The 133,748-nt window shown below is 40.1% G+C and overlaps 5 protein-coding genes and 1 long non-coding RNA gene across 6 annotated transcripts; 5 read left to right on the top strand and 1 right to left on the bottom strand.

Moving 5' to 3' along the window:
* Positions 1-13,590: 13,590 nt before the first annotated feature.
* On the top strand, positions 13,591-37,707 carry LOC145437560 (copine-8-like). Its single transcript, XM_080314828.1, has 16 exons — positions 13,591-13,706; positions 14,105-14,216; positions 17,725-17,765; positions 18,362-18,512; positions 18,566-18,605; positions 18,718-18,794; positions 20,935-21,099; positions 22,058-22,204; positions 22,261-22,336; positions 25,295-25,407; positions 25,604-25,724; positions 27,571-27,678; positions 28,530-28,657; positions 28,732-28,892; positions 30,250-30,323; positions 37,290-37,707. The coding sequence occupies exons 2-16, from the start codon at positions 14,131-14,133 to the stop codon at positions 37,467-37,469; spliced, it is 1,668 nt and encodes a 555-aa protein (XP_080170954.1). The 5' UTR covers positions 13,591-13,706; positions 14,105-14,130; the 3' UTR covers positions 37,470-37,707.
* Positions 37,708-64,242: 26,535 nt separating this feature from the next.
* Positions 64,243-90,548, top strand: LOC145437542 (copine-8-like). Its single transcript, XM_080314807.1, has 17 exons — positions 64,243-64,939; positions 68,735-68,833; positions 69,198-69,306; positions 71,248-71,288; positions 75,891-76,041; positions 76,097-76,136; positions 76,264-76,340; positions 78,385-78,549; positions 79,256-79,402; positions 79,459-79,534; positions 80,480-80,592; positions 80,789-80,909; positions 82,812-82,919; positions 83,237-83,364; positions 83,439-83,599; positions 85,187-85,260; positions 90,056-90,548. Exons 1-17 carry the CDS (start codon positions 64,861-64,863, stop codon positions 90,221-90,223), a joined length of 1,857 nt encoding a protein of 618 aa, XP_080170933.1. The 5' UTR covers positions 64,243-64,860; the 3' UTR covers positions 90,224-90,548.
* A 5,138-nt stretch (positions 90,549-95,686) lies between these two features.
* LOC145437550 (copine-5-like) lies at positions 95,687-111,965 on the top strand. Its single transcript, XM_080314818.1, has 16 exons — positions 95,687-96,428; positions 98,596-98,700; positions 101,437-101,557; positions 103,571-103,611; positions 103,736-103,886; positions 103,942-103,981; positions 104,085-104,161; positions 104,462-104,629; positions 106,777-106,923; positions 106,980-107,055; positions 107,832-107,944; positions 109,322-109,442; positions 110,018-110,128; positions 111,134-111,261; positions 111,322-111,482; positions 111,892-111,965. Exons 1-15 carry the CDS (start codon positions 96,401-96,403, stop codon positions 111,347-111,349), a joined length of 1,455 nt encoding a protein of 484 aa, XP_080170944.1. The 5' UTR covers positions 95,687-96,400; the 3' UTR covers positions 111,350-111,482; positions 111,892-111,965.
* On the top strand, positions 111,368-112,260 carry LOC145438024 (copine-9-like). Its single transcript, XM_080315386.1, has 3 exons — positions 111,368-111,482; positions 111,892-111,965; positions 112,111-112,260. The coding sequence occupies exons 1-3, from the start codon at positions 111,368-111,370 to the stop codon at positions 112,258-112,260; spliced, it is 339 nt and encodes a 112-aa protein (XP_080171512.1).
* Positions 112,261-115,553: 3,293 nt separating this feature from the next.
* LOC145437520 (uncharacterized) lies at positions 115,554-122,263 on the top strand. The gene is made up of 5 exons (XR_013914676.1): positions 115,554-115,705; positions 117,989-118,079; positions 118,609-118,710; positions 119,860-119,908; positions 121,406-122,263. It is a non-coding gene; the product is annotated as an uncharacterized LOC145437520 (long non-coding RNA).
* On the bottom strand, positions 121,552-129,703 carry LOC145437519 (uncharacterized). The gene is made up of 6 exons (XM_080314783.1): positions 129,645-129,703; positions 129,081-129,288; positions 125,996-126,119; positions 122,827-122,890; positions 122,328-122,368; positions 121,552-122,055 (listed from the first exon to the last, which is right to left on the bottom strand). The coding sequence occupies exons 1-6, from the start codon at positions 129,685-129,687 to the stop codon at positions 121,987-121,989; spliced, it is 549 nt and encodes a 182-aa protein (XP_080170909.1). The 5' UTR covers positions 129,688-129,703; the 3' UTR covers positions 121,552-121,986.
* Between the last annotated feature and the right edge of the window lie 4,045 nt (positions 129,704-133,748).

Genomic DNA, 133,748 nt, shown 5'->3' with positions numbered 1-133,748 from the left:
CCATTGAAAGTCCGCCATTGAAAGCAAAGAATAATAAGTCTGACGCAGACTATTCTGGCCGCTTAGCCGATTCAGCTCGCAACGAAAATTTGAAAATAGTTGTAAAGGGTAAAGAGAGGAACACTATCATCCTACCACAGTGAACAAGTGCTTACACGCAGTGATTGGTAATTATGAAGGGATCCGCGTATTCCCGCCGGGAGACTTACTCGTCACCTGCCACAATCGCTCGCAGGCCGATAAGCTCCTATCTCTAGATATGTTTACGGACGGGGTAGTGTCAATTCCAGTTAATACGGGATGTTACGATGAGAGTAAACTGCATCAGCATGCGTCTAGGGCCGTTATCAGAGGTGTGCCAGCTGACATGTCAGAATACGAAGTTGTTGAACTCCTCAGCGAATCACAGGTGTGCTTTGCTTAACGTCTAAATCGCAAGTCAACTGATGGCTATGTTGCTAGTTTGTCAATGCTGCTCGGGTTTGATGTTCCAACACCTCCAGATGAGCTGTATATTGAATATCTTCGATTCAAGACAAATCCCTCTAATCCTCCCCCATTGAGGTGCCACCGATGCAATCGATTCGGTCACACGAAGGCAAATTGCGGTGGAAGAAAAACGTGCTCCAAATGTGGGAGTCATGAGCATGAGCATCATCAGTGCGATCAGGAAAAGAGGTGTGTCAATTGCTAAATGCCCCATAGCGCAGCTTACGGTGGGGAAATTTACAATCTACTCTCAGACCGATTTGTGACTTTCAATCTCTTATCTCGACTTCAAATATTGGATGATTTGCAAGTCAGAGGTAACCATAGTCTTACCATATGCCCGTGGTTATTAAAATGCGCTATGATTGGATACATCATTGCAAACAGCCCTCGGACGCGATCCACCACGTCACATTGTCGATGCTATATTCCGAGATTATATTTTTGAGCATTACCCAAACAGAATGCTAATTTACACCGATGGATCTAAAAACATCAACGGTGCTGCATGGGTACTCCTTCTACATCCCCGATCGCAATATAAGAACATCAAAAGTATCTTTGAAACTCCTATCAATCTTCTCAATTGAGTTGAGAGCAATATTCGATGTACTGAATGGATTTCAGAAAATTCCATCGAACGAGTTGCTATTCTGAGTGACTCTTTGAGTGCATTGCTGTCGTTGAAAACCATCTTGGTGAAAACAACTATATTACCAATCAAATATTAGAACTAACTCACCATCTCTTACATGAAAGCCATAGAGATATTTCTTTTGTATGGATTCCAGGACACTGTGGTATTGAAGGGAATGAAGTCGCTGACCGACTGGCGAAAGAGGCTGCGGCCCATGACTTCGCTGACCATATAGTGTCAGTGCTTTTCAACCTGTGTGACGGTTCGCACTTGTGCGAATGAAAAAAATTGCAGTGCGAATGACGAAGGTGGTGCGAACGGTGCGAATGAAAATCCCGGATGAGTGCGAATGACGAAGGTGGTGCGAATGGTGCGAATAAAAATTCCGAATGAGTGCGAATGAAATCGTGAAAAATATTTGTTAATTTTTCTGACCTGTATTAATTCAAGTAAACCTTATAGGAAATGCAGGGGCAGTGTAACTTTTGTTGTTACAACGCAATTGTAAAAACTTGTTCAACTTACGATTCACCACTAATCGTAGCTCTCACAAGCCGTAGTGAATTATTTTATTCGCACTATCATTATTACGTAACAAAAAGCCAGGTTTGGAAGCTTGTGTAGTTGCAGACATATAGTCGGGATGGTGTGAACGTGAATTTTCCGTTCGCGTTCTGTGTGTGAACCTCAGCTATTTAGAGGTTCGCGTTTGTTATGTTCTTGATCTTGTTTGAACAATAACTCAATACGACGAGGTTGCAATGCGAAATCAATATATTGTACAGCAGAATAACTTTAGGCAGCGACACGATCCACAGTGCAGTTAAATGAAAGACCACGAGAGAACAGAACACAGGGTATAAATACAAAGCACGACACACGAAGAAATAATGATTGGCGGTAATTACTAATCCTAGACAAATAAGAGGCAAACGATACCAACGTAAAATGCATGAACATAACAGTCCTCCCCTGTAAGTTAGGAGTACCAGGTAATTTACGTTGGCCGATAGAAATCAGTTTGGGTCCTAATTCTCAGCGGATAACGTCTGCCCGACGTTCGAGCAGGACTAGTTGCAGGGCGTTGTGCCCTATTCCTGACCAATGGTTGCTCAGCTTGGGACTGTTGAGGCTGAGCAACTTCCTGTGTGGCTGTATCATGACCAATGGAAATCAAGCGTGGATGGAGTTGGTTTTTGTGCCTCCTGCAATACCAATGATCTGTTTTTATAAGGTACACAACACGCCCCAGTATTTCCGTCACCACGCCAGCAACCCACTTTGGTCCGCTTCGGTAACTGCGAGCGTAAACCGAGGAACCAATCTCGAAATGAGTGACTGATTGTCTAGGCGTAACGGGTTTCGATTTGTCGAAGGGCGAGCACAAACTTAACAAATTGCGCGGCTGTCGACCATGTAAAATCTCGGCAGGCGTTTTCCAGTCTATGCCCGGGTGCGGTGCACATCGGTACGTAGCGAGAAGTGTTTGGAGCGCGAAGTTGAGATCTTTTCCCCCGTCGCAATTTATTAATCCAGCTTTTAAAGTCTGGACGAAACGCTCCGCTTCCCCGTTCGAGGCAGGGTGAAAAGACGGTGATACGATATGGCTGATTGCCAAATTAGAACAAAACGTATCGAATTCATTCGATGTGAATTGCGGCCCGCCATCCGTGACAATTGTTATGGGCAAGCCTTCGATAGAGAAGACTTCCCTCAAAGCGTTGACCACACACAAGGTTGTGGTAGAACCGACATTCATTACTTTAACGAAAGGATATTTCGAATGCGCATCGACGATGACAAGAAACATCTTATTGTTTATTGGACCTGCGAAATCCAAGTGAATTCGTTTAAAGCTTCCAGAAGTTTTAGGCCATTCGCGATACTGACGATCAGGCGCTTTCATTACCTTGCGGCAAGCGTCGCAACTCTTCACGAGATTTTCAATGTCACGATTAATGGAAGGCCATGCGATGTAACGTCGAGCCATCTGCTTCATTTTCGCGATACCCCAATGTCCTTCGTGCAGTAATGATAAGACTCGCGAGCGAAGTGACTGCGGAATTACTACGCGCTGAAAACCATCAATATTGAGCATGACTATGTCTTCGTGCAGTGAAAGCGAATGTTTGCGAGTCGAAAACCAAGAAAAATCATCAATGTGCGTCTTTGGATTCCAATTACCACGAGTGACAGGTAATTTTACTAGTTTCATGGTTTCGTCTTTCAGCGTCGCGTCGCGAATTTCATTGCGAGTTAACGGTAAGCCATCGAATGCCATATTAATATCGTGAACGATCTCCGCGTTTTCACGTATTTCCAGTTCGTCAAACTCAGGGTCTGGACCCTTTGGTAGGCGAGATAAACCGTCGGCGTTTCCGTGCTAATTAGTCGGTTTATAGCGAATATCGTATTGGTAAGCCATAAGCGTTAGTGCCCATCGCTGTAAGCGTTGCGCTGTAATCACGGGAATCTTCTCGTCCGGCGAGAAAATAGCTAAAAGCGGTTTGTGGTCCGTTTTTTACCATACAAGAATTGACGAAATTTAGTGACTCCGTAAATGATTGACAGAGCTTCCTTCTCGATTTGAGAGTAGGATTTTTGCGAATCTGAAAGTGTTTTCGATGCGTGCGCGATGGGTCTCTCTTCGCCATTGTGCTCAATTGAGAGGACAGCGCCGATTCCGAATTGAGAAGCATCCGTCGACAAAATGAGCTGCTTGTTGACATCATAATGAGCTAACTGCGTAGCGTCGATTACGTCGCTTTTGAGAATGCGAAAAGCTGCGTCACAGTCCGTATTCCAAATGAATTTCGCGTCTTTTTGCAGAAGACGGTACAAGGCAGCGGCTTTATTCGTGAAATTAGGAATAAACGCGCGATAATAATTGACTTTGCCCAGGAATGCTTGTAGCTGGCGAACATCCTGAGGTTTAGGCAACTGTTTGATTGCTTCAACGGACTTGTTAGACGGGCGTTTGCCGTCCTTGTCGATTATATGACCAAGGTACTCGATACTACTTTTGAAAAATTCACATTTTGCGAAGTTGACGGTGAAACCGTACTCGGTGAGGCGCTCAAAGAGTAGCGATAAGTTGCGAAAATGATCGCGTTCATCAATGCCAGTAACGATTATGTCATCGATAAAACTAGCAACACCGGGTAAGCCGGCGATCATGGCATCAATACAGCGTTGAAAATTTGCGGGACTAGATGCGACTCCGAAACACATGCGGCGATAACGGAATAGACCGATTTGCGTGTTGATGACACACAAATTCTTCGCATCATCATCTAATTCTAGCTGAAAATAAGCATCGGCAAGATCAATTGTCGTGAATATACAACCACCCTGTAACTTGTGAAGAATTTCATCCAAGGACGGCAGGGGATGTTGATCTATCTGAATTTGTTGATTCAATGCTTTGAAGTCACCACAAATGCGTACTGATCCATTTGATTTAGTGACGGCAACAATTGGTGCGGCCCAATCACTGTAATTGATTGGTTCGAGAATACCTTGGTTGACTAATCTATCCAATTCGGTTTGAACAGCGATTTGCATTGCGAAAGGCAAAGGGCGTGGCTTGTTGAATACGGGCTTGGCATTAGGTTTCAAGTGAATTGTCACCTTTGTCTTGGTGCATCGTCCTAATACATTAGAGAAAACGGAGGGAAATTTGGACTGAAACGATAGCAATTTGTCGTTCGAATCAGAAATGTCAATGGCATTACGTGATTGCGATTTGACCATCTGCGAGGAAATTGCATCCAAAGCAGACGTTCCCTTAGCGGTCATGGAGAAAGCATCGCTCCAATCGAGACCAAAAATGTTTTGCCCACGGTGTTCGTCGAGAACCACCAATTTTAAGCCTACTCGAACTTCCGAACCCACCTGCACAGTTACAGTGCAAATACCTTTCACTTTCAGTGGCTTGTCGCCATACGCTACGAAAGAGCAATGGTATGCTGAGAGTTTCGGAGAGCCCAAAGTTTTGTACCCAGTCAATCCCACCATGGCGGAGGGTGCACCAGTGTCCCACTGTGTCGGCAACGGAATGCCGTTGATGCTGGAGTTGATCCAGAGCTGGTTTCCTACGCGTCGATATAGTTGATCGATGTCGAAGGAGAGGAGTGGCACTGAGCAGAAATTGACGGATGTGACCTGTTGTGTGACACTAGGTTTGGTAGACATGCACACGGGTTTGATATGACCTTTACGACCATATTTCTGACATACTGCATGTCGATATTGACAAGTCTTTTCTCTGGTGATCGATGAAACAGCGGCTGCAGGATTTCAGTCTTTCCGGGAAGTTGCCTTGGATGGATTTGGAAGGTTTTCTCCCCTTTTGATAACTTCCCGTCATTTTGTTAACGATGGAAGTGTCTTTACCGCTACTCTCGCCCTGGATAACCCTATCAGTTTGCAGCGTTCTCACGTGTGTTGCGGCTACTTTGAGAACGTCATCAAGGGATGGATTGGTTTGTGTTAGACAATGCCGTCTCACATCCGCGTGCGGCGTTTATTCAATGATGAGATCGCGCATTAGCTCATCAACGTAGCTTTGATCACAGCCATCTCTTGAGCATATGAAGTTGCAATCCTTGGAGATTCCGCGTAGAGTTGCGATCCAATCGGCGTACGATTGTCCCGGCTGTATTTTGCAATTGTAAAATTCGTACCTGGCTGCTTGCACATGAATGGAGTCCTTGAAGTGTGTAGACAACTTCTCGGTCAACGCGTCGAAGGTTTGCGCACTGACATCAGCAGCCCCAAACAAATTACGTAGGAGCGAGTACGTTTCAGGTCCGACCCATGAGAGTAGACACGCTCTTTTTTTCTCCATGCTGGAAATGCCGTAAATTGCTAGGTGATGGTTGAATCGTTGCAGATATTGGTCCCATTTCTCCTTTGATTTGATGAACGAATCAAACTTGGGAGCGGTAGCTTCAGATGTTGACGTACCGGGCCACAACATCTGCGCTAATTGCGATATGGCTTGCTCATGCTGCAGCTTTTGCTGTGCCATATCTTCTTTATGCTGTCCGCGTTGTTGGTTCAAATCTTCCCTGTGCCGAGCATTTTGCTGCTCCATATCTTCTTTACGCTGTGCATTTTGATTTGCCATTGTTTCTTCATGCTACTTTCAAATTTCCGAATGGAGGCGTGGGTTCGAATCCCACTTCTGACACCAATTGTTATGTTCTTGATCTTGTTTGAACAATAACTCAATACGACGAGATTGCAATACGAAATCAGTATATTGTACAGCAGAATAACTTTAGGCAGCGACACGATCCACAGTGCAGTTAAATGAAAGACCACGAGTGAACAGAACACAGGGTATAAATACAAAGCACGACACACGAAGAAATAATGATTGGCGGTAATTACTAATCCTAGACAAATAAGAGGCAAACGATACCAACGTAAAATGCATGAACATAACAGCGTTCACAACAGAACCTTGGTATAGGTTCTGCACTGTGAACCTTTTTCATATGTTACAATTTTCTCTTCATTGCCCGGCCCAGCCCTAGTCGTGTGCAGTGGCGTATGGAGGGGAGGTCGGGTTCCAAATCAAAACCCCGTCCATCTGAAATGACAATTCCATCACCAATATTCATGAGCTCATTTTAATTAAGCAATTGGTATCATGCATTAAAATTCCATCAAAAACTCGACTCAGACGCAGCGAACATCAGAGTTAGCAATGCAATCAACGAAAAATACTGCGCGACGGGTAACTCGGGAGTAGAGATGGGAGAGACGGCCTTTTTGTTTAATTTCTAGTCAACTCCACACAGTGTCGTAAAAACGGGTTATTCGGGAGTCGAGTCTGAATGATGACCCCTTTTCAGTCAACAAAGTAGTATAGGCCGAAAATGTTTACTCTTCCGGTATAAAAGCTTTCAGAATTTTTTGAAAAGTGCCCTCTTTTTCGGATCTTTAAAAATAGCAACCCTACAAGAATTCCCTATTTGCACCAAATAGTATAGGGTTGCTCGTCGGAGTCATGTAAAATATGGAACCACTGGACCCAAATATCTTTCGAGTTTGCATCCTACACAGACAACTCTGTCACAGGGCCCGTCCCGTTTCTGGATCGTGCTCGCAGCAGTGGCATAATCTGGACGATTCAGTCAATTTTATCCGTCGTACGTGACCGCTTGATACCATCAAAATCTTCTTAATTTGTGGCCCTTCCATGCCGATCTGCTGGAATTACGCGTAGTCAAATATAGTTAATGATTGCTCAAATGTAATGTTTACTTGCGCTTATTAACATGCATTTAGTTACATTCAAGAAGATTCTCCAGTGGGGTTGGCGGAAGGACTGTAGAACTCCAGCTGGACTGTCTCTGCCCTTTTCAATCTGCAGTAGTGCGCATGCGCGAGATTACGGCCAACTCATATCGCAATGGGAAACGCTGTTTGCTAGGATATATGCAGCCGGCGCTGCATATTCTGTTTAGCTTGAGAACTACAGAGACGGTTCGAACGTTTTAGCAATTATGAGTGCTGCAAACGTCATACGATTGCTCAGGATCTCCAAGGATCGGTGCCGTTGATCATGGATGGGCATCCTTCACTACAAAGAAGACATATTTGAACAACTAATAGAAACCTCGAGCATTCGGTTCATTCAACATGGGCCTTCTGCGCTACTAACAGTTGCAGAAGCCATCATTTAAAGGTCGTACGTTCTACTGTGATACTTGAAAGCGACGTGGGTTCCCAACGTGGGTGATATCGCCCTGCAGTGGGCGATTTTGAGATACAAGGGGGCGATTGGGTGGTGGAAATGTTAAAATATCCATTTAATTAAATCGGCAAAAAATGCACAGGAAGACTGCTTATTCAGCAAATGACGCGGAAGTTGAATAAAACTAAAGTCAACTCACGGAAAGTAGACGGAGAGTAGATATTCGGAAAATGCTTTTTTTATTCAATTCACCCGGGATCAATTCACTTTATTGCTAAAATTTTCATCCTTAATGCACCAAACGATTGCGATACAAAAGAAAGATAGAAGGGTGTCAAAACGACTTGGACTAGTTTGCGAATTCATACACCCACCTGGCCTAGGCGATGTAAAAAAGGAGGCATGTATGCACACTGAATGAAAAGTAAAAGAAGATAATATAAAAAGACAGGAGACAAAAATGCGCCATGTGTCGGAAGGCAATATCGATATGTCAGGTCGTGGTCCGGTAAACTAGAGGAATAAATAGTATTTATTCAGTAGAAATTGTTTGTATTTCAACTTAATGGACAACTGGACATGTTCGATGACTGTCGGATTGCCGGCGAGATTCTTTTCCACAAATCAGGTCCCTGGCTATGATATGGATGATCTGGTAGTGCAGTGTTTACAGTGGCTTCAGTGCACTAACACTGGCAGTCCCGCAACAGATGATGCTATATTGTCACTTTGAATGGAATAACGATTTGAAGAGTATCAGGACGACCCAGACTGGCGTATAGTCTATAAGGCTGTAGAACCGACCACAGTTCCGTGATAATTTTTTGTTGCGACTGTATGTGACTCTTCCAGGACATGTTCGAGTCTAGTGAAACCCCAAGGTATTTCGCATTTTCCGAATTGTAAATAGGCTGACCAGCGATGTTAACGGTTTTTTTCGTAGTTTATGGCCAATAACTGAGATTTCATGGCGTTGACGCAAATATTATTGTGGGCCGTCTACTGGTGCCCTTTGTGCATTTGGTCACTGGTCACGGCACCCAACCTAGTCGCAGATGATGAGTAAGAGAGGAGGTGAGTATCATCAGCGAACAGTGTGGTACATGAAGAAGAGGATTCAAAATTGTTGTTGGCATATAAAGTGAAGAGGACCGGCCCAAGCACTGAGCCTTGGGGTATACCAGTTGAGGAGGTGACAAGATGTTGTAGACTGCAATCATTTCTTAGCGTCCAGTGAGGTAGCTTTCCAAGTCAAACGTGGTCAAACGACTTTTTGGATCAAGGAAAATACTACACCCCACATTTCGCGTCTTCAGGATGTCGTATTACTGCTCTGTCACTGTTAGGAGGGCATGCAAGGTTTGGTGTTTGTTGCGAAAGACAAAATGGTTGGGAGAAAATATAGAAATTTTGGCAAGGTATGAAAATAGGCGGGACAGCAACTTTTTGAAGATAATACCAATGCACGTTTATTCCCGTTTACATATTCTGTTTTTCGGATCCGTAATTATGGGGGGGGGGGGGGGGTGAAATTTGTGTCGAGATCGATAACGGGCGATGATCAGTCGAAAAAGGTCGAAAATATTCATGAGATACCGGAGCACATGTGGATTTTTTTATTACTTCTATTAGACACACTCTTAGTCTATATCAGCAGTTCGTAACCGCGATGTGTTCTATGGGACAACAGGGGTGTCGTGAGCCAGTCTCATTAGAGGGAGGGGGGGTCCCTGGAGGTAAAGACACCGAGTCATACATATGATTGTGACCATCCACATGTCTTGGCCACTACTGGTTGCAGGTAAATTTTGTGCATCAGTAATCTATGATAATGTATTAGACATGTAGTTAGATAGGAATTGTGCTAAATTTAGGTTTTGATGACTCAGCGAAAATGTGGGGTTCCGTGACGGGTTGCAGATTAGCGTAAGTGTTCCGCAGGTAGGCAAAGGTTAGGAACCACTGGTCCATATTCTATTTGACCGGATTACTGTTGAAAGCGCATGCACCTATATATTATTCGACGATCCATACCTTGATGTAACTATTAGAAGTTGTATTAAGTAAATATTCACCGACGTATTCCTAATGTTGACTTGAGTGAAACCGCAACACTGACTTCGAGTGATTATAATGTGGCCTATGAATATGTTCAACATTTGCTTTCTTCGGGGATAGAAGTAGGCGTATTTCCTTTTAAGAATATCCACATTAGTTGGAAATATACTGGATAATACAAGCCTTTTAAATCTAACCAGTCTCAGAATGGCTTTGCGGACGCGATAACATCGTTTGGGAGCCGGATGCGGCCGCATGTTTGACCCCCCTGAACCGGACTGGCAGATGAATGGATATATATATATCAGCACTGATCGACATGCCTCGACTAGAAATCGTCTCATAATATCGTTTAGGCCTATAAGATAGAATATCATTATCTGTACATCGAGACTATTAACCTAATCGTCTGTTTAAAAAACACCCAGATTGGCAACATTGAAGACAAAGTGCTAAGTAGATAAATTGCGACGACTACAATCTGGAATAATATATATATTGATTTAAATAAACCTTAATGGCTAAACGCGGTCAAAATCGACGTGGTCAAGATAACAACCAACCACCGGTATCTCAACTTCCATCCGACATTACAAGTAAGTTCTCGTTATAGTTTACTAATTTCCCCTCCGAAGTCCTTGAACAGTAGACAGTATTATTAAAAATTGTGGTATTCACTATTCAGTTCACCTATATAAAAAATCACCACATTTCATGTTTTCCAGCTATGATGTGAGCGCGTGAAGTTGGCGTAGCTGGTTAAATCCTCGGCCAAAGACCAGAGAAAACTCGGTTCGAATTCTGTTCTCTGGGCTCCTCAGTCCCCATCCCTCGCATTTAATTTTAATGGCTTCTTTACAAAAAGCCGAAAGAAAGACCTTGTAAAAAAGAAATGACAGCCAATAGATCAATTTGTAACATTGTTACACCGAGCATGGGCTATAGTGCAGAGGTTCCCAAGCTTTTCTCCTTCACTCCCCCGTCTGCTGAATTCCGAGTCTTGATTCCCCACATCCAAAAAAACCTCTATCCAACCTTCAAACATGCTCTCTCCCATAAAAATAGGTAAGATTATGTATAGTAACGAATTGATATCGTTTAAAACGTCCTAGAATTGATAGTTATGACCGGTGTATAAGGAAATCTGACCAATAGTGAATCCTAGGTCGAGATGACTATGGTCGTATTCTTCTCAACTTTGGTGAATCTCCAGAGTGATATGTCGAATGTCACGTAAAAGCCATTTGCTTAATTTAGTGCACCTAATATAACTTAGACGTCTGACTGTAGAGGGGTCGGAAACCTATAGATCGCGAGCCATATATGGCTCTTCTGCAAATAAAATATGGCTCTTTGATAACATTATAATTTTGCGCGTTAGTCCGATCTCATTCATCAATATTGACTCAATCTTTCGATAAATATTCATAACGAGTGGCATCATAATTCTTGTGGTAGACGAGACAGGTTTATGAGGTCAAAACAATGACATATCCTGGGAAGGCGTAGGAGCTCAAGAAATAAAAATCTTGAAATTTATGCCAATAATGGCTGCTGATAATTGCTCATTATTATTAGTCCAATGTAATAGATTTTCGATGATATCGCAAATATGCTACCTTCACGTTATTTAGTGGAATGCATGGGACAAATCTACTCCGTATAGTTCGATAGGGAGCTGCTCATCTAATATCTTATGTAATATCCCAATTCCCCATACCTACTATGAAAGCTTGGATTTTACAATGTGCCGATTAAACATAGCGAGGCCTGTATGACCATGACCAGCTAAGCTAATTGTCAATTGCTCAATGCATGTTGCATGCTCAAACGTCGGACATCCGGTTGAAACATCATATCCGCGTATGAACGGAGCTCCGATGCACACGACAAATCGCATGCAGTGAACCGCATGCAGTCCACCTCGACGTAACGAATCTTCAATTGTGATGCAACCGTAAATTTGAATAATTGTATTTCTCTTTCAGAATTACAATTGAAAATGTAGGGTCAATAGGGCTCTTTTTGGTCTAAAGAGCCATATTTGCTTTATATTTAAAATTGTAATTCCAGAGAGCCATACAACGACGTCAACTGTTACGTCACACTTGAATATTGGTTACTTTATTGCGGCGCGAAAGCGAAGTTCTCTGCATTGGAGTCGTCATGTGACACCCACACTGCTGAAGGCGGTTGCGTGACATAACGACACAGTGCGAGACGGCAGTTGAGCAATGAACAAGGGACACGTTGGTCGGAACGTTTTGCAGCTACATATTATCTATTCATTAATCGCGAATACGGACGGCTACGCTTGCAATTTGAATTTGTAATTGGGAATGTCACTTTCAAGGTAATTTTTTTATCGTCATTGATGAGGAAGACTTGTATGTCCCATTAATGGAGAAAAAATACTATATTGAACTGTTAAAAGAGCACGGAGCATTGAGCAATTATCAGCACGCATTATTGACATGACTTTGGATTTTGAAGGCGATACGCCCATGTTTTGACCTCACATAGACTCGTCTCAGCTACCACAAGAATAATGATTCGGGCCGCTGTGAAAATATATATCTAAGTTACAGCAATATTGTTTAATACGATCCGAATTACGTGCAAAATTCAAAATTTAATTTATATCCATATCATATCCTCCAAAGAGCCATATATGGCTCGCGAGCCATAGGTATCCGACCCCTGCATATAGACGATTGGATTACACTGGCAACATGAAAGTTCTTGCGTAACATATCCCACCAAATTCTGCGAAAGCGTTATTTCACGTCATGCTACTCGTGCTAGACGTGATTTTGACCACAATACAGGTTTTACAAAATTCAAAATGAGTTATTTTGTACAACATGCGATAAAATGAGCTACTCATACAGTCCATAGTAGTGAACTGGTAACGGTAATCGCAGTGTTGCACCGCCGTGTGATTATTTTGCAAGTACGTCTGTTCCCCACCAGAACGCCTGAATTCCCCACCGGTTGGGAACCACTGCTGTAGTAATAGTTACATTGAGAGAGCGCATCGTTCGATTCGAGATGTGTCTGTTCATTACATCCCGTTGCGTCTTGTGTATCGGATTATACATCACGATTACACGTAGACGTCAGCAACTTGAATATTATATCATGTAAAATTATTTCAATGCTGCTCCGAGTCGCAATATTGATCAATCGATTTTTCTATATTCTACATCCGTCAATTATGAATCATGATTCTTTATACTGTAAAGTTGACTCTTTTCGAAATAAGTACGATTTCAGAATCCTAATCTGCAGAAAGAACTCAAATGTTCACATTCATGAGATATTCAGAAACACCTGTCAAACTAGAGTGGCAATATCAGTAAGGTTAGATGCATAAAATCATGATTTACAACTTTCAAAAATGTAGGAAGGCTAAACTGCATGAAACTGAGAAGATTTCGAAAGAATAGAAATTCGAACTACCGGAAACTTGTCTCCAATTTTAAGCAGTCTCGAATATTTTATTTCCTGATTTACCAGATTTGTTCGTTTCAAAGCGTTCCAGTTATTCGCTAGTTTCCTGCAATTTGTGGTAATGATTTCCGACCCATTTCCCGCTGGTTAGTACGCGCTGTGTAAATATTTTCGCATTGTTTCCATGGACATTCGAAACAAGATGATATTCATCCGGATAGTATTTACAAAATATCAGCAAATACCAAATATTTCACACAGGGATTTTGCCTGCGCCCGAAAGTGATCACGTTTATGATGAATTAATAAACAATACACCGAACGATTTCGTCGGATATGAAAACGCAACGGGCGTCAATGGTAAGCAAGAACCTTGTTATTAAAAATTTAAAGGGGTTTGATGCAATTATTAGTAATATCAATAGATGAGATGGATGTATCGTCAAGGAACATACAATATTTCATCTATCCCTGGTATGATCAAGTTTAGAATTTACAATAAGTGAATAAAAGCAAAATAGAGCCTTACAGCGGCATCAATGATAGTCTAGCAGGCCTGTTTGCTAGTGGCCCTGATGACCGGTATTATCGCTGTAACGTGAGCTGCTGCACAGAGTCCGCAGGATGCCACAGGTGGGTTTTCCACCCACGTCTGTTTTTTTTCGAGCATCACTGGTTTTGCTGACTTTCCACCACTGTCTAATCATTTGAAATCAGTAATCTATTCCCCGAATTGACGAAAATTTCTGAACATGCAGTGGCGCTGGCGGCATCCCTCAAAAGAATGGATCTTCCATCGCGAAGACTGACACCCCAGGCGGATTGGAAAGAAATGCAACGCTCGGATATAGAATTATCCATTGCATGCAGGTATGATTGCCTAAATTTACGAAGATTTGATTCGTATTTGCAAATAGGAATCATTGTTATCAGTACTTGAGGGTGGATAGACCTTCTATGGTATATGAATCCCATGCTGTTCAACAAAAGCAGCAATATCGCAATGGTGGAGAGACCAGGGGTGCTTATACGATGTGGCGCCACTGACGTACCAGCAACACGTTTCGTTCTACGTCAATTATTTATAAAGTCGTCCGTGGGGTGTTTTAATCTAGTAATTTGAATGTTATAAGGCAGGGGTCGGGAATATTTTTCGACCGAAGAGCTATATTGGTCCAATAGTTTCAATCGTATTCACGAAAAAGCCATACATATCAACTGTTACGTCACCATTGAAAGTTCGTGACGTATTGGTAGCACGAATATATATGGGATTCGTAGTGATATTCCTATGTTCTCTGCCCGCATGCGTATAGATGGAGCCAGACATGGTCACTACAGCATTACATTTACTCACTGCAGGGTGTGATACGTCAGTGACATGGGTTAGGGGAGACAAGTAAGGCAGTGCCGCACATGTCGTCAACAATGAATGAAAGAAAATTCTGAAACATTCTATGATTATATTGGTATTGTCCACCGATGTTTATGAATGACTAGATTTTGAAAATGTTTCCGAGAATCACGGAATTTTCATATTTATCGTTTGAAAATCTAACGCGAAAGGGGAGGAAAGGCACAGAGGAGGCACAGACGGGCTAAGCCTTACCTATTATAGTGTAACGCCGGGGTCGGCAACCTTTTGCTAGTCACGGGTCAAATTTCGAGTGTGCAACTTTTTGGCGGGCCGGAATTTTTCTTAATACTATATTTTACGCTTACTTCGGTATATTATACTACATTGCTGCAATCTCAGTCATACCAATCATAAAACACAAGTATTTACGCTTCAACAACGCAGAATAAATGTGACAGGTTTTCAACCTCTGATAACAAGTCAGATGAAGTAAGAATCAGACCATATTCTAAATGGGTTTCCAAAATACGTGATCTTAGCTTGCTCCTCGTGAATTTTAATGTTCAAAACTATTGCTCACATGCGTACGTGCTACCAAAAATCGATGCAATGTCTTTTTGCATTGTTGGAAAAGCTGGGATAAAGATAAATTTCAAGAACGTGCTCTTTGACAAATTTCAGCGATATGCTCTTTGTATGAAATTTGTCATTCAATCCAACAGCATCGCATTTCAAATAGGCCCATTTAAAATTTTCAGGCAATGTTATTGGCGTCCACATTAGATGAGTACTGATATATCCAGAATTTATTTTGTATAGAAGGAATGTCGGTAAAGCGGGTGAATATTCAGTAATTAAATTTCGTATCACAGTTACAAATATAGCGTTGGTAGTAGGTTTTCTCTCCTCCAGTATAGGAAAGTGAGTATAATTGTCTTTGTACTGTTGAAATTCCCCCCGAGACGCAGATTTCTTTCGAATGCGCCTCAACATCTGATGTATTCAGTTGTTTTCCCCCGAAGTTGCAAATTTAATTTGTTCGGATGTGACGTTAAATGTACCAGGAGAGCAAGATTAGATACCCATTTTCGATATTTGTATTTTCGAGGAAAGTTGCTATTTCATTTCTCAGTTCATAGACTCGCGCAAGCATAGCTGTTCGACTTAATGCGCGAACATGGCATATATACATTACATCGCCATATTGATTCTATGCTTCTAGTAATATTTGGCGTACCAATGTTGGTGATTCAGTTTGTGAGACAAAATCATATTAACAGTTTTCATCATTGTGGCCAAAACACTTCAGGTTTGTTGTCTTGGCGCACAATGCCTTTTGGGAATTAAACTATGGATAACTAACCTGCGGAGGCTAATTATCTGTAATCAAACAGTGTAAGTTTGAGATTTGGTCATTGCGTCTGAGATGTTCCAAGCGTTTTTGAAGCAGAGGAAGGACACCTTTATTGTCACACCCCATCGGTGAACCTGTTAAAAAGTATGGTACACTTTCGGTTGCGAGATTCACCCGATTGATAATCACTGATCTATTCTACTCTATACAGACAATCTTCATCTCTTATACTTCAACCGCGTTCGTTTTATGGCGTCACAATAGACTAATACGATGTAGGAAACTTATATCATAGCAATACCGTATTCTTTCCAAGCAGTGCGGTACTGCAGATTGAAAAGCATTATGAAACCATAGTACTAGTCACTACAGTCTCTATAGTGAAACGGCGGGCCGCATTCTTGTGATAACTAATTATTATGTCGCGGGCCGGACGATTTCGCTTGGCGGGCCGGATTCGGCCCGCGGGCCGTAGGTTGCCGACCCTTGGTGTAACGTATCGTAGATCGAATATCTAATCACTGAGATTGGTCAAATGTATTCCTCGCGCTGATTCCGAAAATCTAAATATTGATCGACCTCCAAAGTATCCAGGGTAACATATAACGTTGCGCTACACGCCTACATCTTTACGGCGGTGCTAGGAAGCTACTCGCCAATCAAGAACATGGTGTGCTGTGGTGTTGTTTTTAATGTGAATTTGTGAATGTCACTTCCAAGGCATTTTGTTTCTCGGTGTGGATCAGGAAGAGAGCACTGCGTATTTGAAGACTGCAATGTTGCCATGTCTGCTAATCTCTCTGATCAATTGGGGTAATACAGTGCAATCTCAGATTTCCTGGCGCGCGATGGCCGGTAGATCGTATTTTCGAGTTGTGTTAGTCGCCGGCGCGACACCAACTTACATTTGAGGATTTGCGCAGCTTGGAATTTGAGGATTTTAAAACGGGGATACGCCATCATCAGAATCCTGGACTGAAAAGCCCGGTCATTAACGAAGTATAATTCTACGTTGTCGAGATACTCAACTACGGGGTACAAGATGAAGTATGAAATATATTGGCTATTCGAGCATATCTGTGCAACATGTTTAAATAATTTTCACGTCTAGAACGAGCACATTGGCAAATCGGAAACCTTTAAGGCTCGATGGGCTTTTCAATAATCGATATGGGGGTGAATAGTTCGGAAATAATATAATTGCTCTGAAAATCATAACCTACCATAAAGCGTTGATTTTTACAGATTGAAATGTCATTGTTGCTGGCATTTTATCAAATTGGTTAAAAGCCACCAATCATCAACCATTCAAGAGAAAGTTAAATATCTATGTGTTTCGGCTATGCCCAAGTATTTCCAAAACCCATCAGTGTGAATTCTAGTTCAACAACTGATTTCCGTAACAACGCACATAATATATCGTTCATTAAATTGGGGCTTGTACATTCCATCTGCAACCTGACATATATAACTCGAGACGGATTCATACACCTGTTATGCACATATAATTTAACTGTGCGGAGCCCCAACTAGTCTGAAATGATATACGAGCGCTTAAAAGGATAATAAACACTACGCTGTGGTGTTGGGCGACTCTGCGTGATGGATTGTTTGATGTATTGCCAATTTACCCGTATAGTACTGTCATGAAAGTTTGTTTTATTCAGAGAATTGCTTGATGCTGATGCATTCTCGAAGTCAGATCCAAGTAAGTGTAAATAAAAAGCTTGTGTGCTGATCTTAAAATTTATCGAATCCCAAACTCTGCTTCTCAAACATTGGGATACAGACGTGGTACCATGTACCAGTAACCTGCATCACTAATGGAATGCTGTAATCGTCAGATGATCGGCATTTATCTATTATTCAATCAACTCCATTGCTGCAACTGTGAATAATAATCAGTTATCGCCCAAGAGTTACTGCTGTTTTGCATAACGATCTCAATGGGGAAGCATGTTGTTTTCAAATGCAAATTCATCGGTATTAGTCATTCAAGTGAGTGGACTGTTAGCTGAACCTGAATTCGGCTATGTATTTCACTCAAAGGAACTGATGCATTTGTTATCATTCGTATAGTCGCCGTTTGCACAGTTGTTATGTGTAGCTGTGATTAATCGACTGAGTGCCAATTCATTTGAGTGACATATGAAAATTACAATTGAGTAGGCTACTACTTTTTCATTTATACTTGAAGCGAAAGGTAAATATCGTGACAATAACACCATTAATACAGTTATTGTTTTTTGTTATTCAGCCATTAGTTGAAAATACAATAGTTGTAATATGCGTTTTTTCTATCAGTCGCGGTGATGTTTACTCAAGACATGAAAACGAAGGAATGGATCGAATATGGACGCACGGAGATGATTCGAGACACGCTTAATCCGGACTTCGTTAAGAAATTCGTGATCGATCACCATTTCGAGAAGAAACAGCGCCTGAGATTTGACATGTGTGCTTCCTCACCATTCTACTCTTCCGAATTAAAAAATAGTCTCTTTTCAGATACGATATTGACTCGAAAAGTCCATCCTTGGATAAGCACGTATGAATTGTATGCTTTCTTATGATAAATGGAATAAATATAGGGTTACTTCAACAAGATCTAGTCTATTATGTATAGTATATACTTTAAATTAAATATAATACACTTGCAGGATTTCTTGGGAAGAGTCGTTTGTACGCTAGGACAGATCATCAGAAGTCGAAGCAATAAATACGAAGCACCGCTGAAGTTAGTATAGTGCAATAGTCCCAAATTTTGTAGTCATGGACTCTGGAAGTTTCAATTCTGACAAGAGCCAATAAATATGCGAAACACTTCATAACATTTGTAATAGGAGCAAACTTTAAAAACTTTATGACGGACAGTAGGAATCATATTAAGGACAATCGGCCTGGCGTAAATACCAATATTCACTATAACCGTGAATATACAAGAAAAGGTCGGCAGGACTATGCTTCCATAAGCAATTGAAGAATATTTACGGTATAGCATGAAAAGTTTACGCATTGTGCTGATGCATAATAAGATTATATTATTGCTCTCCATAATCCCAACATCAAACGAGTTTGTCTTTTCGATGAGAATAAAAAAATCTTCTACACCCGACCGTTGGAAGAAATACCACTCAGTTCAACAACGATAATTTTGGCCCTGGTACGCTATTGCCGTTAGCTTTGTATCAGCATTGCTCGGAACGAAAACTAGAAAAAGTATATAACTTGAAATTTTTATTTGATAGTCAATTTGGAAATTTGTCACATATGGGAGATATAATCATTGCTATCGTGTCGGATTACAAACTCCATGATATCGGCGAATTTGTATTGGCACGCTGCTCAGATTTTTGCATGGCGCTTGAAAGTTATATTGTGATATGGAACATACGTACTGCTGCGGTTCAGTGGGTATTTGTGACGACCAAGGATTGCTTTAAAGCTGTCAAGTCCCTGCGTTCGCTTCAACTTATGTATGCATCACGAAACCGATCAAAGGTATTTAAATTCCCTAGTCCGACTCTGATCCTCTTTCATCCAAATCGAATCCGGCTTCGAACGAATCATAACAAGTACGAATCTGGCTCGAAACCCCCTATCCTGTCAATATCCGTCCCGGATCAGGCAAAATCCTGTACACTACTCGTTAGTATTCTGGCCATATTAAAAAAAAGAACGAATTCGGCTCGCATACGGATCTGGCCTTATCAACAAAAGTATGAATCCGGATCCGGTCAAAAATGAAAAATAAAATACGGTGAATTGCAACGCTGATACGATGGAAACTACGAGGAATTACAAGTTTAGTCACACTGTTGTCTTATCAATTTGAATAAGGAATGGCTCAGGCTCAGCAGTAACCATTTAAACAGTTCGGCACATCTTCCACTCGCTACCAACTTGCCGTTGTCAGAATCTTTCAGAGTATGTGCAGATGCCCTTTATGACGGCATGCCTGAATCAACTAAATTGCCATGAGAAAATTTTCCTGGTAGTGATGTCTGCACCTTTGAAACCGGAAATTTAATACGAAACGGCAAATTGCGCGTTATTTCTCTTCGTTTTAACTGTTTGCCATAGTTAATTAGTAGGGTAAGTTTTTGCAACTTTTCCAACTTTTTGCAGCTTCCCGCAGCTTCCTAAATACTTAAAATGCGTGTAGTATTGCGCCTTGAGCTGTTTGTACAGACTTTATATTGCAACTTTTTGCAACTTTTTCCATTTTTCATGAAACCTTTTACTGCAAGTTTTATTATGTATTGCTCAAAGTACGTGCAATTAAAAAAAAAACACTCCGTAAAACTATTTCTAGATTCTATTCTCCTTTATTAGCACAATATAGAGCTGGATTATCTGCCTGTTAATGTTATCTGTGACGCAACAGCTGACCTGCAAGGTAGAAGTTCAACAACCCCAGCCAAGCACGACAGTGCCCGAACTAAACTCGAAGAATATATGAATTGGTGGTAGGCTAAGCCCTGTCTTTATAGAAGTGCATTCACTATTTTGCAAGTAAAAAGCGATAACCTTGATACATATTGAGATCGCAGTCTAAGGCAGAGATGTCCAACATGTGGATCGCCTTAGATTTTTGCGCGGCCCGCGAATCATTTTCAATCCCAGTAGTATTTTCAACTTTGAATCTTAGCCTAACTAACGTGTACCAGCCAGCTTTTAGAGGCTGAGGTTATAGTATGGGAGCTGTTTGGTTATGCAACGGAACCATTCGAGTATCCAATACTCTACAGATCGTGCATAAATAAAACCTTTTACTGCAACTTTTCACAAAATTAGTGCAACTTTCTCACGATTTTAATGCAACAAATACCTGTCCTAATGATTGGTATAGCCGACAGTATCTCATCTCTTGCTAGAATCCGCTCAAAAGCCAAAGGAGGAATTATCATAGCTGCCGAAGAATTGAGCTCGTCAAAGGATATGATTCGTATGAAGTGGAGCGGAAAGAAACTGGACAAGAAGGACTTTTTCGGAAAGTCAGACCCATTCCTAGTATTTTGGAGGTGCAACGAGGATAGAAGGTAAGAATTGATGTTGGAAGTTTCACAACTACGTTGAATTACTGGAATAGGTCCAATCGCTGGAGGCTGCATCGTTCAATTTTTACGACTATACTCGAAGTAAATGCCAACAGGCGATTGACCGTTTCAATGATACAAATTGGTGATACCATATGAATTTCGCTTCAGCGCACACGAAAGATTTGCATACCATCCATAGAGGCGTGCCGAATGCCCATATATAGGCCTACGTGGTAAACAGAATAGGCCATGATCAATTCGATTATTGCGATCCCAGGTAAATTTCATTATGCTGGGTCACACATAGGTTCGGGAGTGTTGAAGAGGGATAGTGTGAACGTGAGGTTCACGTTCGCCGTCTGTGTGTGAACCTGCGAAATTTAAAGGTTCGCGTTCACAAACGAACCTTGGTAGGATCTGCACTGTGAACCTTTTTCATATATTACAATTTTACACTTCATTATAACATCTTGGGTTGAAATATATTGAATTTCAAGAGCGGGCCACTCTGTGCATGCGAACCTGAACCTTTCAGAGGTTCACACCATCCCTAGTGTTCAACGCGTACTCATAGACAAAGAGCGACTGTAAAATCTGCATAACGATGTGGTCTGTTTATGGCACTTTTCGTCGAAGGGGCCATATTTACCCTATATTTTCAATTGTCAATACCAATCCAATGTGACGTCACACTTGAATATTCGTGAGGTCATGCCTAAAAACATACACACACATAAAAAAATGTTTTAAACGAGGGCCATGTTTTAAAGTTATCCGTTTTGAATTGATTTTTGTTGCAATCTATATACAATACTTTACTAGGCCTACGCCTCTAACAGTGGCACCAAGCGATATTTCATTGTAGGCTATATGCGGAATTCTATAAGCCACGATTTCCAAATCCAACCTTAAACTCATCTATGAATCATCGAGATGAAATTTCGTGCAAATTCTCCAGTTTCACAATATGTCATAAGACTGAAGTTATCAAGAACACGCTCAATCCAACGTGGAAAGAGATTGTAATGCAGTCGCGGTCACTTTGCAATGGTGATCCGGAAAGAACAATCAAGGTCGAAGTATATGACTGGAACAGAGACGGCGGGTAGATATACATCGGTGTCGAGTTGAACTGTATGGTTTGAAGGGATTTTGATGCAGGCACGACTTAATCGGAGAATTCATGACCAACCTTCGCAGACTCAGTCGAGGCCCAGGGGCCGAAAATACGTATGAAGTGAGTCATGTTTTGTCATTCCCTGCATCCCTATGGATCAGTGCTTTCCAGCCTTTTTCTGTTCGCGACCCACTTTTTCATCCAAATTTCAGTGTGCGACCAACCATGAGCTATGATAAAGCGAATGAGCACGTGACTCATTGCAAAATGCGTAGTTGTTGTTGTTCGGTGTTTTTCGACTGCGATGGTCATTCTTTATCGTGATTCCATAACAGCCGGCTTGTATCACGGCCCACTTCTTCGCTTTACCAAGACACCGCTTACGCGGGTGAGGTGGCGAGTACAGGAGATTATGGTATCGACCTCGGTCGGACTTGTTGCAGCTGCGAATCACAACACTGTCTCGTCACGCACAATGAGTGGTTTGAGTAACGAGTGAAACCGGATGCTTACAAGCTGGCGCGTTATTTCAGGAATACAGGTGTTATATCAGTGGTTCTCAACCTTTTTGGTTTCGCGGACCCCTTTTGACCGTCACGAACCCTCGCGGACCCCCTCAGGGTTTAGTTCAATTTTAGCTCTATTATGGTGTAACCTTCATCTGTTTCGTGCAAATATGAACTCTAGGCTTGTGATAAACAGCAAACTAATGATTTTTCTTGAAAATAACATCACATACTGTTTATGTAGAAATTGGTAGACTTTTATTATTTCAAAGCTAATTTTGCTGCTGTATTTCTTGAAGTACGTGATCGTGTCTTGAAAATCCGCGTCTTCGTTTTGATATGAACGAGGAGTGCTATTGGTGTTAACGCAACATTTATGGCACCAAAATGAGGAAACATATATTTTATGAACATATCACGCTCAGCATCTAGCGCAGGGACAGGCAACATACGGACCGCGGGCCGGATTCAGCCCGCAGAGAGTTTTTACCGTTAAAGTGAAATCCTAATCTAAAAGTATAGATAAATTTTATACGCAAAACAATGGATCCAAGTTTTCCAACCTGGGAAATAATGTCATGAAACGACTTGTTCTGTTCGGGTTTACGTATATATTTACGAGCAAACATTTTCGACCATGAACAATTGAACATTAACAAGCATACCAATATAACTAGTGATATGAATTTCAGGGTTGGAGCGTACTGCTTTGATACCAACGAAACACTCTTTGTTCATAAAAAAAAAAAATTGTCGAGAGGGCATCCGCAATAAGAATGCACCAAATCTCATAGCCGAGCTTTTAAAGTAGGTATATCATTGTCCGATTTATGACGAGTGTTAGCCGAAAATTATTCGGTTTATTTCAACATGAATATACTCTTCAATTGTATATTGAAGTTCTGTACCTCCAAGAAGCTATTCAAATAGTGGTTATGTATATCGCAGGATAAAATGGATTTCGTGGCGAGGTTTCAATCCCTGCATTGGGAAAAATTAGGGAAATTCTTCCGGAAATTTTTATTTCAAACGACTGTTCACTAATTTGATGAGACTGACAACTTCAAATCGAGAAGGTTTTGCAGACATTACGAAGTCACCCTGATTGACGTTACTATCTCCATATTTTATTTCTTCCACAAACCCCAACAAAACTTCTCTAAACAGTAATATGTTTGTATCAGCAGATTATTGGAAAATTGGCAATGAAAATGAATTTCCACACTACGATAGTTCATGTCAGACGATTATTATGATGATGAGTCATGAGGTTTTAGCAGTTGTGGTGCGAAACTGCCTCATGCTTTCTAAAATTAGAAAATAAAATAAAAATTAGGTTGTCAACCATTTTAAAAATTTAGAGGTCTCGCGGACCCCCTGAAATTGCTTCGCGGACCCCCGGTTGAGAACCGCTGTGTTAGATTGTATGAAGCAGACATAAAATAATACACATAACAGATGAATATGTTAAACACAATGGGGTTCTGAGTAGCTTCCGTCGCGGCAGTTTGCTCATTATAACACGAAATCGGTGTGGATTGCTGCATTTCCTGATCAACGTACGCAAAGTCTTTGGAGGAACGAATCAAGTCCAATTCTGAGGCATGCACATTGCACAATAGCACTGTCTAATGTCGTGCTGAATGCCACTAAAATCTGGCCAACATATTATTGTGAGCTCGTCTAATCGTGGCATATTGAATACGAAACTGTAACATTTGAAAATCCTTCGCGACCCACTGGTGCGCCGCGAGCCACCTGCTGTAAAGCACTGCTATAGGTGACACCCGCAGTTTTTATACACTCGCTAATTTGAATGCATCACTATTCTGAATGTATCGCCATTAGGATACTGTCTGTTTTGACAATCGCCGTTTCGAATGCCTAGACTTTTAGGCACCTACTGTCTTGTTGATGTTGTTTATTGAACAATTTGTGGCGCTTATCCCCTCTTCAGGTCATTTGCGCGACGGTAATGAATGTTGTGATGTTCACAATGTTCATGCTTTTGGTACGCTTTACGGATGACATTCAGCCACGCATCGATTCATCATCATCACTATCTCTCTCTCTTCCACGCATCCTCGTCAGTGTCATTTGCTGTCGATTTTCGAAGCTTGATCCATCTGGACTTTTCGTATGATACCGCATAGGCTACGTCTTAAATGCTTCGCTATTTTCATAGGATGCGGATAAAAACTACATCGCTTAATTCAGCATCTGCTATACGAAATAGTTGGTTGGAATATGTAGGAACGTTTCACAATCACATTTCGAATCGAAACAGGTCTTTCAATCATGATATTAGACAACTAGCTGGTATCATAGAATGACCATATCGCAAGACTTGGTATTTACAATACGCAGGCTTTGATTGACGGCCCGCTATAACCATGTTGTCATCTTGTACGAGTCAATCACGCCCACAAAGATCACCCTAAAACGTGAAGCGATAATATGAAATTATGAAAAATAGAGATTCGTTTCTAGCGTCTATATTGGAGTCCGACTTTAATAGGATGTGATCCGAATTCACCCTATCTTCAATTTATGTTTTTTCGGACAACTATAGTGTAGACACCCGAAGAAGGTCAAAAAGAAAAGGTACCAACATTCTGGACATATCTGCCTGCTGGACTTTCGTATTAACAAGGAATCAACTTTTTTCAAGTATATTCGACACGGGTCTGTATCAATGCACATTTAGCTGACAAGTTCGCACTGTCGTGATACGTTGTCACTGTTAACTTTATATTCGTCGGCGTCGTCCGTGAGCAATACGCCATGAACGTAAATGCTATGCGAAATTGCGCATGACAAATCCTGAGTAAATTCTGCAGGTTAGTTTAGAACTATTCGTAACAGCATGTTTACTTTGCAGTACGAAAATGAGCTTTGTCGTTGGTATTGACTTGACGTCTTCAAACGGTAACCAACACCTGCCGGGATCATTGCACTACATCGACCCAAAACAACTCAATCAATATTCCTTAGCAATTCAGGTGATTCATATTTGATTTTTACATGATGATGATAATAAGTATAGATTTACTTGAATATAAATACGTGGGAAAAACGAAACAACGTCTGCAGGACCGCATAAAACAGCATTTCCCCGGCTTTATTAGAACACGCGCAACACGCCTGGCGAAAGGCCCATCCTTGGCTCATCCATGAAGCTTGATTTAGGACAGGCAAAGCCATAAATTTTGCAATTGGAAAACACTTGTTGGATAATCCTGTTTGGACGAAAAATTATCGAGACGATATATTTCGTGTTTTCGGCAGAGGTCGTTCACAATTTCGTGTGTCTTGGAGGAGTTCGTAGATCATCCAAAATAGTACATTGAGCTCAAGCGCTCTCTTCGTCCAGTTTATTAGAAATTTCAAGCCAGTGACATCATGTTTTGAGATTCGATTATTGATTATCATCAACATTTTAATACTTATATTGATCAAATCAATAGACCACACGATTTCGATGTAATGAAAGGATAGGAGGGTGCCGAAACAACTTGGAACAGTGTTTTAATCAAACACCCACCCTGGCCTACAGAATGTAAATAGGAGGCTTGCACATTAGATAAAAGAAAGGAGAGTTAAAAAGTAAGCGACAAAACTAATGTTACATGTGTCAGTAGGAGAGGTCGTTATGTCAGATTGTGGTCCGGTAATTTTGAGGGCAGACTAGTATTGATATACAATGTTCTTTCCAATTATCTACTAATTACTGACAATTACCTATTAAGAGTGTCTGGCCGAAAATATCCGGGTTAAATTCAATATGATTATACTATTCAATTGTATACTGAAGCTCAGTACCTTCAAGAAGCTCTTCAAATATCGAAAAACGTTACTAACATCCCTTGTCGACTTACCCCTACACGGATATACCAATAAGGAAAGCCCTCTTCTAGAAGGCTTACATATGTCCTCTTTCAGAGGGATTTGTCCAATTTTCTCACGAAAAAATGAATGGTTCCCTGAGGACGCCCTAATGTCCCCCTTTTCTCGTTTCGAGTTAGTTCCTTAATGCTCATACATTCAGTAAAACTTTTAAAATACTGTAACATAATGAATCAAGCTTAAATTCTGGTTTAAATTTTTATTCATGCTACGATCTGTCTCAGGTGTTCAGATGAATGTATGAATTCAATAGACCTATTGCTTGGATGAGTTTCGAGCATCGTGCCGGTTGTATATAATTTCAATCATATTACCTGTGAGCATTCACAAACTTGTTAAAAATGATTATTCCTTATTTTCAAAAGTTAAGGGAACCACAAATTAATCATGACGTGAATCTAAAAAATTAATCTGATTTTTTTTTGTGCTTTTGCAAATTTTTGCCTGGAACTATATGCCAGGGTAATGTGACACATCATCAAACTCAACGTAGCCACCGTATAGTTTCGTTTTACCCGCAAACAAAATGTCATCTTTTTGGGTCTGATAACATGGTAATCCTACTCTTAGTATACATGCCTACTAATAGGTAAAAAGTGATGGCAAATCAGCTGGAACACAGGAATATACCTATCCCAATCCTATTAGAAATTGACTATGGACTTATTAGCTGAGGTCAGCTAGGCGACAGAATCTTTTGTTCACATTTTCGCACAAATTGTATTGTGCATGCAAATATGCATTCCTAATTCAATATTATTGAACTCGGTAATTATAAACTTCGGGCCAATAACAGAAAATAGAAACAGAGGTATTTTTAGTCTAACACATTCAAAAGAATTTTCTCCAAAAGTCATAGTAATCGATTAGATGCAAATTTACGTTTAGTCATGGATGCAGCACATTTATTGCTTGATGGTACCCGTTTGAATTGATCCACAGGCTGTTGGCGAGATCATGGAAGACTACGATTCAGATAAGTTGTTCCCCGCATATGGATTCGGAGCAAAATTGCCCCCAGACGGGGAAATATCGCACTTTTTTCCAATAGTAAGTACATGCACCTATGACGATTGGTGGTATTTCAGAGCATTTGGTAATGTCTGATATTCAACGTTAGATAATTCGAACCAGACATAGGCTGCACCGAAGGTTTGTCTTCCGAAAGCAGCCACATCCCATTAACGAAAAAAGTATTTCGATGACTATAACAATCTGATCCAAGCTGATTAACTCTCTTTTGCTTAACGTTTCACAATGAAGCAGACAGGGTTGTAATGAATCGAGTCGCGATTTTCTGATGACTCGACTTGACTCGAGTCATTTTCCCAAAATGCGGGATTGACTCGACTTGACTCGATTCAATCTGTGTATTGACTCGACTTGGACTCGAGTCATTACGCATGTATCGAACCAAGTCATATGACTCGAGACTCAGACGGTCAAGACCGATATTTCCCTGTAATTTCGAAGAATAGTAAAGTAACGACGGTATTTGGATTTCGTCTATTCATACTGGTACTTGACAATGCGACAAGAAACTGCTAAAGGTGAGGAAAATTAATATATTTTAAATGCAAACCATTCGATATCACAAAACATAGTTATAAAAAGTGGGTTTCACATGATTTTAACTGGAAACTGAGCAGTCAACACCATGACTCGGAATCGGCTTTCAACTCGCTGACTTGGAATAGAACTTGACTCGGTGGTGAATTGAAAATGAATCGACTTGACTCGAGTCAAAACTATAAAAGTGAGATTGACTTGTGACTCAGAGACTTGTGACCTGGTTACAAACCCTGGAAGCAAATGAACTCGCCAGTCGCCATGCACATGCACTAATTTCCTGTTTTGTTTCCAATCCCCACCTAGTACAAATATAACCATTTTGCGCATAGAACTTCAATCAAAAAGATCCGAATTGCAATGGAATAAAGGGAGTATTGGAAGCGTATCAGACATGTCTCAAGAAGATAGTACTGCACGAACCCACAAATTTCTCTCCTATCATCAGAAGCGTCACAGAGTAAGTCATATTCACTTCCAATGTCATAGCGCATCACGAATGCGGATATCTTATCACTCCATTCCCACATGCAGAATGGCTGCTAAAGTTTCTGACGGATCTGAATACTTCGTTTTGCTGTTGATTACTGACGGGGTGATCACCGACATGGAAGCCACGAAAGAAGAAATCGTCAACGCTGCAAAATACCCGATTTCCATCATCATTGTAGGCGTTGGAAACGATGAATTTGATGGTAGGGATCGCATGGATATACATTGCCATCGGGTTCTCAAGTGCTACTCAAAGTTTGGATGTCCTTAATTTTTGCTATACGTCGACGGCAACCCTGTGTGTTTCATTTTCTGGCGATTCCCTTCAGAAGTGCAATAGGCACACTGATTAAGAAAAACACTATAGCCTGGTCCAGTGATCCTTAACCGCTGGTCCACCACAAGTTTCCTGTCGGCCCGCCAAATATATTAGAATTTTATATCTCCATTTAAAATGGCAACAATTTGCACGCTCTTTAATTAATTAAATATAAATAAATAAATCAGCAAATTTTAGATTGATTCAGAAATTGGGAACACGGCTTGTGCATTAGTGTCGTAATAGATAGCTAATGACCTACTTTTGGCGTATGTCACAACGGCGCAAGTGTCTTACGAAATTATATAACGTAGCCTACAATTCGTTTCGGACAAGTTGCACGTGAATCTAGGGTTAAATTTTAATTTTTGGTGGTTCACCTGTCCGCAACATTTGTATTGAAATCTGGCCGGTCCACTAGGTCAAAAAGGTCGAGAACCACTGGTCTAGTCTATATATACCGAAGGTTTCGCCAGACATGCTGTGGTCATACTCGGGCAAGCTTTTCTCGCCGCCTGTCTATTTGGCACAAGATTTCGCGAAATCGCGTGTTTTCTGAAATTTCATATGCCTATGCTTCACGTGTCTTGGTGTGTCGTGTCGCCATAATGGCCGATATGTGCTGGAGTTCAATGGTCACGTACCCACCCGCAGCTTGCACACGCTTAAAGAGACACTGCGATCCAAATATCTTGTGGTCTCCAATTAAAGTTGAAGTCGTGAAAAACATTAGGCAGCAGCTATTGTGTTATACAAAAGGTCACCGTATTCGAACTGAAGCTAACAGATTCGAATGAGTAGTCAATACTTCCATGCCATGTGTGACTTCGAGATGACCCGTCATCGCTTCTTAACACTTACTGAAATTACTGTCACGCATTTCTTTACCGTTCCGCTTTCTCGACGCGATCGAGACAGAGAATGAATCTTAGCTATAGGTGTCGGTCGATGTTATGAAGTAACTGTTCGTTTGTGTTTTTCATGGTACGACTGTGCAATGGTCAGGTCATTCGCAACAGGTATAGTTCCTTCATTTTGATTCCATATCTAACGACTTGTAGCAGAGAACACTTCTAGACTATTTTGTAAGATACGAAGGAACTGTCGTACGACGCGACGGAGGAACGTACGGTAAAATCCGTACAATAAAATTTTCAATTTGAATAAATCTCCCCGGGTTGGGTGGGCGGCAGTTACGGTCATGATCACGCCCACGATACGACTGAAATTTTTATTTGCAGCAATGGAAGAGCTTGATGGCGATACCGTGCGTTTGTCATACAGAGGCATCGACGCGGAACGTGACATTGTACGGGTGAGCCAGATTTATCTTTGCCGGGCGAAGCCCCCAAGACAAACTTTTCTACGTGCCACGGTTCTATTCGTCACGAATCTTCATACATACCATTCACTAACACACACCGGCACGCACACTGTTTACGTATAGAACTATGTCCGGAAACAAGAAAATTCTAATGCCTTCTATCGGCTTAATACGCACCAGTTTGCTTACCACAGCTTCGAGGCGAGAGCATAAATGGCACGCATGCGGGGATTGCCGACCCCCGGCGTAGTGGTATGATCCACAGCTGCAACACCAATGGATTGTGGGTCCGAGTCCAACCGAGGTCGACTCCAGAATTTCTGTCTAAGTGTTGTAGGTTCGTCTAGGCCCCTCCTCGCCACGTGATCCGCGTAGGCGGTGTCTTATAAAAAGCCTAGAAGTGGGCCGTGCTACAAGTCGATAAATAGGGAATAAAAATAGCGAGTATCGGCCTAGTGTAAAATGACCTTGTTGTCGAAACACCACGTATATAAAACAAACAACCAAACAGTTGTCTCACAACTGCGCATTCAGTTGCCTCATTCATGTAACTTCTCGTAATTTTTCGTTTTATGACGCCAGGTGGTATCCATGTCAAAATAGCAAAAACGGTGGTACTGAATCACGCGGAGCGGCAAGAAAATTTCAAGGTGAATAAATCTGTCAAAAAATTCAACTCTGTGTTGATTCGCGAAATACTTTTCGCTCCCTTAGAACCCGTCGATATTTAAAAGGTAGTTCGAGTCCAGCCCCTTCCTACCGGGACACACGAAGACATGAAGTTTTGGGCAGAGTGCGGTACGGCGATAAAACCTTCGCCAGAATTGACCGTCACTGGTTTGTGAAAGCCTTCGATCTTAATATGTCCGGTCGTGAAAATGGTCACCACCAAATCGTCTCCTCCTTCCAATCTATAAATAGACAGTAGTACAATCGCAGTACAAATCCGACCCGCTGAGGAAAATAATGCACCACAATTTGAGGTCGCGTGAGTCCGACATGATGTATAGATCTGCGCTGCGTACAGCTGCTGTCTGCGCGTTCTTTTTGCCATACATTCCCATGATAACGCTACATATACTAATATTAAAAATGGATTCTTTCTGACGCGTTACGCTTGGGTCGCCCGTACTGCAGTGTAGTATAGTAAAAAGCTACTCTCGTTAATGACTATGAGATATATGTGAAGCGGTAATCAATACCCATCATTGTTACGAAATCCAGTGATAGGCTTGGTTGAAAAAATACAAAATATTCTGTAGTGTGAGTGACAGAACTAGCGGTACATTCTTTGTGGTCGCACAAAAGAGGTATATCTGGTGTTTTCATGTCATTCATGCCGTTATGAGGTCATAATTAGTGATGCTCGATTACTCGATTCAGACTCTAACCACTCAGGTCAGGCACTCGATTTTGTCCAGGCCAAGTCGTGAGACGCCACTGAAACTAAGATTTCGGGACAGTCTAAAAAGTTTAGGAACCACTGCTTTATCAGTAGCAGTCTGATATCTCGGATACTAATCGATTTTTTCATGAGGAAATTGTCCAGCGTTTGCATTCTAATACGGTTGGATGAAATCATCCATTTAAACAGAACTGATGCATCAATTCCATTCTCAATATCTTTGCGTCACGTGTCAGTGATTTAGGTCACCCAATCATCGAAGAAAGAATGGAATTCTTTCGGAATCACAACAGAAGCGAGATACACCCATGACATGTAAAACTATAGAGTGTGAAGTTATGTGCCATTGGAATATGTCTCTGAATACAACTATTATATCACTACGATCATCACGGATGCTCTACGATAGCGGTTCAAATGTTCAATTCCCCACCCAAGCCTGGGTCACACTCATTAGAATGATTAGCCAACGCCATGACGTTGTTGTTTTCAAAAAATATCTTGACCAGGGTGGGTGGGGCCGAGAAATAGTTTGATATTTGAACACAGACCTGTCAGTGGGTGCGGCGAGATGACGTAGTGGTATAATCCACAGCTACAACACCAATATATTGTGGGTTCGAGTCCGACCGAGGTCAACTACAGAATTCCTACTTAACCCTTTTGAAATCTGCAGCCTCTGAAGGCTTTGTCCAACTTCATCCGGTCATATCTTGGCTCGTATACGTCCTAGAGGCCTCATATTGGTCTGTACGAAAAGCTAGCAATCTTCTGATTTATATGATACCTAATTTGTAGGTAAAAGGCATGACGATTTTCAAGTACCGTCGATCTTACATGAGGAGTTTGGCCGAAAATACGCATGCCTAAAAAAGTGGTTATCACCCCAAATTTCCAGATATTTTCCGGGTGGGAAATATAGTCAGAAATTCTGCCAGAACATCAGAAGTATACTGGTATGGTATTCTCATTCTGTGTAATTTTTCACCGTTTCAAACATCAAACCTTGTTGTGGGATGTATTCCGAGGGGGTTTGTTAATTGTGGTCACGCTTCGGTGATTTTGAGAACATAGTCAAGTTAAAATCCAAGTTCGTGACCGAGCATGAGTCATTACCTGGTTTACTATGCCTGCAAATGGTTGGATACGACAAGAGAAAGTCTACCACGTTGTTTCATGCCATTAACTGGGCGGTAGGGCTTCGATTCGGTATTGATATTGAACTTGACTATTATGAACACTCACTGACCACGCCCATATGTAAATTTTTCATTTATTTTTTATTTTTCGATATCTGGCGAGCCGCGCGGTTCACGGCCATGGTTGACGGCTTGTTCGAAACCAGGCAACGGTGGCTACGCACTGATGCATCATTTTTGACTCTCTGGCGCTAACCTGAGGGTCAGTCATGAAAATGAGAGAGAGAAAGAGATATTTTAGAAAAAAAGTTTGTTTATTTAGTCTTATAAATAAACCTAGACATGTCTTGGGGTGTCGATCAAAGACGGAAATGGTAGAGGGATATAGTCCGCCCACTTCTAAACTGAAACAGCCTAGATTGAAGTCTTGCTGAGCCCACGGCATGAATTTGAAAAGTGATGGTCATCCTCGCCATCTCATCGGCGTAAGCGGTGTCTTACAAAAAGCCTAGAAGTGGGCCGTGCTACAAGTCGGCAGATACAGAATCAACAATAAGGAATATCGGCATGGTGTGAATGACCATAGTAGTCGACAAACACCATACATGCCACAAAAAACAACAACAGACCTGTCAGTGAACGATTTTCTAATGTATGCAATCGATTTGAGAAATCGAAAGTAGGATCTGTGTCATGGATGTGGCAAAACTGCCAAAGTATGAAAATTAAATTCCATCCCATACTTAAAAATTTCTATACGTTACCATATTTTCATATTTCCATATTCCATACTGGAATTTCGTTCCACACCATACAATACTATGCTCTGCTTATGACGACTCGCTATAACCCTTTTCAAAGTCAGTATACGAAATGCTATATGTTTAGTTTGAGGTATACATGGTGTTAGTCGACTACTATGGCAGGGATGTAACCGAATCACAAAGCTTCGAGTCGCAAGTCAATCTCATTTCTATAGTTTTGACTCGAGTCAAGTCGAGTCATTTTAAATTCACCACCAAGTCAAGTCCGAGTCCAAGTCAGCGAGCAGGGGTTCGAGTCCAAGTCATGATATTATGACTCGAGTCCGAGTCCAAGTCATTGTGTTGACTGCTCAGTAGGGCTGTTCAAAAATAACTTTTTTTCCAGATTCCAGCCATTCACTGATTAAATTATCAGGTTACCATAACAAAGCCAGCATACCAAATTTGGTTCAATTCTAACAAGTCTAAGCTTTCACAGAGTCAATTATTATTTTAAATTTATTACGTGAAATTTAAAAAAAAATCAATTTTTTTTGCCAACCCCATGAAATTGTCGAGTTGTCTTCAAAGAGGATGCAAAACAAATTTGGCTCGATTCCAACCCGTACAAGCGGAGTTATTTCAGGTTTTCGTTGATAATCCTCGGATTATCACCGATCAAGGATAATACGAGTATTATCAAAGAAAAATTCAAATAACTCCGCTTCTACTTGTTTGAATTGAGTCAAATTTGTTTTGCATCGTCTCTGAAGACAGCTCAACAATTTCATGGGGCTGACGAAAAAATTTGAAAAATCTTTTTTTTAAATAATTTTTCATTATGATTAAAAAATTTTAATTGGATCTGCGGAGCCTTATACTTGTTAGAATTGAACCAAATCTGGTGCGCAGCAGTTTTCAGGGTAACCTGACAATTTAATGCCTGAATGGCTGGAATCCAGGAGAAAAACATATTTTTGAACAGCCCTACTGCTCAGTTTCCAGTTAAAGTCTTGTTAAATCCACTTTTTATAACTTATTTGGTGATAACGAATGGTTCGCATTTATAACACTGGGCAACAATTTTGAACGTAAAATTTGTTGACTTTGATTTTACATTTGGTTTAGGCGGATTTTGGCGTGCTGATTCCAAAAATGCCACTGGTTTTCTTCTATCACGTCAACTTTTAGCTCTACGACACATGCCAAAAATATGCAAATTTTCACAAATTAAGCCATATTACTTTACCATATTATATAAAAATCCACACTTTTATCATGTAATAGGTTATATAGTTAAGGGCTCGATTGCATTATGTAGGAAAAAGGTACTGGTATTGATCTAGGCTAGGCCGATGTTCTCACCCATTTTTGATTAGAGGATACAATCATCCGAGGATATTTCACACACATATTTGATGCAGACTGCAGGATACGTCAAGAAAAATAAACATGACATTTAGTATCAGCTACAGGTTCAATGCCCCATTCAGGTTATCCAGTGTAATCTGAAACTCCTATACGCTCATAATTGGATCAAGATAAATATCTAGGGATAGCAGGCCAAATGATGATGATTTTGAAATCGAAGTTGTTTCAGAAAGTAGAGTAGTCGATAAACACGAGTTATTGATCTGGCTAAAGCTTTGGGACTTGGGATAGAAATCTTCGGAACTTTTAACATCCTTATGAAGCGAGAAAAGAATACTTGGCAAGAGAAGGTATCGCACTTTCGATCAGGAGAAACAGCCTTTTCGTCGTAGGCCTAATTTCGGTAGCTTTGTGTATTGCCGTGATACTGGCATTGGCATAGTACCGTTACCATGGATAACTGTTGGAGTTAGGAATCCCTATTTACAGCTCAAGTGAATGGAAAATGCCTATAGGTAGCTCAAAAAGGACCCTAAAGTGTGCCATTCTCAAAAATGCCAAAGTCTTAGGTGCAGTAACAATTGCACACTCAGTTAGTCTTCGTGAATAATACAGAAACATTTAAGAGTCATACAGAAACATTGAATTGTTGCAATATCAAGAGAACGATTGGATCATATATGTGTAAGCTTTGAAATATTGCGTTTTCTAGTTATCAGACAATAAGGATGCACATGTAACCCTGATATCTTTATATCGGACAGCAAACATTCAAATGAGCTATAATATCTAAATAATTTCCCTAAAAACCTGGACATAGACAGAGATGGACAAGGAGAAAATGTTCCCCAACATCTGAAGATGATGCGGGTAAGACACCAGAGTAGATTGGAGCTTACCTATGTTAGCTGACTATTGCTGGAATATCTAACTAGACAACCTACAGAATTATAGGTTATTAGCGTGAATTTGGACCCTGAAACTCGCACTTTATTTGTCATGTAGAAGCAATATCAGTTTAAATCAACGAAATAAAGCAGTGCAAATGTTTATTTGAAGACTATCGATGTACTTTCGACTGCTTGTGGTTTTTGAAACGTTTTATACAATAAACTCAAAATATTAAAAGTAGTGCTATTATGTGGGTTATGAGACAATGTGGTGCGTGCCTAACCCAAAAAAATTGACGTGATAAAGAAAAACGGAACTCATTTTTGAATTAAGCGCCCAAAAGTTAGTTCATATAAATTGTCTGATCAAAGTCAACAAAAATTATTATTATTATTATTATAGGTAAAAACATTGGCATGAGTGGCGCTTATCACAACTTAAGGCTTTTTGCGCCACGGACAGAAACAAGTTAAACGCTACAGAAAGTTCATATTATATAACTGAGATAGGTACACATGTGCACATAAAAAGGTTTTACAATATTCCTAGATTCGATCTAAGATATTCAACAAAAGTGCCAAAAGTGAGGAAATTAGTAGGCCTATATTACACTGGTCAACAAAAAATAGTGTTGGCCAGTGTAATATAGGCCTACTAATTTCCTCACTTTTGGCAGTTTCTGTCTCAGTTTTCAGTAGCATTTTCAAGTACCAGTACCTATAGACGAAATCCCAATAGTGTGGTTACTTTACTATTCGTCGAAATTACCATACTAATGTCGGATGTTGGTTTTACCCGTATGAGTCTCGAGTCATATGACTTGGTTCGAGTCATGCGCGATGAATCGGAGTACAAGTCGGTAAGAGAAAATCGTGAATCGAGTCGGACTTAAGTCGAGTCATTACAACCCTGTACTATGGTCATTTACACCAGACCGATTTTCGCCATTTTTAATCCGTAGCTGCCGACTTTAGCACGGCTCACTTCTAGGCTTTTACAAGACATCGCATATACGGATGAGTTTGCGAGGAGGAGCCTAGATAAACCCCCAACACTTAGGTGGGAATTCTGGAGTCGATCTCGGCCGGACTCTAACCCGCAACCCATGTTATATATATATCGTCGACACTTGGAAGTGATTGGCATCGGCATTCCATCCCACAACGACTCTCCGATTAGCGCGGTTAGAACTATAAATTTCCTCAAACACCTATCACTGACCCTGTATATGATTAATTTACTATCAAATACTTTTGAGCCATTCCAAAACGGAGTGTTGGATTATTGCGCTCAGAGGTAAATTTTATATGCGGGTATCCCGATCAGTATACGATAATCAAGTATTTTTGAGCCGAGTCACTTTGAAAACCATGGTTTGGTACAGAACAAATAGTACGTTTCATTTCAGTTTGTGGCTATGCGCAACCATTTAGGAGCCACGAAAGACCATGTCATGAGCCAATCCAACTTGGCTAAGGACGTTCTAGAGAAATTACCGGACCAGGTGGTCGAATTTATGAGAAGCAGGAATTTTCATCCGCAAGAAACACCGTACGCGGAATCTACCAGGTCACAAATCGTGTGTTAATTTTGTAGCTTAATTCCGAGCAGGGGTCACCAACACGCGGCCCGCGAGGTCATATTTTGCGGCCCACGACCTGATTTGAAATTTCGGAAGAACGCTTAGTAAAGCATTTTGAAATTCTGAAATTGATTTCAGTTTAATCATATTTTTGTTGTTGTTCAAAGTAAGCTATTTCCTTCTGCCCAATATCACTATTACTCACTAGCTGATACGGCTTCGGCGATGGTATACTATCGTTCCATGGAGGAAGAATTTGCTGGTATGAATGGGCATTGGGCATCAGAGTTGAATTAATTACATTATTTCACTTCAATTACAATTACAATTACTTCTTGCTAAAAATATCAAATTACAATTACAAGTACAATTACATGAAAAAATGCACTTCTTCAGCCCCCCAAATAGCGTTGGTCTTGGCCCCCTCCATAGGGTGATGGACCAAACGTATGAGGGGACGCAGCTCCCCAGATCTCCCATAGGAATGGCCATTTCGACTACCACTTGTGTTTGAGATTTCATATTGGTAATCAGTGAGTTTAGACGTCCTCATCGCACGAAAATTTTCTATAAATCATGATCGAATCGCTCAATAATATTGGTCATTGCATATATATTCTGCAAGAAATGTTTCATCCTCTCTTACCCCACGTAATCATATTTACCGTTAGAACTGAGTGACGTGTTGTCCTAGAAAATTTTGGGCACGTAATTAATGATTAAACATATTTGGCGGGCCCGTTGGTATAATTATTTACTGCCAGTTCAAGAGAACCCAGCTGGTTGGTCGTTCGGCATCCCCTATCCGTTCATTACGTATCATTGTGTGTATTGTATATCGGATTGTACATTGTGTATGTGTCTTGGGCAAATGAAAATATAATCTGTCGATTGATTGATTGTTTGACATGTTGCTATTTTTACTTTTGTCTGCTGTATAGTTAGTAAAATATTGAAATCACCCAAACGTACTAAACTAAAAGACCCACACGATTTCAAATTGGTATTTATTACTTGTAAGGAACTTTTCTCCGGAGATGGTATTTGTCCTGTGCTGTGTAGATTGCAAGGTCTTAAAAAATTCGGCGCCAGCTATTCAGTCATATATGGACGATTACAAATTTATGTATATATATCGAAGTTTTCGTTCAACATTAGGTCAGTCCTTTTGGCCAAGGCTAACCCGCTGCCGATCTTTTTGGCAAACTTCTCAGAGTCCCATGTTTGCCTAATCTTCATGTCTTGGCACACCGTGGCGCAATAATGGCCGATACCGGAATGTCTATTTATATAAATCAGCATGCGTAGTTTTTCTTGAAGAAGAGTACCCAAAAATCATTGCACTTATCGGCAAAAATTGACATCAATTTAAAAAAAACACTCTATAATTCGAATTCATTAACGGCTTAGTTTTGAGCTCACTTCGATCTCGGGCTTCCCACAATTGGGGGGTTTGGGGTGTGGCAGTTACGGCTCTGCACAACAAACAGCCCAATTGCACTGGGCAACAATTTTGAACGCAAAATCTGTTGACTTTGATTTTGCGCTTGATTTAGGCTAATTTTGGCGTGCTGATTCCAAAAATGCCGCTGGTTTTCTTCCATCACGTCAAGTTTTTGCTCTACAACATATGCCAAAAATATGCAAATTTTTACTAATTTAGCAATATTAGTTTTCCATACCACGTAAAAATCCCCACTTTTACCACATAATAAGTTATATAGCCGAGGGCTCGATTGAATTATTAAGAAAAAAGGTGCTAGTATCGATCTGGGCCGATGCTTTCCCTCATTTTTGGTTAGAGGATGCAATCATCCGAGGATATGGCAAAAAATATACATGACATTTACTACCAGCTATAGGTGCAATGCCCCATTCAGCTTATCCAGTGTAACTTAAAACTCCTTCGCTCGATAATATGGATCAAAATGAAGATCTTTGGGATAGCAGGCCTAATGATGAAGATTTTGAAATCGAAGATGATTCAGAAAATAGAGTAGTCTATCAACACGAGTTATTGATCTGACATAAGCTTTGTGACTTGAAAGAGAAATCTTCGGAATTTTTAACATCCTTACGATGTGAGAAAAGATTACTTGGCATGGTAAAGAAGGCATCTCCCTTTCGATCAGGAGAAACAGCCTTTTTTTCGTAGACCTACTTTCGGTAGCTTTGTGTATTGTCGTGATACTGGCATTGGCATGATACTGTTACCATGGATTACTTGAGGAGTTGGGAATCCCGATTTACAGCTCAAGTGAATGGCAAATGCCTATAGGTAGCTCAAAAAGGATCATAAAGTGTGGTATTCTCCAAAATGGCAACGTCTTAGGTGCATTAACAATTGCACACTCAGTTAGTCTTCGCGAATAATACAAAAACATTGAGAATAATACAGAAACATTGAATTGTTGCAATATCACGAGCACGATTGGATCATATGTGTCAGCTTTGAAATATTGTGTTTTCTTAGTGGTCTGACAACAAGGATGCACATGTGTCATTGCCATCTGTTTATGTCGGACAGCAGACCTTCAAAAAAGCTAAAATATCTAAATAATTTCCCTGAAAACCTTGACATAGTCAGAGGTGGGCAAGGAGAAAGCATCACCCAATATCTGAAGATGATGGGGGTAAGATACCAGATTGGAGATTACATATTTTAGCTGACTATAGATTGAGTATCAAACTGGACAACCTACAGAATTATGGGTTATTAGCGGAAATTTGGGCCGTGAAACTTGCTTTATCTGTCCTGTAGAAGCAATATCAGTTTAAATCAACGAAATAAAGCAATGCAAATGTTTATTTGAAGTCTATTGATTTACTTAAGACTGCTTGTTGTTCTTGAAAGGTTTTATACAATACATACAAATTATTAAAAGAAGTGCTATTAATTGGGTTATGGGACAATGTGGCGGGTTCCTAACCCAAAAAAAACTGACGTGATAAAGAAAAAACGAAGTCATTTTTTAATTCAGCGCCCAAAAGTTAGTCCAAATCAATTGTCGGATCTAAGTCAACAGAAACTGTGTTGACCAGTGTTATTAGTCACACGGCAGTGTGGCTCAAGTTCTAAACGCTGCAGTTGGCAAGCCTAAGCTTTTTGTCGCTTGACACATAAACCTTGAAATTGTCACATTGAATGTGTAGTTGTTTACTTTGTGAATTTGCTCGCGTACCCCAGTTTGATGATCCCTGACCCAGACGATGTAAAGAACAGACATGTACACAGTGAATGAAAAGCAACAGAAGATAACATAAAAGCAAGCGATTGAAAGGACGTGGCATGTGTAGGAGCGCTACTATCACCCACCCGTAACACTATTAGCCCGCGCCCAAAACACCAATCCCAACGCGTAAAACAGTTATTTTAACGTTTAATAATTTTGACATGTTGATGGGAATCAGTTATTAGTGTCACGGTGAACACTGGTTGGCTGTTAATCGTAAATCGAAGAAGCGTCAATTATGTGTTGTGCTTGTCAGGTCTCAATACCAATGTACTGTAATTGAAATTGTAATTAGCAAAAATTATATCATATTAAAATTACAATTACACAAAATAAAAATGCTTTAATTACAATTACAATTACAATACATAAAAAAATGTAATATATTACAATTACAATTACTCCAACTCTGTTGGGAATATTGCCTTGACGTGCAATGGCCCACCGCTGCCAAGACCGAGACGCTTAGAAAACGACTTCGGGTCCCCAAAAGACCAAGCTTTACGAGTAGATAGTTTTCCTGCAAGTACCGTGTCTAGCTAACCCCATTATAGATTTTTCAGTCCAGGGGTCGCCAATCTGCTGCAGTAAAGGAAAAGTATGCAGCCGTCGACACTTAACTCGATTAGGATGTGTTGGCGGCCGTCAATATGCAAATTGAATTCACGAATTGACTCCCTAACCAATGAGAGTTTCGAATTATTCGTGAAATTTTCTTCGCGCTACACGCGGTTCAATGCGTGTTCGGGGTTCGATTTTAATATAGTTGTGTCCTTTGTATAATCTGAGCCACACAGTACAGATGCGAACAGCAAATGAAAATTATGCATGCTATAAAGGAATACCAATTTGTAATCGTGTTCTCCTCCTAGCGAAGGAAATTTGTTTCTGGTAGGCCTACGTTCGGGCGAATCCAATATCTTTCCACTATACCGACAATCCTGATGGGGGGTGAAGAAGTAACAGCATGCAACAAAGGAGAATAATAGCAATTGGTCAACCCAAAGATGCAGCACAGAATTATTAACTTCCGTAAGACTGAATATTTGAGAGTAATACGTGAAACTACATTGATATTAATGACGAAATTCACTAATGAATATGAAAATGAATCCGCGTGGCTATTCATAACATGACTACTCACGATTTCCGTTCCCATATTAAGCCGATATGAGTAAATAGAGTAGACTGGAGCTCACTGGCAGTGGACAATTGGACATGGACAATTTAACTTAAGCATACCCAAATATGTTCGTCCTCCAGTTAATTCAATAGGACTATGCATTGGAATGCGGCCGTATAGGCTACATAAGTAATCGAAATGCGACGTGATAGAACAAAAGTTGACAATCCCTGCTTTAGTTGTTGAAGAGTGTTTGTCAGGTATCGTGTACAGCTCATAGTTCAAAATAGAATGAAACTGATGATCACGATATTTTTGGTTGTATTTGTATTTCTTCAATAAAATATTATTTCTTTTGTGGTAACTATGCCCAATCGCTCATGTCAGAGGGAGAGCGAGAGGGAGAAGGAGAAGCAGAGAGTCCCATTTTGAGATGGGTTGGTGTAAAGCTATTCGTAACAACATGTCAAATTTGCAGTACGGAAACAAGCTTCCCCGTTGGTATAGACTTTACGTCTCCAAACAGTTATCCACATCTGCCGGGATCGTCGCACTACATCGACCCAAAAAAACTCAAACAATATTCATTAGGAACTCAGGTGAGTCATTTGTGATGATGGCGATGACACGATCAGATTTACTTTGAATATAAATACGCGAGGAAAACGAAACAACGTTTGCACGTCCGCATAAAACAACATGCCCCTAGAGCAGAGATTCTCAAACTGTGTCCCGCGGCACACTGGTGTGCCGACACAGATTCTCAGGTGTGCTGCGAGTCTTTCTTTATAATATTGAACATAAGACGTACAGAGAAGCAGATGAAACTTGAAAGCTGTTTAACTTCTTAAGCGGAATGATAATTAATTACACGTGACAATGTGTATTAAACCAATATTGGCACTGTCGTTGAATAGGGTAATGTCCACATTATAACGGGGCAACTATGTCGGGATACGATGGTCTCTGGTTAATTTTAAATCAACTCATAAACTTGAAATCGTGCGGCAAATAATGACTATGTTGCCTGAAATTCAACATAGGGGAAGATGAGGTACATCGTGAATATTTTTAAAACCCGACAGGAAGAATATACAATATACATCGTTTCGATGATTTAGTATAAGTGTTATATCAGTCGTAATTCTTATATGCTTTGATGTCGCCAGGGTCGCTGACTTTGTGACAAAGTGACGAGTTGCTTAATTTTGCTAACCTTCGTTAATTTACATCGCTATACCTTTCGATCGTGTTTTAGGTGGCTATATCTCGCTTGTTGTTCTTGAAATCAGTAAACAGCTTCTTCAGAGCATTCATGAGTCGCCATGTGCGCTATTTTAGGCGCAGGATTGCCAGCTTAAAGTTTTTTTTTTGTTCTGAAGACGTGAACGGGGCACATTGGGACAATTTGGCCGGGGCACAATGATCCATTGATATTCCAAGGCAGATTTTACACCCTCAGCAACGCAAACTTTACTTCAAACGAACAACATAAACTACGTAGAAATAGAATAGACTTTTATTATCTTTATTATCGGCAGCTGCAGTTCTTGAAATCCGTGGTCTTGTATTGAAAATCCGCGCCTTCGATTTGATATTACCGAGTAGGCTACCGAAATTATATTTCCCCGAACATAGATGTTGGTGAAGTAGATATTATATTAATCGCGTATTTATCCACCTTTGCAAGGAATATATGGTATTTAATGTAAACCTTTAGTTTAAAGAGTAGAGACCAAAAAAAGGATTCAATGAATATATTAACCTATTGTAATTTAATATCCATTAAAGTCAATGAGACATCTGTGGTCGATCAAGTTTGTCAACAAGTTCTTTGAACTCTGGCTGCATGTCGGATGTAGAAGCCCTTATTATAGACAGCACGGGAACATCAGTTATATTGGAATGCAGCCTTGTCTTCTTAATGTTTATAGTCGACAATGTTCGCTTAGTATTAGTTTCATGGCCGTCTTTCTCAGGTTGGCAAACTCGAATTCATTATGTGATGTATCATATTTGTCAGTATCAGAGTTGGATCAATTACAATATTTTAATTCAATTACAATTACAATCACAATTACTTCCTTGCATGTATCAATTACATTACAATTACAATTACTCAATGCTAAAAATATCAAATTACAATTACAATTACAATTACTGTGAATCATGTAATTAATTACAATTAAAATTACTTTTAAACAGGTAATTGATTCAGTAAAGAGGTGTTCTTTGACAACCGTAGCGACGTAATTAGCAGCAATCTCAAGATATTCATGTTTCATTCCTGATATATAGAATACCCTTTAATTAAGAAAGACTCGAACGTATTCGAACTATTCCTAATCATGAGTACTGAAAACTGCAAGCACAGAAAATTTTTTCAAGCGACTGTTAATAACCAAAGGTTTACAGGGACTAACAGCGAATAGGCTACAGGACAGTCAATGAAATGTAATCAAACGAGTAGGCAACTCAGAGCTGGGTAAGGATAATGAAATGTAATTGGTAAGGCGTCAGCGACAAGGATGATACCGATAAGGTGCGTGAAATTAAAATAAATGCAAAAGGACAGAACCGCCTGATAACCAAGAATTAGAATATTTTGGTTCGCATTTACATATTCACTTGCTCGAAAACTGTCAGATTGCATTTGATGAACATTAGGGTGCGAAAAGTTTCTGGTCCCAGTAAATGTGGCCAAGATTGGAAGTAAGATTGACATAACATGTCTACAAATGCGTGATCAAGTTTGATGAAGCCTTGGTTGGAAACTTAAATTATTTTGCCATTGTTGCAACTAGCCTCGATACTGGTCGGAGATTTAAAAAAAACTTTGGCGTGGTGTAGTGGGAAATGGTTCAGCACATGTTTCAGAAGAGTTTATTTGCTGTTCATCCATTTTTGTAATATTAAGATTTAGTTTAGCCCACTGGTTTTCTAATTTTTTTAGACACGTCCCCCTTTATGACAGTGAATATTTTGTGCCGCCCTTATCGTCATAGCACACAATGAAACCAGACAGTTAGTAATCGTTACAGATCGTTTGATGGTATGGAAGGTTATCACTATTGATTAGAGAATTCTACAATACGAAATTCAAACTATACACCGAGCAATAGCCATAAAACGGAGGTGAATTGGGCCAAGCGCGGAATAGACTTCAGTTCTCTGGAGCGTTGCGTCCCGTTCAGATACTTTCACGCCACCCAAGGGGACACTGGTTTAGCCTATAATGTAATTCGCAAAGTTTTCTGTTGCGACTGAAGTATGGGAAACAGTTTAGCGTGACTGAATTATCTAGCTATAACGCAGCACGCATAGAACACCGATGTAAATAGGCTAACTATTACATGTGGTGACTTGTTTACTAAGGCCTTACGGCCATCATCCTGGTTCGTACCGGATTTTCACTGGTGCGACGAATCGACGAATCAATGATTGATTAAATGATTATTTTATGTTGTGATTGTCAGATTTCCATGAACATGTAATTGAGATTGTAATTGAGCAAAATTTTGATCAAATTACAATTACAATTACACAAAATAGAAATGCTTCAATTACAATTACAATTACAATTACATGAAAAATGTAATAATTACATTCAGCTCAATTACAAATTACAATTGATCCAACTCTGGTCAGTATACTTTCAGAATTTCACTTTCAAGGTAGAAACGCTCTGTGAACCGCTCAAAATCCCGCCACGGGCCGTATGTTGCCTTCCCCTAATCTAGCACCTCACCTTGGAGTTATTCTTGAATAGTGGTTACGTATACCACATCATGCAGAGGATGGATTCCGTGGCGATGTTTCAATCCTTTTATTAGAACATATTACGAAAAAGACACTAAAAATATATATTTCACGCGTCTTTACACTAATTTGCTGAGACTGACAACTGGCAATCCACAATATTTGGAAAACATTACGGCGTCACCCTGCTGATTGACCTTACTACTCCAACTTCTTTTTTTTTACAAAACATCTCTAAACAGCAATATCTTTGTATCATTAAGCTAATGGCAATTTGGCAATTAAAATGAGTTTGCACAGTATAGGATATTTCATCTCGGACGCCATTCTGTTGGAGTGACTTTCGAAGTTTTTGCACTTATGAATCAAAACTCCTCGTATATTTCCCTAAATTAAAAAAATAACAAATTAGCATACCAATCATTTTGCAAATTTGTAGGTTTCGCGGACCACCAGTTGAGAAACATTGGTATATGGTATTTTTTACACTTTTATATGTAGGATCTTTGACCTCTGTCGGACCCCCTTACGTCACCTAAATATTCCAGTGGTTGCTAAAAAGGGGGTAAGGCAGAAAACGAACTACAATGTCATTTGCTGAGATTATCCATTATTATTTACATACAGATTAATCCTGATGCCTTGCCTGCTGTTAACCGTGAGTATTTGCTTTCTTGTTGCGACGGTTCCACAACTTATTTTGCTATGACCCAAAATCATACCTATTGAAACATAATTTTATCAAGGCTGTGTCACGAATAAAACAAAGTGAGCATAGCTTACTTATACCAATATCTATTGTCATGTCTCGATGGCGGAGCAACTGCTTTATTGGGTAATGACTGCTGTATTTAGTTGGCCTATCAGGGGTTGCAAATGAGTGAGTTGCTGGAATAGAGCCTTAACTATCTTTGACATTTAGTGTACATTGTTCAATTGCAACGGCTTTATGACGAAGCATCCATCTGAAAAAGAAAGGCATTCATTGATTTAGACAGAGGTACCATCTTGGCATCATGTGACTCGACTTTTAGTAAGTTTATGGCCAACTAACTATCGTTTTTTTGAGTAGTTCTAGTTCTAGATCTAGTTGCAGATTCTGAAAATTCAGTTGTTTTAGTTCTGGTTCTAATTGCACATCTGAAGAAAAACAAAATTAGTAGCCGAACAACTAGAAAATACGTATCGTCGCTCTGCGTGAATTGAGATACCGGTGTTCTGTTGAATGATGTTAGTGCAGCCATTGGTCGCTCGGAATCATCACTGCTAACAGTGGCGTAGGAAGCGCGCCAATGGGTTTTTGGGGTCGAAATCTCGCTCATGTCAAACTCGAAACTCGGTTCTGTTGAAATGTCGATGCAATATCTGATATTTCTGATAAAATAAAAATAAATGTGTTGCCTGTGAGAATGAAATGTAGTTCTGTACAGTTCTTAACCTTTGATCAGTTGGGAACCCGTATGTCACAGATGGGCAACAAAATTTCTGAGAATGAATAAGGCAGGAAATACGTTCGCGAGCCAAGTCAAAAGTTTGCACTATATTCTGCGGTGTATTAATTTCTAATAATATCTAAACTGAAAGCACTGAAATACGTTGTTAACGTCTGGGTAGATGTGTTACTATTCGGCAATTAGTAAGTTCGAGTTAAAGTAAAAAAAAATTATTTATCCCGCGTATTATTCAAAACATTGGCAAACGAGAAACATTGCTAACTCTTTATAATCACATCAACCCCTAGACAAGTCCTTCCATTTATAACCCAAAATGTATGGGATATTACAGATTGGTCGCCATCCCGAGCGGTGCGAAGCTTGGTATATTCGTCCTTTTGTTTTGGTAGTTTCACTGGTAGGTTTTCCGAATTCGTTTTTTCGCAGCCTCAGACGACTGACTGCGTGCGTTTGTCATAATACCGACATAAATAAACACATGTTATATTGGATTTATTTTTAATATAGATTAGGCCAGTGCTCTTCAACCTTTTCGACGTGGTACACCCTTTTAACGTTTGCTCAAAACTCGTACACCCCTGTTCATTAGGGGTCTTCAAAAATGACTTTTTTCCTCAAATCGTACTGGCTACCTGATAAAACTGTTAGGTTACCTAACTTAAGCCTACACACCAAATTTGGTTCAATTCCAACCAGTAGCCGCATGGCTACGGGAGAAGAAAGTTTCTATTTATTATATAAAAATAAATAAGGAAAAATGTGAAATTTTTCTGTTGTCTATAAAAATGATGTTCTTCAAATTTGATTCAATTCCAACCAGTAGAAGCGGAGTTATTGCCGTAAAAAAAATGGATTTGAATAAAATAGTATTTGGTCACAGAGTTTATTCACAGCCAGTTAGGCCGCCCGCCACGCAAATTGGAATTTACTTCGCGTCAGCCCCAAAACAGCATGACATTACGAACGATAATAAACCTAAATGTAACAGTATTGGGGAGAAAGTAAGTAAAGCTACTGCTGCAGAAGCGGTAATTCAGATCAGCGATGATAGCAGGCGCACCAGCCTACTGCGTATCAGGCCTGCCTCACACCACACACACTCGATAGTAGCACATGGGCTGGAAGAGATGTCAGTAACCTCAGATCGTATGCCGCTATACACAGTCTATTGTCGCTAATTGGCATCACTAATAACAAAATACTAAATTGCAAATGTATGGCGAAAGATTGGATATAAAATCGGCATTTTAAAACAAAAGGGTTTCGTCACTACGTCACTTCATTCATGTGCATTGCGGTATTTATTAACGCCGGGTAGGAAGTACCGATTCAAGAAGTCTGAGCTATCGCGGCGGTTTCCTCAAAAATCACTCAAAGACAAATGACTATAGCTCAGACCTGGGCAAAGTGCGGCCCGCGGGCAAAATGCGGCCCGCGAAGCCATCCTGTGCGGCCCGCGAAAGGTTGCTTGGAATTCTTAACATACAACCTGCTTTTTTAACGATGATGCGTGGACTAAAATTTAGGCTGTATCAACTAAACAGACAATTCGTTTGCTTTGAAGCCTGTTCATTAATATGTCACGACTACGCTTCCTACATACCTTTCATGCGTATTCCAGATTCAAAATAAAGGCATTGTGGCAAAGTATGAGCAACAATTAAATCCATAAGAAATCACTCTTTCCATAGTTTAGGTCAAACCTTCTTAGTTGCGATTGTCACATTACGCATTATACGGTACGAGTTTCAAATCGTAACGTGAGGCGTTTCCAAATCTGTAGTTGGTAAAACCAGTCAATCAGTGCTCGCCACTGCTATTTGACTCATCATCATCATCATACCTAATATCTATCACCCATAAAGGGTGAAAGTTCATGTCAAAAAGAGGAAATCGAAAGCTGAAATTCATAGAGGGTTTAGCGCACTAATATTTGTATACTGGAGTTAGGGGTAGACCCGTCATTTTAGTTTTTGCCAATCATGTCGGCGGAAGTAAGGGTTTGAATTATGACAAAAACACAAATCTCTCGGTCAAGAGAGGGCGAACTTCAGGAAAACTGCAGACTTCGCTCAACATCAAGGCTATTCGAGCTGCACACTACTCGGAATGCAGCGACCATAGCGACCAAGATTTGTACTATCCCATATACATTTCAGTGCGGTGGCTCTCGAACTGGGGGCCGCGAAAGCATCTGAAGGGAGGCGCGAAGCCGAAGTTAAATGTATTGTTTTCGCGCCCCGCGCGATTTACTTGAAGCTCATAGTATAGTTATTGCTCTGTGTATTGTCCAAATGTGATATTATAGAATTCCCTCATCAACAACTATAACCTTCCATGGCATTAAACCATCCGTTGGATTGGGCGTGAACATTTTCACTATCATGAAGCGGGGCGTTCCTAAAATAAGTTCGAGAACAACTGTTTTAGTGTCTTAATAGAATAACGTCGATAGGGGTTTAAAAAGAGTTAAAAACGTATCATATTTAACATGGTTTCGAATCATGACGGCAGATAGCTATTTCATTAATTAACCGCCACTTTCTCATTAGCTAACATCAACACTGAGCAGCATATATTAACAATATAATTTAGAAATTGAAACACATTGGATAATATAGCTAAAAATTTCCACTCGGCCCGCCAACGTATTTTCTACTTCTCATTTGGCCCGCGGAGTAAAATAATTGCCCACCCCTGCTTTAGCTGAACACATGTTTGTTAACTGCATACTTTTCAACACCAAACGGAACCATTGGTCTATTGCCGACGGCTAAATGAATGGGAGAAATATTTGCTTATGACATCACAATCAAGCGGTGTACAGTATTACCCAGGGATACCTAGAAGTCTAGGAGTTCTAGATATCCCCGAGTATTACCTTTGAGATAACATCGTACCATATTGCTCATTAACCTGTGCGTCAACCTGTACTGACCCATAAACCTGCCTTTGTGATAGCTAGCCATCGGCTCATTGTAATTCGGATCTGGTACACCCCTGTACACCCCATCCGAGTGGTACACCCTTTGCAAATTCTGGTACACCCTAGGGTGTACGACCACCCCGGTTGAAGAGCACTGGATTAGGCCACCACCATGAACAAATAAACACCAAACAGCGTTCAAAGTTAACGCAATTCCGGTTCAATTTATACACAGCCATATTTTTAGTACACATTCAAATGTATAGGCCCATTTAAAATTCCAAGCAACTTTCTACGGTCCGTATTCTACCTGCGGTTCGTAAAATGCACCGGTCTGCCCTTTGCTCATCTACAAGTCTTCAGGAAGACCCTGATTTTCAGTGAATCAAAAAAACAAATGTCTACCACATTACAAAATGACTACGCCTGCACATTCAATACATTACTAACATTTTTAAAAAATTTAGAAAAGTGAGTTGTTCTTAGTTTTAGTTTCGGATTTTCAAAAGTGACTATTTCTAGTTCGATAGCTCTAGTTTCGGATTTTGAAAATTGGGGAGTTATAGTAATAGTGGCAATTTTTAAAAATTGGCTAGTTCAAGTTGCGGTTGTAGTTGAGCTCTTTGAAAATCCAGTAAAAGTACAAGTCTGCATGTGCCTGGTATGGACATGCAAGCGATCAAAATATCTCAATCGAGCCCATGAGTTGGACATGTCTGTTTTAGATGGATCACAGGAAAACGACCCTGGTGGCAGTCAAGAAGCATGTTCGTTAGAACCTGCGGAAACAGGTATATAACAGGACCGTAACAGCACTTTATCAGGCCTCACACACGTTGGTTTGAGCCCTCCATAGGCTGACAAACCGAGCTACCAGGACCGTAACAGCACTTCATCATCCCCCACCCCCTAAAAAAGAACGTTGATCTTGGACCCCCTCAGACTATGCGCTTTTTGCCGTTACTTATCAGTAGGGTGACATTTTGACCTGTGAAGATTTTGACCTAAAAATCTAACTTTTGACATTTTTTGACCAAGTTTGACCTAACGTATGTAAGTTGGGTGTTTTCCCACATAATGGTGGAATTGTACTACTTATCTTCATTTCTGCTTGGAACTGCCTGTTCTTACGAAGAAGTTTGGCCCGATGAAAAAAAATTTCCTCAAAAACTGACAAATCTATACATAAAAAATATGGCAAATTTAGCAAAATTTGTCCCAATGAAGAATTCCAGTAGTTACATTACGCATTATGGAAGAAATAATAAAAATAAATTGCAGCACAATGTACAACGAAAGATACTTTTCTAAATTCTCGGTTGGAAAGTGTCTGTCCTTACTAAGTAGCTTGCCAGGAATGAAGAAAAACGTTCAACAGCCGCAGTTGTTGGCTGACAACACTGAAGTTGTGCGTACGCTACTGGTGACAAACCGTGTTTTTTCATTCTGGTACTGGTGTCTACATCACAGTTTTTCATCATGGGCGTCTTGGTATAAAAACCAACCATGCAATGCCCACGCAGACTTGCTTCAGTTGGTACATTGCGGTACGTTGAGCATAACACCATGTCAACCTATTTGTTTCATTTGAATATTTAGTATTCACAATGAGTAGACAACGGGCCATGAACAACTGTAGGCCTATAAAGTAGGATACAAGCTGTATAATGTCAAATGATAAGTGCACCGACAGTGCAAACATCTACGATACAAACGAAATGCAGGTTGCAAAAAAGTTGGGACTTTGTGAAAATTTTTGACATTTTTCGACATGTCCAAAAATCGGCGTACTTGGGCTGTTTAGTGAGTTAGTTGATGACGCTTAAACGCGCTGAGCGTAAAAATTTCTAAAATTCATGATTGAATTGAAATTTTTATTCTCTGTCTGTTCACATATACACATTTATCGGTAACAGAGTTGAGTGAGGTGTGCTGGAGAAGGTGGGACCCCCAAAATAATTAAACATCTTCGGTCGGACTCGTTGGTATAATCACTTCGCTACGTGATGCTTATTCCGTGACCTGCTATCTGCTATGTCAAAAGAAATTGAAATTGCCCAAACTTACTAAACTAAAAGACGCACACCATTTCAAATTGGTATTTATTTACTGGCTAATAACATTTCCATGCGGGATGACCTTTGTCTTGTGGGGTTCAGATAGGGTTGCCATATGTTCTCTTTAATTAGGATTTGTCCTCTTTTTTATCTTTTTGAAAGTGTCCTCAAAAGACACCCAAAAGGCCTCTGATTTGAGAATTCGTTCCTCGTTTTGGAAAATATGGTCAAGCGTATGTGAAAATTGAATTGTGATATACGAAATCAGTACCTAAGTGATGGGACGGTGGGTCTTTCGGGAGTAAAGCGAGAAAGACTTTTTTCTAGGCAACCAAGGGAAAATATTATAGAAAGTGGGTATTTCGGGAGTCGTGTCTGAAAGAGGACCTTTTTTAATCAACCAACTACAAACTCGGAATAAATTTAACAATTTTTCCGGGTTTTACCCGTGTATTCTAAGTCTGATTTTTTTACGAAGTGTCCTCTTTTCAGATTCCCAAAATATGGAAACCCCAATCCGGGTGTGTAAAAGATACCACTTCAATGAAGTTTCGGAATACGTCGACCCAGAAGGTCTAACAATCAAAATCGGAGGATGTTCTGTCACATTTCCCCCTGGCTGTTTTGAACAAACACAGCAAGTGACAGTATCAGCTAGCATAAATCCGAAGACGTGGCCTTGCGATAAAGTCGGAATCACGCCCACTCTACACATCAAGGCGCATGACTTGAAAGTACCTGCAGTCATTAAACTGAGTACATGGTGCGTCAATGATGATAAGGGGGACCTGCCTGTTGAAGTGCTACATTTTGACGAAGATAAGAAAGATTGGAACATTATCCACACGTATCAACTTGCACAGTCACGAGAAATTGAATTCCAAACCCCGCATTTCAGTGATCTATTGGGAGCTTTGTGGAACTATTTGTTTCCATCTTACGTCCTATACCCTACCGTTTGTTTCTATAAAGACCAATTTGCTATTGCCACAGTGTTGGACGATGAACTAGCCAAGGAAGCCTGTGTGAAAAGAATAAAAACTGAAATTGGTAAAGACGTGACTGTTCGTTCTTATAGCACTTTCTACTGCAAATATTCCAGCTCAATAAAAAGTAGAATATTTTCAGAGCAGTATAAACTTGACTTCGCTTTTACTCCTGCCGAGGTTGAGCATACAGTTGACCATGTCATCCAAGGTCAAGGGAGTTTTATATCCTACTCCACGGTGGAAAGCAAGATGGAGCCGACACCGGTCACATTGAGTTTTCAGGTCTTTAAAGATAAGACGAGATGGCATAATCACGGTATCAAATACTTCTGGCGACCTGACGACAGAGCTCCGTCAACTTCGGAACAAAGTGAATCAAGCTACCCTGAAACTTCGACAGGAAATATTAATGTGGGCGGCGATATTCATTTGCATTTGGATGCTAAAAAAACAATAGGCACTGAGAACCACGGGACGATCATCTCTCACAAAGAAGACTGCCATGATGTAATCAATTCAGGAGAAAAGTAATTATGGACTAGGAGTAGGCTGTTGTTGGTAAACATGTTGTAGACTTTGTGTCGGTGTTTAGGATGACCCGAGTCACCGCAAACGAAGTTATCAGAGCTTAGTTTGTGACTAGCATTGAAATGCCAACAGCAATGCAGTCCTGTGCCAGAGGACGACGGACGGGACGTTTTTTTTTAATCGTTCAAACTCCTTAGAAAATTTCAAAAATAATATAAAAATATAACAAAAACGTGTAATAAAGACCAATATAAAAATAAACAAAAACGTGTAATAAAGACCCCGAGCGGGAGAAAGCCCTATTGTAAGAGAGGGCTGCCAAACGCCGGCGGTTACGGGAAGCCGTAAAAAAAAACGAACGGAACGTTGACTCAAGGAGACGACTTTGTTTTATTGTTTCCTTGAGATCGTTTATGTCTTCGGCCGTTGTGTATCGATTAATAAAGCCCATATGTCTTTTGAATATCCATGTTCCACAATTCGCGCTAGTGTATGCCACTCAGGGCTTTGGAGCCGGAGCCGGAGCCCGGAGCCGGAGCCCCGGAGCCGTGCATTTTTACCGGAGCTGGAGCCGGAGCCGGAGCTCTATATAAAATTCAGCCGGAACCGGAGCTGGAGCTGGGGCCAGTTATTTGAGGGGTAGCTCCGGCTCCGACGTATTTCATAAGATGCTATCATATATTCAACATCCATATCTGCCGAGTTCACCGAATTCAACAGCAAACCTTCGCCAAATCAAGAATCTTTTCCTCTTTGGCGCTAACCATGTTCCTGGGGATTTAATAGTAGAGTAGTCGTATGTTCAATGTTGAATTTTCATACATCAGAGCCGAACCTCGGTATGCTAGATATGCCTGTGAATATTGTGGGTATTCGGCATACCCGCAATTTCATCATCAGCACAAACTTGTTGGCCAATTGTATACGGTTCGAAAATAATTATCAATATGTATTACGCGAAAAGGGAGAGATTATAAAAACATGATTTCGTTGGACATTTCGATATGACGAGCACGAGCCGAGAAATTCCATCTCATCGTTGCTATATATGAATCGGATAAGCAAATACTCGTTTTTTCGTTATAGTTCTTTAGTCGGGCCGCGAAAGTGGACAGTGTTATTGCGAGTATGTAATTATGAATACTAATTGCAATTCATTACTGCGCATCATGGTCATTCACTCCTGTAAGGATTTTCGAGCTTAAATAGGGGATGACAATGACAGAAGAGTAGGCCAAAACCCCACGGTATTCTATGTTGGAGACAAACTACTAATTTGATACGCGATTTCCAATTTGTAATCATCTGTTTCGTAAACTTGCAAATGTGCAATGTGCATACTGCATAGTTGAATTCGTTATTGGCATGGCGCAATGTGCATGGCGCAGTGCTTATTTCGATTATTCGATTCATTTCAACGGGAAAATATTATTCCGATAAACTTGATCGACACCGGATGGACTGGTTACGAGTGCACCAATATCGAACGTCAAACCATAGGCCATTTGGTACAAATCGAATTTCTATTCATCACGTCGTTATATCCGCCCATTTTGCCCCTACTACAGTTACAGTTGAATAATAATCGCACATTTGAAGATTGAATTGAGCTGTATGGCCTAATGGCAATGAGTACAGTGCCAGTGTTAAAACGTCGCATCAGAATTTTAATGCTGTGGCACGGAGTAAAGTGCTTTTTTAGTTTATTGTAATAGACGACGATTTACTAAAAATTTGACAGGACCCTGGATCTGCCAATGCGTCGAAACTGATATTTTAGTCCAGTCATCAACATCCCAAGTGCCGCGGCCAGACTAAACATATTTTTGGTTGGCCTAGCGACTTCACAATCTGAGCAATTCAATTACGATAATATAACATAATTTCGATAATATAATGGGAAATTAGCTCGCGGGCTACTCAAAGCCTTGTCGCGGGCCACATATGGTCCGCAGGCCGTGGGTTGCTCACCGCTGATATAGACAGACACCTTCGATAGTTTTCAGAGCCGGAGCCGGAGCTGGAGCCGGAGCAGTGGTAATAATGCTGCTCCGGAGCTGGAGCCGGAGCTGATGTATGATAGAAGAAAGCTCCGGAGCCGGAGCTGGAGCAATGCAAATTTACGGCTGCTCCGAAGCCCTGATGCCACTGTGGTGGATGTGTGGACCGGAGTAGGCTATGCATGTCGGTATGCTTGCTCTTCGGCTATATCGATTATCTGCTCTGACTCTTTCTTCAAGTTCGTCCCTGATAAAAGAAAAAGATTTCTTCGTATATTTGACATTCTACGTACATGTGCTTCATCGTGTCATTATCTCTATTCCGCATATTCTGTATTGGCTTTTATTCGGTATATTTTTCCCGAGGGTCTATTTTGGCTTTTTTCACTCTTGATCCTGTAAATACAGCTTTGGTTATCTGATGAAAATCTGTTGATTATATCAATTATCATTATGTACTAATTTAATGTTCCAAGTGCTGTAATGTTTTAATTTTATCAAAGTATTGTGATGTGCATTTGTATGAGTTACCAAGAACAGAATTTGAAGTAAACATTGCATTGTAGTTCAAAGAAGCAATATCGCAGATTTCACATAGAAAATTATAAATACAGAAGAGGAGTCAAAATCTGTAGGTCTACACATCATTTTCTATGGCAATTGATTCAACATTTCTATCCGCTCACAAAATGATCGCTCATGTATATCATTTTTATGAAATTAAATTTTTAACTTGGCCGAAGAATCTATATTTCATAGGGTTACGATATTTTGGGATCCGCAATATCACCAAAGATGAAGTAACACAGAAGACCCTTCTAAATCAAAATGCAGCAATCGCACTATATTTAGGGGTATTATATTTTTCATAGTTGTCTACTTTCACGAATATCATGTACATAAATAAACTCCAGTCATACATGTAGGTATTTACCTAAATACCAAAATAAAATGGCATCAATTCAATCAGTTTCACGTCAACTCAATATCGTAAATTTGAAGTAATCAGATGGAATATAATATTATATATTTATTTTAAAGCACATTTATTTTTTGTACGATTTTCGCCTGCAAGCAATTTAGTGCAGTTTCTCGAAAGGTTCCAGCAATTTTCTGGTATAATATGTTCATCTCATCTGCCCTAATATCTTTCTTTTGTTGTTTTGATGTCTTGGTGGAACGTCCCCCCTTGGTAATCAAGAAGATTATCAGGAAATATATCAAGAATACTGAACAGGAAGTGAACGTTTATTCTCATGTTTTTCCAAGTATTCCCTACGCAGATACGAATTTTCAGACTAACTGTTTGGAGTTAGGTGCTTTGTGATCACCTAAAAAGTTTTATTTCTTACATCGTAGGGTGAATTAAATGAGGTGAACTTCTTCGTAATATGAAATTGGCAGGGCCGTAACAGCACTTCGTCAGCCCCACAAAAACGTTGGTTTTGGGCCCCCAATAGGGTGATAATCCGGAATTCTGGGGGGCTTCGCCCCCCAGACCTCCCTTGTCTCCCCGCGCTCTTTGGGCCTACTTGTCATCTATATTGGCTGCCCGTTTAATGGGCCTCCCGTTCCCGCCTACACGCTCCGTGCGCGAAAAATTTGAATAATTCATGATTGAATCGGTCAGTATCATCGGAGATTGCATATATCTTGCTATCAAATTTTATCCCCTATCTGCTGACGTATTCAGATTTACCGGTAGAGCTGAGTGAGATGTATTGAAAAAGGTAGAACCCCTCAATAATAATTAAACATCTTCGGGCGTAAACCCGTTGGCAGGAACGAAACAGCATTTCATCAGGTGGCAAAAAACTTGGGTCTTGGGCTCCTATAGGGTGATAAACCGACCCCGGTAACCGACCGAACCCCTCATTGATCTTGTTGATCGCTTCTGCCACGAAATCAGCCGTACTACATAGTGTTTAGCGAGCCAGCGCGAAGCGCTAAAATTTTCGATAATTAATGATAAAATCGGTCAATAAGATCGGCAATTGCATATATATTGCTATCAATTTCTTGTACTCTCTGCTCATTTTATCAGATTTACCGGTAGAGCTGAGTGAGATGTCTTGGAAACTGTAAGGCCCGTAAATGATAATTAAACATCTTCGGCGGGCGGACCCGTTGGTATGACTTCGTTACATGATGTTATTTCGTGACGTCCTGTCTGCTGTATCAAAAAATAAAGAATCGGGCAAACGTACTAAACTAAAAGACGCACACGATTTCAAATTGGTTTTTCTTCACTGGCGTATAATTTTTCCCTGCGGGATGAAATTCGTTTTCTGAGGTTCAGATTAGCAAGACAGGAACGTTCGGCGCCAGTCATTTAAGCGCCTGGGCTATGGATTTTGTATATATAACGAAGTTTTCGGGCAGTCCTTTACGGCCACGGTTTTGACGTTTCCGATCGTTCTGGCACACTTCTTGGAGTCGCATGTAATATGTCCTAAATCGTTATAAGTCTTGGTGGGTCGTGTCGCGGTATTGGCCAACGCTGATATGTTCATTTCTAAAAATATTTCGTGATCTTTTCTTGGGGTAAGAGTACCCAAAAATCATGATATTTTGCACTTTGAAATCGCGCACCTAGCGCGAAAAGTTTTTTAAAAGTTGCATAAATTTTCAAAAAAGACTCTATAATTTATACTTATTCACCAAAAAATTTTAGGCCTCCTTCGAGCTCGCCCCCCCCCCCCCCCATTGGGGGTTTTGGGGTGCGGCAGTAACGGTCCTGGAAATTGGAATATTTCATACGTATTCGAATGTGAAATCTATCAAAGATTCAAATTAAGCTTCTCATTTGACACGGATACTATAGGTATACCCATCAGTGTTGGGATGAAGTCACTACCTTTGCGTCACGAGTCATCTCAAGTCATTGCAGATTTTGACTCGAGTCAAGTCAAGTCAATCAATTTTAAAAGTTGACCAGAGTCAAGTCAAGTAACTCATATTTTGAAGTGACTCGTGTCAAGTCGATTTAAGTCAAGTGAAGTCACGAGTCAAGGCACAATTCAAGTCAAATTGAATTTTCGAAGTATGAGTAATGATTTAATGTCATTATATTTTGCTAGCTGTGTGCAAGACATGTTAATTAATCATTTATTTCAATCAAATAACGAATATCTAGTTCAAGATATTGCAAAAAGACGATGTGTTCCTCACGCAAACGTATAACCACTAATAAAGTACGAGAGTAGCTGTACAGTTACATACTACAGTCAGTTCTTATCAGTCAAAATATAGGACCTATTAAAAATCTTCGAGAAGTTGAAACAAATTGATATGGTACAGCCGACACTACCCATCTACACACCCGTGAGAATATAAACGCACACAATATATTCGTGCGATTTATATCGTACAAGAGGATTGGTAAATGTGAGCACTGGGCAACTTAAGCTTTGAGCCGTCTAAGAGATATGGACATATTGCTATTTAGAATAATTTTCTACCTTGCGGTCAATTTATTTGTGATCTAACAATGGAGGAACCTTGTGACGTACAATCAGTGAATGACTGGTTGTTCTCACAAATGACACCGGCGTATCTCGAACAATCCGAACATACACAAGATAAAGTGATTTATTTAACACAGCGGCGCAAATATGAGCCGTTGTTTTGATATTAGCAAGATTGCGTCGAAATATACTCTTCACAGAGACGATTTCTGAAGGTCTGTGACCTGCAGAACTAAAAATATATCATTGTGCGATGGGTATGGATCCATTCGTTTGACGCTAGTAATCTGCAAGAATTTACGTTGCTGATTGTCAGAAGCGGCCTCGGACGGCTTTAGACATAACTAATATCCCTCATTTTAGCATTCATATAAGAAAATTGACTATAACTATTCATAGAAACCTAATAGAAACAAACAACAACGACTGCCGTCTATGGCATATTGGAGCCGTATACGGATTTTCAGAGCTGCGGTTGGTTTGTTTGTTTTGTTTTTATGGTATCCATGGTGTTTGTCGACTACTATGGTCATTTATACCAGGCCGATATCTTTCATTTTATTCCGTAACTTCCGACGTATAGCGCGGCCCACTTGTAGGCTTTTTGTAAGCAACCACTTGCGCGGATGAGGTGGCGAGGAGGAGCCTAGATAAACCTCCAATACTTAGGTATAGGAAATCTGAAGTCGCCCTCGGTCTGACTCGAACCCACAACGCATTGGTGTTGCAGCCGCGGATTATACCACTGCGCTATCTCGCCACAGCTGCGGTTGGTAATCACTACTCTAGACCAGCGGTTCTTAAATGGCGTTCCGTGCAGCACTATAGGGGTTCCCCCGGAGGTCAATAGACATTTAACCCATGCATATGATTTTCCGTGATTCGCCATTTCGACGATCATGGGTTGTAAGTAATTAGGTTCCATCGGTAGTCGAATTCTGACAGATGCAGTGTTACGTTGTGTGCAGTGGCGTACGCGGGGAGGTCGGGTTCGAATTCAAAACACCGTCCTTCTGAAATGACAATTCCATCATCAATATTTATAAGCTCATTTATAATTAATATAAGAATAAGCAATTGTTATCATGTAATAAAATTCGATCAAAAACTCGACTCAGACGCAGCGAACGTCAGAGTTAGCAAGACAATCAGCGAAAAATATGGCGCGACGGGTGGTAATTCAGGAGTAGAGATGCGAGAGATGACCTTTTTATTTTATTTTTTTAGTCAACACCACCAGGGCTATGGAGTCGGAGTCGGTGAAGTCGAAATCGGAGTTTGGCTAATTTTCGCTTGATGGAGTTGGACTCGGAGTCGGAGTTGTGGAAACTGTGGTCGCTGGAGTCGGAGTGGGAGTTAGTGAAAATGACCCCGACTTCGACTTCGACTTCGACTCCAACTTCTTTTACCATGTAAACAATTTCTTTTCAAATATATCATTTAAAATACTAATAATAACTATATTAGGATTTTTATGTACTATCAACCACTGCTATTAGTAACGATACAGATCAGCGGCGACCAGACCGTGTCCCGCAGGCCAAATGTAGCCCGTGAGAAGGTTTTGTGTGGCCTGCGAGGTAATTCTCGAAATTAGATATAACATCAGGTAAAATTGCACGGCTAACCAAAATTTGATCAGCCTGACCACGAAATTTGATGATAACTAAAACACCAGTTTTGACGCATTGGCGTAACCGCAGGGGCCAGCAACATTCAGCGCAGATCTTCATATGTGACCATAAAGTAGAATATTCCGTAGCAGATTTATTTGACTTGAAATTTTTCTTAGCACTTCGCATGGTTTACTGTCACATATCTTGCATTTAGTATTGGAAACCCTCCTAGAAATTTTATCTACGCGTAATTTACAGAATTGAGTCCAACTATAGCATACTCATTAGGAGATAACGTGTCGTCCAACATGCGACCTCGCGAGGAAACATTTGCGTAAAATGACATAGCCATGTTTTCCGAAACCGCCGATATTATTGCTATGTCTAAAACATCAAATAATCCTGTCCTAGCCAAATGAGCCCATTGCTTTACAGAGGCAACCCCCAATATGTGAAAGTAGTATATTGTTGATCGAATTCATTCATTACCTTTGTAAACAGTTCTTGCTTCGCGCGACCAGGGCATGACTGCACAGTGCACACTGTATACAGTTGCACACTGAGTTTTCATGACATAATTGTTATCTATTTTAAAACGTAGTCATATAAGTCTTGTTTTCAACGTTACCTATCGGACGACTAAAAAAAGGTTATCAACATTCAAGTTGCCCGCGCAATGGTTCGTAAATCTCATGCGACCTTCGGCCGAAAAGGTTGGCTATCCCTGACATAGATAGAATTGAACATTGTTTGCAAAATACAATTCAGTTGCATAGAGAAAGGTGAAAGCAATATGCATCTTCGCGATGCAGTCACAAATTTGAAGCAATTTTTGTAATTATACCATGATATTGTGACAGAGCAAATATATCGTCTGGTTGTAAAATTGATGTAAATATAACCAAACGCTCCTTCATAGTTGACAAAATTGAACATATTTGTGGTGTGGCTTAACTGCTTGGGTCGAGGAAATGATTAAGAAAGACTGCAAGTCCCAATCCTTGAATACTTGACTAAGTGCATGTGGACTAGACATATGCTATTCGACTACTTGGATCGTGCTCACAGCAGTGGCATAACCTGGACGATTCAGTCAATTTTATCCGTCGTACGTGATCGCTTGATACCATCAAAATCTGCGTGATTTGTGGCCCTTCCATGTCGATCTGCTGGCATTACGCCTCGTCAAATATAGTTAATGATTGCTCAAATGTAATGATTACTTGCGCTTATTACCACGCATTTAGTTATATTCAAGAAGATTCTCCAGTGGGGTTGGCGAACGGACTTGTAGAACTCAAGTGGGACTGTATCTGCACTTTTCCATTTGCAGCAATGCGCAGCATGCGCGAGATAACGGCCAACTCGTATCGCACTAGGAAACGATGTTTTCTAGGATATATGCGGCCGGCGCTGCATATTCTGGTTAGCTTGAGGACTGTAGACACGGTTCGAACGTTTTAGTAATTATGGATGCTGCAAATGTCTTACGTTAGCGATTGGGGGGGGGCGAAAATGTTAATAGGTCCAGTGAGACATATTTAATTAAATCGGTTAAATGCACATGAAGACGGCTTATTCTGCAGATGACGCGAAAGTTGACTAAAACGAAAGTCAACTCACGGAAAGTAGCAGCTATTCGGTAAATGATTTTTTTTATTTAATTCACCAGCGATCAGAGTTTGGTGATTAAATTTGTCAATTTAATTCAATTTATTGCTAAAATTTTCATCATTTCAATACAATACAAGACTGCGATACAATGAAAGTTAGAAAGGTGTCGAAACGACTTGAAGTAGTCTTCGAAATCAGACAACCCCCTGGCCTAGGCGATGTAAAAAGGAATCATGCTCGCTGAATGAAAAGTAAAATAAGACAATATAAAAGGACAGATGACCGAGCAGGTGGTATGTGTCAGAAGGCGAGATCGATATATCAGGTCGTACTTAGATAAACTAGAGGATTAACTAGCATTTATTCAGTGAAAATTGTTTGTATTTCGACTTGTTCGATGTTCGACATGTTTGATGACTGTCGGATAACCGGCGAGATACTTTTCCACAGATCAGGTCCGCCCTATTTGATGGAGCGAGGATCATTTTTGTCCACCATATGGTAGTTGGGCGACGTGGACACGCGTGTGTCGTACTTGAGCACCATTGATACCGAGGTTAAGAAGTTTTTAAAGTTATTGGGGGAAGTGGCCGCAGTGGAACTGATACAGAAACTTGGCAATTTCTAGTTTCAGCATATCCTCTATGTTTGGGATACCGAATCTTTGGAGCAGTGATTTGTTGGGCACACATCCTGGTCACTTTGGGGCCCTGGCTACGATATGGATGACCTGATTTTCTAGTTTTTGCAATGCGCTAACGCTTGCAGATCCCCCCCAACTGATGATGCCCTATTGTAACTTTGCATGGCATAATGATTTAAATAGTACCAGAACGATCTAGACTGGCATGTTGTCTCTAAGGTTGTTGAACAGATCACAGTTCCGTGATAATTTTGTCTTGCGACTGAATGTGACTCTTCCAGGACATGTTCGAGTCTAGTGAAACCCCTGGGTATTTCGCATTTTCCGAGTTGGAAATAGGTTGACCAGCAATGTGAAGGGTTAGGTTTTTTTCTGAGTCTATGGCCAATAACTGTGATTTCGTGGCGTTGACGCAAATGTTATTGTAGGCAGTGCGTTAATGCACTTTGTGCATTTGGTCACTGGTCACGGCAAACAACTTCGCCGTAGAGGAACATTGTGGTACTCAAAGAGGAGGATTCAGAAATTTTGTTGACGTATAAAGAGAAGAGGACCGGCTCAAGCACTGAGCATTAGGGTACACCAGTTGAGAAGAGCACAAGATGTTGGAGATTGAAACCATCCAGTGAGCATCCAGTGAGGTAGCTTTTGAAGTGAAACGCAGTCAAACGCCTTTTTTAGATCGAGAAAAATACTACACTCCACCTTTCGCGTCTCCAGGATATCGTAGTATTGCTCGGCCACTGTTAGGAGGGCATGTAAGGTTCAGTATTTGTTGCTGAAGCCAAATAGGTGAGTTGAAATCATAGACATTTTGCCGAGGTATGAAGATAGACGGGACAGAGAGCAACTTTTCGAAGACAATCCCGATACACGTTTATTCCCGTTTACATAACCTCTTTTTCGGACCCGTAAATATGGGGGAAAAATTTGTCTGGAGATTGATAATGGGCGATGCTCAGTCGAAAGTGGCCGAAAATATTCATTTGATACCGGAGCATATGTGAATTTTTTTATTACTTCTATTAGACTCACTCTTAGTTTATATCAGCGGTTAGTAACCGCGGGGTGTTTCATGCAGCAATAGGGGTGTCGTGAGTCAGTCACTCCCGGAAGGTAAAGGCACCAACTTATACATATGGTTTGTGACCTCTCTTGGCCACTATTAGTTGCAGGTCAATTTTGTGCACCAGTAATCCAAAATAATGTATTAGACAAGTAGTTGAATGGGAATTGTAGTAGATTTAGGTTTTGATGACTGTGGGGTTCAGCGAATGCTTGCATATAACCGTAAGTGTTCTGTAGGCAAAGGTTAAGAAACACTGGTCTATATTATATGTGACCGGTTTACTCCTGAAAACGCATGTAGCTATATATTATTCGACGATCTATGTCTTGTAACTGTTACAAGTTGTATTAAGTAAATATTCACCGACGTATTCCTAATGTTGACTAGAGTGAAACCGCAACACTGACTTCGAGTGATTATAATGTGGCCTATGAACGTGTTAAACATTTGATGTCTTCGGGGACAGAAGTAGGCGTATTTCCTTCAAAGAATATTCGCATTGGTTGGAAATATACTGGGTAGCCTAATACAAGCATTTTCAATCTAATCAGTCTCAGAAATGCTTTGCGGGCGGGATGATATCGTTTGAGAGCCGGATGCGGCCGATGGGCCGCATGTTTGAACCCCTTGAACCGGACTGATATCAACGTAAGATAAAGGCAGATTGATGGATAAATGGATATATATCAGCGCTGATCGACATGCCTCGACTAGAAATCATCTCGTAATATCGTGTAGGCCTATATCGTGTAGGTCTATGTAGAATAGAATCTTCATTGTTGACTGGACATTGATATTATTAACCTATAATCGCCTGTTCGATTACACTCAGATTGCCACCATTGAAGACAAAGTGCTAAGTAGATAAATAGCGACGACTACAATTTGGAATAATATATATTGATCTAATTATATCTTAATGGCTAAACACGGTCAAAATCGACGTGGTCAGAATGTCAACCAGCCGACGGTATCTCAACTTCCATCCGACGTTACAAGTAAGTTCTCGTTAAAGTTTACTAATTTCCTCTCCAAAGTCCTTGAATAGTAGACAGTATTATCAAAAATTGTGGTATTCAGTTCGTCTATATAAAAAATCACCACTTTTCATGTTTTCCAGCTATGATGTTAGCGCGTGGAGTTGGCGTAGCTGGTTAAATTCTCGACCAAAAACCGGAGAAAACTCGGTCTGAATTCGATTCGTTGGGCTCCTCAGTCCCGATCCCTCGCATTTATTTTAATAGCTTCTTTACAAAAAGCCGAAAGAAAGACCTTGTCAAAAATAAATTACAGCAAATAGATCACTTTTTAACGTTGTTACACCTAGCACTAGGCCATGGGGTAGTGCGGAGCATGGATCGGAGCCGGATTGGATATCCGGCCGGATTTTTACAATTTTGGCCGGACCGGATCGGAGCCGGATCAGTACTTTTTTGATAAGGCCAGAATCTTTGTGGATAAGCATGACTATTACAATTAAATAACTACTAACCAACCACACGCAAGTAACCGCCAAGCCATTGCGAACATAAACGAGACATGTTTATCAATTCACGGAACCCCCGTACCGTGTAGGGCCGGATTTCTGGCCGGACTTTGTCATTTTTGGACGGAGCCGGATTGGAGCCGGATCAGTACTTTTTCCTGATGCGGCCGGAGCCGGATCGGAGCCGGATCGGAGCCGGACTAGAGAATTGAACAATCGGATCGGAGCCGGACCGGAGAATTTGTCGATCCGTTCCGCACTACTATAGTGCAGTGGTTCCCAACCTTTTTCCTTCATTCCCCACTTCCGGTGAAGTCCGAGTCTTCATTCCCCAGATCCAAAAAAACCCTCTATCAAACCCTCAAACACGCTCTCTACCATGAAAAATACGTAGGATTTTGTATAGTAACGACTTGATATCGATGCAAGTTAGAATTGATACGACCCGTGTATAAGGAAAACCAATGATTTTGGCATATACTGATGGTTTATCTGACCAATAGTGAATCCTAGGTCGAGATGACTATGGTCGTATTTTCTTTTAACTTTGGTGAATCACCAGAGTGATATGTCGGATGTCACGGATAAGCCGTTTGCTTAATTCAGTGCACCTAATATCTCTGAGGCGTCTGACTGTAGAGGGGTCAGAAACATATGGACCGCGAGCCATAAATGGCTCTTCTGCTAACAAAAAATGGCTCTTTCATAATATTATAATTTTGCACATTAGCACCATGTCATTCATCAATATTGACTTAATCTTTTGATAAATATTCATAACGAGTGGCATCATCATTCTTGTGGAAGACGAGACAAGTTCATAAGGTCAAAACAGTGACATATCCTGGGAAGGGGTTGGAGCTCAGGAAATAAAAATTTTGAAATTTATGCCAATATTGACTGCTGATAATTGCTCATTATTATTAGTCCAATGTAATAAATTTTCCATAATATCGCAAATATCCTACCTTCACGTTATTTAGTGGAATGCATGGGACAAATCTAATCCGTATAGTTCGATAGAGAGCTGCTCGTCTAGTATCTTATCTAACATCCCAATTCCCCGTACCTATTACTGCACGTCGTAAAATCTTGGATTTTACAATGTGTCGATTAAATATGGCGACGCCTGTGTAACCAGCTAAGCTAGTTGTCAATTGCTTAACGCATGTTGCATGCTCAAACGTCGGACATCGGGTTGAAACATCATATCCGCGTATAAACGAAAATCTGATGCACACGACGAATCGCATGCAGTGAACTTCGATTTGGTGCCAACACGACGGAGCAAATCTTCATTTGTGATGCAACCGTCAATTTGAATCATTGTATTTCTCTTTCAGAATTACAATTGAAAATATAGGGTCAATAGGGCTCTTCTTGGTCTAACGAGCCATATTTGCTTTATATTTAAAATTGTAATCACAGAGAGCCATACAACGATGTCAACGAATATTGGTTACGTTATTTTGGCGCGAAAGTGCAGTTCTCTGCATTGGAGTCGTCATGTGACACCCACACCGCTGAAGGCGGTTGCGCGACATAACGATACAGTGCGAGACGGCAGTTGAGCAATGTACAAGGGACAAATTGGTCGGAACGTTTTGCAGATACATATTATCTATTCATTAATCGCGAATATGGACGACTACGCTTGCAATATGAATTTGTAAATGGGAATGTTACTTCCAAGGTAATTTATTTATCGTCATTGATGAGGAAGACGATGCGAATTTGAAAAGTTCCTTGTCATATGTCATGCAGGCGTCGCCATGTCTGCTATTCTCTCTGACCAATCAACGCATCGCACAATTCAAGGCGTGCGAAATCGGGTACGGTTGAATCACGATTGATATTGGTTGCAGTCGTGACAGAAACTTTGTTTCAGAAAGTATAGAAATTTCGTATCGAACTATAGACGTATTACTTTTTCCCGATGTACGTACACCCCTTAATGACTTGTATGTCCTATTAATGAAGAAAAAACTAATATATTGAACTGATAAAAGAGCAAGGAGCATTGAGCAATTATCAGCACGCATTATTTGACGTGACTTTGGATTTTGAAGGGGATACGCCCCGTTTTGACCTCACATAGACTTGTCTCAGCTACCACAAGAATAATGAATCTGGCCGCTGTAAAAAGTTGTATCTAAGTTACAGCAAAGTTGGTGAACAAGATGCGAATTACGTGCCAAATTCAAAATCTATTCTATAGCCATATCATATCCTCAAAGAGCCATATATGGCTCGCGAGCCATAGGTTCCCGACCCCTGCATATAGACGATCGCATTACACTGGCAACATAAAACTTATTGCGTACCATATCCCGCCAAATTATGCGAAAGCGTTATTTCACGTCATGCTGCTCGTAGCTAAACGCGTTTGTGACCCCAATACTGGTTTTACAGAATTAAAAACAAGTTTTTTGTACAACATGCGATAAAATTAGCGACGCATACAGTCCAGAGTAGTGAACTGGTAACGGTAATCGCAGTGTTGCACCTCCGTGTGATTATTTTGCAAGTGCGGCTGTTCCCCACCAGAAACACCCGAATTCCCCACAAGTGGGGAATTCCCAACCGGTTGGAAACCACAGCTGCAGTGTATGTTACTTTGAGTGAGCGTTTCGTTCGATTCGAAATGTGTCTGTTCATTACATCCCGTTGTGTCTTGTGTATTGGATTATACATCACGATTACACGTAGACATCAGCAACTTGAATAATATATCATGTAAAATTATTTCAATGCTGCTACAAGTCGCAATATTGATCAATCGATTTTTCTATATTCTACATCCGTCAATTATGAATCATGATTCTTTATACTGTAAAGTTGACACTTTTCGAAATAAGTACGATTTCAGAATCCTAATCTGCAGAAAGAACTCAAATCTTCACATTCATGAGATATTCAGAAACACCTGTCAAACTAGAGTGGCAATATCAGTAAGGTTAGATGCATAAGATCATGATTTACAACTTTCAAAAATGTACGGAGGCTAAACTGCATGAAACTGAGAAGATTTCGAAAGAATAGAAATTCGAACTACCGGAAACTTGTCTCCAATTTTAAGCAGTCTCGAATATTTTATTTCCTGATTTACCAGATTTTTTCGTTTCAAAGCGTTTCAGTTATTCGCTAGTTTCCTGAAATTTGTTTTAATGATTTCCGACCCATTTCCCGCTGGTTAGTAGGCGCTGTGTAAATATTTTCGCATTGTTTCCATGGACATTCGAAACAGGATGATATTCATTCGGATAGTATTTACAAAATATCAGCAATTACCAAATATTTCACACAGGGATTTTGCCAGCGCCCGGAAGTGATCACATTTATGCTGAAACAATAAATAATCCACCGGACGATTTCGTCGGATATGAAAACGCAACGGACGTCAATGGTAAGCAAGAACCTCGTTATTGAAAATTTCAAGGGCTTTGATGCAATTCATAGTAATATCAATAGATGAGATGGATGTATCGTCAAGGGACACAGCATATTTCCTCTATCCCTGGTATTATCAAGCTTAGAATTTTCAATAAGTGAATTAAAGCAAAATAGAGCCTTACAGCGGCATCAATGATAGTGCAGCAGGCCTGTTTTCTAGTGGCCCAGGTGACCGGTATTGACGTGCTACAGGTGGGTTTTCCACCCGCGTCTGTTTTTTTCGAGCATCACCTGGTTTTGCTGACTTTCCACCACTTTCTAATCATTTGAAGTCAGTATTCTATTACCCGAATTGATGAAAATTTCTGAACATGAAGCGGCGCTGGCGGCATCCACCAAAAGAAAGAATCTTCCATCGGATCTTCAATCCCCGGTGTATTGGAAAGAAATGCAACGCTCGGAGATAGAATTATCAATTGCATGCAGGTATGATTGCCTAAACTTACGAAGATTTGATTCGTATTTGCCAATAGGAATCATTGTTATCAGTACTTGAGGGTGGATAGACCTTCTGTCGTATATGAATCCCATGCTGTTCCACGAAAGCAGCAATATCGCAATGGTGGAGAGACCAGGGATCCTTATACGATGTGTCGCCTAAGACGTACCAGAAACACGTTTCGTTCTACGTCAATTATTTCAAAAGTCGTCAGTGGGTTGTTCAACTTCTTTTAATCTAAGGGTGGCAGGGGTGGGGAGTCTTTTTCGACCGAAGAGCTATATTGGTCCAATATTTTTAATCGTATTCACGAAAGAGTCATACATATCAACTGTTACGTCATAATTAAAATTTCGTGACGTATCGGTAGCACTAATATAACGGATTCGTAGTGATATTCCTATGTTCTCTGCCCATATGCCTAGGTGGAGCCAAACATGGTCACTACAGCAGTACATACTTACTGCAGGGTGTGATACGTCAGTGACGTGGGTTAGGGGAGACAAGTAAGGCAGTGCCTCACATGTCGTCAATGATGAATGAAGGAAAATTCTGAAACTTTCAATGATTATATTGGTATTGTCCATCGATGTTTATGAATGACTAGATTTTGAACATTTTTATTCCGATAATCACGGAATTTTCATATTTATCGTTCGAAAATTTAACGCGAAAGGGAAGGAAAGGCACAGAAGAGGCACAGACGGGCTAAGCCTTACCTATGAAAGTGTAACTTATCGTAAATCGAATATATAATCACTGAGAGCAGTCAAATGTATTTCTCGCGCGTATTCGGAATATATTTAAAATTGATCGACTTCCAAAGTATTTAGCGTAACATATAACGTTGCGCTACACGCCTACATTTTTAAGGCGGTGCTAGGAAGCTACTCGCCAATCAAGAACATGGTGTGCTATGGTGTTGTTTTTAATTGGAATTTGTGAATGTCACTTTCAAGGCAATTTTTTCCTAGGTGTAGATCAGGAAGACATCACTGCGTATTTGAAGACTGCGTTGTTGCCATGTCTGCTAATCTCTCTGAATGAGGGTAATACCGTGCAATCTAAGATTTCGTGGCGCGCGATTGCCGGTAGATCGAATTTGCGAGTTGTGTTAGTCGCCGGCGCGATACCAGCTTGATTTTGAAGATTTGCGCACCTTGAATTTGAGGATTTCGAAAAGGGGGATACGCCATCATCAGAATCCGGGGCTGAAAAGCCCGGTAATTAACGAAGTGTAATTCTACGTTGTCGAGATACTCAAGTACGGGGTACAAGATGAAGTGTGAAATATATTGGCTATTCGAGCATATTTGTCCAACATGTTTAAAAAGATTTTTCACGTATAGAACGAGCACATTGGCAAATCTCAAACGTTTAAGGCTCCATGGGCTTTTCGATAATCGATATGGGGGTGAATTGTTCGGAAATAATATAATTGATGTGAGAATCATAACCTACCAAAGCGTTGATTTTTACAGATTGAAATGTTATTGTTGCTGGCATTTTATCAAATTGGTTAAAAAGCCACCAATCATCAACCATTCGAGAGAAAGTTAAATATCTATGCGTTTCGGGATGTATACCCAAGTATGTTCAAAATCCATCATGGTGAATTCTAATTCAACAACTGACTTCCGTAACAACGCACAGAATATAACGTTCATTAAATTGGGCTTATAAATTCCATCTTCAATCTGACACATATAACTCGAGACAGATTCATACACCTATGATGTATAATATATATATATATATAATACATATAATTTAACTGTGCGGATCCCCAACTAGTCTGAAATGATATACGAGCGCTTATAAGGATAATGAACACTGTGCTGTGGTGTTGGGCGACTCTACGCGATGTATTGTTTGATGTATTGCCAATTTACCCGTATATTACTGTCATGAAAGTTTGTTTTATTCAGAGAATTGCTTGATGCTGATGCATTATCGAAGTCAGATCCAAGTAAGTGTAAATAGAAAGCTTGTGTGCTGATCTTAAAATTTATCGAATCCCAAACTCTGCTTCTCAAACATTGGGATACAGACGTGGTACCATGTACAAGCCGATCAAGATAGCGTAATGGTTAAGCGTCCGGCTTCTTGATCGGTAGGTCGTGGGTTCGATTCCCGGCCGGGTCAGACCAAAGACCTGATTAGTAACACTGGTATCCATGGCTTCCCTGCTTGGCGCTCATGCATTACTGGGATAGCGTGGAGGGGTGGTGCATGACTTAAAAAGTCGTAAAGGCTATATCTGCACTTCCTTGTCCAGCGGCATATGCACATCATGCACTCATGGTATGCATATGCGCAGATCGTGTGTATGTATATCATGAGTCGGTGTATATACCGCGAAAACATCGAGGACAAAAATAAACTACGTCCTTCCTTCCTTCCTTCCTACCAGTAACCTGCATCACCAATATAGAATGTTGTATTCGTTCGATGGGCGGTATTTATCTATTATTCATTCAGCTCCATTGCTGCATCTGGTAATAATAATCAATTATCGCTTAGGAGTTACTTGAAATCTTGCTTATCGATCTCTATAGGAAAGCATATTGTTTTTAAATGAAAATTCATCGGTATTAGTCACTCAAATGACTTGACTGTCAGCTAAACCTGATTTAGGCTATAAATTTCACTCACATGAGCTGTTGCATTTGTTTTTGTTATCACTAGGTCCATTTTTATATGACCTTAAAAATCAATTATATGACTTATTTTTGGGAAAATATGACTTTAATGACTTAATGCGAAAATCGTGTATTTTTACATGCAACCAATTTCACACATGGAACTGACGAGTAAAACATGAACAACATAACAGTAATACACATCCATTATTATTTTAAACCACTTTTGTTGTACAGTTTCATATGGTGTGGAATGTTGGAGTCTTTAAAGTTACCATTTGGACGTAAAAATGACTTTAGTAAGGAAAATGAGCGCTCCACAGACGCTGATGTTGGTTGACACTACTGCAGTTTTGCATATAGCGCTGGTGAAATGTCTTGTCTTTGTAGCTCCATAATTTGTTTCACATCGTTTTTGTCCAATCGGTTCTTAAAGTAATTTTTGAGTTCAAGCGGATCTTTTCCGAAATCGGGGGCATTTAGATCAGACATGGGGTAATCGCGATTAGTAATCGTAATCGATTACGACGATTACAGCATTTTCAAGTAATCGTAATCGCAATCGATTACATTCGAAAAAAATCCGAAGTAATCGTAATCGACTACTTCCCATATCTAATCGATTTCTTTGTGAAATAACGATTACTTTTTAGTTGTACAAGGACTATGACATACACTGAACATTCGTGAACAAGGAAGATGTATTATACCAGGTTCATGATAGCACAAACGTCTGATTTTTAAATGCCATTGCTCATTATTACGTCAGAAGTAGCCTATTAGCTTTGCTAGTCATTGCGTAAGAAGTATCCATAGTAAATAGATGTTTGATGTAGGCCTACTTCACGTACATTCGTGTGATTGTAAGAACACCCGCCGTGCTGTATATCATGTTATCAACACGTTTCACGCGCCAGTACCCCGCAGCAGGATAATTAATCACCACTCTACCTAGTAACTTGTGTATTGATGTTTGGGTATTGGGTATGCAAAGGCAGTTTGACCGTTGCTGCTTGGCGAGCAGTAGGCCTATGTATAAAGTACGTACGTACACAGGACAAAGATTTGAGATTTTGTACTCGTCAAATAAAACATTACGGTTTCCACAACGAAGCAATAAAAATCAACAGTCGCTGATATATATCACAACCGAGCCGTTTTTGCCGTTTCTCGTAGCGGCAGCTTACAGTACATTATCTGTATTAAGTTGAAGGCAGAATGTTATGTTCTCTTCATCTTATTCTCATATGACTCTACTTTAAACATGCGCTAATCGTTATTTCATAATTCTTTACTCAACATTGGGATCTGCCGACATATCCATGAGCTTATATATCATGTCAGCGTGGGTTGTAGCTAGAATCAGGACCGAAACAGCTATTCGACCCCCAGTCTAAACGTTAGTCTTTGGCACCCATAGGGTGGTAATTTCAAGTTGAAGACTGAATTTCGTCAATAAGATTCGTAATCGCATTACATTATTATTAATTTTTAATCCTCTCTCTCTCTCTCTGCCCCCGATGGTCAGATTTACCTGTAGAGCTGGGGGCACGTAATTCATAATTATACCGTATGTTATCTTGTCATAATTACTTTGGTGTGTGTTGGTAATTCGTGACTTCCGGTATGTTATATAATCAAAAGATATTGTTGTATCCAATGTTCCCTCTAATTTTTGACGAGTCTGCGCACACTCACCAACTTTACTGCGCAGACCCTTGGACAACAGTGCGTAACGACTAAAAAAAAGGTCATCACCTCGGATTTTTTGTGCGCAACTTAGATTTTCTGTGCGCAGAGACCGTGACAGCACTGCGCATTTGCCCACGTGCGCAGCTTAGAGGGAACATTGGTTGCATCCCTAACGTAGCAGACTAAAAGAAAAACTTTCGTGAGACGCACACACAAATTGTCATGTCTTTAATGCTCTGTGGGTGTCCGGGTGGCATTTGCATTGTGGTGGGCTCGGATTGGAAGGACCGGACTATTAGTCACGCCCACCCAGCGCGGCTATTGACAATGGACACATACCCTAAGTTTCGGCCAAGGTCTTTCTTTAGTAGCACACTTCGTGAAGTCGCGTGTTGGTCGAAATTGCATATGCCTTTTGGTGTGTCGTGGCACTGTATTGACTGGAACCTAAATGCCTATTGCTATAAATTAGGGTTGCATTTAAAACAAAAATAAATTTAAAGCGATCATGTTTGCAACAAGGCCTTCGTTTAAAACATGTTTTTATTCTTTTTGTTGTTATAGTTTTTTAAGCCTTGACGTCACGAATGTGGATTGGCATTGACCATTTAAAAATATAGGCTAAATATAGCTCATTTGACGAAATATCTGTACTATAACTATTGAACCGACTATTTTGAGGGGTTCCAACGATCTCATATCGATATATGCCGGCCAAATCGGGTGGTAATTGTGGAATTATGGCATAATTTTACAACTTAAAAAAACTCTACTTAGTTTTTTTTAAAGCCTTTGTTTAAAACACTGTTCAAAACATATTTTAAACAATGTGTTTTAAACACCAATTTGTTTTAAATGCAAGCCTACTATAAATTATGTAGGCCTATGCTTTTTTTGTTGGAGGGGACGTATGCATTCAAAAATCAAGCTTATCTATAGAGAGAATTGTCAAGTTAATTAAATCTCTTGAGAATACTCTATAATTTATGTTGGTTTACGAAATACTCTTGAGTCCCCTCCAAGCTCGCTCCCCACTGTATTGGGAAATTTGGGGTGCGGCAGTCATGCACGTGGCAAGAATGCAATTCGTTGGGTGCGATAAATCGTCCTCTATAAATATAGGCAATGGGTACATTATGACGTAACAAGCAAATGACGCATCTTTTTTTAAAGGAAGTTTGTTATCTCATTAGGCCTTTCAGCGCAATCCATATATTGTCTGCCAATATAACTTCTAAAATGCAAAATAAATGTAATCGTGAGTAATCGTGATTACTTTTCCAATGTAATCGTAATCGTAATCGACTACTTACTGATTTTGCTGTAATCGTAATCGAAATCGTAATCGTAATCGCGTCATTCGGAAGTAATCGTAATCGCAATCGATTACATTCATGAAGTAATCACCCCATGTCTGATTTAGATCAGCATGAGCCTCTTTGATAGCGTACGTACAACTTTCCATTTTCAGTATCAAGTTTGAAATATTGTTGTAGTGGAGGCATATTTCTGTTAACTGACTCGTCAACTTTGGATCGTTCACTAAATCGTTGACGCTCTTTACAATAACTCCTTCAGCTTCCACGCGTTGACTATTTCTTTCAGTTGTGGAAGTCTCTGAACTTCAAATTACGTCCCACTTCAGTGCACAGAAGTAAGACGGATTGTGTAGCAACACAATGCAATGTGTGACCTCATAATGCAATGTGTGACCTCATAGGTCTGGGACTGTAATGTTATGTAGGTTAACCTTACAGTTGCCTTCGTTCAATCAGAAACTGCCTTACTTTCTTAGTGCGTAATTGCTTCAATCGGCACTTTTTATTTAAAATATACAGCAATATGACTTTATAACTCAAATATGACCTAACCAGGAAAATATTACTTGATATGAGTTTATAACTTTCTTAACACCCCATATGGATGCGATTTTTGCGTTAAAATTGATTTCACGACTTACTGATGGATATAAAAAAATATGACTTTAATGACTCTAAATGGCCCTAGTTATCACCTTTTGTGCAGTTGGTGCCTGATATGTGTAACTGCGATTTATCGACTGAGTGACAATTCATTTGAGTGACAAACGAAAATTACAATTGAGTCCTACTTATTCATGTATGCTAGCAGTGAAAAGTAAAAATCGTGGCAATAACAAAATTAATACAATTATTGGCTTTTCTTATTCAGCCATTGGTTAAAAATACAATAGTCTTGATATGCGTTTTTTTTATCAGTCGCGGTGATGTTTACTCAAGACATGAAAACGAAGGAATGGGTCGAATACGGACGCACTGAGATGATTCGAGACACGCTTAATCCGGACTTCGTAAAGAAATTCGTGATCGATCACTATTTTGAGAAGAAACAGCGCCTGAGATTTGACATGTGAGCTTCCTCACCATCCTACTCTTCCGAATTAAAAAAAAGATTCCCTTTTCAGATACGATATCGACTCGAAAAGTCCAGCCTTGGATAAGCACGTATGAATTGTATGCTTTCTTATGATACGCACCAAATACATTTTGATGGAATAAATAGGGTTACTTCAACAAGATCTATTCTACTATGTATAGTATATTCTTTGAATTAAATTTAATACACTTGCAGGATTTCTTGGGAAGAGTCCTTTGTACGCTAGGACAGATCATCGGAAGTCGAAGCAATAAATACGAAGCACCGCTGAAGTTAGTATGGTGCAATAGTCCCAAATTTTGTAGTCATGGACTCTGGAAGTTTCAATTCTGATAATATCCAATAAATATGCAAAACACCACATAACATTTGTAATAGGAGAAAACTTTAAAAACTTTATCACGGTCAGCAGGAATGATGATAAGGACAATCAACCTGGCGTAGATACCAATATTCACCATAACCGTAAATATATTAAAAAAAAGGTCGGTAGAACTATGCTTCCATAAGCAATTGAAGAATATCTAGCGTAGCGCATGACGAGTTTATAAGAAATGCAACAAATTACGCATTGTGCTGATGCATATTAAGAATAGATTATTGCTCTCCATAATCCCAACATCAAACGAGTTTGTCTTTTCGATGAGAATAAAGAGAAAATATCTTCTCCACCCGACCGTTGGAAGAAATACCGCTCAGTTCAACAACGATAATTTTGAGCCTGCTGCGATATTGCCGTTAGCTTTGAATCATCATTACTCGGAACGAAAATAGGAATGAGTATATAACTTGAAAGTTTCATTTGGTAGTCATTTTGGAAATTTGTCACATATGGGAGATATAATCATTGCTATCGTGTCGGATTACAAACTCCATGATATTGGCGAATTTGTATTGTCACGCTGCTCAGATTTTTGCTTCACGCTTGAAAGTGAAATTGTGATATGGAGCATGCGTACTGTCGCGGTTTTATGCGTATTTGTGACGACCAAGGATTGCTTTACAGCTCTCAAGTCCCTGCGTTCGCTCCAAATTATGTATGCATCACGAAACCGAACAAAGGTATTTAAGTTCCCTAGTCCGACTCCGATCCTGTTTCTTCCAAATCGAATCCGGCTTCGAACATATCATACCAAGTACGAATCTGGCTGAAAATAATAAAAAAATCCGGTGAATTGCTACGTCGATACAAAGGAAAATACGAGGAATTACATGTTTAATTACACTGTTGTCTTATCAAATTGAATAAGAAATGGCTCAGGCTCAGACTCAGCAGCAACCATTAAAACAGTTCGGCATATCTTTCGCTCGCTACCAACTTGCCGTTGTCTGAATCATTCAGAGTATGTGCAGATGCCCTTTATGACGGCATGCCCGAATCAACCAAGTTGTCATGAGAAAGTTTTCCTGGAAGTGATGTCTGCACCTTTGAAACGGGAAATTCAATACGAAACGGCAAATTGCGCGGTATTTCTCTTCGTTTTAAATGTTTGCAATAATTAATTAGTAGGGCAAGTTTTTGCAACTTTTGCAACTTTTTGCAGCTTCCCACAGCTTCCTAAATACTTAAACTGCATGTAGTATTACGCCATAAGCTGTTTGTGGAGATGTTAGATTGCAACTTTTTGCTACTTTTTCCATTTTTCATAAAACCTTTTACTGCAAGTTTTATTATATATTGCGGAAAATACGAGCAATTTAAAAAACACTCCGTAAAACTATTTCTAGATTCTATTCTCCTTGATTAGCAAAATATATAGCTGGATTAGCTGCCTCTCAATGTTATCTGTGACGCAACAGCTGACCTGCAACTCGAAGAAGTATGAATTGGCGGTAGGCTAAGCCCACACACACGGAAACAAATTGCGTCTAGTCTTTCGGGGTCCAGTCTTGTTGAGATATAGCTTAGTTAGCGAAACTGTGTCTCTATAAAAGTGCATTCGCTATTTTGCAAGTAAAAAGCGACAATCGCGATACATATTGAGATCACAGTCCAAGGCAGAGATGTCCAACATGCGGATCGCATGAGATTTTTGCGCGGCCCGCGAATCATTTTCACTCCCAGTAGTATTTTGAACTTTGAATTTTAGCCTAACTAACGTGTACCAGCCAGCTTTTAGAGGTGAAGGTTATAGTATGGGAGCTGTTTGGTTATACAACGGAACAATTTGAGTATCCAATGCTCTAAAGATCGTTCAGCAATAAAACTTTTTACTGCAACTTTTCATTAAATTAGTGCAACTTTCTCACGATTTCAGTGCAACAAAAACCTGTCCTAATGATAGGTGTAGCCGACAGTATCTCGTCTTTCGCTAGAATCCGCTCAAAAGTCAAAGGAAGAATCATCATAGCCGCCGAAGAATTGAGCTCGTCAAAGGATATGATTCATATGAAGTGGAGCGGAAAGAAACTGGACAAGAAGGACTTTTTCGGAAAGTCGGACCCATTCCTACTGTTTTGGAGGTGCAACGAGGATAGAAGGTAAGAATTGATGATCGACATTTCGCAACTACGTGGATAGGTCCAATCACCGAAGGCTGCATCGTTCAATATTTACAACGACCCGGAGTAAATGCCAACAGGCAATTGACCGTTTCAATAATACAAATTCGTGATACCATATGAATTTTGCATCAGCGCACACTGAATCCTTACATACCATCGATGCAGGCGCGTCGAATGCCCATATATACATGGTAAACAAAATATGCCAATATTAAATCAATTATTGCGATCCCAGGTAAATTTCGTTATGCTGGTCACACATATAGGTTCGGGAGTGTTCAACGCGTACTCATGGACAAAGCACGAATGTAAAAATGCTGCATAACAATGTGGTCGACATTGGTCGGAAGCCCTTTCCGTCGAAAGAGCCATATTTATCCTATATTCTCAATTGTCAATGCCCATCCAATTTGACGTCACGATTTATAATTTGTGAGGTCATGGCACAAAAAACAGACAAAATAAGAACATGTTTTAAACGAGGGCCATGTTTTAAACACGTCTGTTTTAAATTGATTTTTGTTTTAAATGCAACCCTATACACAATACTATACTACGCTTCTAACAATGGTACAAAGCGATATTTTATTGTATATGCGTAATTCAATACGCCACGATTTTCAAATCGAACCTTAAACGCATCTATGAATTATCAATATGAAATCTCGTGTGAATTCTCCAGTTTCACAATATGTCATAAGACTGAAGTTATCAAGAACACGCTCAATCCAACGTGGAAAGAGATTGCAATTCAGTCGCGATCACTTTGCAATGGCGATCCGGAAAGAACAATCAAGGTCGAAGTATATGACTGGAACAGAGGCGGCGGGTAGATGTACATATACCTGAAGTTGAACTGTATGGTTTGAAGAGATTTTGCTGCAGGCACGACTTAATCGGAGAATTCAAGACCAGCGTTCGCAGGCTCCGTCGAGGCCCAGGTGCCGAAAATACGTATGATGTGAGCCATGTTTTTTCATTCCGCATCTCTATAGATCAGTGCTTCCCAACCTCCTACCGTTCGCGACCCACTTTTCATCCAAATTTCATTATGCGATCCACCATGAGATATGACAAAACGAATGAACAAATGATCCAGTGCAAATGTGTAGTTGTTGTTCGGTGTTTTTCGACTGCGATGGTCATTCCTTATTGGTATTCCGTAGCTGCCGACTGGTTGCCCCCTTATTGGCCTTTTCATAATACCGCTTACCTGGGTGAGATGACGAAGGAGCCTATGTATACATATATCACCAACACTTGCTAATTCGAATGCATAACTATTCTGAATGTATCGCCATTAGGACACTGTCCGTTTTGACACTCACCGTTTCGAATGTCTGACCATTCAGACGCCCACTGTCTTGTTGATGTTGTTGTTATTGAACAGTTTTTGGCGCTTATAGCCCCTTCAGGTCATTTGCGCCACGGTAATGAATGTTGTGATGCTCACAATGTTTATGCTTTTGGTACGCTTAATTCAGCATCTGCTACGCTAAATAGTTGGATGGAATATGTAGGGACGATTCACAATCTCATTTCGAATGGGGACAGGTCTTTCGAATATGATATTAGATAACTCGCTGCTATCAGTATTAATATTATTATTATTAATATTACAAATTTGAGTGGTGCTTTTCGCCATTTATGGCCTTGTGCTGATATGATAAATAATGACCATATTGCAAGACTGCGTACTTACAATACCCAGGCTTTGATTGATTGTCCGCTAAAACCATGCTGACAACTTGTACGAGTAAATAACGCTAAAACGTGAAGCGTTATTATGAAATTATGAAAAATAGAGATTCGATTCGTTTCTGGCGTCTATATTGGAGTTCCAATATAATAGGATGCGATCCGAATTCACCCTATCTTCAATTTATGTTTTTTCGGTCAACTGTAGTGTAGACACCCGGAGAAGGTCAAAAAGAAAAGGTACCAACATTCTGGACATATCCGCCTGCTGGACTTTCGTATTGACAAGGAACCAACTTTTTTCGAGTATATTCGACACGGGTCTGTATCAATGCACATTTAGCTGACAAGTTCGCACTGCCGTGATACGTTGTCACTGCTAACTTTATATTCGTCGGCGTCGTCCGTGCGCAATACGCCATGAACGTAAATACCATGCGAAATTGCGCATGACAAATCCTGAGTAAATTCCGCAGGTTAGTTTAGAACTATTCGTAACAGCATGTTTAATTTGCAGTACGAAAATGAGCTTTGTGGTTGGTATTGACTTGACGTCTTCAAACGGTAACCCACACCTGCCGGGATCATTGCACTACATCGACCCAAAACAACCCAATCAATATTCCTTAGCAATTCAGGTGATTCATTTTTATTTTTACATGATGATGATAATATGTACAGTTTACTTTGAATATAAATGCGTGGGAAAAACGAAACAACGTCTGCAGGACCGCATAAAACATCATTTTCCTGACTTTATTAGAACACGCGCATCACGCTTGGCGAAAGGCCCATCCTTGGCTCATCCCTTGAAGCTTGATTTAGAACAGGCAAAGCCATAAATTCTGCAATCCGCAAACATCTGTTAGATAATCCTATTTTGCTGGAAAAATTATCGAGACGACATAGTTCGTGTTATTGAGAGAGGACGTTCACACTTTCTTGTGTCTTGGGGGAGTTCGCGCTTTATCTAAAAATGGTACATCAAGCGGAAGCGGTCTCTGCGCTCCGTTTATTCGACATTTCATGCCGGTGACGACATAATTAGAGATTCGATTGTTGATCATGATCTAAATTTTAGTAATTATTTTTAACAAATCAATACACCACACGATTGCGATATAATGAAAAGTTAGGAGTGTGATGAAACTACTTGGAGTAGTCTTTTAATCAGACACCCGCCTTGGCCTACAGCATGTAAATAAGAGGCTTGCACACTAGATAAAAGAAAGGATAGCTGAAAAGGAAGCGACAAAAATTAATGTTACATGTGTCAGTAGGCGTGAGCGTTATGTCAGATTGTGGTCCGGTAATCTCGAGGGCAGACTAGTATTGATGTACAATGTTCATTCCAATTCTCTACTAGTTGCTGACGATTACCCATTACGAGTGTCTGCCGAAAATATTCGGGTTCAGTTCAATATGATTATACTATTAAATTGTATATTGAAGTTCTATGCCTTCAAGAAGTTCTTCAAATAGATATATCGAAAAAACGTTACTAACCTCCCTTATCGGCTAACCGCTACACGGATATACAAATAAGGAAAGCCCTCTTCTAAAAGGCTTACATATGTCCTCTTTCTGGGACATTTGTCCAATTTTCTCATGAAAAAATGAATGGTCCCCTGAGGACCCCCTCTTTTCGCGTTTCGAGTTAGTTGCTCAATGCTCATACATTCAATAAGACTTCTATGCAAGACGTTGTATATATTTCTAAAAAAATACTGTAACAATGAATTAAGCAGAATTGCTGGTTTAATTTTGCCCCCGGCTAATTGCCCGACCATCTCTACTTTCTTGATTATCATTGCAAATATTGTTTGACGCTCTCTGTAACATGTGGCATCTTTAATACATGCTACGATCCGTCGCAGGTATTCAGATAAAAGTACCAATTTAATACATCTATTGGTTGGAGGAGTTTAGTTTCGAGCATCGTACCGGTTGTATATAATTTTAATCATATTTTATGTGAGCATTCACAAACTCGTTAAAAATGATCATTCCTTATCTGCAACACTTAAGGGAACCACAAATTATTCATGGCGCGAATCCAAAAAATAAATCTGATTTTTTGTTGTGTTTTTGTAAATTTTGCCTGCAACTATATGCCAGGGTAATGCAACACATCATCAAACTCAAACGTAGCCATTGTATTTTCGTTTTACTACCAAAGAAAAATATCATATTTTTGGGTTCTGACGATATGGTTCCATTAGAAATTGAGTACGGACTAATTAACTGAGGTCAGCTATAGGCGACAAGATCTTTTTTTCACATTTTTGCATAAATTGTATTGTCCATTAGAATTGGATAAGATGTGTTCATGATGCAATATTATTGAACCAAGTAATTATCAACTCCGGGCCAATAACAGCAAATAGAAACAAAGGTATTTTTAGTCTAACATATTCAAAAGAATTTTCTCCAAAAGTCATAGTAATCAATTACACTATGATATTTATGACAATTAACGTTAAGTCATGGATGCAGCACATTTATTGCTTGATGGTATACCTGTTTGAATTGATCCACAGGCTGTTGGAGAGATAATAGAAGACTACGATTCAGATAAGCTGTTCCCCGCATATGGATTCGGAGCAAAATTGCCTCCAGACGGGGAAATATCGCACTTTTTTCCAATAGTAAGTACAGGCCCCTATGACAATCGGCGGTATTTCAGAGCATTTGGTAATGTCTGATATGCAACGTTAGATAGCAGCCTGCCGTTTGATATTCGAACAAGGCATAGGCTACACCGAAGGTTTGCCTTCCGAAAGCAGCCAGATCCGATTCACGGCTGAAAGTATTTTGATGACTCTAACAATTTGATCCAAACTGATTAACTATATTTTGCTTAACGATTGTAAAATGAAGCAAATGAACTCGCCAGTCGCGATGCACTAATTTACTGTTTTGTTTCCAATCCCCATCTGCTACAATTTAATCATCTTTCGCATAGAACTTCAAACAAAACGATCCAAATTGCAATGGAATAAAGGGAGTATTGGAAGCGTATCAGACATGCCTTAAAAAGATAGTACTGCACGGACCCACAAATTTCTCTCCTATCATCAGAAGCGTGACAGAGTAAGTCATATTCACTTCCCATGCCATGGCGCATCACGAATGCAGATATGTTATCAGTCCATTCCCACATGCAGAATGGCTGCTAAAGTGCCCGACGGATCTGAATACTTCGTTTTGCTGTTGATTACTGACGGAGTGATCACCGATATGGAAGCCACGAAAGACGAAATCGTCAACGCTGCCAAATACCCGATTTCTATCATCATTGTAGGCGTTGGAGACGATGAATTCGATGGTAGGGATCGCATGGATATACATTACCATCGGGGTCTCAAGTGTTACTCAAAGTTTAGATGTCCTTAATTTTTGTTATACGTCGACGGCAACCATGTGTGCGTCATTTTCTGGCGATTCCCTTGAGTAGTGCAATAGGTACACTGATTAGCGACCACTATAGCCTGGTCCAGGGATTCTCAGCCGCTGGTCTACTACAAGTTTCCTGTCGGCCCGCCAATTATATCAGAATTTTATATCTCAATTCAAAATTGCAACAATTTGCATGTTCTTCAATTAATTAAATATAAATAAATAAAACAGCAAATTTTAGATTTATTCATAAATTAGGAACATAGTTTTTTTCTGTATTAGTGTCGTTGGCCTACTTTTGGCGTATGTCACCACGGTGCAAGTGTCTTACGAAATTATTTAACGTAGCCTACAATTCGTTTCGGACAAGTTGCACGTATAAAACTACGCTAAATTCGGACAGTGCAATCAAGCGACACTTGGCAGTATAATATAAGCTGCGGCAATCACTAAAGTCGCATTTCTTTCAAAGGAAACCGAACATTCACCATCAAGTTAGTGGTCTTCAACAGTGTTTCGCGAGCTTCTCCTTGCAGAAACTTCAATAGAGCAGCGTATCAATATCTGAGTTGCATATATTTTTCGTGAATAAATCTAGGGTTAAATTATAATTTTTGGTGGTTCACCTGTCCGCAACATTTGTATTGAAATCTGGCCGGTCCACTAGGTCAACAAGGTCGAGAACCACTGGTCTAGTCTATATATACCGAAGGTTTCGCCAGATATGTCTTGGTCATACTCGGGCAAGCTTTCTCGTCGCCTATCTATTTGGCAGAACACTTCGCGGAATCGCGTGTTTACCGAAATTTCACATGTCTAGGTTTCACATGTCTTGGTGTGTCGTGTCGCTGTAATGGACGATATGTGCCATAGTCTAATAGTCACGTAGCCTCAGGTTGCACAGCACAGCCTTAATTAGACACTACGATCCAAATATCTCGTCGTCTCCAATTTAAGTTGAAGTCATGAAAAACATTCGTCAGCAGCTATTATGTTCCTAAAAAAAGTCAGAGTATTCGAACTGCAGCTAACAGATTCTCATGAGAAGTCAATACTTCCATGCGATGCGTGACATTGAGGTGACCCGTCATCGCTTCTCAACAGTTACTGAAATTACTGGCACACATTTCTTTAGCGTTCCGCTTTCTCGACACGATCGAGACAGAGAATGAATTTTAGCTACAGGTGTCAGTCGAGGATATGAATTAACAGTTTGTGTTATTCATGGTACGACTATATATTCGCGACAGGCATATTTCCTTCATTTTGATTCCATATCTGCCGACATGTAGCAGAGTCCACTTCTAGGCTTTTTTAATACACGAAGGAACTGTCATACGGCGGACGGAGAAACCTATGGTAAAATCCGAAATCCAGCGATAACAACGCTATTTTCAATTTGAATAAATACCCCCCAAAAGAATGGATACTTCAGCCCACCCCCAATTACGGGTTGGGTGGGCGGCAGTTACGCTCACGATCACGCCCATGGTACGACTGAACTTTATATTTCCAGCCATGGAAGAGCTTGACGGCGATACCGTGCGTTTGTCATACAGAGGCGTCGACGCGGAACGTGACATTGTACAGGTGAGTCAAATTTCTCTTTTCCTGACAAAGCCCCCTCCCCCCCAGACCACCATTTACGGGTCACGGGCCAGTTCATCTTGACTCTAGTCTTTATACATACCATTCACTAACACACACAGTCACGCACACTGCTTACGTATCGAAACAAGAAACAGGAAAATTCTAGCACCTTCTATTGGTTTAATACGCATATGTTCGCTAATCCCAACCTCGAGGGAAGCGCGAAAGTTTTTAAACAAGTATATATACAAGCGATTGGTCAAACGGTGGCACTGAATCGAGCGAAGCGCAGAAGAAATTTGAAGTTGAATTAATATGTAAAAAAATTCAACTCTATATGTTGATTTATGAAATAATCTTCGCTCCCTTGTAGTTCTTCGGTATTTCTGTGCGAACTATATTTCAAAAGATGAAAACAGAAAATGCCACATCTGCAACGCAACAACAACAAAACGTCCTCTTTCCCCACGGGTCACACGAGCTCCGTGGGCCAATCTTCACGGCCATCAACCAACACCACTCGAACTAGTTGACGAGCAATCAGTCAGACGCACGAGCGTTCGAGGAAACATACAGTACACAAAATCCACACAAAAGCGCAATTTCAAAGGTATTTCGAGTCCAACCCCCTCCGACCATGACCTGGGTAACGTGCGGTGCAGCGATAAGACCTTGGCCGTAACTGGCTTGCGAAAGTCTTTGATCTTAATATGTCCGGCCATGGAAATGGTCAGCACCAAATTGTCCCTCCTTCCAACCTAAGGAGACAGTTTCAAGCACAGTAGCCTACAATTGCGACGCGCAGAGCAAAATAATGCACCACGATTTGAAGTCGCGTGAGTCGGACATGCTTCAGAGAGCTGCGTTGCGTACAAGTGCTGTCTGCGCGTTTTATATGCCATGCCTTCCCGTAATAACGTTGCATCTACTAATATTAATGAGTAGTGGCGAGATAGCGCAGTGGTATGTAATCCGCGGCTGCAGCAGCGATGGGTGCGGGTTAGAGTCCGACCGAGGTCGACGTCCGATACCTAAGGGTTGGAGGTATACCTAGGCTCCTCCTCGCCACCTCATCCGTGCCAGCGGTGTCTTACAAATGCCTAGAGGTGGGCCGTGCTATTAGTCGGCAGTTACGGAAAATAAGAAGAATATCGGTCTGGTGTAAATGACCATAGTAGTCGACAAACACCATGAATACCCCAAAGCAAACAAACTAATATTAATAATGGATTGTTTTTCTACGTGTGAGGCTTAGGCTATGTCACGCCCTAGCGAGATGCCACTGAAAATAATCTTTAGGTCGCAGTCTAAAAAGCTTCAGAACCACTGCTTTATCATTAGCAGTCGGATATCTCAGATACTAACCGATTTTTTATGAGGAAATCGTCCAACGTTTACATTCTCATACGTATGGATGAATTTATCCATTTAAACAAATTTCATTCTCAATATCCTTGTTTCAAATGTCGGCGATTTAGGTCACCTAATCATCGAAAACAGAACGGAATTATTTGGGAATCACAACAGAAGCGAGATAGACCCATGAACAATGTTCTTTCCAAGTTTCGCGCTGACATTCTGCGCGCAAAAAAATACACCTCTGGTTCGAAAAAAATTATCACTGCGTCTTTCGCAGAAGGCACTGCTATTCATCTCACCGACCTGAGGATCATTTCAGATGTACAAAAGTACTTCACTAACTTGTAATCAGTAATTCGTAATCAGATGAAGCGATGTCATCTCGGTAGAAACGTCTATTTCAACCCAAATTCTCTAAGAAACATCATCTCATCTCTCCATCGGACAAGCAAGTTCACGTTCCTCTTTTTTATATTATGTTGTATTTGCACCCATGAGCGTCGCATTTTTTGTTGAAAATAATTCTTGAGTGATTCTTGTGACAGTCTTTTGTTTTAATTGGAGTTCGAAATAGGACAGAGTGTTATTGTGTATGCCTGCTAATTGCAATTCATTGCTGCGCACAATAGTTACTCAACAGGGCTTTGCAGATGTTGATCGTGAAATGATACAACCATGCAAAGTAGGGAATTGAATTACATCGGCTTCTCAGCAGCAAAATTCTGATTTATTCGATTCGTTTGAACGGGAATCTTCTATATTCCAATTAACTTGGTCGCTGCTGGACAGACTTGAAACATATGCACCAATATAAAATTTCAACTAATTGCGCATTTGCCAGAAATCGGATTTCAATTGATAAGGTCGTACGCTCATATAGTTCTTGTTTCTGTCACACTTGAATATTCATATTTAAAATCCCACTGTATGTCTTCATAGTAATGAGTGCATGCATTGCAGGTATTAGAACGTCACATCCGTGTATGTAGGCCTATATATATAGAGCAGGGGTCGCAAACTCTGAACGGGTCGCGGGCCACTTTTCAAATTTCGTAGCGGCCGCATGAGTTCCATATCGATATAAAGTAAACAACCATGTTTCAAAACTCCACGTCAGTACAACGCTATGCTACCTAACATAGGCGATGACGCCATAGTGACTGCAAAAGAAGTAACATTTTATTAAATGAATAAATATACAACAAAAGATCATTGTCATCAATTTCATTTTATTTTGAACTGTGAGCTGTGCACGATACCTGGAAACGCTTTTGGGGGCTAGATACGTTACTAGCTGAAAGACCATCAACACGTAAAGCTTAATCTTGTGGGTAAACCCCAAGTCAGTGGTTCTCAAACCTTTTTAGACATGACCCCCTTAATGATACTGAAACATTTCGCGGCCCCCTTGTCGTCATATCACAATGCATCCGTAATGCTAGCAATCTCGACGGATAGTTTGATGGCATGGAAGGTTATGAATGTTGATGAGAGAATTGTATAATATGAATTCCGGACTATACATAGAGCAATCACTAGAGCTATGAATTCGAGGTAAATCGCACGGAGCTTTCTTCTGAAATCTCAAATCCAGCCGTGGGCCGCAAAATATGACCTCGCGGGCCGCGTGCTGGTGACTCCTGTTATAGAGGCTAGGGGTGGCCAACCTTTTTGCTATTGATGACCGCATTTCGGCTAGTCATGTAGCCTACGGCCGCCACCAGGGCATAGTGCGTAATGAGCAAACTGGACGTCAAATACCCATTTTAAACTCTCCATGCCCATTTTCGGTGAGCTCCAGACTAATCTGATTATCCATATCGGCGTGCTATACTCACCGAAATTGCGGGGGTCATGTAATGAATCTGAAAATTGGCTTCGTCATGGTCTCGCAATGTTCGAAAATTTTCCAGATTCACGAATGAATTTCGTCATTAGTAATCGTAGTTTCCGATATTCCTATTAAACATTTAGCCTTTCTCAGCCCATGTGATCAGATTCCGCGGTAGAGTTGATGGAGGCTTCGTTTACGCAAATTTAAGCCCAAGTTATAAATGATGATGTATCTTCCGGTGGTACAATTGTAATTACCGGTAGCCACTTTGTTGCATGCTGTTATTTCTTGGCCTCCCAGCAGGATTGCAGGAATAGAGTAAAGATATTGAAATCGCCCGAACGCTCCAGAAACAAATTTCTTTCGTGAGGAAGACACGATTCCGAGTTGGTATTTCTATATGGGGCGCATCAGTTTACTCTGCTGTTCGCATCTGTACTGCGGTGCTTAGGTTACAAGGGGTAGGCCTATTACTACATTAAAATCGAAAAATAAAGTACAATCGAATCGCGAGAAGCGCGGAGAAAATTTGAAGAAAATTTGAAATTGAATCAACCAATATCCGTGAAGTTGAGGTTTATCATCATTGCGCTTCATTGCTTCTTAACCCTTTGCGACACCACAGAGTCGCACGACGTGTGTTATGATGCTTATTTTAAAAACCCTTTAGCTGTAGTTCATATACGTTGGCGTTTTAAAGAACATGGTTTCAATGGCTTAATTTCAAGTTGAGACTTCATCATGTTTCAGGTGCATTTCCCTTCTGCACTCCTAATGTGCTTACCTGGTGTCGTGTAATAAAGCGAAATGTAAATGCTGTAATTTGATTCTATCAATAAATCATGTGGCTTGAATGGATGCATGCACGTATGGTGTTACGCACTGTTTTACAACAGACTGCGAGTGCGCAGTGAGATGGTGTGTTTGCGCAGACTACTGAAAAATTAGAGGGAACATTGCCCATGACATGTAAAACCAGTGTGCGAATGTAGGCTACTGCTGGGGATTTCGTCAACAGCATTACATATAACAAAGTTATGTCCCATTGGAGGATATCTCTGAATGCTACTATTATATCACTACAATCCTCAACGATGCTATATGATAGCGGATCAACTATCCAACTCCCCTCCCATACGTGGGTCACACTCATTAGATTAATTAGTGAACGTCGCAACGTTGTTGTCATCAAATTGACCAGGGTGCCGATGGGTGAGGCCGAAACGTTATTCTATATTTGAACACAGCCCTGTCAGTGAACGATTTTCTGAGATCAGCAATCGATTTTTGAGAAATTGAAAGTATAGGATCTTTGTCGTCGATGTGGCAAAACTGCCAATGAAAATGAAATTCCATCTCATACTCGGAAATTTGAATAGTACATTCATATTGAAATGAACACGAATATTTTCGGCTGACACTCGTCAGGGCAATCGTCAGCAACTAGTAGAAAATTCAAAAGAGCAGCGTATATCAACAATCGTAACACAAAATATGACGTAACCAGCACGAAATATCGAATACGACAGCGTTCAGTGTACTATTTTTAGATGGTACACGAACACTTTTTGTTGTGTCAACAAATAGTGCGTTTTATTTCAGTTTGTGCCTATGCGCAACCATTTTGGAGCCACGAAAGACTGTGTCATGAGTCAATCCAACTTGGCTAAGGACGTACTGGAGGAAATACCGAGGCAGCTGGTCGATTATATGAGAAGCAGGAGTTTTCATCCGCAAGAAATACGGCGCACGGAATCTACCAGCTTCTGAAGGACATTTCTACGATTTTGTCACACTAAAAGCATCGCGAATGTAATTTGTACTACGGGTACGGGCATATTAGAGGAACGCCGGTTGAACTGAGATTTGGCAATTTGACAAAACAAAAGACTAATACTGTGTATCGTACATTGTAATTGTATTAGTGATGATTTGCTTGATTGCTTTCCAAGAGGTACAGTAACTTCGATCGAGAAGCCGCACTATTATATGTCCTGCTGATATCACGTGTCGTGTTTCCATATAATAATCTGAATTCAGTGATTCTTCTCGAACAGTGCATGGAGGTTGAACATGGATAAATCAGCGAGAGTTATTTTCATTCTATTTGCCGAAGTAGATTGCGTCAAGTAAGACGTATCATAAGTCATAAGCGCTTGCAATTCAATGGAATCGCGAACCAACGTACCCGGAATCTTATTCTAGTTGGCTGATAGGTAATTAGCAACACCTATATCATTTCTGAAATAACGTTCCCCCTCACTCGCGACATCGGTCGTTGCGTGCGTCTTTGCATTATCTTTTTGATGTACTGCACCTGTGATAAGATACGAAAAGGTCCCACAGCACAGGAAACATGAATATATCTTGATCCTATAATTTAGCCACGGTCTACGGCACGTTTTGCGACAATCCCCTAGCGGATTCCAAGTAGCATTGAGGTTCAGGCTGTTAGTTTGTTTGTTTTAGTAACACAATTCGTAAGGTAAGGTTGCATTTAACGTCGACAAAAGCATAGCGTTATTGAATTTTTGGATTCGGACATTCGTGAAATTCCACTTTCTCTCTCTTTCTTTGCATATATGCGTGAACCATTCATCCTTCTTTGTTTTGTAAAAAAGGGACACAGGGGAGGTTTAGCCGAGATACAATCCAAATGTTTTTAAACGTGCTACAATCAAGGTCGGGATTACCAAACAAGCTTGACCGTTAATTCACCGAACAAATTTTATATCCTTGTAAGGCAGGGGTGTGGACGCTCCAACCATTAGCAAGCGCACAATTACGTAATATAGCGTTTCAGAATATGTGCAGTGTGCACACTGCACATACTGTGGCTTGCAATAGCACATCTATTCGTGATGACAGCGCGAGCTAGTTTTTTTTTATTTCGCGGATGAAAAATGTTATAAAGACAGTGTCAATTTGCTATATCGTTTGGCCTTGAGACTCAAGATTCTACACTACACAACAACCGACGCTCGCGGATATTTTTTATTGCTAATAACTATGTCAACGCACCTCCACCGGTGTGCACAAAATATACACGGTGTGCACAAGTACGAAAGGGTATACAAGGGTACATGACAAATTTGTCACACTATAGCGATGGATTACAGCCAGCGGTTGACGTTAGCGTAGGTCTGCGTAGAGTTGAGGCCATTTTCTTAGTTATCGTAATCACAGCTAACAATTATGGAATACATGTACAAAGCATACAGAGTGAATAAGTAATTCTCGTCGGGTTTAGGAGTTCACCACACAGTAAAATAGGATGAAGACCGCTGTTCTAGGTTATGAGTGCAATGGTAAAGGCTGCCTGTCGTCACAGTCAATGTCGATAATAATCAGTAGCAACAAATTCATAGGTGTAACTGTTATATGCCGATAAGAATATGCGAATGCGAACGCTAATATATCCTTGCTATATTGAGTACACTAAAGTGTAATGTGCCTATCTCAATTTTAATGCTATAATTTGCGTATTTGTGCTCGTTTTATAAAGATTTTATCAGGTCATAACGCCATATCATTGCGATACTATGAAAAGATAGGGAGTCGAAACGACTTGGTTCGAGTCCATCGATCAAACACCCACCCTGGTCTACAAATAGTAATAAAGAAAGCATGTCGAATGGAGGTGCTTGTAGTAAGTTAAAACGGCAGAAACAATCGCATAGATACGGACAAGCGATTAAAAGCAACAGGCGAATGAGAAGCGTGCGTCGCTGTTCGTTAGGGCTGTTCAAAAATAACTTTTTTTTCCTGATTCCAGCCATTCACTGATTAAATTGTCAGGTTGCCATAACAAAGGCTGCACACCAAATTTGGTTCAATTCTAACAAGTATAGGGCTCCGCGGATCCAATTAAAATTTTTAATTTATACAGGAAAATTGAAAAAAAAAAAATTTTCAAATTTTTCTGTCAACCCCCTGAAATTGTTGAGCTGTCTTCAGAGACGATGCAAAAAAAATTTGACTCAATTCGGACTAGTAGAAACGGAGTTATTCGAGTTTTTCGTTGATAATTCTCGGATTATCCCCAAATTAAGGATAATTGGAGAATTATCAACGAAAAACTCCAATAACTCCACTTCTACTAGTCCGAATTGAGTCAATTTTTTTTGCATCGTCTCTGAAGACAGCTCAACAATTTCAGGGGGTTGACAGAAAAATTTGAAAATTTTTTTTTTTCAATTTTCCTGTATAAATTAAAAATTTTAATTGGATCCGCGGAGCCCTATACTTGTTAGAATTGAACCAAATTTGGTGTGCAGCCTTTGTTGTGGCAACCTGACAATTTAAGCACTGAATGGCTGGAATCCGGAAAAAAAAGTTATTTTTGAACAGCCCTACTGTTCGTACAAGCTATAGACGAAATCATCAAGGCCAAAATAGGATCCGGTAATATACTGCGTTAGATTCAACTTCAACCGCCCGTTAGTTTTGATTTTATCATTCAGACCGATAATCCAGACCGAGGTCCTTGTTTGATTAATCTTCAAGTAATTCGAGTTGTAGCTAACTATAAACAACAATCTGGTACGATAACAATGAAGGTCAGCGTCGGGTGGGGCTACGGCTACGGCACAATACAGGACAGTAATCTTTATTCAACAGATACTACGATATGCAGAATCAGGAGTAACGATAACAGATTGCAAACGATGTATTATTGTAGTATGCAAACAAGTATGCAAGCAACTACATACTGGTGGAGTGACGGCTAATGCATTGCTCTATATCAGAGATCTCAAACTCAAATGTACTCGCGGGTCGATTTCCTGGAATGTGATGACGCCGCGGGCCGCAGCACCAACAATAGCGGTATCCAATGCATTTGTGAATAGGCGCTGTTTAACGGGACCTGGTAGACTGGCATTTCATGCACATCGTGGAAATATGATTTACTATTGTGAATTCACGCCTAGCACGAAAACATTACATTTTTAAATATCTGCATAAAATTGTTGTTGTACTAGGCATAGTGTGTCGAAATAATTACCGTGTGATCGTATAAATGTATCACGACATCGTAAAATCTGTCGCGTTATAATTATGCAGCTGGAGGACATTCGACGTGCCACAATATTATGTAGAATTGTAGGCCTCGGTAGAATATTTTAGAATTGAACAAAGATTGATCTGATATCAGAGCATAGAAGCCGCATAGCCGAATCTGCGTTTCCGGCATACTCCCGATATCAGGGCTATTGATCATGTCATTACCAAAGTCAAATTAAATCGGCATTAGATTTACCTTCGAATATTGGAACAGGGCCCAAGAATACAAATGTCCAATCGCCGAAAAATCCATTGGTGTTTTAGCTGTGGAGCGTATACCACTACCTTACTTGCCACCTTTGATTGGCGATCATAACATGGATAGAGGGTCCCAAGATGACGCAGGTTTGAGACCTCTGCCGTTAATGCTGCACGCTGCAACACCAATTGGCTGTGCGTTCCAATCGGATGAGGCGGACTGTAGAGTGTAGAAGCCATGCTAATTACTCAACCGCTGAGAGGCTAGTCTGGTTATCATTACTAAGTTTAGTACTACGCACACTGTGTCGGTCGTGAAATCAAAACTAATGATTGCTGGAATTTTTTAAGCTTATCTATAATGTAACTGTCTGCACATATTGAGGGTTAAACGACATATCTGCCGTGAAAGAGCTGCTCATTGTCTCTACCAGATTAAGATGTTACTTAAATCACATCAGACCGAGTTATACTGATCGGGTCACTGATCATTGATCTTAGGTCAAACAAATCGAAGGTTCGCATCCGCACCGGGGGCTCATGCTTTTGAGCGCCGCTTTCGTAAAAGAACCTTACATAGCTGGTAAATTTGCGCTATTCCTAAATATCATGTAAACATCATTATATAATTTTCATGGTGAGATAATGTGCATTTCGGGTTGAAATAGCTAGTTGCGGTCGAAACCGATTTGGTCCTATCACATAGAAACGTAACTCATATGTAGGCCATGGCCTTCCGTTCGATACATACATATTTCAAAAAATTTGTAGTATAATAGCATATTTTACTATGCAAACCACCCGAGTACGCCTGCAAATACTTAGTATAGTGATTTCATTTTTATCTGCAATGTATTCATTGTCTGGTCGACTGTAGTTGTTTTATCATTGCAAACAACGTGCATGGGATATACGCATACAGACACTTGGGCAGTTGTATTTTCACAATCATCTTCGATATGCTCTTCAATGCTCTTCAATGCATGTAGAATGGGTATCACATTATATACCATATTTTCCAATTTATTCTAATTTCTTGCATTTATCTTTAATATTATATTCATTATATTTATTCCGTTTGGTTCGAGTAGATTCTGATGACGACCCTGTTGTCGATATGACCGTACCGCCAACCCCGGGCCTTCATTTGGTTTTAAGAACCACCGATATGTATAGGTATAGGCTTAGCTCATTCAGAACCATAAGACCTCAATTAATGCACCACGGCGTTCTAGCTGACGCCATTAAAGGTAAACTGCTAAATCCCGACCTCACGGGCTAAGATCGCATATAAATTGTGTTATAGGGCTGTTCAAAAATAACCTTTTTTCCTTAATCTTGCGGGCCACGTGATTAAATCGTTAGGTTGACTTAAAAAACGACGCACACCAAATTTGAATTCATTCCAACCAATATTCGCGGTTTGCGTAGAGTTTGAAAATTTTGAATTTGCCCAGAAACGCAAAAAAATTTTTTTTTCAAATTTTTCTGCCAACCCCATGAAATTGTTGGGCTGTCTTCAAGAACTATGCAAAACAAATTTGATTCAATTCCAAGCCGTAGAAGTGCAGTTATATGAGTTTTCCTTTGATAATTCTGAGATTATCCTTGATCGGTGGATAATCCAAGAATTTGCATCGAAAAACTGGAATAACTCCGCTTCTACGGCTTGGAATTGAGTAAAATTTGTTTTGCATAGTCTTTGAAGACAGCCCAACAATTTCATGGGGTTGGCAGAAAAATTTGAAAAAAATTTTTTTTGCGTTTCTGGGCAAATTCAAAATTTTCAAACTCTACGTAAACCGCGAATATTGGTTGGAATGAATTCAAATTTGCTGTGCGTCGTTTTTTAAGGCAACCTAACGATTTAATCACGTAGCCCGCAAGATTAAGGAAAAAAGGTTATTTTTGAACAGCCCGAATGTATATGTATGAGGTGAGGATTTTCATATTAGCGTATCGGTTTACCAGGTTATTACAGTTCAAGACCCACTGCTGTATATGTCGTTGCTTTGTATTGGAAAATAATGGATGATTTACTACCTACAGGTAGTTAGGGCTCGGCAAAATCCAGTACCTGAGTGATTCGATTCTCAATCGAGTATTCGGTTTCGATTCGAGTATTCGAGCATCACTCATTATGACGCCTTACAACAGAACGAATGTTGTGGAGAGTTTAAATATGCGCCCTGTCAGAAGTTCTGAACATGGACATGGGTACTTAGGTACAAGTTCTAAAAAGGTCTAGAACCCTGTCGTAGAAGGAAGCGAGTCTTTTGTGAAAATATGATTTTCTGATACTAGGGTAACAAACAATTTCATTTCGAGTCCACAAAAGCTAAGTATAGAATTGAACGATGTATCGTTACTATGTGAATATACCTGATGTAACGTAAGGAGAGTTGAGAGGGAGAGGAGAGAGGAGGGGGCTGCCGCTTCAGCTAAACTGCCAAAGTTCACGCACCTTCTATACTGGATTGTCAGTCATGATTGGATCCATGTGTTAAGCAAGAGGTACGTGACACATTTGCGCGAGGCATGACGCAGGCATATCGATCAGGCATATCGATAGTCGATGTCCGATGGCAATTCGACGAACCTTGATTTGACGCAAGACTGATATTAATTCGAACGTTTGACGATTGCAGTTAGATTGTGATTCCACAAATATATCTACGAACTCTGATGGCTGAGAAAGGTCCCAATCCCAATGGTAAGTATGTTTATGTTAACAAGTTTCTTGAAATGATGGGAAGGCCATATGGTTTGCGGAATTTCCATCGAGTAGCCAGGGGTTCCCAGCACGTGGCCCGCGTACGCTTCTTTTGCGACCCGCAGGACCTTTCATCATGAATGCAAATACTACTGGCACAGTGTTGTTACATGTCAATTTAGCTACTTAGCTCTTTCATCGCACCATCTCTGTTTTGCATATTGACGACTCATGTGATATGGTTTTGTTTCGTTGTATGCCCGAGTTGAAATTGCCATTCTTTTGATAATAACACTTGGCAACAATTTTGAACGAAAAATTTGTTGACTTTGATTTTGCACTTGATATAGGTTGATTTTGGAGTGCTGATTCCAGAAATGCCGCTGGTTTCCTTCTACCACGTCATGTTTTTGCTCTACAACATATGCCCAAAATATGCCAATTTTTCGCGAATTTAGCAAAACTACTTTTCAATACCATATAAAAATCCTCACCTTTACCATATAATAAGTTATGTAGCCACGGGCTCAATTGCATTATTTGGAAAAAAGGTGCTGGTATCAGTCTACGCCGATGTTTTCACCCATTTATGGTTAGAGGATGTAATCATCTGAGGATATTTCAGACACATATTTGATGCAAACTGCATGATATGGCAAGAAAAATGAACATTGCATTTACTATTAGCTATAGGTCCAATGCCCCATAAAGCTTATCCAGTGTAACCTGAAACTCCTATATGCTGGATAATTTGGATCAAGATGAAGATCTTAGGGATAGCATGCCTAATGATGAAGATTTTGAAATTGAAGATGATTCAGAACGTAAAGTAGTCTATCAACACACGTTATTGATCAGGCATAAGCTTTGGGACTTGGACTAGAAATATTCGGAACTTTTAACATCCTTACGAAGTGAGAAAAGATTACTTGGCAAGGCAGAGAAGTCATCTCACTTTCGATCATAAGAAACAGCCTTTTCTTCTTGGGCCTATACTTTCGGTAGCGTTGTGTATTGCCGTGATACTGGCATTGGCATGATACTGCTGCCGTAGATTACTGGAAGAATTAGGAATCCCGATTTACAACTCAAGTGAATGACAAATGCCTATATACGTAGCTCAAAAAGGATCCTAAAGTGTGGCATTCTTCAAAATGGCAACGTCTTAGGTGCAGTAACAATTGCACACTCAGTTATAGTCTTCTTGAATAATACAGAAACATTGAGATTGAGAATATTACCGAAACATTAAATTGTTGCAATATAACGAGCACGATTGGATCATATGTGTCAGCTTTGAAATATTGTGTTTTCTTAGTGGTCAGACAGTAAGGGTGCACAATGCACATGTAACCCTGATACACATGTGGCACTGCCATATGTTTATGTCGGACAGCAGACATACAAAAAAGCTAAAATATCTAAATAATTCCTCTGAAAACCTTTACATAGGCGATGATGGGGGTAAGATACCAGAGTCTATTGGAGCTTACATGTTAGCTGACTATTGCCCGAGTATCAAACTAGACAACCTAAAGAATTATGGGGTTTTAGCGTGAATTTAGATCCTGAAACTCGCAATTTATTTGTCTTGTAGATGCAATGTCAGTTTAAATCAACCAAATAAAGCAGTGCAAATGTTTATCTGAAGTCTATTGATTTACTTTCGACTGCTTGTGGTTTTTGAAACGCTTTATACAATAAACACAAAATATTTAACGTAGTTTTGTTATGTGGGTTATGAGACAATGTGGTGGGTGCCTAACCCAAAAACTTGACTTGATAGAGAAAAATGAAAGTCATTTTTGAATTCAGCTCCCAAAAGTTAGTCAAAATCAAGTCAACAAAAATTGTGTTGACAAGGGTAATCGGTATTCGTCTAGGCCCGCTGAAATGAAATTACATGGCATCATGTAATAGCGATAAAAATATAATGACTTACTGCCCGCCCAGGTAATCTGAAGTATCCCATCACAAATACTAAAAAAATCTATACTTTCTGACTAGTTAGTAACGGTGGCATAGTTACAAGCGTTGTGGAGCTATATATATAACCGGTGTATTCACTCTTCACGTCGATATCATATACCATTGCAAATGTCAAAACCGACTGGATTTTCCGCCAATTCAAAGACGGAAATCGTCAATGTTCTTTTGTTTGCCGCAGGAACTGTGACATCACCCGAAGCTGATAAATTCATTCTGGAAGGATGCACTATTGGTTGCATAAACATGGGATGCCCAGCTGCGGGTGGGACCAGAGAGGACTCAAGTAGAATGATACTGACTGTTATTTCACAGATGTTGTTAAGATAGCACGCGCGATGCGCATGTCGTATATCAATGGCCATGTCCCACGTTCAATTCATCCCCATCTATGGAATAACTCTTTAAATCCATTACTGTATCAGCTTTTCCTCGACATGGTAAAAAATTTTCAACAAAATTGGGATATTCGGGAATTTGGTTATTGACCGGAAAAGCGAACATGTTGAGATGTGCAATTCGCTAAACTGACTCCGCCGTGCGGGTATGGATGAAACCATCTAGAAGAGGTCATTGGTTTTTGCCAAAAATTGATGACACTTTTTTCGTATTGAACATTCTCTAACTTCAGCAAACCCGATCTCCGAAATCATCGAGTCAATTCTGCACTCTTGGCGAATAGAGTGTGTATTAACACCCTTCAGATTAGGGTGTGAATATACACCCGCGGTACGTCAAATTAAAACCTACACCAGACCTACACCACGGTATAAATCAAGCACAACATTTTAATCCAAATGATGCTTGCGCCTAGGGACGTATAGGAAGGTGTGCACGCAGACGCGTGGTATTTATAACCGCGATATAATTATGAGTTGTTCTATTTTCGTGTATCACCTCTTGGGTGTGAATACACACTCTTTTGCTAAGAGAGTGGGGTCTTTATATATCGATACGTCTTACGTTTTTTCCCGCAATTAATTATTCTATCCGATTTCCTCACGACTCACCCAGTGGCATTGGAGGGTAAGAATTTATACATCCACGGCGAGGTTTCTTGGCTGCCAGTAAGCTGTCAATCACAACGTTTTCTTCTGTGTAGTCCACAAGATGAAAACAATGAAAATTAGACATAGGGGCTGTTCAGAGCGTGTTACGTGATGTCACGACATGATTGGACCCCTAATCGGTGGTATGTGGTATGCTTTCTCTTGACCATGTAGCCATCTACAGACACACGCAGAACCCATTTATATCTTATTCGTATTTCGAACCTGGCGAATCAAAATCATTGAAGCGTGGTTACTTATTTTTAACTCCAAACAAAATGCTTAAGAACCAGGTGGAGTTTCGGAAACTGTGGGAAATCACCCTGAGTATAGCATATGCTGTAATACTCCGAATATATGGAAAGCATGCGACGGTATACGGTTAGTCAGCCAGACCTAGGTAGCAATTCCTGGTCGATTCGTAAGCAGATATGGTCATGTTTTTATCTGGAGACCCGGGACCAGAATTTATCACCGACGGTCTGCAACGAAAGCTAAACCGTTGCACTAATTCTGAAAATACAAATCATCAGGCCACCACAACTTCCGAAAATTGACATTAAAGTCAGAGATAGAGAGATAGGAATTGTTCTCAACGATCGTAACAACTGCGGAGTGATAGCGACGTAATTTGGCGCTCCGTCGAAACAACGTTATTAGTAGGTTTGCACTTGAAAAATGTTTTTTATTGTTTTTTTTTGTTATATTTTCAAAGCCATGATGTCACGAATATTCAATTGTGACGTCATAGTGGATTGACATTGACAATTGAAAATATAGGGTTAATTTAACTCCTTTGACAAAATATCTGTAATATTGCTGTTGAACCGACTATACTTCGGGGATTCCAACCATCCCATATCGATATACGTCGGCTATATCGGGTGGTAATTGTCCGTAGGCTCATACAACATGTTTTTTGGAAAGTATTTACACAACTATGGCATAATTTTAGAACTTAAAAAACACAATTTTTTTAAAAGGGCCTTTGTTTAAAACACTGTTTAAAACATGTTTTAAACAACGTGTTTTAGAACACCGTTTGTAATAAATGCAATCCTATAGTTGATAAGGTTAGTGAATTGCGAGGAACACTGCCGTTGTTCTGAACACTGCCAACGATTCCGGGCCAGCACAGCACTTTTTCACCCACCTCCAAAACGATGGTCTTGGCTTGCACTCCAGAGCGCGATAAATACAACTTCATCCAAACACGGAACAAAAACAAAAATATCATAACCCCCATTTTACAGGAGAATTTTATCACCATTCGATTCATTCATTCATGCATTCATACATTCATTCGATTCACAAACACACACAGTCCCACGCGCATCTTTTTAATTTTTTACCGTAGCGAGCCAAGTCCTGCATTAAAGGCATTCGCTAACCAGACGGATTAGATAACGGCGAAAGGAAGACTAATCGGTGCATGCATATAGGCTTACTAAGCATTAAAATAAGTAATATTCTTTTTATCAAAAGTTATTTAGCATTCGATTTCAAGTCGCCTGAACCACGAAATGTTTTTACGTTAATGAATGGGTTCTGTCACTAATATTTGGTTCTTGCATATATTGCATATCACGGAAATTAGATTTGTTATATCATGTTGTAATTTTGTGACATCCTGAAAAGATTGTCGCTAGTCAAAAGATGCTGGAGTCGCTCACACGTACCAGATCAAACTAAAAGAAAAACTCCTTTCATGAAACATATGCAATTCCCCATTCTCAATTCTTCACGGGGTGCAATATTTAACTCTGCATGTAGTATTTTTACTGGAGGGGGCTTACTGTGATTGTAATGAGAATCATTCGGTGCCTAGAGATATCGAAGGATTTGACCAACACGTGTTGATCATCTGCCAGTCAGCAAAACAGATTAATCGCAATGATGAATGTCCTGTTACTTTTTGTCGCATAAGGGTAGTGGGTTGTTATGAAATCGGTAATATGTTCATTATTTCAAAGATTCTACTGAACATGACGCGACAACACCAAACGAAAAAGATTTTCAATCACATCAATACGAATCTGTGAGAGATTGGCAACGGTTCCAGGGCATTAAGATGGAGATATCCGTTGCCTGCAGGTATGAATACAGATCTACACTGTATTAAGCGTCATATGATTCGACTTGCGCGATGTCGATATTCATCAGGAAAATAGTCTAGCACGCGAGTGAATTGGCGGCCGCGGCCCTATTGTTGTGGTGTTGCTCTACCTCAGGGCTCTTCAACCGGGTATATCGTACACCTCAGGATGTGCCATAATTTTTAAAGGGTGTAGCACTCGGATGGCGTGTGCTGTGGTGTACCAGATCCGCATTAAAATGAACCGATGACTATAGTTATCACACCAATAATAAATAGACAAGTTTATGCTTCAGAACAGGTGGACCAGATGTGCAATATCGTACAATGTTCATATCAACTGTATGTAACTTGTAAATTACGTTCCTTTTGTGATGTCATAGGAAAACGGTTCTCGTTGGTAATAGACTTATTGTAGTTACCTTTAGTTATCAGCTTGCGATATCTGTCTATGACAATTCTCGAGGAAACCGCCGCGAATACTCGGACGTTATGAATTGGTGCTTCCTGCGACAAGCCTATAAATCACGCAGTGTACATAATTGCAGGGGCGTAGCTAGGCGGTCGCGGCGGCAAGTTTGAGAACCACCGTTAGATGATGGTACGGTAACCTCGAGCGATGAGCCCTGATTAGTATTTAGCGTTTACTATAAGTTTACTATAAGCAGCCTTGCACATTCTTATTTTGATTAGGCCAGGGGTGGCCGTCTACACATAATTAAATTAGCGTGTGTTGGCGGGGGTTGACGAACACAATGAGCATGCAACACAATTACGAACGACAGATCAGCATGCTACACTTTTGCATGTGTCACTTTGGCATGCGCATAAAAGCCAAAAACTTATACCCTAACCTCGAAATCAACCCTTATATATATCCTAACCCCAGAACCCTATAGCCTGAACCCAATCCTCAATCTCGGCCCTAACCCTAAATGTTACTTACATGCAGAAGTGTCGTATGCCCAATTGTCGCATGCTGATGTGCCGCATGCTATTAAGTCGCATGTTCATATGTCCACAGACCGTTGGCGGTCGTCATTATGCAATTTGAATTTACGAATCGGTCCCCAAATTTTTGAGAGATGGTGCGCCCCATACAAATATCAAGTTGCGATGGTGTGCGTCTCACGATTTCGACTATACCGGCAATCCTGATGGGAGGTCAAGAAATAACAATATGCAAAAAACTGATTATTAAAACCCGGAAGACGCATCATAATTAGTTTTGAGCCCAAATTTTTCCAAGACACCCCCTCCATCAGCTCTACCAGTTAATCCGATCACATGGGGTGAGAATGAATAAAAATGTGACAGTAATATGTGAAACTATCAATATTATAGAGAAAATTCAGTAAAGAGGAGGAATGGATTCTCGCGCTCGACGCGACTAGAAACAAAATTCCAGTAACATTTTCTGACATTTATACTGGCGATTTTGGTGCATTTGAGTAAGCCTTCAAGGATGTTCTACTTCTACAATCATAAACCTTTATACGCATGGTGTATCGCAAGAAATCAGTGAGGGCACAGAATACCACGAGGGCTGTTCGCGGTGCAAAGCTCCCATTTTAACATGAGTAAGCCTATTTGTCGTCCAGAGGGGCCATGACGACTTTCCACTGGAATGCGGCCGTCAAATCGAAATACGGCGTACTACGGAATCGGTGTATTATGTGGTCAAGGGTGTACGAGTTTTGAGTAAACGTTAAAAGGGTGTACCACGACGAAAAGGGTTGGAGAGCACTAGTCTACCTTACAAAACTTTATGATTGGTTGTTCCGCCAATACAATATTGCTAACACAAAATCCAAGTATGGATAGGGACATGCCGGTTCAAAAAGTGACTTCTGTTCCACAATTCTTCAATTAAAATAGCTCTGTATAAATGATGTGAATAAGCTCATGGTGTATTTACCGAATTTGCGTAAGATTGTAGTTGCAATCCATGTTTGCGTACCAAATATTCTTGATAACTGTATTATGCAAGCGTCAAATGTCTTTGTATTCAGAGGACTTCTTGACGCTGATGTATTTTCATTGTCTGATCCAAGTAAGTGGCAATTGTTTATTCATTTCTAAGCTTTGCAATCGACGTTTAGTAAGTTGATTGACTCTGATTTGTGCCATCCCGACGAATATACGCAGTAATAAATATTGTGCGATAATCATGGCAGTGGCGGTGATGTACACTAAGGATTTAAGAACAAGTAAATGGAAGGAATTCGGACGCACAGAGACGATCGACAACACCCTCAACCCAGACTTCGCAAAGAAATTTGTAATCGATTATCAGTTTGACCAGATACAGGATCTCAAGTTTCAAATGTAGAGCATGCCGTTATGAGTTCTCGTTCCGTTTCTGAAGATTCTAATTTTCCAGATACGATATCGATTCGAAAAGTCCTGATCTGAGAGAGCATGTATGATATAACATTTCATTGGAGCGAGCGAGATATAAAATCATATTCTCTGTTGGTGCACGTTCTCGCAATATATTGACCATCCCTATTACAATATTTACAGGATTTCCTGGGATCTTACATTTGTACCCTCGGACAAATTGTCGGCAGCCGCGACAGAAGATGCATTGGAGATCTGAGGTGAGGAGTGTGAAGGCAATGAGAGATAAGGAAATTTGCAATTGTATGGGTACGGCTATTATGTAAGAAATACACTTATATCAAATTCGTAAAATATGATTGTATTTCTACTGAAAGCTGAACTTCCAAGCAGCATTCAGCGATCCTGTTACACAACGGTCGTTCTTAAATTTCCTTCAGTCGATACACTTGATTGAGACGAATTGACACATTAAAGCAGTATTGATGCATTCATAATATTTGATTTCGTGTTTTTAAACCACCTTGAACCATTACTAAATAACGTTCTTACATTGTTAGTATTACGCCGACCAAAATCAAAGGAAAAATAATTGTGTCTGTGGAGGAACTGGAATCATCAGAGGACATGATTCATATGAAGTGGGAAGGCAAAGGATTGGACAAGAAAGACTTTTTCGGGAAATCGGACTCATTTATAATTTTTTCGAGGTGCAATGAAGATGGATGGTAAGAAATGTCACGAAATAACAAGAAAAATTTATATTAGTTAGTTGGTTAAATAAATAATCAAAACAAATTGTTGACGTATCAGCTATACGTATATTTTTCTTCACGGAGATTGTAGCTCAACATAAATAGGCTTATTGTAAGTACAGCGGGTCATTGACCGAAGCCGGACTGAATTTGCGGCAGAACATTTAAATGTTTGGCTGGAGTCAGACTGGAGCCGGATTCAATTCTCTGTGATACGGTCGTAGTCCGATATGAACCGGATTAGTATTTTTTGTTACTGTCATAATCGCTATTGAGGCTATTGATGAACATGACCGTTGTAGCCTCGCTACCAACCGCACGCCTGTTCTGGCCAATACAAACCTGTGTTCGATACTGTAACATTGCCATGTTTTTGGTGCAATATTTATTATATGACCAAAACCCGTACCGTATGATCTACTGCCAACGTCAGTGGTTCTAAACCGGGGGTCCGTGAAGCATTTTCAGGGGGTCCGCGAAACCTCTAACTTTACAAGATAGTCGAAAACCGAATTTGTATCAGGAAAATCACAAGGCAGTTTCGCTTCATTTCTAGTGGAACTCACATAAGCAGAATGGCCGTCTGAGATGACATATCCTGCTGTGCAGACTCATTCTGGTTGCTAAATTTTCAGTAGCCTACTGATTCAAGTAGCCTGCTTTGCTGTATAGAGATGTTTTGTAAGGGATTGTGTAAAAAATGAATAGTTGGATTTATAAGGTCAATCAGGGGGACTTCGAAATGTTTACGAAAATCTATTTTGTCCTGTGATATACATAACAAATAAACCATTGTCCCATAACTTCAAGATGAGCTGCTAGATATAAATGACCAGGCTTGAAATTATAGGTTCAATAAAAAAAGATTGTTTGTCAATTTTGGTGCTGTATTTGTTACGATCATACCCAAATGTGTCGTCGGAAGCGTTGTGCGTTATTATTCCATTCACCACCACTTTTCTTTGTCTAAATTAGTGGTTCTCAAACTGGGGGGAGGGGGGCGCGCCTCCTTTTTTCGAGGGGGGGGGGGGGTGAAAACACCAGGAGGGACGCGAAGCCGCAGTTAACTAAAAAAAGTTTCGTGCTCGGCGCGATTTACTTGCATTTCATGGTAGTCGCTCTGTCTATTGTCCTAATTTCAGATTTGAGAATTCATTCAACAATAGACATAACCTTCAATGCCATCAAACTATCCGTTGGGATTGCTAGCATTCTGATTTCTCTCTTTAAAATATTATGATATCACGATAAGGGCGAAGGCGCGAAGTTTTTCACTATCAAAAAGGGGGGCGTGTCTAAAAATGTTTAAGAACCACTTGTCTGAATGAATTTTCAGCACTCGTTCGAAGGCGCGGATTTTGAAGACACGGCCAGGTAGTTCAAGAAATGCAGTTGCAGAATTCGCTTTGAAATAATAAAAGGCAACCCAATTTCTACATAAATAGTAGGATGTTATTTTCAAGAAAAGTCATTTTGTACCTGTTATTCTCACTAGCCTACGGGTATCATTGCAAAAGACCGATGACGATTGGACGATAATTGAGCTATATTTGAACTAAAACTTCGGGATGGGGGGGGGTCTGCAGGGGTCGATGTCGGTTCAAAAGGGGTCCGCGAAGGCAAAAAGGGTTGAGAACCACTGGTCTACCGGTACGTAGTTTACTAGAAATACAGACTTGCAGATAATTATGTTCGAAGATTTTCGGACTGGATCTCGGTCATTTCATGAATACGACTTAGGAGTCAGACCGTAGAATTGAAGAAACATTATTGGAGTCGGACCTGCGAATTTGTCGACCCGCCCCACAGTAATATGAAGTATAGAAAAATAGACAAGTCGGGGAAATACTAGGTAAGGCACATGAGTAGTCTATGATATCGGGCGTGGCAGGGAAACATCCAAAGAAATAACTATTGCTGAACGCAGAATTGACTTCCGTTTAATAACATCAAGTCCATTTTTAACAGTTAATATTGGATCAACCTGATATCAGGAATATAATAATTAAAACTCCAAAATAGCAGAAAATATGTATCAATGTCACGAAAACACTTTTCATGGTTATCCTGAATAACACATCGATTGGTTAAAACCAATTCTCGCTTGACATCTGCCTCAGTTTCACCGTGTGCCACAAGACAGAAGTTATCAAAAGCACTCTCAACCCAACATGGAAGAAAATATCGATTCCTTCGAGAACCTTTTGCAACGGAGATCCCGAAAGGACGATAAAAGTAGAAGTATATGATTGGAATCGTAGTGGCAGGTATGGCTGGTGTTTTCCAGTCAGGATGCATTTCTTGAAATACGCTTGTTATACAGACAGGAGTTGATCGGAGAATTTAAGACAAGTCTTCGCCGACTCACTCGGGGAACGTGTCAAGAAAATGTATATCAGGTGAGCTCGCCGGTAACGATAGGGTTACCATACGTCATCGTTTATAAGGATTTGTCCTCTTTTTTCAATGAATTGAAAGTTTCCTTGGAGGACGCCTAAAAGTCTTCTTTTTTGGGAATTTGTGCTCTTTTTGTAGAAAAATGCCACACCGCGACCGTGACGCAGCGAGCGTCAGAGTTTCGTAAAAAAATATCGGGTAAAACGGAGGTCGAGTCGAAGTATAATGACCTTTTTTTTGTCAACACAGCTATACTAATGGTTACTAATTACCCATTTCCTTTTCCGGTATTACTGCTGTCAGAGTTTCTAGAAAGTGTCCCCTTTTCAGATCTTAAAATACGGTAAACCTAGGTCAGGATTGAATATAGCTCTCAAATCTACTGTATCCTGTATATAGAATATCAATCGGAAACATGATTACCGCCACTTTAGCAGACTGGTAGAAGGTATTTCAATCATATCGAGATGATCAGGCCTATATTCGGTATTACGATTCCCTATATGTCAACTTGTAGCACCGCTCACTTCTAATATTTTGTGAGAGACCGCTTACGCAGTCGCGTATTCGATGGCGAGAAGGATCCTAGATAAATTTCGAGTGAAGATGTCGTATATTCAACATCCATTTGATGAAAAACAGTTGATAATTTCTCAAATATTCCTGCTGTACCAATTGTTAGGGTCTTCAACAAAGTGTGTCTATAGCGTGACCTGCTTTGTTCAACTTCTTAATATCGCCTCGTATACATTTAAATATATACTTCCATTTCATATAGTGCATCAATGGTGCGATGAGAGGCAATAAAAGGTACAGAGATTCGGGAAAACTTATCCTGCAAGAATTTTGCATTGACAAGAATCCGACTTTCTTGGAATATATTGGAGGCAGGTTCGTTATTAGCCTACCTGTGGTTAAAATATCTAAAACTTGTTCTGGGTATTTATCATCGAATAGCTGCCGTGCACACCACATAGACATAATAATGAAAATATGTTGAGTAGCCTATATGAGAGGTTGTATATCGAAATATTAAATATTATGTAGCAAAGCATTTTTATGGCACCACAGGCGCAGTCGACTACCGAAGTCATTGCGGTAGTAAATAATACAAGATGCCCAAGGTATATTATGTGCGTGCTGTTAAAGCACATATACAAACAAAGAGCCTATATTAGGGATGGTGTGAACCTCTGAAAGGTTAAGGTTCGTGTGAACGCGAACCTTTTTGAAAGGTTCTGTGTGAACACGAACGTGAACCTCGTGACGTCATGTGACGTCATATTGCTAATTCTAACCCTATCTTCCAATGAAGTGATAGCCTATATTAATGTACACGATACCAAGCGAAAACTCGGTCCACATAATGCCACAATGCTGAAGTACATATCGGCGTTTTAAACGTCGCTAAATGTATCAACAGCGGTAATCAAAGTATATATTAATTGCGTAAAATCAATACATTCCGTCGCTTTGCCAACAATTTCGACGAGGACTTACCAAGGAATATAAGCGTAGGCCTACTCCTTAACGGTCTTAGCCAGACCGGACAATGTGTTCGGAGTCTGAGTATTGCTACATTGGTATTGAGCAGAGTGTACAACGGGTTTCAATACTCGTTATCGATACCACAAACAACAACAAGTTATGCAGCAGTAGCAAGCACCTTAATCGCACAGATTTGGTTTTAATGATACAGTAAAGATATGAAGTCAAGATTGACCCCGTACGCCCGTTCGATTATTTACATCAGAAGACGATATCAATGTCATTGATTGGTTGAATAAGCATCATTCGCTGACTACGTATATCGCTCGTGATGTTGTGTGATTGCGGGTCAAGCTCACAGCAGATAGTCACTAAATATTCACAAACGGAAAGCTGGTTATTCCGAGAAAATTTTTGCAGCAAAGCAACTAAAACTATTAAGGTTGTCGAGGTGCATGGTGCATGCTCGGTAAGCGTTGATTTTTTATGCTGCCAGCACCATGCATGGAGTGGCCCGCAGTTGAAATGCAATAAATTTGAGCCAAAGATCTTATAATGGAGTGAAATTTACAATTTACCAAAAGGTTCACAGTGCAGAACCTACCAAGGTTCTGTTGTGAACACGGACCTCTAAATTTCCGAGGTTCACACACAGAACGCGAACGTTAACCTCACGTTCACACCATCCCTAGCCTATATACCGAACAAATCGTAACATCAATTATTTACTCCTGCAACACCGACATGGATGCTGAATATCAATATATGGTTTATTTACAGTATGATAATGAGCTTTGTCGTTGATATTGACTTCACGTCGTCAAATGGGAATTCAGAATTGCCGGATTCATTACACTATATGAATTCTTCACAACCCAACCAGTATTCTGTAGCCATTAAGGTGGGTAGAAATGATTTTTTTGAGTTAACGTGGTATCGGCAGTCGAATAAAACTTGGGAAAACAAGATATCTCTTTTCAAATTAGTCCGAAGAGAGTTTTTGCGCTCAATAAAACAGCACTGTAATGATGACGAATATTTTCACGTGACAAAATCACTTAGATACGTTCAAGGCGAGATGCATATAATAACAATTGCTTGACCTTTCCCGAAGTCGATTCAATAATAATACAAGAGTATCTAGTCGACGCCGATGCAGGTGCTCCAATTTCGCCTTCAAAATTACCGCCGATGTGACCAGATATTCGGAAGGTGGACATTGCTCGATTACCATTACCTAACGAACAAAGTCAGATGATCCGAACATTGTGAGATTCACCAAAATGAATCCATTAAATTGCATCAATGTTAAATTACCATATTCGCAAGATACCATTTTGAGAACAATCAGTTGTAAAATTTTCATTCAATTGCAAACACCGCAAGATCGCGATATGATGGAACGTTGAGAGGGAGTCCGACAAAGCCTACGAAAGTCTATAAATCATAATATTTGATCTTTAAATCTATTCGTAGGCAACCGGTGAGATACTGCAACATTATGGCAGAGCAGATAAGAAGTTTCCCGTTTATGGATTTGGAGCGAAACTGCCACCACATGGTCAAATATCCCACCTGTTTCCAATAGTAAGTATACAGTAAATGCTCATCAATGCCCCCATCCCAATATCTTCACTCTTTTGAAAGAAAGGGAACAGGTATTTTAACTAAAATACTGGTTTATACAGTAACGGGTAGATAGAATGTTAATCGAATATTGATACAACACAAAACAAAGATATATTTCGTCATTACATATTCAGTTAATGCGATGATTGGGTTTTCTGTTTCTCTGACATTGTCTTGATTCCTGGTATGGTGGTAGAAAAAGCCAACTGCATGTCATGAATATGCATGACACTGCGCTACTTTGTTTTAAGAAGTAACTTTCTTGAAAACGCACATCCTTAACGATATGTTAGTGGGAAAGGCAATGTCATGAAAATTTGTTGTATACTACTGCTGTTCCAGCCTGTTTTTTTGTTATAGTGGACTAGACTTGGAGATAGTAAATGTTTCATGTCCCACTCGAATACAGCTCATGGGTACCCATTTAGCCATGGCCTCCAAGTTGGGAAACCCGAGTATAAATCCCTACGTTCTGTCATCATTGTCACTGATGGGCCAATAACGAATGAACATGTAACCTATAATGAACTGGTTGAAATCCCCCCTATACCCTAGTTAATTATATTTTAACAAGTGACATGCTTACTTAACAATAGTGACCATACCGTTGAGGCCGACAACCTTTTACCAGCAGCAGACCATAAACACAAAATTGTTTTTGGTGAATGAAGGTGTACACGTTATAACAATATTCCAGCAAATGTACTGGGATGAATGACTTTTGTCGTGTTTTGTCATGTTTGTCGCTTTCCATCAGGTTTACTTTCCCAACTTTCAAAACAATATTTCCTTCACAGCATTTTTTAACGAAATATGGTTATCGCGTAGCGAAATCTGCTTTATATTGTCTCTAACGTCGTTTCTTCATAGTTAAACTTGTTTAAGGCTGTTTCAATGTTTTATAACTCCCATAAAATTATTTAGTAGTCATTGTAGTTATCATCAATAGTATTTTTTGCAAAGAACTTCAACCAAAGGGATCCTGACTGTGACGGAATAGACGGGATACTGGAAGCCTATAAGACCTGCGTCAAGAAAATACAATCGGCCAGTCCGACTAATTTCTCTCCTATCATCAGAAAAGTCGCAGAGTAAGCCTTTGTCGTAATACCGCAACGAAAAGTTGACAAAAACAAATCTATCTTTCACAGAATGGCTTCAAAAGTCTCCAATGGATAAAACTACTATGTTTTACTGATGATTACGGACGGGGTGATCAGCGATATGGACGCTGCGAAAGAAGCTATCGTTAACGCCGCAAAATTACCGATGTCTATCATCATTGTAGGGGTAGGTGACAGAGACTTTCAAGGTGAAGTATTTTGGCATTCACGCGACTTCGCGTTACGACCGCTTTATAGTCTACATGCGGGGCGGATTATGGAGTAATGGACTCTATCTGTTAGCCTGGTGATTTTCAACCTTTTTACCGTCGCGAAACACCTTCAATTTCGTAAGTATGTTAGCAAAATAGCAAATAAAAATGTCCCAACCGTCGTGACGGACTGATGTAGGCAAACGACCCCCAGGTTGATAACCATACTGCTTTAAATGGTTGGCGGACATCTGAGCTCGAATTACAATGAAAAACGTCAGTGCGATGCGAATGTGCGACACCTAAAGATATCACTTTTTAACCTGAACAGTAACCACAACCTCAACCCCACACCAATGCCCATGTTTCGCACGCTAATATGTCGACGGACCCATCTCTTTAACAGCGATGAAAGAACTCGATGGCGATGATGTGCGATTGTCACACAGGGGTGTGAAAGCGGAACGTGACATCGTGCAAGTGAGTATAACGTCTAAAGATGACTCGGTTTATTCAGCGCGGTACATGTTAAACTAAATTTTGCCACATCGGTATCGGGCATTGCCTTATATTCGAATACTATATTTACAAAATTGGCTATTGACGAACTTGTGCTTCGTTTCAGTTTGTCGAGATGCGCAATCATATCGGTGGCGCGGAAAATCAGGTTGTGGGTCAATTGCACTTGAATAGAGACCTGTTGGAGGAGATACCGAGGCAGCTGGTTGAATATATGAGAAGAAGAAATATACAACCATCAAAATACGTAGACTGAATATAACAGCTTATGAACCCGCCGACCTGTTGTAGGCCTTGCTGGTATACCGAAGCATTATTCCCTGGAGCACATCCGTAGCTTATCTAGCCTGTATCTAGCCAATATATGTATTATTTGTATTTTGTAATCTTTTTAATCGTCTGCGGTCTGTAACATCAACTACTTTGATGTTTTCATTTATGGTGTGCGACGCAACAAATTTTATGTGATGGCGTGATGGTCATTTGTAATTTGTATGCATGTCAATGGTAATGATATCGTTTATATTTTGTTTAAGATTCGATTTTGTTTGTGAGGTTGAGCACCAAGCGTACCACACTTCTTAATGATGCCTTAGTTTGAATAGAAGACGAGGAGTTCCAATTAAACTTTCATTTAGTCATAGGTACGACTTTTTTATATTCCGGTTTTGATATCTCGTTGAAATATACGTTCGCTCATGGGTAGCTATATATATAAACTCTCTCTTTCATATGATATTTTGCCAGTTTTCCAAATAAACCCAAATTGACATGGTACAATTGGTTATAACGTTAATTTGCGACAGTGAATTTTGAAATCATCATCATACTGCCAATACGACATGCACTTCCTCACGTGTCGCCAGGATGAGTTAAGAAATATTGTGAAACCTTCAATGATTATAACACCAATAATTATGTGTATTTTTCATCGTCGTTCATGAATGACTGATTTTGAATTATTCTAACATACACAATTACGGAATTTACATATTTATTGTTTAAAAATATAGCGCGAAAGGAGTTGTCATGCTCAGGTGAGGCGTAGACCGGCCAAGCCTCACCTGCAATAGCTCAATTCATCATAACCAGCCCAGAATTTGTAATAAGTGGTAATAATCGAATATTATTGTTCTAATACATTAACATATCTTAGGGGTGAGCAAAATGAAATGAGCATTGCCAGAGTATTAATAGATCAAAATCGTTAAAATAACATTTTCACACCAAACCGAAACATTCTAATGGATAGTTATAGTAAATTAATGTGACTTCTGGGTTACTTTACATATACTATATAGTTCAGAAATACGTGGGTTCACCTCAGAAAGAGTCATCATTATTGTTCTGCCGAAATGCAGCAGCCTAATTACAAATAAACTTACAATACCGGAGAGAAAGCGGCGCAGTCATATAATCCGCGGCTGCGACACCAATGGGTGCGGGTTCGAGTCTGACCGAGGTCGACTTCGGAATTTTTTTACCAAAGTGTTGTAGGATTATCTAGGCTCCTCCTCACCACCTCATCCGCGTGAGCGGTGTCTTACAACAAGCCTAGAAGTGGGCCGTACTATAAGTCGGCAGTTACTGGAAAAAATGAAGAATATCTACCTGACGTAAATGACCATAGTAGTCGACAAACACCATAAATGCCACACACAAACAAAACCGGATAGAGCATTGAGGAAATTCGGAAGGACGGGATTTCAATATCAAACACGAACCTTACCTGCGTATGCCACTATAGACGACGTTTCACCAAAACAGTCTCATGTCGACTACAGATCAGGCCTAATTACCAGCATCCTATGATTTCCAAGACGGCCGCATCACGTGATTATGAATCATATGTATGAGTTGAACAGGTATCTTGAGACCTGATGCTGTCTTGAATATTCGACTAAACAACACTTTTGCAGTATCATCGCAAATTTCACATTGTGGTTCATCAGTAGGGCGATTCTGTTTTAACTAAAAACGAAAGTTTGCGACCTAAAAAATGAATATTTTGACATTTATTGACCTAAAGAAACTTGACTCTGACAAAATTTCGCCCTCATGTATGTAAATTATAGGGTTTTCGCACATAATGTTAGAATTGTACTACTTATCGTCGTTTCTGGTTGAAACTGACTGTCCTTACGACGTATAGTTAGGCTGAAAAAACTTTTGACTTAGATACTGACCAATGTTTACATGAAAAAAACTTTATTTTTAAGACATCTGGACCTATGCAAAATTCCAGTAGTTACATCACGCATTATGCTTAAAATTTGTTGTAGTACAACGAATGATACTTTCCTACATTCTCTGGTACTTGTATCTGTCTTTACTAAGTAGCTTGCTTAGAATGGAAAAGAAAGTTGAACAGCACCAGTTGTTGACTGGCAGCACTGACGTTGTGCGTACACTGCTGGTGACACATCGAGTTGCCTATATCACAATTTTTCTTCATACGCTTCTTGGTATAAGAACTAATGTCCACGCAGTCTTGCTTCAGTTAGGATATTGCGATACCTTGATCATAACGCCCTGTCAACTTATTTGTTTCATTTGACCGTTTATGATTCACAATGACCAGACAATGGGCCGCCAACAACGTAATTTAAACTGTCAACTGAGTTCACCGACAGTTAAAACATTTATTGCAGGTTGCCAAATTTTTTTGACTTTGTAAACAATTTTGACAATTTTTTGACCTAACGCCTCAATTGTCACTAAATGTCAAAAAAATTGCCGTATTTATCAGCAAGAGCATGTAGATAAAGTGCGCTTTCAAAGTATAGTTGTAAAGTTGAGCGGATATTATTGCTGCCCACAAGTCTACAATCGCGATTTACCCTCAAACAGGTGAAGGCAAAATCGAAACCGCCGCGTTATGTTAATGATATCCGCAAAACATTACACGGACGCATAGGTATCACAAATGACACATGACGCGGAGTTGACAAACTTCCAACCGACGGCACTAATCATGACGAAACTCCATCGATGGCTCAGTCGTTTCCAAGTTCCGCAGAACTAACACGGTGTGTGACTTGAAATTCCTAGCACGCATTCTCAGTGCAATATAGAAGGCGTTGGGAATTCGGAAAGGCTGCACCGATTCGTGTTGCAGAGATCATCACGACGCGCTTACCATTAATTCATGACTGAGAGCTATTGATCAATTTCGCTTACACGCAAAATATCATGGCGACAGGGAATGTAAATACACGTGCAGACGAACTGGAGTAAATCTCAGCAATGACTTCATAACAGATGAAGCAAGATGTAACACAACTGCTGTTAGAGAGCATTGGTGATTTCATAAAGGGATTTCTCTATGAACGTCGTTATTTTGAATGCTCCTGGATGAATGTCAGTTATTAGTAGCCAACCGAAAATTGTCAAATCTACACTTGTAGGTATTCAAGATTATTCCTTTTTCCACACGTTGATTAGGTGAGAACCAAGTAGCCGAAGGTAAAGTTACAGTTTCCTTCAGGCGTGTATGTCAGGGATGCCAGGGATACTCAACTATTTTTTAGCAAAAGTCCATATAAAGAAGACTGAAATTCTCTCAGATCAGATAGGAGGCTCACCGACATTTTGCGGTTGGCTGTACTTGTGGTGATGACTACGAAAAGGCGAGCTTGCCCGCCAGTCAGCCAAAGCCGCACAATCTACTTGAGGATACCGGATTTTCCCGACGTTCATAAGTCGTTCCACTGATACTTATGGTTTGATGACTATATAGATAAATGCCAAGCTTGCCGCATGCCTGCCATATCTGAATATTTTACATGTGGACACTAGACCGGATAAGGCTTGGGGTCCGTACCCTTCACTTCAAAGGTCCTGATAAGGACCGCGATCCGTCAATTGAGTATCTCATGAGTATGTCATTATCATTGTGACATTTTTAATCATTACAATCATCGACGAATCACTGAGCGCAATAGTCAAGGTCGCAGTACCGTCTTTGATTCTCAGATGTGTCCTTACATTTTGGAGGGCAATGCCTGATAAAACGGCGTTGTCTTGATTTCTTGGATTTGTCCGTATTTGCGGCACTGAAGTCGTGATTAGGAATAGGCAACAATGACACCGTTTTTTCCAAATATAGCGTGAGCAAATGACATTAGAATTGGCAAACGTGATGACTTTTTTTCTTTTGTTAGTCAACATTAAGGAAAGCTTTTGAAACTTGTGTAACTTTTTACAACTTCCTGGAGCTTACAAAATACTCAGAATATATGTATTGTATGATGTTTTATGCTGTTTGGAGGGATTTTATGTTGAAACTTTTTGCAACTTTTCGTATTTTTTCATGCGACTTTTTAGTGTAACCTTTATCAATTATTGCGCAAAATATAAAGGTGTTATTTTGATAAAATGCTAAAAAACTATTTCCAGTACGGGTCTCTTTGATTTGCTGAACAAAAGGCCATATGTGATGCATTAGCTGCTTCTCAAAGTTATCTATGACGCAAAGGCTTGCAAGCTGGAACTGCAACAACCCCAGCCAAGCCCGACATTTCCTGAACTATTTGTAAATAGATCGCTTTATTGACTCAATGTCGTTTAAATTAGAGGTCCTTTTCCATTCCACGGAAGCCCAGGCGAGACCGGAGAGACCGCCGAAAATTACATTTTCACTGGGTCACGTTTTCAGACTATTGATTTTTTAATGTCGCTAACAATGTGTTTTGGTGCTATGCCTTGGGCCAATTGTGCGGACCAAGGAGGCTTGAGGTTATGGTATACTTGACTTGTTTTATGAACTATCGTTTTGATGTTTGTCATTTTGTGTAAATTTATTTCCGCATTGCTTTATTTTATGCTGCGTACCGGAAATAATGTAAGCAGGAGCTGACCACGAAATGCTGTCATGTAGGTTTCCAACCTACATGACGTAAGTGTTTGCATGATCAATTGAATGACGAAGAAAGAAATGAGACAAGCAGATATCCTGCAAATCTTGAACTGTTGGGTTATACAACGGAAACTTTCGAGTATCTCATAATTTTGAAAGATTGTAAATGAAACTTCTTAAAATTAAGTACAACTTTCTCACGATTTTAGTGCAGCAAAAACTCGCCCTTGTCATCAGCATACCAATTTTGCCGTTTGTTTGGCACCTCTGGCTTGGCTATAATCAAATTATAACCGTGCAATGAAATCGTTTCATCGAATTCAAAACGAAAATATATACTTAACAACATTTTATGTCGAATTTGTGTGATTGCAGGTATTCTCCGACAAGAAACCTTATCCATGATCTGTGACTAGGCATAATTACGTCATCCATGGGGCCCAAACGCTTCTCCGGACCCTATACCTTGGATCAAATTTAATGGCGCAGTGAATCGAGATCTGACACTGGGTTTGATGCAATTCTTGAGAGTACATGCAGATACTGCAGAATTCCAGATACATGATAGGTTGCAAAGGAGATAGTTTTAGTAATACAAATAATTGAATATTCAACCATACAAACACTTGACCCTAATCATTTCGATGAACACTCGCTTTCCACCCCTTCCAAGCGTTGCACTCTAGGAGTGAACGAAGCACAGCTCTTTGTTCGTAGAACTGGTTCCAATGGTTTGAAGTATACCGGCAAAAACTTTCTCATACCCGATTTATATACCACGGCATGAATTTCGAATATTGCGCATGCGTGATTTTAGAACAGTAATGAGATATATGTCATATACAGGCCGACTCGGAATGAGTCGGTCACCTCAACATGCATGCATTATCATTAATGTGTGATGGGATTGAACCGGAGTTTCTATGGTATCATGTTATGTATATGACGAAGGCTGGTCAAATTCAAAGCTTGTAAGAGTTTCCAGCTTCCAGCATTCCAACTTCAACAAACAGTCCTATAGCTTCAGTATAGTCAGTCAGCGCTTTCTCCAGACGGAGTTAATAATCAATGTGATTGAAGTTGAATCGATGGTTATAATTTATGATATGATCTTTACTATTTCTAGATATTTAATATCGTGAAGTGTATGACTGGGATATAAAATATGAAGTATTTGATGCTATCAACCATAGCTGTGTTATTATTCGTGAATTCAGGTAAGTCAGATTAACGTTGATATACATGAAATAAAATAGATCTTGCCTTAGAAATGATGTTGATTCTTCCCAAGAGGTTACATGGTCGCGTAGGACAAAAGCAACGGGTGAATAGATAGCCAGAACTGCCGAAATATATATCACGGTACCAATTAATTTCAGTAAAGAGACCGATGCAAATCACTCTGAATTGACGCAAATTTTGTGTGGGCTGCAGGATACACAATCCTATTGTCATAGTCTCATTGAAGCATTGATTAGAATGCGTGTGGTTACAAAAAATATGTCGAGCTAAACTTTCATAGAGACTGTTACTTCACGGTCCCATAGTCGCCTATACACTGTCCTACATATTCTCAATAAGAGTTATTGGAATGAAATTAGCAACTATTAATGATATCACCAACATATTAATAGGAAATAAAAATATTTGATGACCTGCAATATAAGCTCGCCCTAAGGTGAAGTGCCCAATAGTGAATCCCGCTCTGAACCCGACGATTGAAGAGATTTTAATTTCTTGTTGCAGCGTCAGGCTTGTTATGTTACAATGGCGGAACAACAGGTGTCAACGTAACAGAAGTGGAATGCACCGGCAAACCGGAAAGATGTTTACTATTCACTCATGGAGGTTGTATGCTAGTTCACTTGTGCGAATGTTGAAACACATTTATCTTCAATTTGTTTGCAACATGCTGCACCGAGGGTTGTATTTACAACAGACGGTGTTTTCAAACATCTTGTTTAAAACATGTGTTTAGCAGTGTTTCTCAAAAGCTGTGTAATTATGCCATAATTGTGTAAATACTTTCGAAAAAGTATGTAGTATGAACCCACGGACGATTTGCCCCCAATAGAGTCGACGTATACGATAAGGAATGGTTTAAACCCTTGAAATCGTCGTCGGTTCAACAGTAATAGCACGTAGGCCTATATAATATAGGTATGGTGTGAACCTCTGAAAGGTTATATAACGACGTATTCTTTAGGTCTTTATCAATTTCATTGAGTGGTTGAATTAGAATCATTCGCTGACTGCCTGCAGGTAGTATAGCCTATTTCGTTCTTGATGTTGCAGCAGTGAGTCATAAATATTCACAAACGGGAAGTTAAATATTTCGACCGAACTATTATAACAAAGCAAGTAAGGTTTTTGTGATTGGTAAGCTGGATGCCCGTTTAGTGTTGGTATTTTTTATGCTGCCAGCGCCATGCATAGACTGGTCCGAAATTGAAATACAAAGAATTTCAACCAAAAATGTTATAAAGATGAGACAAATTGTAATATATGAAAAAGGTTCAGAGTGTAAAACCTACCAAGGTTCGTTTGTGAACGTGAACCGCTGAATTTCGGAGTTCGCAGACAGAACGTGAACGTGAACCTCACGTTCACACCATCGCCAGTATATATAGATCATGGGTTCAGAATTGATGTTCGGATGATGATGATGATGATGAACGCCCGACTGTTAAAATGCTGCAGAACAACGTAGTCACACGGTTGAAGATATGTTTGGTACGTTTATAACAGGGGTCGGAGGCCTTTTTCATCAAAGGAGACCCCATATGTTTCAAGTGCCAACGTGACAATTAACAATTCGTGATATTCGGGCTAGAAAAACACGTTTTGAACTATGGCAATGTTTGTTTCAAATTGACTTTTGTTTTAAATGCAAGCCTATAGCTTCACCACCCGACACCTTCCACGTTATATGCATAATGTGGGGATAGAGGACGTCAGGCTCGACTCTGCATTAATTCTCTGCTGTGTGTTATTTAGATAGTCGCCACGTGACCCAGTCATGCTTGACGCCGTTATGGAGAAGTAGGTACGGAGAAGCAGTCGGGTGTACGACAAACAAAGAATATCATGAAATCTGTATTTGTGCGACTGGCAAGTGTATTTCATCCTTTTTAGTTTCATTCATTGAACAGTTATTGTGACGTATTCGGTCCGACCTGATAAATCACGCACTCTGCGCACCGATCGACTTGGTACCAGAGTTGAACAACTAAAAGATAGCCTAATCAGCCTCTTATAATTATATTAGAATTAGAATAATGTTTAAACAATGTTTTCGAAATTAGAGGAGAATTACTGACATTTCGAAAACCTGGATTAGAAAGAAATACAACAAAAATCACATTCAGTCCATATTAGATCAGAATTCATTCTCATAAACATTGGAATGGCAAATTTCTCTACCTATATAGCTAGGCTGGCGTTACCCAATGGTTCTCGACCGTGGTGCATCAGATTATATTGCACAGGGGCACAACAAGAAATAGGGTAAAGAGGATTGCCACCTACATGGATCCAAAATTGAAGGTGCAAATATGCTGATTTCTCAAATAGAGTTTGAGGATGCGGAAAACTTTTGGCAGCTGCCATTTACTTCAGAAAGCCACTGTATTCGAATAGCAGCTAAAAGATCTTCACGAATGTAATGTACTATTCTAGCGATCAATCTCTGTGATGTTGAGTCACGCGTCATCACTTCTTAGCCCTTTGTGAAATTGATGGCACGTTTTTCTTTATCGACACAGTCGAAGCCGAGAATGAATTTTAGATAGTTGTCAGTAATTAGTAGGAAGTAACAGTGCCTTGTGCATCACGGCTATTGGGTAGACGTATTGGGTACGGTACTGACACTTGACTGGCAACGTTCAACTTGGTATCCGTCGTCGTTGTTACGTCGTCGCTTGAGCGCTGGCCCAATCGCGCCTTACCCACCGCAACTAAACCGCCGTGGTATCGTATTCGTAACACACAGTTCTTTCGAAATATCGGCTCCTAATTTCCTATTCTGCTTCGACCACGTCGATAGGCTGCAACAGTGACGAACCGAGTGCCAGAAATTTTGCAAATAGGTCATAATTCGTGTCGCGTCACAGCGATATCACAAAGATCGATTACTGGATTATCAATTTTAGTGACAGTATTTCAGCTGCAGTTTGACTGCAGTGACTTTCTAAGGAAATTGCCTGTTGTTAAAATGTTTTTCACCCTTTCAACTTTAATCGGAGACCTCACCCTATTTAAGAGCGCGGTAGGCTATCCCTTTGAGGAGATGTCAATTATGAGCAGCATCTGGGAAGGTATCCGCTATAAGCTTTGGTGGTGACATCCAACAAGATGCGGTAGCCCCTCCATCTGTCTTTGTTAGAAAATGTCTTGGTCATATTTAGTATCGATTTGAACTCGAATCTTTCTCGTGACTTGAATCGTGGCAGAAACTTTGATAATTGTGTTCCTGTGTCTGAGATATATACATCGATTTCTTTATGTCGGTGTTGCTAATATAAAACGCATTTCCCTTCTTCAGATCTTTGCAATAGTCCCGAGAACAAGAAGAATGGATCGACTCAGTTCAACTCGAAGGCTTTGTTTACTACTTTCTTCTTGGGAATTGCTCTCCACCTCTTGCGATATTGAGTGCATATACAAATCCTCTTTCTCTTCTAACACCTCAACGATTGAAGTCCATATATTTTACGAGTAGTCGAGGTGCTTGTATTCGTATAGGTAGGCCTATATACCTATAGCTCATGGTTAGTGCATCGATGCCGAAGACATTAAAATGTTAACTTTAATCAGCAATAGGATGTCTCTTTCGCGATAACCCAAGTAGCATAGTTTCATATTCAACGAAATTCGATAATATATTATGCCAATTAATTTGCTTCAAAGATTGCAGTACATGTCGAATTGTCGTATATTGATAAAGGCTTAGCCTGAAACCTTGAACTTGCATCGACAAGAGGATATCTGTTTCGCGATAAACCAAGCAAGATACTTCCGAGAATGATCGAAAGTCGATTATATATGTATTATGTCCAATTAATTTGCTTCAAAGACTATAGGCCTATGTGAATCTGGAGTATATACATTTCTCTTCTCCATGACTTATTCGAACCATCGCTTCCCATATAATTGTTTCGCGGGAGAGCAGCGTCGTGAATGTTCGCCGCTTATCTACAAATAAAAGTTAGTTTATCATGCGTATTTAAGACATGAATCAATGGAAATAACACCTAAGTATAACTCTAGATAGTTTCTCGAGATTATTCGGCTTATTCATGCATAGTTGCTATGCGTCATTTATCGCTGACTATTTCGGGATGTCAGGGAGTTGTTTCATGAAAATGACGTTGATTTGTGAATAAATCTTTCAAAAATGGAACATTGTGCTCAATTCTTTGCGTGACATGACAATGACCATTTCAGAATGAGATAATTTTACTTACGCAGTTTTCTTGACATGTATAGCATGCTGTCCTATCACCACCTGAAAACAATACTGATATAAAACGGAAATATACACTCCATTATGTATTGTAAAAAAGCACCATCACCAAGTGGGAGAACACCAGCCAACGAGAGCACATATAATCTAAAACGTTCTTCTACTTTTACGACACTACAAAGGTCACCGACTTGCGTGTGAAGTGCACTATCCAATTCTAATTATCAGAAGTTGTCGTTCAATAATGTAGGATCATATCCCGCGATAGCCCGCTTCCGAGATTATTTATAGGCCTATTGCTGTTATGTCGTTGAAATCTACCAAGTTTAGTTCGCGAAGACGAACCACTTAAATATCGAGATTCAAGTACCGAACAAGAACTTCGACCAAACGAATACCGAATAGGCTACTCATATACTGCGATAGCTGTGTCAGTGTGTACTGTGTATGCATGAGAAATTGAGTATGACTGCTCAGCAATTCGCAAAAGTACTACTCACCCGGCTCGAAATCAGAACACTTCACATGCTCGATTTCAGAGCATCTTTTTTTGCAGAAACAACCCTGAAATAAGCACGGACTTCAAAACTAACGTCAAATAGCCGCAACACTCTAACTCAGTGGTTCTCAACCTTTTTTTAGACACGCCCCTTTATGATAGTGAAAATTTTCGCCCCCCTTCCCCCTTATCGTCATATCAAAAAATACAACCGGGATGCTAGCAACCACAACAGATTGTTTGATGGCATGGAAGGTTATGACTAGGGCCATTTTTATATGACCTTAAAAAATCAATTATATGACTTTATTTTGGGGAAAATATGACTTTATATGACTTTATGCGAAAATCGTGTATTTTTACATGTAACCAACGTCACTCATGGAACTGACGAGTAAAACATGAGCAACATAACAGTAATACACATCCATTTTTATTTTAAACCACGTTTGTAGTACAGTTTCATGTAGTGTGGAATGTTGGAGTCTTTAAAGTTACGATTTGGACGTAAAAATGACTTTAGTAAGAAAAATGAGCGCTCCACAGACGCTGATGTTGGTTGACACTTCTGCAGTTTTGCATACAGCGCTGGTCTTGTCTTTGTAGCTCCATAATTTGTTTCACATCGTTTTTGTCCAATCGCTTCTAAATGTAATTTTTGAGCTCAAGCTCCGAAATCGAGGGCATTTAGATCAGCATGAGCCTCTTTGATAGTGTACGTACAACTTTCCATTTTCAGTATCATGTTTGAAATATTGTTGTAGTGGAGGCATATTTCTGACTCGTCAACTTTGGATCGTTCACTGAATCTTTGACGCTCTTTACAATAACTCCTTCAGCTTCCCATGCGTTGACTATTTCTTTCGCTTGTGGAAGTCTCTGAACTTCAACTGACGTCCCACTTCAGTGCACAGAAGTAAAACAGATTGTGTAGCAACACAATGCAATGTGTGACCTCATAATGCAATGTGTGACCTCATAGGTCTGCGACTGTAATGTTATGTAGGCTAACCTTACAGTTTGCCTTCGTTCAATCAGAAATTGCCTTATTTTCTTAGTGCGTAATTGCTTCAATTGGCACTTTTTATATAAAGTATACAACAATATGACTTTATTACTCAAATATGACCTAACCAGGAAAATATGACTTTATATGACTTTATAACTTTCTTAATATACCCCATATGGATGCGGTTTTTGCGTTAAAATTTATTTCACGACTTGCTGATGCATAGAAAAAAATATGACTTTAATGATTTTAAATGGCCCTAGTTATGACTGTTGATGAGAGAATTCAAAAGTATGAAATGCGGTCTATATATAGAGAAACACGCGTGAATTGGAGGTAAATCAGGCAAAGCGTGAATTTTTTTTCAGTTGACCGCCTCTTTGCGCCCCCCTCTGATGCTTTCACGCTCCCCCAAGGGAGGTGCGCCCCCAGGTTCAGAACCACTGCTCTAACTAGATCAAGTTCTTAACCGGGGTTCTGGGCGGGCACGCACCTCCTGTATGAGTAAATTATCACGGAGACACACGTGGCGAGATAGCGTACTGGTACGTTCAACAGCTGCGACACCAATGGGTTGTGGGTTCGAGTCCGACCGAGGTCGAATCCAGAATTCCTACCTAAGTGTTGGATCATTATCTTGGCTCCTCCTATCGCCAGCTGATCCGCGTCAGCGGTGTCAATACTGAATCATAATAAATAATATCCGCCTCGTATGAGATGACCAACGTAGTTGAAAACACCATGAATATCCAACAACAACAGCAATCACTGGGACGCGAATCCTGGCGTTGTCTTCAAGTTATACATCGTGTTTCAGACTAGCAAGTACTTAATTGTAGCTTGTAGCATTCATATAATAATGGTAACAAGGTTTTTCAGTCATCGATTTTAATTACTATGGGGGAATGGTGAGACGAAATGGATACAGGGGCACATTCATATATTGTGAATATTTGAAAAACCCGTCAGCAAGAATATACATAGCTTCGGTGATTGAGTAGTGTCATTACTGTTATATCAGCCGCAATCCTGATGAGGTTTGATCTCGGCAGGGTCGCTGTCTTTGTGAGAAAATGACGAGATTCCTAATTTTGCTAGCCTGCTTAAATTTACATCGCTGCTGCTGGATCGTGCGTTAGGTAGGTATATATCATTTGTCCTGTTGGAAATTAGTACACTGCTTAGTCAGACCAAATTTTAGTCACCCTATATGTTATTTTAGGCGCAGGATTGCGATTTTAAAATTCTGTGGGTGGTGTTGATCTGAAGAAGTAGGCGCCGGGCACACTGGGACAATTTGAATGGGGCGCTATGGTCCATTGATATCCAAAGGCAGATTTTACAAAATAAAAAAATCAACAAAAGAGTTTGCAGAAGCAAGATAGTCACTAACACTCTTTTACAAAACATCGCTTGAAGTGTCACTCAATAGATGGTGGACATTAGGGTTGTTGTATACCATCCCCGAATTGCAATGTTAATCTACAAGCGGGCAGCTGTCTGCATGCAAGTTTCATTACTAATCCAAACTTAGGGATGGGATCTAAAACTGGTCATGGACACTTGGTGATCCATTCTTTTCTTCAATAGTTGTCGGTTTCGTGCAAACAGATGCGGTGTTAAGTTTTTTAATACTGTTCCATTTTGCCCCACCGCATTTCCCATTATACCTCGTCTATGGGGCACAATGGGACAAAAAAGTTCGCTTCTTAAGTGGCTGTACTTTTGTTATTTCTTCGTATTTTCAACTCATTTCTATTTGAAAACATGCGTTCTGTGGACCTCCATCGTTCTAATAGAATTCATTGCAATTTTTGCATTTGAAATATATTTATGACTGTCCATTGTGTCGCACCTTCCCCTACCATATTGGTGAAAATAATTTCTTCATTTCCTGATGTAAGATTGTAAGGCGAATGTTAGTCGTTTCTCATTGTGCTTGACCACCGTCAAAGTTCAGACTTGAGGAGTACTTAAAATCCCTTAAAATTATTGTTTCAAAATGTCCTGTTTATGGTTCCTCAAATGCCAAAAATAAACATGCTTGCCTATATCTATATTGCAGGGCATTAACCTTAAATCCAGCACTCAAAAGATGATATGAATGATTTGAGTAATGTCTAATTATTCTGTACATGCAGATTAGTACCGAATAACTTACTTGGTCACAGTCCTCCCCCACATTTCTTGCCACCTGCCGTTTGCGTCCAGATTTGTCAACACAGTACGTCGGAATGAATTCGGTGCAGGTTGTACAATGTGGCGGAAACACTTTACCACCTTTTCTGGAGATAAATTACAATCGTGTTACCATCACTTCGTTTTGGTCTCTTCCGAGGTCCTGTCACGTGTGGATTCGGTGGAGAATATAGCAGTATATCGGGATCAAGTCACGGCAATCTTCGAGTCACAGATCATATCGCTTCATTGCACTTTTCGACTCGAGTCAAGCCAAGTCAAGTCCAGCCGAATCAAGTCACGAATTAAGACAAAAAGTGTGGCGAGATAGCGTAGTGGTATAATCCACAGCTGCAACACCAATGGGTTGCGGGTTCGAGTCCGACCGAGGTCGACTTCAGAATTCCTACCTAAGTGTTTGTATAGGCTCCTCCTCGCCATCTCAACCGTGTAAGCGGTGTCTTATAAAAGCCTAAAAGTGGGCCGTGCTACAGGTAGGCAGCCACGCAACAAAAATGAAGAGCATTGGCCTAGCGTAAATGACCATATAGTAGTCGACAAACACCGTGAATGCCTCAGAACAAACAAAGACACAACGTCATTTCAACTTTTCGAGCCATGATTCAAGTCATTGTATATTTCAAGGTCATTGAAGAACATATTAATTGCTGACGACTTTATAAATGCATATTGCATAACTATTTCAATCCGATTTGAATCATACAAGATGTGCGTTAAGGTGATCACTGAACACTCTATAGAACAGAAATGTACTGCTCTAGATAGATTGCTACGACAACGTAAGATATAATCACTTTGTTCACGATCAACCTATTTGAGACATGCCGACAGAGGCCCAAGAAAACCCAGGCTGCGCGATCGTCGAATGACTGGTCGCTCATACAGCTGATATAAGCGAGTCGACAACATGTAACCTACGGACAGGTACGGCGATTCAGTCGGCACCGATGGTTAACTCGATTCATCTCAACACTGGAATAAAGACGAGTCATGATCATTACTACAGAGATAGGCCGTACTGGTAATGAACATAATTTAAACTTGAGCAGAAATTATTAATAATTAAGTCTCTAATTTATTATCATCCTGCCTATACTTTCCGCATTTTGGTGTGGACCTACCATCATACTGAATTTGAACAAAAACTCTATTCGGTAGAAGCAGTGATGGGATGACCCGAGTCACTTTTTTCGTACGACTTGACTTGATTAGAGTCAATTTGCAAAAAATAGTTAACTTGACTTAACTCGGCACTTCAGAAATGTGGATTGACTCGTGACTCGGAGCAAAATTTACGAGTCGATTACAAATGATCAAGTAACGGTGTCGATAAAAATGGCTGATCTTGCGTATATTCGGATTGTTCACGATAAGCTGGTGTGACCTGTGAGAGGGAGCAATCAGTCAATGGTTGTGCGTTTTACTGATCCTCCGTTGTTCTTTCACAAATATAGTGACCGCAAACCAAGTTATCGGAGCTTACTGCTCACGTTGTCGTAAACTAGTAGTAAAGTAATAATATGGCAAAGTATCCATCTCTGCTCTATAAACTGCTCATTGTTGTCGATATCCACCTTAACCGAAAGTCTTGTATGATTTAAGTCGATTTTGATGTAGTTTATAAGTTCATTACTCGTCGACCATTGGCGCTGGCTTAAATTGAATCTCACGGATGTGTAGACAGCTAGTACATGGCATCATATCGATTCGTTTCAACTTTCTGAGGTTTCGTATTCTAATCTCTATTTGGCTGATCATTATACACTGAGGCTGTACAGTTACTTATAGGAAGTTCAGCAGTTACGTATGCGTGAGCGAAATGAGGCGTTTTTGTATGTTTATTTAACAGTGTATTCGTCTCTCCGTTAAATGGCAACTTTCAAACACCTATCAAAACGCAATGACCTAATTATGCCTCGCACGGCGGAAAAATCTGTTACTTGATTTGACTTGACTCGTCACTTGACGTAAATTGACTTAACTCGAGTCACTTTAAAAAATCGATTGACTTGACTCGAGTCAAAATGTGCAATGATTCGAGATGACTCGTTACTCGTATAGGTCGTGACTTGATCCCGACACTATAGGCAGAGGTAGCGTGAGAGCCACCGTAGTTCTTTGGTCACACATATTGTCTTGCAAACTAGAGGTTTTGATTCGGATTTGAATCCCCATAGCTGCTTCGCATGAGCCCCTGTCGCCCCCATGCCCGGATTAATGGGTAGGGCTGCGGTAGCATTCGGAGTAAAACTTCACAACAGATAGCCCTGTCATTATGCCGATAGCTGAGTACTGTTACTCTGTAACTAACCCAGGATCGGTAGATATCGCAAGTCTTTCTGTCTCTCTCTCTTCCTCTCTCACTCTCTCTCATTTTATCTCTATCTCTATCTCCCTCTCCCAACGGCAGTGATAAGCTATAAAAGTTTTATTGGTTTTATCTTTTAACACTCTTGCTGTAACACAGTTCATTTTGTGTAACAATATTTTCTAGCAATATGTATTAGATGTGTATTTTACCGTATTTTTGTTTTCGTGACTAAACGAAAATGTGGGGTTCGCCGACAGCTTGCAGACTAGACGTGGGGTTCCGCAGGTTAGTAAAGGTTGAGAACCAATGCCCTAACCCTAACTCATTCAAACCACAACCAAACGGTAAGATTCAATATTTTTGCGAGATGGTATATTACAAAAGTCATATTTCGAGCTAGCTCTGTTATATAAAACGTATGACCCGAAACGTGCCCGTAACGCGAATTGAATCACCCGACCCTCACCCTAGCCTAACATGAATAAATAATTTGTCATTCAAATGACTATCATTGGACATGGACACGCTATTTAATTGTTACCAATTATCACTCAGTTGAGATATTAGCTAAATGTATCGTCACTCAATCCACCGGTACGAACACGTCAGTACACATAAATTATAAACCGCATGCAGGTAGTTCTATATAGAACTGGTTTGTGTTCTTAAACAATAATAAAAATTTAAGTGCCCCATCAACATTAACGTTTGATAATAAATAATTACACTCACTCACGTGCACAATAACGTGAAAGTGGTCGCTACACAAGACTTTGCAAATAAAGTGTTATCTTTGCACTTGAACTGGCAGAAGATAGCATTGTTCTTTTCGAAACAATTCCCGTCTTGTATCATATCGTTCGGCGCATTGCAGGGTTGGTGATGTGCATTCCTCTTGGCAATATTGAACTTCCACAACCTTTCATTGCCCTGACTGCATTGAACTGAAAATTGACAACAGCAAGGATACAAGTGCATAGCCTATATTAATACTAATGTTATATATTGACAATATCAGTAGGCTACAGTTATAGAACTAACGATCATTTACACCCTTGTCATATTGATTGCATTGCATTGTATATTCAGATGTTACAGACGATACAACACGAAGGAATCACTGGTCATCGCAAGATTCGTGGACCATCCTTTACTAAGTGGACGCTACACTACACCTACCGTAAAATCCATGACAATATGCTCTATAAAATCCTATGGGGGATTTTACTCACGGTGCAATGCACTGGATAGTGGGTACATGAAGATTGTAGGCCTATCTCGAAGTAAGTTTAGAACTTACCTGCAAAAGCCAACAGGACTGTGCAAGCCAGATATCTCTTCATATTAGCTGACTGAATCAAGGAGGAAACGAGCCCGTCTCTGACATTTAAAGGCCAGCGCACAGGATATTATGTCAATCCGGATGGGACGTATTTCCAAAGAAAAAACACGGAAGACCAGCCTAAACATCGATGGGACTGCATTTCAAGATCTTGGCCATGTCCCGGGAATAATATTAGCAACATGGGATCTGAAATTGGCCGGTCCCTCATTTTTACATCATTATTTCCATTTGCAATTGATAGATGGACATGAAATGGGACACCAATCTATTGCTTTATCCGCTTGCAGAATTCAGAAGTTCATCAAAGTTACTCGCGAATAGGGCTGGGCACAATGATTCGAGTACTCGACTCTGAATCGAGTAATTATCTTAATGATACAGGTCGAGTGGCGAAAGAAGATTTTTTTGAGTACGCTCCTAGCCACCGACAGTTATTTTATCAACGAAAATTATGGTTTCGATACTTTTTTCTCCTGTAGAAGGCTTGAAACCTTGATTGGCCGTATCCCAGCATACGAAACATACAGGACAAAGCTACTAATGTTACTGGAAGTAACGCATTTCCGAAGTCATGATCCTTCCACAACATTATCACAAAGTTTAATGATGAAATCGGTAGGGTCGAAAAATACCGAAGTATTTTTAATGTGATGGATAACATGCATTATATTCTTTGTGGTGACATAAAAAGTACATATTTGAACTTTGACATAGCACATTCTGTTATGACGTAATAATGAGGGATACTCGAATACTCGACTCGACTCGAAGCATCGAATCACACAGGTAGGCTACTCGATTTTGCCCAGCCTTACTCGCGAACCGCCCGGGATAGTCTTACGTACCTTGATGGTGGTACGCTTACCCCAGTTTGAGAATTGTATAGGCAGAGTAATGCAGGACGATATGGTTTTTGTGTACATGGAATAATTACGATGGATATTTGTCTGCTTGATCACCGCATAATAAATTGAAGTGAACTCAAAAACGACTGCCCATTATTTTTCGCAATTCATATCAAGTCGACCGTAAATTTTAGGAAGTGTTGGTCGTATTGATGAACGTTATCACGATTGCAAACCGCGGAACAGGAAAGTCGGGTTCCTCGCAACAGTGACCCGGTCCGTACATTGAATTGGAATAGATTTCATGACATTTGAATTATTTGTTTGCGCGTGATACCACAAATGTTCTATTGTTAGGCTTCTCTCTGTCTGGACCCTGATTTCCGCGCATTGTGATCAACACAATGGAAGCGGAATCACTTTGTTCGCGTTGGAAACTGAAGTGAGATGACATTAAATTGTATCAATGTTCTCTCCTCTCTCCCCTGCAGCATTCAAAGTATGATCAGGGTTGTGGTAGACGATACCACGATAATTTATGAAGTTCCTAATTAAACCATACTACCTTGATCGTTTAGCCTGATCTAACGAGAATTTCCCCTGGGAGGCAATTGTAAGTGCGTACTAGGGATGCTGTGAACGTGAGGTTCACGTTCGCGTTCTGCGTGTGAACCTCGAAAATTTAGAGGTTCGCGTTCACAACAGAACCTTGGTAGGTCCTGCACTGTGAACCTTTTTCACATGTTACAATTTTCACTTCATTATAACATTGCTGGTTTGAATTTATTGCATGTTAACAGCAGGCCAATCTATTCATGGCGCTGGCAGCATAAAAAAAATCGACACTAAACGAGCATGTACCGTGACAATCTAAAAAGTTTTGCTTGCTTTGTTGCAAAAGTTTGCTCGAAAGATCCAGCTTTCCGTTTGTAAATATTTAATGACTCTATGCTGCGAGCTTGACCCGCAATCACAAAACATCACGAGCGAAATAAGCTATGTAGTCAGAGAATGATGCTTATTCACAGGGTTGTAACCAAGTCACATGGTTCCGAGTCACGAGTCAATCTTACTTTTACGGTATTGACTCGAGTCAAGTCGAGTCATTTTCAATTCATCACCGAGTCGAGTCCGAGTCCAAGTCACCGTTTAAAGGGTCAAGTCCGAGTCATAGTGTTATGACTCGAGTCGAGTCCAAGTCACTGCATTGAAGTCATGTTCAACTCATGTTTTCAATCCTGAATTAGCTTCTAGCTTATAGAGAATCAACGAATTCACGTCTACATACTATCTGATATAGAACCAACGAATTCACGTCTAGATATCAGCTGATAGAGAATCAACAGATGCATATTTATGTAGAGGTACAGTTTTTCAATCACATTATCAGGTGGTTGACTAACAAAAGGTCAGCTTTCCTGCTCAGCTCACGAAATAGCCGCCGGAGCGTTACTACTATGAGAGAAAATTTTGGATTTATTACAAATAGAGATTTTCGAATTTTACCGGCTACCTCATGATATTGTTATATTGTGTAAAAATATGATTCAGAGCAAAATTGGCTCAATTCCAACTAGAAAAAGCGAATATATTAGAGTAAAATATTTTGGATATGAAAAAATAGTCGGCTTACTACTAGTATGTAATTATATTATATGAAAGAGTTTCTCACTAAAAACACTCCATTTATTTTCAAAAATAAAATTTTCTCCTCTCATATCATTGATCCAACTTTTTAAAATTAAGCCAGATTCAGTGTTCTTTTTATGCAACATGACAATTTTATCAAGTTACCACCCAGTAAAATAAACGTTATTTTTGAACAGCCCTATTGTACAAACATCACACAACATTAGCCATTCGTTATTACTCACGTGCACATACTGCACAATGCACATACCTAACAAAACGTCAAATGTACGGAGGGTATTGTGTGTTTTCACAGACAGCAGATCAAATCTTCGAGTTACACTTCAAAAATACTAAAGTGGAAAGGAGATCCTCATATATGTTATAGCGGCATGGCCTTGGAATAAATCCACATCTACTGAATTCACGTTCCACTGGTGCACTAGATACAGGAATTGACAAGCATTTTTGAATCACATTGAAGAGCATCGGATACTCATTTTTTCTAGTCGCCCAAAAATGCAAAGAATCATCGCCTTCAAATCTACACATGAGCTTATCAGTCTCTTCAAGTACTTGGCCATCTGAGTCATCTCATTGGCTCTAATTGAACTTTGCTTCGATTGTTTGTAGATATAATTGAAAAGTCTTGAGTACTTTGATTGCGGAGGATCTATTACCTCCTCATCACAGGATGATTTTGTACAATGCATTGCTACTATATGTACCATTGTCTTTTGTTTTTACGGCGGCATATCTGATATCAGACGAGTGCAACGAAAGCAGTGGCGACAAATAGCGATGTCGTCAGAATTAGTCAGATGCGTTGATCTAGCCATTACGATTCGCAAATTTCTTCATCTTCAAGTCATATAAAATAAGCCGAGTCAATGACTTGGGTCGAGTCATGCGTAATGACTCGAGTACAAGTCGAGTCAATCCAAATATTGACTCGAGTCGAGTCGAGTCATTTTCCCATTTCAAGAAAATGACTCGAGTCAAGTCGAGTCAAAAAAAAATCGTGACTCGAGTCATTACAACCCTGCTTATTCAACCAATCGATGAGATTGATATCGTATTCTGATGTAAAAAAACTAGCAGGCTTACGGAGTCAATCTTCACTTCATGTTTACTGTTTCATTAAAACGAAATCGGTGCGATTGACTGAATGACTTGGTAATGGGGTAATATCAGTAGCAAGCACAGATACCCGTTTCACACTCTGCTCACTATCAATATATGATGTCGAATACATTTTCCGGTCTCATATGAAAAGGTGATTCGAGTTTGACTTAAGTAAAGTCATGACTCGAGTCATCTCAACACTGCTACAAGGCTATATCGGCATCTTCCTTGCCTTCCTCATATAGGCTACTCACGGTGGGCATATGCGCAGAAAGTGTGTATTTATGTCATGATTCGGTGTATATGCGGCAAAAAACATCAAGGACAAAAATAAACTACTTTCTTTCCTGTCATTATATTCCGTGGTAAGTCGTCATCGAAATTGTTGGCAAAGCGGCGGAAGATATTGATTTTACGAGATTATTATATCATTTGATTTCCCCAGTTGCTACATTTGGCG

The sequence above is a fragment of the Botryllus schlosseri genome, chromosome 4, assembly GCF_051294905.1.
Source record: "Botryllus schlosseri isolate E-star chromosome 4, Bs_hap1, whole genome shotgun sequence".
Taxonomy (NCBI): Eukaryota; Metazoa; Chordata; class Ascidiacea; order Stolidobranchia; family Styelidae; genus Botryllus; species Botryllus schlosseri.
The sequence above is the reverse complement of the archived record's forward strand: the minus strand, read 5'-3'. Positions and strand labels throughout refer to the sequence as shown.

Coding starts and splice junctions, on each gene's coding strand:
- LOC145438024 (XM_080315386.1), top strand. CDS start 111,368: ATGATTACGGACGGGGTGATCAGCGATATGGACGCTGCGAAAGAAGCT. Junction 111,483..111,891: donor AGGTGACAGAGACTTTCAAG/GTGAAGTATTTT, acceptor TCTCTTTAACAG/CGATGAAAGAACTCGATGGC. Junction 111,966..112,110: donor CGGAACGTGACATCGTGCAA/GTGAGTATAACG, acceptor GCTTCGTTTCAG/TTTGTCGAGATGCGCAATCA.
- LOC145437550 (XM_080314818.1), top strand. CDS start 96,401: ATGGCTGAGAAAGGTCCCAATCCCAATG. Junction 101,558..103,570: donor GAGATATCCGTTGCCTGCAG/GTATGAATACAG, acceptor CTTTGTATTCAG/AGGACTTCTTGACGCTGATG. Junction 110,129..111,133: donor TATCCCACCTGTTTCCAATA/GTAAGTATACAG, acceptor TTTTTTGCAAAG/AACTTCAACCAAAGGGATCC.
- LOC145437542 (XM_080314807.1), top strand. CDS start 64,861: ATGGCTAAACACGGTCAAAATCGACGTGGTCAGAATGTCAACCAGCCG. Junction 82,920..83,236: donor TATCGCACTTTTTTCCAATA/GTAAGTACAGGC, acceptor TCTTTCGCATAG/AACTTCAAACAAAACGATCC. Junction 83,600..85,186: donor TGGAGACGATGAATTCGATG/GTAGGGATCGCA, acceptor TTATATTTCCAG/CCATGGAAGAGCTTGACGGC.
- LOC145437560 (XM_080314828.1), top strand. CDS start 14,131: ATGGATCTTCCATCGCGAAGACTGACACCCCAGGCGGATTGGAAAGAA. Junction 18,513..18,565: donor CAGCGCCTGAGATTTGACAT/GTGTGCTTCCTC, acceptor GTCTCTTTTCAG/ATACGATATTGACTCGAAAA. Junction 22,205..22,260: donor GACTGGAACAGAGACGGCGG/GTAGATATACAT, acceptor ATTTTGATGCAG/GCACGACTTAATCGGAGAAT.
- LOC145437519 (XM_080314783.1), bottom strand. CDS start 129,687: ATGAAGAGATATCTGGCTTGCACAGTCCTGTTGGCTTTTGCAG. Junction 126,120..129,080: donor ACTTTCACGTTATTGTGCAC/GTGAGTGAGTGT, acceptor ATTTATCTCCAG/AAAAGGTGGTAAAGTGTTTC. Junction 122,369..122,826: donor GTGTTCTGATTTCGAGCCGG/GTGAGTAGTACT, acceptor TATTGTTTTCAG/GTGGTGATAGGACAGCATGC.